Source organism: Oncorhynchus tshawytscha, linkage group LG26, assembly GCF_018296145.1.
Source record: "Oncorhynchus tshawytscha isolate Ot180627B linkage group LG26, Otsh_v2.0, whole genome shotgun sequence".
Taxonomy (NCBI): Eukaryota; Metazoa; Chordata; class Actinopteri; order Salmoniformes; family Salmonidae; genus Oncorhynchus; species Oncorhynchus tshawytscha.
The window spans coordinates 7926800-8048695 of record NC_056454.1 but is presented as its reverse complement, the minus strand read 5'-3'; the positions used below and the strand labels follow the sequence as shown (position 1 = coordinate 8048695).

Below are 121896 nucleotides of genomic sequence, written 5' to 3'. Positions count from 1 at the left end.
GTCCTATGGTTGTAGCAACACCATAAGTGCTGAAGTAGTTTATTTCACCCTGATAATAGTTTAGCATGGAACAGAAGATATTACTGTCAAACATTGGAGAAATTATCACATGTGGGAACATAACTGGCATTGGGTTCATAGAAAAACAGGCAGCTGAGAAGAAATGGTGAAGAACACTAACCATAATACATAGTACCGCATACAAATACTGGGTCTTAAGACAGGAATGCTAGAAAAATACAATAGTCCTTTGAAATTGACTCTCCATAAATATCAAAACACAGACTCTATACTCTCTCTACTAGTACCACATCGGAAGACTTGATTGACACTTTAGAATGGTTTAAAATGGCTAGTATACATTACACATGTACAGGCAACTTCCAAAATAAAGGAAACACTTGAGTAAACTAGGGATTTAAAGTATATTGAAAGCAGGTGCTTCCACACAGGTGTGGTTCCTGAGTTAATTAATAAGCAATTAACATACCATCATTTGTATTTGTATTTATTAGGGATCCCCATTAGCTGCTGCCAAGGCATCAGTTACTCTTCCTGGGGTCCAAACACACCAAAGCAAAATTATATATAAAACAAAAGATAAAACAGTGAACTACGTTTGTACTGAATGAGCTAAAGATAAAACAGTGCGTCATTTAACATCCCTACACCATCACATATCCTCAACACAAAATGTTCAATACCACCATACAACAATATCACAATGTATGCATGTCTCTTCACAGTCCCTATTGTACCAAGTCCAACCCATAGTCTGGTTTGGACTTGGGGACTGTGAAGAGACCTCTGGTGGCATGTCTTGTGGGGTATGCATGGGTTTCTGAGCTGTGTGCTAGTATCATGCTTAGGGTCAGGTAGAAAAAATGACCAGTTGCCTATTATTTTGGCTACCATGGCTCGAAGATATCTCAGTGACTTTGAAATAGGGGTCTCAAAGGAGCATAGGGGTTTTAAAGTGTGAAGTTCTGGCAGTTCCTGGTGGCCCAACGTCCTTTATTTTTGCTGTTACCTGTATATTGCGATACTCAAAACAACAATGGACAGTTACTCCTATTTTCTTACATATAAATTAAATATTGCAATAATTAAAGGGTTATAAGGAGTGTAAACACTGATATGCATGTGTTAGTGTGTATTAGGGGAAAGCAGAATATTTTAAGTGGCATCTAGTCAAATTACTTATTTGTTTGAAATTGCATTACAATCTGTTGACAAACATTTCATTGTCGTCAATTAATGTTACACAATAGTTTAAAGGGGCAATCTGTGGTTGTATCCATTTTGGGACTTTTAAATGAATGATATATACCCATTGGTTTTAAAAGAGTTTAACTTACAAATGGCCCATTAGCTTAGTTTGACTGTCATACCCCTTCAGAACCCAAAATATAAGCTTGTTTTACTCCATTGTTTGTCACAGTGTAATTGTAAACAAACACTCTACATCCCAAAACATGGTTAAAACTATAATTGTGATATTATGGATGGTCAGTCCTTGCATCTGTATCCCTGTCTATGAATTTGAGAGTGGTTACATTTCTCAAGACCCACCAGCTTTTTTACCAAAACGGTGGAGGGGGGGTGTGCTTTGTAATCGTTTGAACTGCAGATTTCCCCTTGTTTGTTTATAGGGAGTATACATAGAGTAGTCATATTGAAAATGTACCTGATATGTATCCCAATAGTTTTAGGGCTTTTAACCAAAAGTATCCCCTTACCTTGATACTTAAAACCTAAATCGATACTGTCATTAATGTGATTATTCAATAATTATGCAGCTGATTAGTTACCCCATGATATTTTCACACATCATCTGATCCAGGAAGAAATTTTCAGAATGACAGTCAAGTGAAAACTGATGTTGTGATAGGGCATATGTGGTGCAACAACAGCCCAAGTGCTGGAAAAAAGGTGTTTGCGAGGAATGTCCAGAATATTTTTTTGGCTCATTTGTTACACCAGTGATTGTGCCTGGATCCACATTGGATCTAATATGCCTAGTTAATTGATGTTCATCATCTGTTGTTGTCTGCTTGATTTACAGCAGGGTCTCATTAGATTTAACAGAGAAAGAGTTAATGAGTTCATGTTTTTATATGTTTTTGTGCCATGGATTGGACACTGAGTCTACTGTGAGCAATTGTGTAGGATAGATTTTTGAGCAACACGCAACATTATTAATTATTCTGGATATAATGACAAAATTACATAGCCTAGTGGGCTTATTCACAAAATGATTTGGTAATGAAATAACATGACAAATACATGTGCATGTCTAATTATGTGTGCCTACATCAGCCACATATTGTAGGCTACAGAAAAAAGCCTACTTTTTTAAACAATTTTTGCATGCTTTTTGTGGGGAGGGGGAGTTCTATATTAGGCTCTATATGTACAATTATATAACATTGAGGTCCTTGAAAATAACAATGAAGTGCATGAAAAAGTCCATGAAAATCCTTGAATTTGACTTGCCAATGTCTGTAAGAACCCTGCTTAGGATGCATAGGCCTATGTTGTTGTATAGGTGGAGTTGTGGGCCAATTTCTTCTAAGTACAATTTTTTTTTATATACCCCAGGTTACCAGGACTGAAGATGAACTACAAACACAAGAGGAGCGAGACCACCCTGAGGTAAATGGTCATCACAAGGCAAGGCAGGGAAACATGTTCCAAAAGCGTTAGGGAAGTAAAACATTTCATATAGCAGCTTAAGTTGCCAAACATGTCAGGATGCATTCATAACAAGTAAAAGGTCAGACAATATACATTATATTTGGAGCTTAAAATGGAGTTGCCTGCACGCAATACCTCACACAGCCATTTTAGATCAAGTTGGATGAATGGAAAACACATTTTTGTTAACAATTAAGTACATTACTGTGATTGTTTTAAATTAAAATGGTTCAAATTTTTTTTTTAAAAAGCTTCTTAGAAAATAGCAATTTCTCAAGCAAAAATGTAGCTAGGACTGTCTGGGGTGGTCTGAGTTGGGAAGGGAAAACTAGCTGTTATTGGCAGAGGGGTTTGGAACTCTTTCTTATTGGTCTATTACCAAATTACGACCTTGTGACGTCACCAGGCAGGCCAAAACTCCATCCTACCAAAACAGGCTGAAATTACAAGGAGTCTTTTCAAACAGCTCTTACGCTAAATGAGCATTATCATACTTTTCACAATTTCACAGTATTATTCCAACCTTAGAGTGTGTTATTAATATATATAAAACACGATATCATTTTTGACTGCACCGAGTCCTAAAAAAGTATCAGATGTAGTCCATAAAAGACTAATAGTATTTCTGTTGTATTTTTATATTGTTATATGTCAACTGTTAAATGTACACTACGTTCAATTTGTCTCATAAGTTCATTCAACTAGAAATTATTATTTTGGCATCTTACCTAAAAAAAGGCGGTGGAACTAGTTACACACACACACATACGCACGCACACACACACACACACACACACACACACACAGTACCTTTAACATATTTTCAACTTACATATTTGACACATTGACGTACAATGCATTCGGAAATCTACACACAATACCCCATAATGACAAAGCGAAAACAGGTTTTTAGAATGTTTGCAAATACCTTATTTACATAAGTATTCAGACACTTTGCTATGAGACTCGAAATTGACCTCAGATGCAGCCTTGAGATGTTTCTACAACTTGGAGTCCAATTGATTGGACATAATTTGGGAAGGCCACACCTGTCTATATACGGTCCCACAATTGACATTGCATGTCAGAACAAAACCAAGTCATGAGGTCAAAGACATTTTCCAGTAGAGCTCTGAGACAGGATTGTGTCGAGGCACAGATCTGGGGAATGGTACCAAAATAATTCTGCAGCATTGAAGGTCCCCAAAGAACACAGTGGCCTCCATCATTCTTAAAATGGAAGAAGTTTGGAACCACCAAGACTCTTCCTAGAGCTGGCCGCCCGGCCAAACTGAGCAATCGGGGGAGAAGGGCCTTGGTCGGGGAGGTGACCAAGAACCCGATGGTTACTCTGACAGAGCTCCAGAGTTCATCTGTAGAGATGGGAATGTCCTTGAGTGGCCCAGCCAGAGCCCGGACTTAAATCCGATCAAACATTTCTGGAGAGACCTGAAAATGTCTGTGCAGCGACACTGCCCATCCAACCTGACAGAGCATGAGAGGATCTGCAGAGAAGAATGGGAGAAACTCCCCAAATACAGGTGTGCCAAGCTTGCAGCGTCATTCCCAAGAAGACTCAAGGCTGTAATCGCTGCCAACGGCGCTTCAAGTTCAAGTTCACATTTTTGTTTGTAATAATTTTGCTTAAGAATTTGTTCTTAACTGACTTGCCTAGTTAAATAAAGGTTAAAAAAAATATATATTTAATAAAAATACAAATAAGAAAAATTCCTAAAACATGTTTTTGCTTTGTCATTATGGGTTATTGTGTGTAGATTGATGAGGGGATATATTTTTATGCATTTTAGAATAAGGCTGTAACAAAATGTGGAAAAAGTCAAGGGGTCTGAATTTTTTCTGAATGCACTGCACATGCTTACATAGTGCATGTTCATTTATACATGAACTATTATTCAACATGGCATTCCGATATTCCTGCTATGCCACCATGTTTGTGTCAGTTATCATTTAATCTGACTAATTCTCTCATCATTAATTTGATTTAATTATTTAAGCAATTGTAGGTTTTCTGTATAGTTGTCAAATGTTGGTAGGGCATATTACTCTGTTTTGATGTTATTCCTTAATCAGTATTATTAATAAAATAGTTTTTCTTGTGTACTATTAACAGAACATTACAATAAGGAGAGGTTATAATTTTTGTGGGGGTATGATATTTGTGCATATGTAACTTTGTCAATTATCATTATTCACGATACATTCAGGATTATCTGTAATCATGGTAGCATCCACATTCATGTAGAAGTGTTTAGAAACATTTTCTATTATTATTTACAAGTGACACATAATAATCTGAAACACAACCAAAAGAAACAGCAAGTGCATCCAACAAATTTGAGGGGTTACAAGCTTGATATAGTCATTGCATGCTATGAATATGGAACCAAATACTTAACTTTTTCACTACTTTAATACACATAAGTGAGTTTGTCGCAATACTTTTGCTCTCCTAAAATGGGGGGACTATGTACAAAAAGTGCTGTAATTTCTAAATGGTTTATCTGATATGGATAGAAAATACTGTCAAATTAAAGCTGACTGTCTGAACTTTAACCCTAGTCAGTGTTTGATTTTAAATGCAAACTTCTGAAGTATAGAGCCAGAAGAAACAATACTTCACTGTCCTAATAATTACAGTAAGTACAGTAAGTTGAAAACATTGTATGTTAAAAGCACAGTGTGTGTGTGTGTGTGTACTTCCACAGCCTTTTTTTTCAGTAAGATGCCAAAATAATAATTGCTAATTGAATGAACATATGAGACAAATTGAGAAAAAATGTTGATTGACAAACATTGACAAAAGAATGTACATATGTTTTCGCAAGTTTGGGCAAACTAAAAATGTTACGTTCACTGACTGAAAAGTGAAGTAAACCAAAAAAAGCTGAGGAGCAGGGTAGTCTAGTGGTTAGAGCTTTGGACTAGTAACTGGAAGGTTGCAAGTTCAAACCCCCGAGCTGACAAGGTACAAATCTGTCATTCTGCCCCTGAACAGGCAGTCAACCCACTGTTCCTAGGTTGTCATTGAAAATAAGAATTTGTTCTTAACTGACTTGCCTAGTTAAATAAAGGTAAAATGAATAAATAAAAACTTGATAATAATTAGGTGAAACTAGATTTTCTTTTAGTGTACATTACACACGTGTTGAATTGAACACCTGCTTATAACTTCAATATAGCCATATATTAATAAATATTTCCTAAATTAGTAATTGCATTTCCCTGAGCAAGCTGCATAGCAATATTCATGTTGAGCTTATGTATAACTGAGATCTGAGGCCTATATGACTATACACAAGTTCAGGAATGTGTAACACGTAATAAAAAGTGCTTGATAAATACAAAGTTAACCTGCTTTTATATTTACTTGTTCATACGGTTTGAGGCTGAATGTATACATCTACTGATGTACAGTTATAAGTAGAGATCCCGCCTACACTGTACTTCTATGATTGGTGGCTTATTATCCAAATCAGAGAGCCTTGAAGTTGTTTGTTGTGAACTGAAGCGTCAGTTGACAGTACATATTGCCCAGCACAGAACCTAGCTAATTATTTGTACTGGAGCTAGTCAGTCTGTATTGTGTTGCAAACTGTTAAAGGGATAGTTCACACAAATTACATGTTGCTTTCCTTACACTGTAAGTAAAACCAAAGCATGGATTGCTGTCTTACCTTGGTCAATGACTGCTTACAAGGTATGTGAGTTTGTAATTTGGGTGAACTATCCCTTTAATAAAAACCCTGAAAGAGAGAAGATCATGGGGACCTTCTTCCCAAGCCATCCATCTACATGTAAGTTGACAAAATAAGGAGCAATTAGTCAGCTACAGTACCGTAGCTACGTGTGAGCTAACTGGTAAAGCTACTGAGGAGGCTAATGTGTGTCAACTACAGCAGACCATGACTATTTCCCTTGACTTTAAATCAATGGCATGCTGATCTTTACACTTCAGGTACGTACTGTGGATAGAAACCCATCAGACAGAAATGGGCAGCTTTCAGGCTTCTAGTAGCCTTCATATGTTACCCTAAAACATTGTAATTGGCAGTTTTATTCTGAAATTCAAAACACACAGAATAAAGACATGATTCAGAGGTTGATCCATTATCACAGGTTTTCAGCGAGCACCCATAGTTCACTGACACCGTGTTGCTTTTCGATGAGCCATGGTGGAGCCAGGATGGTATAGGTAGGAATGGTAGCTTTTGCCTGACTCATGGGCCATTATAATCATGACTCTCTCCTTCAGGTTACATGGCTGCTGATTGCCCTCTTTATCCCTCTCCCCACGATGCTGCACATTTTGTTTGATCATTTAGTCTGAAATGGAAGAGGAAAAGAGGATTAGATGATACAGTGGGGAAAATCAACATCTGTGTTACACAACAAATGCCAATTCCATTGTTTCAGTATGAAAAACAGCAAATTTTGCTCACCCACTGCTGTTGGGCAGAAGGTAAAACTGGGTCAACTTTCGTAGTACATCAAAGTACATCAAATCTTAGTGTTTCAGCCATATGGACAATAGTGGATTTTCATTGCAAATGGCATGAATGACTTGCAATTGAACGATTATGAGCTCAGCAAAGTGTTTGAGACCTGTCGCTCTGCAGCTGCCAACGTGTTGGAATGTTAACATCGGGTCAAAGCCATAAAATTAAGTCATTTTTGCTCATATAATGAATTCACTGAAAGCTGCATATTTGAAAATGGAACCCCCCCCGACGGTAGTTATTCAAATGGCAAAGGAGTTTTAAACCTTAATTAAGTGCATTATTACTGCATTAAACAAAACCTACAGGGCAGACTTTTGGGGGGGGGGGATTTGAGGAAAGGTGAAACATGCTGAAGTGTTTATCAATAACATTTTAGGAACTATGTCTCTTTGCTGGACTATTTAGTTGGTTTCAATAGGAGATTTTGTAGGGGCACAGATGGATAAGGTCTTGCCTTTGGCTGTTAAATACATACCAATAATGCTAATCATCATGCCAATCATTGGGTGAAAGTGGGGACCTAGAGGACTGAAATAAAGATTGTTAATTTTTTTTAAATACAGCTGTATATAGGGCCCAAAGTTTTCCCTTGCATGTGACGTGACCAGCAAAATCCCTAGTTCCTAATCATCACCAATCCTACATTACTATTAATACTGTGAAGAGCCCACTAATGATACACCCTAATGAGAAAACCATTATACACTTAGCTAATCTACACACCAAAGTACTAAACTTATTGTTAAGGCTCCACAAAGGACTTCCTGCCTCAATACCAGGGGTTGGAACCGGTTCAGGGAACAGAACCGAAAACTGTAAAAGAACGTCATTTTTTGATATACAGAAACGAAAACTGGGAACGAAAGTGAAAGTGACTGTTACAAAACAAAAATTCAGTTCACTGCCTAGGCTAAAAAAAACTATAAGTTGCCCCCTGCATAGCAAGCTGCTCTACCTGTACTGACTGGTGAAGTAATTTAATGTAGAGCTAATAAAATAAATTAGAGGTTTAAAAAGGAACGAAAAAAAACGGTACTTTCTTTGGGTTCGAACCAGTTTAGAACTTTATTTTACACCTTGGAATAGTAGAACGGAATGAAAAAAAAGAATGGTTCTGTTCATAACGAAAAGATTGGAAAATAATTTTGGTTCCAACCCCTGCTAAATACAGGTAGCAAACCACTATGACTTTGCTAATTACAATATGCTTCAATAAAAGCCGTATTTGAATAGGAAGACAATAACTATGGAATTGTAAAAAATAAAAACTTGATAATATTCTATTTTGACCTTGGGACCAGAACATTGCAAAGATACTTTCAGGGCTACCGGAACAGAGGTTTGAAATTTGCCTGGAGTGATGAGAAAAAAACATGTCACACACACACTTCCTGAATTCGTCTTAGAAAAAAAGCTACCTATACAGAAATACGATACAGAAGCCACACTTCATGTCAACTTCAATTTCATGCACACAAAAGTTTTCTGACAGATAAAGGTGCCAAGAACATAACACATATCAGTCGTCGGGCCATTGAATATCTAACCTTTCACCAAACTACGGTACAGTGAAGGGTTTATAAAGAATTTTTTTAAAGTATTCTGCTGCTATTAAAACAACAAGACATAAGGCAGAAACTGTTCATATGAGCAGTTCTGTAATAGTCTAAAACAGTGTGTGGGTGATTCTGCAACTTTGGCTACTTTGGCCCTGCAACCACTCAGAAATTAAAACTTATTGAAACCATTTTACCAGTATTATAATTGCTTTAGATTTGTCTGATAATGACTGCGATCGTACTATTCAGGAATGTATATATTTTTGTCATTTTTGTCAGACAGCCATAGACTAATTTTATTTCCATCACGTCATTAAACATCCATTATTGTTGAAAATTAAAAATATCATACAATTAATTTATAAAATGTCTTATACATTTGTACATGAACTTGTATTGAATGTTATTTTTAGGGATTTTTAAGGTTTTCCTAATATTAATAATTCAGTATGACCCATAAATGTATAAACTTGCCTTTGTGACAGCTGAAAACATTTATTTATCGTGAAAAATAAGATATTTCCAGCCAACCATATGATTTCCATATCTAAAACAAATCAAATGTAAATTATACATAATATACAAATGTACCTAAAAATATGGGTGTGGTGGAAATTACATGTAAAATAAAAAAGTATGATTTTACAGTACATTTTGAACAACAACCATTGTCTTATATTAATTAAATGTTTAACAAAGTTTGATTCCAAAAGTAGCCGATGGGCAGAGCTCAAGGACGTAGGACAGTGTTTTTGAGAGATGGACCCAGATAGCAATCGGGGTCATCTGCATAAAAGAGCTCAGTGAGCAAAGTGAAACTGTATAATTTGTGACTCACCACCTGGATTCGTTCTTATGTAGCAACATTTCTGTTTTTTACATTGGATAAAAGTAGAGACTCAGAGCTACAAAATGGTATATCATACACTGTCTTTGAGGAAACAATGGGAAAGTAATTCTGCTTTGAAAGTTGATCAACTTGTAAACTCACTTTTGAGAAAACCATCTTTCAATGTTTTGGTACAACTATTGGAGAGCCCTTCTTTGTCTATACACCCATTCAGCATTGTTCACACCCTCTTAAGCTTTAGCCCCACCCATCTCTTTAAGGGTTGATCCATGAGTTCTGTACTAACTTCCCAGCTATTACCAGACATTTTAAGAGAGAGAGCGAACAGCTCACTGAACATTACTCGCCCTTGCTGAGCTGGTTAGGCTGTTACTGTCTGTTATCCAGAGCATTGGTGACTGTAACTGTGCTGTCAGATTGTCCGTTCGTAAATGCAGTGTGTTCCCTGTTTAGAGCACACACTGGACCTTACAATGACAGTCAAGCACCCAAGCTAACTGGCTAACATTGGCTAGCTACTTCCAGACACATAATGAGAGAACACCCCACTCTGACCACCCCACTCTGACCACCCTAGCAGAGCTGGTTAGGCTGTTTTCATGTTATCCAGAGCGTTGGTGACTGTAACTGTGCTGCTGGCAACAATTGAATTACGCTTTGTTGACATTTACTGACACCAGACTTATTCAACAGGTGTTGAGCGTTCAAAAATGTATCTGTTATTCTGCGCTCTGGCACACTAAATTGAGAGTCTTTTGTTTTAAACAATGTAGCTAGATAGCTAGCTAGGTAAACAATGAATCCCAACGCATGACGTAACGTTAGTTAGCGAGCTAGCCAGCTAACATTAGCTAGCTAGCTAACAGTACATTAACTTGGCATGAAAATACTCAAAATTAGAAACGCGTAATATCTGAACATGTAGCTAGCTAGACTATGGTCTGAAATCAGAGTAGATAGCCAGAGCGAATTTACCAGCTAGTATGCCTTATCAACAGTTGCAATGACATTCTATTGGATTGGATACTTGCATAGTGGAGTCTTTTGTTAAGACATGTAGCTAGCTAGCTACCACTTTCTGTCAAAATTAGAAATGTGTAATATCTGAACATTTTACTAGCTAGACTATCTTACATCATGGTTGGACGCGTCTCATGTCTGATGCCATGCATGGTTGCCCATAGTTTGAAGATGTAATCCAGACTGGTGTTTTCTCCATCTCCTTAGTCATCCATCTCCTTATCATACTCGAATTCCACTGATTTCAAAACTCAGTCCTCCAGAAAATGGAGAGCATACGCATAACGTGCCAGCCAGCCAGCTAACGTTAACTTTAACTTGACATTAGGTTTATGCAGTTTTACTACGTGATACATTTAAAAAAAGGAAGCTGTGTTTGACACGCGTGCTATAAGGCAGACCAATCCAAATCCATCTCTCGGCATGTCCAGACCACTCATTATCTCAGCCAGACCACTCATTATCTCAGCCAATCTCAGCCAATCATGGCCATTGGGAAGGTTACTCTCGTTTCCTGTGGCTAAACCAACTAGGCTTGTAATTTAGATATATTATATATATTTAAATTATATTTTGTCTTTACAGATGGCATACAAGTTTGATATTAAGGTTCACATGTTCGAGAAGGCATTTCTGCCAAAAAACGCATTTTGATAAAAACGCATTTTTTTACATTCAAACGGCTCTCCTGTGACGTCGTGAATTGCGACATACCCCTAGTTTCCTGAATTGGGTCACATTTGTGGTAAATCCAACACAGGTGTGGAGGGTCACCTACTTGTGAGAATCACCTAAGTGAATTGCCTGGATTTCACTGGTGTGTTTACACAGGTAGTCTCTGCAAAGTCCAATATGCATGATGATATCCTCTTTCCGCAGATTATCTTTTAATTCTCTCAGTTTGGAGTATTGGTGTCAAATGTTGTACACGTGTTTCCCCAACTTCTCTTTCAATCATTTTACATTTGAGTCATTTAGCAGACACTCTTATCCAGAGCAATTTACAGTTAGTGCATTCATTTTAAGATAGCTAGGTGGGACAACCACATATCACAGGCATAGAAAGTACATTTTTCCTTAGCTGTCAGTAGTCAGAGCTAGTGATGGGGTGGTCTAGTGCAAGTGTTGGTGTTTTTTTCGAGGTAAGGAGGAGGATTATTTAAGATACTGTTTGAAGAGGTGGGGTTCCAGATGGGCAGGGACTCTGCTGTCCTAGCTTCAGGGGGAAGCTGGTTCTACCATTGGGGTGCCAGGACAGAAAAGAGCTTGGACTGGGCTGAGTGGGGTGGCAGAACAGAGTGCTCGGTTGGAGGTGTAGGGTTTGAGCATAGCCTGAATGTATGCTGTTCCGTAGGTAAGCACCATGGTCTTCAAGTGGATGCAAGCTTCAACTGGAAGCCAGTGGAGTGTCAAGGAGCAGAGTGGCATTAGAGAACATGGGGAAGGCTGAAAACCAGGCGAGCTGTTGCGTTCTGGATAAGTTGCAAGGGTTTTATGGCACAAGCGGGGAGCCTAGCCAACAGTAGTCCAGAAGGGTGAGGATAAGTGCCTGAATTAGGACCTCTGCTGCTTCCTGTGTGAGGTAGGGTCATACTCTACAGATGTTGTAGAGCATGAACGTCACCTGGTAGGAGCAGCCTGCCAGGTAGGATGCAATCCAAGAGTGTGTATAGCCTGAGACACCCAGCCTTTAGAGGGTAGAGAGGAGGATCTGATGGTTCACGATGTCAAATGCAGTGGATAGATCTAGGAGGATGAAAACAGAGGGGAGAGAGAGAGAAGAGAGGAGAGAAGAGCTGTCTCGGTTGAGTGACCCATCCTGAAGCCTGGTTAAGACTGGTTAGGGTCAAGAGGATCGTTCTGAGAGTGATAACGAAAAAGTTGATTAGAGACAGCACGCTCAAGTGTTTTGGAAGGAATACAGATCTATCATTTTTGACGGCAGATATGTCTAATGTTGGTTTCTTGAGGAGGGGAGCAACTCGGGACATTTTGAAGTCAGAGGGGACGTGGCCAGTGGTCAGGAATGAGTTGATGAGGGAAGTGAGGAATGGGAGAAGGTCTCCAGAGATGGTCTGGAGAAGGGAGGAGGGGATGGGGTCGAGTGGGCAGGTTGTCGGGCGGCCAGGCCTCACTAGTTGCAGGATGTCATCTGGAGAGAGAGGGGAGAAAGAGGTCAAGGTGTAGGGTAGTTCTGTGTGAGTGAGACCAGTGCACTCAATAGGCTGAATGAATGAGCAGCAGACGTGGTCAACCTTTTTTTCAAAGTGGTTGACAAAGTTGTCTGCAGAGAGGGAGGGGTGGAGGATTAAGGAGGGAGGAGGTGTAGGAACTAGTGAGAAGTATAATATTTTTTATCTGTTGTGGTAGAGTTCCAACTATTTGCTAGCTAGTGCCATGTACTTTAAGTGCTGCCTATTTTCCCAGTGGTCTACTTGGTGTGTAAACGGCTGACTGCTCATAATTTGCAGATAGTTGTTGACACATCAACCAGGATCAAGGGGCAGGGCATTTTGTGACTTTTTTTTTGGTAACCAGTGTCTGTATTGGGGGGTGAGTGGTTTCACCTCTCCTAGGCAATCAGCAATTAGTACAGGGAGGTGTGCTCTCCACCTCTGCTAGGCAATTAGCAATTATTGTTAGTTCTTCAGTCTCCCCTCTACCCTTCTGAGGTTACATTTGCAAAACCCTTGGTTAACATAAAGATTCTGGGAACGTCAGAATGTGGGAGGAAATGAACTATATTCTGGTAATCCGAACAATTGAACATATGCGGTGGTACTTAATGAATATGATTTCAGTTCCGTTCCATTTTCATCAATGATAAGATGACATAAACTCTACAGTGGAAAGTCTACACATCAGAGTTATCGGATTCACATGGAATTGTTGTTCAATTTAAATGTTTGAATATGAAATTATTCGTGATGGGATGAACTGTGATTTTAGCTTCTAAAATGTGACATTTGGGTTTTCATAAGATAGGGTTGCTCAATCAGTGGCCCTCCGCTGTGAATGGACAAGGGCTATAAAACTTTCAAACACACCCTCCTCTCCCTTCCTATATAAGCCCTTGATGACAACATAACTTCCTGTTCCGATGATATGAGGATGGCGGTCCTATGTCAGAATGGTTCAGATAATAACTACAGAATGAAGCCAACATCAGAGTGAGCTTTGGTTGCGAATGGTATGAACTTTGAACTCTTATTCACTACAGAAGTGATACCTCCTAGCCGTTGAGTTAGCAACCGCAGCTGCAAACGCAGGTTAGGAAGGTACAGACAGAGTATCCCGTCTATCACACAACAACGTTACTACAACTTTTCCAATTGACCACCAGAGACATTCTTCAAAGGACTTGGTTTGGCAACACTGTCTTCCATCTACCACCAACCTACTGAAGAGCAGCTCAGAGTAAATATGTATTGCATTTTCCTTTTCCAAATGGGCGGTAATTTAGAATGCATAAGATACTGTATTTACGATAGCACAGCTTTTTCCCTTTGTTCCTCAGTCTCCCGCTCTTTCACTCACCCTTTTCCTTTGTGTAACAAGCTGTCATATCTGTTCTGCCCGCTAGGGACGTTTTCCTTTATGACATAATATCACGCCCTGGTCTTAGTATTTTGTGTTTTCTATATTTATTTGGTCAGGCCAGGGTGTGACATGGGTTTATTTTGTGTTGTGTTTATGTATGGGGGGTTTTCGTAGGTTTTGGGATTGTGGCTTAGTGGGGTGTTCTAGCAAAGTCTATGGTTGCCTGAGGCGGTTCTCAATCAGAGGCAGGTGATTCTCGTTGTCTCTGATTGGGAACCATATTTAGGCAGCCATATTCTTTGAGTGTTTCGTGGGTGATTGTTCCTGTCTCAGTGTTTTGTATTCACCAGATAGGCTTTATAGGTTTTCACGTTCCGTTTGTTGTTTTTGTTTTGTTCGTTTTTTCTTTGTTATTAAACATGTAACTTACCACGCTGCATTTTGGTCCAACTCTCTTTCGACGGAAGAAAACCGTAACACATAATTTGTAATAAAGTTATTATTAATTGTGTGTATGTGTAATTAGTTAGGTATTTAGTAAATAAATAATTAAACCCAATTTTGTATTGCTGATTCAACTTGTTAGCCAGGGTTCGTGCAGATAAAAGGATTTACAACTTTCAGATGAGACTGAATTGATATTGACTGCTATTGATGTAAAATAATGCTAGGTCTTTAAGAGTTTATTCGGAAGATAACTGCTCTATAAATATTATTTTGTGGTGCCCGACTCTCTAGTTAATTACATTTACATGATTAGGTGATATTAATTACGGAGAAATTATTTTGTAGAATAGCATGTTATATCACTTAATCTGGCATAGCAAAGACACAACACTGCTTTCAAGAACAGTGAGTTCATCTCAGCCTATGCTACCCTTCTGTCCCTTGATGTTTTGGCCCTGAGGAAGACATGGATCACCCCAGAGAACACTGCTACTCCAGCTGCTCTTTCTCTCATAGTCCAAGAGCATCTGGTCGTTGCAGTGGTGGCACGTCTACTAATTTCTCCGAAGTGGAGATTTTCTTTTCTCCCTTTGAGTCAAGACCGGGAGGGGGACAAGGTGTTTATAAAACATATGGATGAGCTAATTAAGAAGCTGAGATTGAAAGTAGGCTTCTTTCATAGAAAAATAATGCCTCTCCCTAAACAGCAGGAGGAAGATTGTACAGTCAACTTACCTGACATTTCTTGACTATGGTGACACCATTTATAAGAATGCAGCAGACACTACTCTTAAACCTTTAGATGCCGTCCACCATCAGGGTTGAGGAGTAACAGATTACATGTAATCCTCTACGTTAAAACAGCTAAAATATTGTAATCAGATTAGATACTTTTGAAAACTGATTACTTTGAGGATTACTTTTACATTCAGAAAGGAAGTTTCCTATGGAAAAAAGTGGGGCTTTTATTGCTCAATCAGAAAAGCACATTTTTTGTCCATTTAAAATAACATCCAATTCATCAGAAATAAAGTGTAGACATTGTGTTGTTAACAACTTTTGTAGCTGGAAATGGCTGATTTAAAAAAAAACAATAATAATAACACAACGTGCCATTGGAACACAGGAGTGATGGTTGCTGAGTTTACTTGTTATCTTTGTGTACTATTTAAATTAGTTTGATCTGAAACATTTAAGTGTGACAAATGTGCAAAAAAATAAGAAATCAGGAAGGGGGCAAATACTTTTTCACAGCACTGTATATAGTACCAGTCAAAAGTTTCCATTTAAGATACATTTAAAAAAAAAAAAGAAGCTGTGTTCGACACAAGTGCTATAAGGCAGACCAATCCAAACTCATCTCTCGGCATGTCCAGGCCACTCATTATCTCAGCCAATCACGGCTAGCGGGAAGGTTGCTCTCGTTTTCTGTGGCTAAACCAACTAGGCTTGTAATTTAACAATTTTACTATAGAATAATAAAAGGGGTGTTCAAAGAAAATAGTCTTGTGGCCATTTGATTAGTTGTTCAGCAGTCTTATGGCTTGAGGGTAGAAGCTGTTAAGGAGCCTTTTGGTCCTAGACTTGGCACTCCGGTACCGCTTGCTGTGCGGTAGCAGAGAGAACGGTCTATGACTTTGGTGACTGGAGTCTTTGACATTTTTTGGGGACTTCCTCTGACACCACCTATATAGGTCCTGGATGTCAGGAAGTTTGGCCCCAGTGAAGTACTGGGCCGATTGCACTACCCTCTGTTGCGCCTTACAGTCAGATGCCAAGCAGTTGCCATACCAGGCAGCGATGCAACCGGTCAGGATGCTCTCGATGGTGCAGCTGTAGAACATTTTGAGGATCTGGGGACCCATGCAACATCTTTTCAGTCTCCTGAGGGGGAAAAGGTGTTTTCGTGCCCTATTCACAACTGTCTTGGTGTGTTTGGACCATGATAGTTTGTTGGTAATGTGGACACCAAGGAACTTTTGACCAGCTCCACTTCAGTCCTGTCGATATTAATGGGACCTGTTCGGCCCTCCTTTTCCTATAGTCCACGATCAGCTCCTTTGTCTTGCTCACATTGAGAGATATGTTGTTGTCCTGGCACCACACTGCCAGGTCTCTGACCTTCTCCATATAGGCTGTCTCATCGTTGTTGGTGATCAGGCCTACCACTTGTCATCAGAAAACTCAATGATGGTGTTGGAGTCGTGCTTGGCCACACAGTCGGGGGTGAACAGGGAGTACAGGAGAGGACTAAGCACGCTCCCCTGAGTGTCCCCAGGGTTGAGTGATCTCTGTGGCAGATGTGTTGTTGCCTATCCTTACCACCTGGGGTCAGCCCATCAGGAAGTCCAGGATCCAGTTGTAGAGGGAGGTATTTAGTCCCAGGGTCCTTAACTTAGTGATGAGCTTTGTGGGCAGTATGGTGTTGAATGCTGAGCTGTAGTCAATGAGCAGCATTCTCACATAGGTGTTCCTTTTTTCAAGGTGGGAAAGGGCAGTGTGGAGTGCGATTGAGATTGTCATCTGTGGATCTGTTGGGGCGGTATACGATTTGGAGTGGGTCTAGGGTTTCTGACATGATGGTGTTGATGTGACCCATGACCAGCCTTTCAAAGCAAGTCATGGCTACCAACGTGAGTGCTACGAGCCAGTAATCATTTAGGCAGGTTACCTTCGCTTTTTTGGGCACAGGGGCTATGCGTGGTCTATTTGAAACATGTATGTATTAGAGACTCGGACAGGGAGCGGTTGAAAATGTCAGTGAAGAATCAGGAATCAGGAGGATAGAGTTATTGTCAGATTTGCCAAATGGAGGGCGAGGGAGCGCATTGTATGCGTCTGTGTGTGTGGAGTAAAGGTGGTGTAGAGGTTTTTTTTCTCCTCTGGTTACACATGTGACATGCTGGTAGAAATGAGGTAAAACGGATTTAAGTTTGCCTGCATTAAGTCCCCGGTCACTAGGAGTGCCGCTTCTGGATGAGCATTTTTTGTTTGCTTATGGCTTTATACAGCTCGTTGAGTGCAGTCTTATTGCCAGCATCGGTTTGTGGTGGTAAATAGACTGTTATGAGTAATATAGATGAAAACTCTCTTGGTAGATAGTGTGGTCTACAGCTTATCATGAGGTATTCTACCTCGGGTGAGCAATACCTCGAGACTTCTTTAATATTAGATATTGCACACCAGCAGTTATTGACAAATGCACACCTCCACCCTTCGTCTTAACAGAAGTAACTGCTCTGTCCTGCTGAAACACAGAAAGCCAGCCAACTCTATATTATCTGTGTCGTCGTTCAGCCAAGTCTCGGTGAAACAAAAGATATTACAGTTTTTAATGTCCCGTTGGTAGGATAGTCTTAATAGTAGATCATCCAGGTTGTTTTCTGATGATTGCATGTTGGCCAATAATACAGAGGTTAGTGGTGGTTTACCTACTCGTCTGCGAATTCTTAAAGGCACCCTGCCCTCCTCCCCCTTTTTCTGTCTTTTCTTTACGCTGATGACTGGGATTTGGGCCTTGTCTCGACAAAGCAGTATATCCTTTGCGTCGGACTATTTAAATAAAACATCTTTGTCCAGTTTGAGGTGAGTAATCGCTGTTCTGATGTTCAGAAACTCTTTTCAGTCATAAGAGACGGTAGCAGCAACATTATGTACAAAATGAGTTAAACAATGCGAAGAAAAAAAAAACACATTTGGTTAGGAGCCCGTAAAACGGCAGCCCTCTCCTCCAGCGCCATTATGTGTTGTCTCTGGTCTCAATGGGTTCTCCTCAATAAATAAAAGTAAAATAAAAAAGAAACAAAATACTAATTGTTGCTGATATTCCAATCAATACATGTGACTTTTAAAGTGACCCACTGGAATACACAGAGTAGATTTATGGTCATTCTTTCATCAATCTTCCAGGGGACATTCAGTGAAATAGGATAGTTAGAGGCTTGACAAATAGCTTAGACCTGTGGGGTTGTATTGTGATGGTCAATATTCTCAATCCTGACAGACACATCAGGCTGGCCCCAGTCTATAAGTGCACAGGACATTGTTAAATGACTCACCATGCTCCAAATTGGCAAGGGAATTGAAGAGAAATAACCAAGAGAGTGGTGGTCGAATGCAACCAGGAAACAATATAATACTTTTCAGACTAAATTAATTGATATTAATTGATATTAATTGACCCACTCGTTTGTTATAGAGTTTGCGTTCTCAAACCTAACAACCCCACCTATTTCAAAATAGATAAGACTCCTTGAACTTTCTTGAAAAAAATAATCAATTCCATCTGTATTTGATATCCACCAAAACAAAAAAGGATATACAAGACATTCTCTTATGCTGTGAAGGATTACAAAATATGCCTTGGGCATTTTATACAATTAACATAAATTGTATGATTGATTGACATGTCAACCATTGTGAATACTTTTCACAAGACAATTCTTATTAATCTCTGGATTACAAAAAAACTTGTAGTGACCATCACATTGGAAATCCTTGATTCATTATAGAACATGACAGGATGGGCCATTTGTGGAAACCATGAAAATAAATAGTAATCATTTTAAGCATTAAGCAATTTTTAAAAATAATACAAATGTACGTGAAGAGAGATTTCAGGTTCCTAATAAAATACCGAATGAGGCCTCTTGAGCATAGTGCTTATTCATTGGAACTTAACATCTGCTTTCATTAACAAATGTGATGTTTGCAATAGGCAGACACATTATCAACCATGACTCACGCACTTCATCAGGCCTTATGCATGGTTTGCCAATGGATTCGGAGCTCATTATCCCACATTTGATTTGTTGTGTGTAATTTTGTATTTAAACTGGCTCCACAGAACCCAACCTTTTACATATCCACTCCTGTAAGTGCATGCCTATGGTTGCTCAACTACAGCGGATTTAAGAGACTTTTATTTCATTCAGAAAACTCCTTTGCATTACTTGATTGCTATAATCAATTAATTGGATATAAAACCGGTTCTAACAGTGCTAAAACTGGAGTATCGACTGCTCTCTCTGTTGGCTCTTAGCAGGGGTGGTCTTTGATTTGAAATGGTTAAATCTTGTTGGTCACATTCCACCTAGCAATAAAAGCAACAATCATTTAAAAAAAACTCACTGCTGATGGCTTCTTAGCAGTCGTCCTGGTCATTCTTTCACGATCATGTTATTCTAACTGCCGAGAAAAGAGGAAAAAGAGCAGTAGCTGAGAGCACTGTTTTAAGTTCTAAGAAATTCTAAGACCGCATTATAACAGCAGTGTCAAGTTACCTTGCTCTTACAACCTCAGGTTAACAGTATCTGCAGTGCATACGAATTTGGTAAATTGTGACACTCCATGTATAAAAAGTACATTTTTTACATTAAGTTAGTTTTTTACGTTAAATTAAATCACTTGATATATGAAGAGTGTTGTGCCTTACATCCATTCCCAGTAGTTAAACATTTTTCTGCAGCACCTCTATTTGTTTGAGCACAAACCTTTTTGTTTCAAACAAAATCTGACAAACAATCCTTGCTGTTGCGAAAAATTATTATTGCCATGGCACTGTCGAGTGTCATTACACACAAAATGAACCTCATACAGAAAATAAGTTGAAGGAATATGTCCTGTTGAATTGCACACAGTAACAGGAGAGCAAGACAGTTGTAGAATAAAACATCTAGAGCCTCTTTCACTGAATCTGGTGTTCGGTAATCAAAAAGGTTTGCTAGTGTCCCGTCTTAAGGCATGGTCATCACTTAACATTGGTGATTTTGTTTTGTTTTTTCCAGTTGACATTACACCCCACTTCAGAAATTGTGCCAACCAAAAAATACAGCAGTCTGGGCCACCTGATCACCCTCTCTGCAATGAGGTATGAATTTAAATTACCACCGATATTATTTATTTCTGTGAAATACATCTACCCTCATGACAGGATCATTTTGTGTCTATTTGGCAGAGTCTAAACTGGGTCTATCATTTGCATACTAATCTGGGCAAGCCTCTCCTCTGCTCATTAAAAAGGTGATCGTCTGCCTTGATGCTGGCTTTAGTTGTAGTAATAACAGGGCCTGATCCCTGTCGCCTCCAGGACTATATTTACATCGAGTTATTGCATTTATAGGACCCTATTTCAATTTTACTGTTTAGTGCCATAAAAGTCATAATACGGGTATGATGAGACATTGAAGTCCCCAGGCAGACTTCAATAATACTTCAGTCAATATTGAGATAATGATTAACCTATTGTGATTGTATGTGGCATGATATTATCCCTTGATACTGCCTTGCATTGAAACTAGCATTTTGGGTCCCCTAAGTGAGATTTGATTAGCCCCAAATCGAATCCTCTGTTAATGCTCATGACCAGACAGAAAGAATTCACACCCCTTGATTTTTCCCCCACATTTTATGTGACTGACATAATTAAAAGTTTAAATTTGTAATTTGTCACTGCCGTACACACAACACCCATAATGTCAAAGTGGAATTATGCTTTTCTAAAATTTTACAAATTAAAAGCTGAGTAAGTATTCAAACCCTTTGTTGGGGCAAGCCTAAATAAGTTCAGAAGTAAAAATGTGCTCAGTTGCATGGACTCTGTGTACAAGAAGTGTTTAACATGATTTTTGAATGACTACCTCATCTCTGTACCCCACGCATACAATTATCTTTTAAGATCCCTCAGTCAAGCGCTGAATTTCAAACACAAAGACCAGGGATGTTTTCCAATTCCTCGCAAAGAAGGGCACTTTTGGTGGACGGGAGGGAAAAAAAAAAAAAAAAAACACATTGAATATCCCTTTGTACATGGTTATGTTATTAATTACACTTTGGATGGTGTATTAATACACCCAGTCACTACATATATCAGTTGCCGGAGAGGAGGGAAACTGGTCAGAGATTTCACCATGAGGCCAATGGTAACTTTCAAACAGTCCGTGTTTAATGGCTGTGATAGGATAACATTATAGTTACTCCATAGTTCTAAACTCATTGACAGAGTGAAAAGGAAGCTTGCACAGAATAAAAATCTTCTAAAACATGCATCCTGTTTGCAACAAGACATTAAAGTAATACTGCAAACAATGTGGCAAAGCAATTCACTTTTGTCCTGAATACAAAGTGTTCTGTCTAGGCCGTCATTGTAAATAATAATTAGTTCTTAACTGACTTGCCGGGTAAAACTAAATAAACAAATGTTCAAACATAGTGGTGGCTGCATCACATTACGGGTATGCTTATAATCGTTAAGGACTGGGGAGTTTTTCAGGATAAAAAAATGGCGCTAAGTACAGGCAAAATTCTAGATGAAAACCTGGTTCAGTCTGCTTTCCACCAGACACTGGGAGATTAATTCACCTTGCAACAGGACAATAACTTAAAACACATGGCCAAATCTACACTGGAGTTACTTACCAGAAGAAAGTGAATGTTCCTGAGCTACAGTTTTGCCTTAAATCTGCTTGAAAATCTATGGCAAGTTCTGAAAATGGTTGTCTAGTAATGATCAACAACCAATTTGAGAGAGCTTGAATAATTTTGAAAATAATAATGGGCAAATGTTGCACAATCCAGGTGTGGAAAGCTCTTAGACTTACCCAGAAAGACTCACAGCTGTAATCGCTGCCAAAGGTGCTTCTGCAAAGTTGACTCAGGGGTGTGAATACTTATGTATATTAGATATTTCTGCATTTCATTTTCAATAAACTTGCTACAATTTCTAAAAACACATTATAACATTGTCATTATGGGGTAATGTATGTAGATGGGTGAGAGAAAATATTTTTTATCAATTTTGAATTCAGGCTGTAACACTACAAAATGTGGAATAAATCAAGGTGTACGAATACTTTCTGAAGGCACTGTATCTCTGGACAAGATACTGTATCTCTGGGCTTTACCTGAGGCTAGTCTGGGAAGCCTGCTCTGAGTATCACATACACTGGCACAGGTCACAAGGGGCTCAGACAAGGATTGGATGGGCTGAAGGAAGGCCACAGTGGGATAAGGACCTGATTGGACACGGGTCACAGTGGTGTCGGATAACGAGGAGTTGACAAGCTCTGGTTGGCTGCAGGGATGGTCCTTTGAGCCGGCAGGCACTCTCTACCTGGGTAATGGGGAGAGCGACACCTCTGCACTAGAGGAACTGGGCACAGTGGGTGGGCTGAGGGAGTGACCCCGGGCCGATGGGGACTTGGGAAGGAAGTGGAGGAAGGAGGAGGAATCAAGGAGGGTGAACGTTCCAATGCCGCTGTCCAATGTTCGCATCTTGCAGCTGGAGCCTGAGACACAAGGAGAACAATGATGGGGCTTGGGGATGCAGGCAATGACAGGAGTTACACACAACAAAAGGAAAGAGATAACGGAATGACACATTTTTATATAATTGGTTGAAGAGGAATCAACAAAAGACAAGCACATGCCTATTGTAGTGCATCAAATTAAAATGAGATACAATAATACTGCAACAATTATTTATGCCCTAAGAATAATCTAAACTTCCTCATGACCAGTTTAATAATCTAGGAATGAATGTGTTTCTAATAACATTGGGAATATGTCTCAACAACATGAACTGCAATCTCAAAGTGCAACACTATCCACAACATTATCCATTACATTTCATGCATTTTTTCTCTCCAACCTGATTTGATTGTATGTTTCCTCCTTGCCCCTGTCCTACCTCACCTACATTATGTTGTGCATGAGGGCGTCTTAACCAGCTGTGACTGGCTGCTGACACCCAGGCAGCCTTGTAGAATTTCAGTGCAGTAATGCAACAGATGTTCTGGTTATTTCATTCTACCACACTCGACAAATGTCCTCTAAGAACCAAATGGATGGCAGTTCAGTACAATTACATGTAACTGTGACGCTGGCTTATGATTCCTCGCTAATTAGCACATGATGCCATTGTTTCCACCAGAGAAAATTGGCTTCACCCATAGAAGAGTCGGGTGGAATAAGATTAGGGAAAATCAGGCACATTAACCATTGATTTGGTGTCAGTGTCAAATGAGGTGAATATATGCTATTGTACAGTACTTTGAGATATCAGCTGATGTACGAAGGGCTGTATAAATACATTTGATTTGATATTGTACTTGTTGGTAGCAAACCTATTGCTAATGAATTACTGTTCAAGCTGTATTGAATACGTATACATTTAAAATGTAATACAATTAACTGTGCACATCATATAGTATGCTGGCCTACATAATAGTTCAAGTACAGTAATTACTTATTTTTCATTCTCATACTTCTCGCTTTGATACAATGAAAAAAACAGCAGTTTCAGATCTTATGTGAACTTTTTGAAAGAATTGGGGGAAAAAAAGGTTTTATTCCTGCTGTCATGAAATCGAAAACCTGACCAAGCCGCTGATGCTTTATTCTGAAATGTTTCAACTATCCCTCCAATGTACTGGCACAGACAAACACAGCTCAGAACAAGATATCCTGAATTCAAACATCAAAGTCTTTGTCATGCTAACATGATTTTTGACATAATATCCAGTAGATTTCTTTATCAACGTAAAATATTGTCTCCTCTCCAGTGATCCAGAGAAAAGCTTGACTCAAAACAGGTGGGCTGTTAACTGACAACTTCTTTGATAATTGGGTGTCTTCATTTAGTGTGCATTTTATTCATACATCAAGATGATTAAACTTAATTTATTCAGGTGGTCAGTTTCAAATTGTGATAAACAGCTCTAGAAATAAATAACAATGAAAGTAGCTTGCCTGTCACACAAACAGGAGTAACTAATAAAGGTAAGAGCGCGATACAGATCGCAGACGTTGATTGATTTGTGTTCTTGAAGGCAAAAATGAACAAGCACCTTAGTGACACTTCCTTGCATGGGCAGGCAGCATCAGAGGGGTTGACCATTGATTGCCCTCCACAAACCCTTTGGCACTAGCTAAGGATCATGTCCTTGTCTGATCTCCTTTCAATTGGCCTGAAGGAATGAAAAGACTGAATGATGACTAATAAGCTAACACCTAAAAAGTTCAGGGGCTACAAACAGCCGAAGATGCACAAATGGAACAGTATGACAATTGAAATTCATAAAAGGACGACTATAGTCCCCAACTGTTGTTAATATTCATGAGAAGGAGCCTAGTATTATACATGACATGATGTTTACAGTTCATCCATATTCAAGCGTTCAAGATAATGTTTGAAGTTCAATGCACAGCAGCATAGTTCAAAGTACTAGTCTAACATAGTCACACGTTCATACTAAAGCCTGTCATGTCATTTCAGTCAACTATACACCAATAAGCCAAAATGGATGAATCAACATAGTTTCTTCATTATTTCAACTGACTTATCAACTTTGCGTCATTGTGGCTAGGTGGTTGAATTTGCAAAAAGTCAACCTAGTCAATACAGTCTTTGTCACATTCAGCTAATGAAACTCTTTAAAAGTGTGAAAAAAATGTGATCTGTGTTATTTCCTGATAGTTTCTGGTTGAAAATACAATCTACACAGGACCAGCAGGTTTGCATGGGTGGGAGTTTCGGCTTTCCAAGGTGACATCACCATGTGGTAAATTGGTTAATTGACCAATAAGAAAGAGTTCCAAACCTCTCTGCCAATAACAGTTTTTGCTTCCTCACTTAGACCACTCCCAGACAGTCCTAACAACATTCTTGCTTGAGAAATAGTTTTTTGCTAAAAATGTATTTCTGACCATTTTAATGGAAAGCCATTACAGTTAGGTTTGTTACCCAGAAATTACGTAATGTTGATTAAAAAAATTGGCTGTCATGGGCCTTTAAGCACACAGTGCCATAGGGTTTCAAGGTTTGGTATGGGTTGATAGGGGTAGGGGTTCTTAGCCTAAACAGTTAGAAAATCACTTCAGTACAGACCAAAGATCTTTATGAGTATATGAATTAATTCAGAGGAGACCTAAATGCATTTGTTACATGCACACTTTACAGATGTCTTGGCAGACCTATTTTACAAGTAAATTAATTCAAAAAGCCAAATATTTAAAAACACATCAGCATATTCTCCTCAAATGGCACAAAGAAAATTGTTCAAATATACTGAGTGACATTTAGACCTCCACTCACTTGGAAGTTGATTCTAGTTGCCTTTAAATTGGATACTTATATTACTTCTTAGACTCGTGCAGAGTTGAAACATTTCATTTTAGCATGCTTGGCAGGGGCTTTGATACTATCTAAATCGTCCTTAATTATAGAGACAGAGTGAAAGAGCACTGTACTTCAGTATTTCTCTGTGAAGTTAAATGCACAGAAGGAAATCAATAAATCTGAGTGAGGGGGTGTCACGTACAGTCAAAACACAGTGTTTGCCCGCAACCTTGCTCTTTCAACTGTGGTTCCATCTCTTTCACTCTGGTTCACAGGTTAAACTGACATGTCAGAAAAGAGGTCAGAGAGCTAGGAAGTAAATCTGCCAGTATTAGCAATGCCTCAGTAATTTGATGGCTGAAAAATGTAAAAGGTTTTCGGAACCAGGTTTGAAAAATACTATATTGGGGTTTAAACAGAGGGTAAAATTGGCCTTGACTGATGGAAAGAGTACACTTGTGTAGATCTAATAGGATTGGATAGGTGCAAGTTGGGCTTATGACCATGAAACACCTATCTAATTCTTAAATCTACATGAAGTTCCTATGGGTAGGAGCAAAAGGTTGCTTCTCGACAGGTCCAATCTACCAAGTTCAATACAAATAGTTTTCTTAAATCCCTTACCGGTCACGTGATCTTGACTGGGGCTCTTTAATGCAGCTCCATTGTCGTTATCAGTCCTGAGGTTCATCCTCTGCGTTTTTGTCTGTTTATGGGAGCAAGAAGAGAGAATAATTATACCTGTATGGAACAGAGGACTAAATTTGGCTCTGTGAATTGTAAAGAAATAGATGAGGCGGCAGGTAGCCTACTGGTTAGAGCGTTGGGCCAATAACCGAAAGGTTGCTAGTTCAAATCCCTGAGCTGACAAGGTAAAAAGTAATTCTGCCCCTGAACAAGGCAATTAACCCACTGTTCCTAGGCTGTGATTGTAAATAAGAATTTGTTCTTATCTGGCTTGCCTAGTTAAATAAATCAATAAAATGAGTTCTCTATACTTGATTGATTACATCTTTTATATTTGTGGTTTGCATGAATCTATGATTATAAAGTGGTATGAATGTATTCCTTACAAACGCAGACTGATTGGCTGACTCAAATTTCCTCTTTCATGCAATCCTCTATGTTAAGACATGTTTTGAGTTCTTTGTAAAGCACAATCTCACAGAAATTGGCATTGTTGACTTATTTTTACCCCTTGGTAATCTAATTGAACAGCGGCGGTCAGACTTTTTGTTAAGTTTGGTGGGAAAAACGAATTGAATAATTCAATTGCCATTTTAGTTGTCTAGATTATCTATTTGTGCAACAGGCTAACAATATTTATCTGAATCACATCAGGACAATGATGGACTGTCATTGAAAATGCTTTTAAGCAGTGTTCATTCTAATGATCACTCCATTATCAAGACTGCCTGTGAATGTTTGTAGATACTGTATCTAAATAGTCCATAGATTTCCCTCAGTATCTACATGAAGTATCTCCAGTATTCCCTGCATGTTTGTGTGCATGTATGTGTGAAAGCATGTGACATGTGTGAACGTGTGTTGGAGTGATTCACACAATCTGTGAAACACAAAGTTTTGTTCTGGTTATCTGTTTCATTGGTCTGTCTTTATTTATATATCTTTGTTACACATTTCTCTCTCCGATTCCTCTCCCATCTCATAGTTTTTTAATCTCTCACCCTAATTCCATATCCATCTGATCTGCCACATATCTTCCTGGGTCCTTTATATTCTTCTCATATTTTCCTTTCTTTCGGTCACCCATCCCTTTCTCACATTTCTACTTTTGAATTAGATGGGACCTTGCGAGGTCAGTTTTGATAATACAGTATTTATTTAGCTTCACTTCCTTTCTGTATAGATTGTGGTATTATACAGAAATACTACCATTCAGAAATTGTGTTTTCTAGTGTTAGGGAAGAGATTGCAAGTCTTTCAGAGGATCTAGGCTACTGACAGGTTGAAATGAACTAGCACAGTTAAATGTTAATATAATTTCCTTATCTTACTTATGGTACATGCAAAGTGGTGTTGGCACAAATTGTCATACACAGAAATACAGTTCTCTCATTGGCCATGCAGACATGTATATTCAATAAAAAATCCTTAGACATTTAATTGACACGTCATAGAGTTATGGTCATTTAATTGTCCAGTCAATTCAGGAAAGTCATTGAACATAGAATGTGTATGGGAAAATGCCCATAATATTAATTGAACAGTTCTCAATTGTAGTTCCAGTTACAATTGCGCTGAATCAAATCTACATGAAATTGGCCCTAAACCGACAACACAGTCCTTTGCATTCTGGGTCAAATGGAATGTACCTTTGTGTCCCCACAGATACCAGTTTGTCCTTGCATGTTGCTGTTAACTGAGGCTCCCTGGGAGGCCATCGAGAGGCAGAGGAGAAATGCATCTTGGGAGTCTCTTTTCCCCACCGAGCTGAAAAAAAAACAGGTTCACTCGACCACTATAATCTAAGTATCTTTCATATTTACGCAACATGCCCAGGGTGTTCCAGATAATAAAGTATAATGTGCAGCCGCTTGAATTCTCACTATTCTAAGTGTCTGAAATATGTCAGAACTGGTCTCAGGACTTAGAAGTATTATAAATGTTTCTAACAGCGCTTAATAAAAAATAGCTTAAGATATCTGGGGCAATAAATCACCTCAAGGAAAGATATGAAGAGATCTGTTTGATAGTTCAGTCAAGTGGTGATGGTTAAGTGTACATGATGAATGACTTAAAATGGAGAACTCAGTATCTTTAATTCTTCAGACTAAGATGTTGGGATGGTCCAAAAGTTTTAGAACACCTACTCATTCAAGGGTTTTGCTTTATTTTTACAATTTTATACATTCTATAATAATAGTGAAGACATCAAAACTATGAAATAACACATATGGAATCATGTAGTAATCAAAAAAGTGTAAAACAAATCAAAATATATTTGAGATTCTTCAAACAGACACTATTTGCCTAGACAGCTTTGCACACTCTTGGCATTCTGTCAACCAGCTTCATGATCACCTGGAAGGCATTTCAATTAACAGGTATGCCTTCTTAAAAGTTCATTTGTGGAATTTCTTTCCTTCTTAATGTGTTTCAGCCAATCAGTTGTGTTGTGACAAGGTAGGGGTGGTATACAGAAGATAGCCCTATTTGGCAAAAGACCAAGTTCATATTATGCAAGAACACCTCAAATCAGCAAAGAGAAATGACAGTCCATCATTACTTTAAGACATGAAGGTCAGTCAGCACAGGACATTTCAAGAACTTTGAAAGTTTCTTCAAGTGCAGTCGCAAAAACCATCAAGCGCTATGATGAAACTGGCCCTCCTTAGGACAGCCACAGGAATTGAAAACCCAGAGTTACCCCTGCTGCAGAGGATACGTTCATTAGATTTACCAGCCTCAGAAATTGAAGCCCAAATAAATGCTTCACCGAGTTCAAGTAACAGACACATCAGGCCTTCATGGTCGAATTGCTGCAAAGAACCCACTACTAAAGGACACCAATAAGAAGAAGAGACTTGCTTGGGCCAAGAAAATGGACATTAGACCAGTGGAATTGTGTATTTTGGTCTGGAGTCCAAATTGGAGTTTTGGTTCCAACCTTCGTGTCTTTGTGAGACGCGGTGTGGGTGAACGTATGATCTCCGCATGTGTATTTCCCAACGTAAAGCATGGATGAGGTGGTGTTATGGTGTGGGGGTGCTTTGCTGGTGACACTGCCTTGAATTCTAAATAAATCACAGACACACTTAACCAGCATGGCTACCCCAGCATTCTGCAGTGATGCACCATCCCATCAGGTTTGGTTTTAGTGGGACTATAATATATTTTTCAACAGGACAATGACCCAACACACCTGCAGGCTGTGTAAGGGCTATTTTATCAAGAAGGAGAGTGATGGAGTGATGCATCAGATGACCTGGCCTCCACAATCCCCCAACCTCAACCATATTGAGATGGATTGGGATGAGTAGGCTGCAGTGTGAAGGAAAAGCAGCCACTAAGTGCTCAGCATATGTGACAAATTTGTCAAGGCTGTTGGAAAAGCATTCAAGGTAAAGCTGGTTGAGAAAATGCCAAGAGTGTGCAAAACTGTCAAGGCAAAGACTGACTATTTGGAGAATATCAAATATATTTTGATTTGTTTAAAACCTTTTTGGCTACTATATGATTCCATACGTGTATTTCAAAGTTTTGATGTCTTCACTATTATTCTACAATGTAGAAAATGTCAAAAAATAAATACAAATCCTTGAATGAGTAGGTGTTCTAAAACTTTTTGACCGGTAGTGTACAGTAGTGGCCAAAAGTTTTGAGAATGACACAAATATTAATTTTCACAAAGTCTGCTGCCTCAGTTTGTATGATGGCAATTTGCATATACTCCAGAATGTTATGAAGAGTGATCAGATGAATTGCAATTAATTGCAAAGTCCCTCTTTGCCATGCAAATGAACTGAATCCCCCAAAACATTTCCACTGCATTTCAGCCCTGCCACAAAAGGACCAGCTGAAATCATGTCAGTGATTCTCTAGTTAACACAGGTGTGAGTGTTGATGAGGACAAGGCTGGAGATCACTCTGTCATGCTGATTGAGTTTGAATAACAGACTGGAAGCTTCAAACGGAGGATGGTTCTTGGAATCATTGTTCTTCCTCTGTCAACCATGGTTACCTGCAAGGAAACATGTGCCGTCATCATTGCTTTGCACAAAGGGCTTCACAGGCAAGGATATTGGTGCCAGTAAGATTGCACCTAAATCAACCATTTGGAGGATTGGGGCACCACCAGTACAGAGCTTGCTCAGGAATGGCAGCAGGCTGGTGTGAGTGCATCTGCACGCACAGTGAGGCAAAGACTTTTGGAGGATGGCCTGGTGTCAAGAAGGGCAGCAAAGAAGTCACTTCTCTCCAAGAAAAACATCCGGGACAGACAGATATTCTGCAAAAGGTACAGGGATTGGACTGCTGAGGACTGGAGTAAAGTCATTTTCTCTGATGAATCCCCTTTCCGATTGTTTGGGGCATCCAGAAAAAAGCTTGTCCGGAGAAGACAAGGTGAGCGCTACCATCAGTCCTGTGTCATGCCAACAGTAAAGCATCCTGAGACTATTCATGTGTGGGGTTGCGTATCAGCCAAGGGAGTGGGCTCACTCACAATTTTGCCTAAGAACACAGCCATGAATAAAGAATGGTACCAACACATCCTCCGATAGCAACTTCTCCCAACCATCCAGGAACTGTTTGGTGACAAACAATGCCCTTTCCAGCATGATGGAGCACCTTGCCATAAGTCAAAGTGGCTCGGAGAACAAAACATTGACATTTTGGGTCCATGGCCAGGAAACTCCCCAGACCTTAATCCCATTGAGAACTTGTGGTCAATCCTCAAGAGAAGGGTGGACAAACAAAAACCCACAAATTCTGACAAGTTCCAAGCATTGATTATGTGTTACGGTTTTCTTCCGTCGAAGGAGAGTCGGACCAAAATGCAGCGTGGTTAGTTTGATACATATTTAAAGACAAAAACACGAACTATACAAAAACAATAAACGTAACGTGAAAACCGAAACAGCCTATCTTGTGCAAACAAACACAGAGACATGAACAATCACCCACGAAACACTCAAAGAATATGGCTGCCTAAATATGGTTCCCAATCAGAGACAACGAGAATCACCTGCCTCTGATTGAGAACCGCCTCAGGCAACCATAGACTTTGCTAGAACACCCCACTAAGCCACAATCCCAAAACCTACGAAAAACCCCAATACCCAAACACACCACAAAATAAACCCATGTCACACCCTGGCCTGACCAAATAAAGAAAGAAAACACAAAATACTAAGACCAGCGCGTGACATTATGCAAGAAAGGGCTGCCATCATTCAGGATGTAGCCCAGAAGTTAATTGACAGCATGCCAGGGCAGATTGCAGAGGTCTTGAAAAAAAAGGGTCAACACTGCAAATATTGACTCTTTGCATCAACTTCATGTAATTGTCAATAAAAGCCTTTGACACTTATGAAATGCTTGTAATTACACTTCAGTATTCCATAGTACCATCTGACAAAAATATCTAAAGACACTGAAGCAGAAAACTTTGTGGAAATTAATAATTGTGTCATTCTCAAAACCTTTGGCCACGACAGTTTACAGTTACATACACTTAGGTTGGAGTCATTAAAACTCGTTTTTCAACCACTCTACAAATTTCTTGTTTAAAAGCATAGGGGGCAGCATTCGGAATTTTGGATGAAAAGCATGCCCAAATTCAACTGCCTGCTACTCATCCCCAGAAGATAAGATATGCATATTATTAGTAGATTTGGATAGAAACACTCTGAAGCTTCTAAAACTGTTTGAATCATGTCTGTGAGTATAACAGAACTTATTTTGCAGGCGAACCTCCGAGGACAAACCATTCAGATTTTTTTTTTTAGGTCACTCTTTTCAATGGATTTTCATTGGGAATCCAGATTGTTAAGGGACCTTCTTGCAGTTCCTACCGCTTCCACTGGATGTCAACAGTCTTTTGAAATTGGTTGAGGTTTTTTCCTTTGTGTAATGGAGAAGTAACACTGTTCAGAACGAGACTAGAGTGAAGAGGACTCTTTGTTAGAGACGCGTGACCTGAAAGCTAGCTACAGTTTGTTTTCCTCCTGTATTGAACACAGATCATCCCGTCTTCAATTTTATCGATTATTTACATTTAAAAATACCTAAAGTTGTATTACAAAAGTAGTTTGAAATGTTTTGGCAAAGTTTACATGTAACTTTTGACATATTTTGTAGTCACATTGAGCAAGTTGGAACCAATGTTTTTCTGAATCAAAACACGCCAAATAAATGGATATTTTGGATATATATCGACGGAATTAATCGAACAAAAGGACCATTTGTGATGCTTATGGGACATATTGGAGTGCCAAAAAAAGAAACTCGCCAAAGGTAAGGAATTATACAAGGAATTATACCTTTATTTCTGCGTTTTGTGTCGTGCCTGGAGGGTTGAAATATGCTTATCAGTGTTTGTTTACTATGGTGCTATCCTCAGAGATAATTGCAACGTTTGCTTTCGCCGAAAAGCCTTTTTGAAATCTGACATGTTGGCTGGATTCACAAGTGTAGCTTTAATTTGATATCTTGCATGTGTGATTTCATGAAAGTTAGATTTTTATAGTAATTTATTTGAATTTGGCGCTCTGCATTTTCACTGTCTTTTGGCCAGGTGGGACGCATATCCCAGAGAGGTTTTAACAAACTATAGTTTTGTGCATGACACATGCCATTTTTCCATCAATTGTTTACGGACAGATTATTTCACTTATATTTCACTGTATCACAATTTCAGTGGGTCAGAAGTTTGCATACACTAAGTTGAATGTGCTTCTAAACAGTTTGGAAAATTCGAGAAAATTATATCATGGCTTTATAAACTTCTGATAGGCTAATTGACATCATTTGAGTCGATTGGAGGTGTACCTGTGGATGTATTTCAAGGTCTACCTTCAAACTCAGTGCCTCTTTGCTTGACATCATGGGAAAATCAAAAGAAATCAGCCAAGACTGCAGAAATAAAAATTGTAGACCTCCACAATCTGGTTCATCCTAGGCAGCAATTTCCAAACACCTGAAGGTACCACTTTCAACTGTATAAACAATAGTACACAAGTATAAACACCATGGGACCACGCAGCCGTCATACCGCTCAGGAAGGAGACGCGTTCTGTCTCCTTGAGATGAACGTACTTTGGTGCAAAAAGTGCAAATCAATCCCACAACAACAGCAAAGGACCTTGTGAAGATGCTGGAGGAAACAGGTAAAAAAAGTAGCTATATCCACAGTAAAAATGAGTCCTATATCGACATAACCTGAAAGGCCGCTCAGCAAGGAAGAAGCCACTGCTCCAAAACCGCCATAAAAAAGCCACACTACGGTTTGCAACTGCACATGGGGACAAAAATCCTACTTTTTGGAGAAATATTCTTCGGTCTGATGAAACAAAAATAGAACTGTTTGGCCATAATGACAATCGTTATGTTTGGAGGAAAAAGGGGGAGGCTTGCAAGCCGAAGAACACCATCCCAACCGTGAAGCATGGGGGTGGCAGCATCATGTTGTGTGGGTGCTTTGCTGCAGGAGGGACTGGGGCATTTCACAAAATAGATGGCATCATGAGGGGGGGAAATTATGTGGATATATTGAAGCAACATCTCAAGACATCAGTTAAAGCTTGGTTGCAAATGGGTCTTCCAAATGGACAATGACCCCAAGCATACCTCCAATGCTGTGGCAAAATGGCTTAAGGACAACAAAGTTAAGGTATTGGAGTGGCCATCACAAAGCCCTGACTTCGATGCTATAGAAAATTTGTGGGCAGAACTGAAAAAGCGTGTGCGAGCAAGGAGGCCTACAACCTGACTCATTTATACCAGGTCTCTCAGGAGGAATGTGCCAAAATGAACCCAACTTATTCTGGGAAGGTTGTGGAAGGCTACCCGAAACATTTGACCCAAGTTAAACAATTTTAAGGCAATGCTACCAAATAATATTTTAGTGTATGTAAACTTCTGACCTGCTGGGAATGTGATGAAAGAAATGAAATAAATAAATAGTTATCTCTGCTATTATTCTGACATTTCACATTCTTAAAATAACGTGGTGATCCTAACTGACCTAAGACAGGGATTTATTACTAGGATTCAATATCAGGAATTGTGAAAAACTGAGTTTAAATGTTTTTGGCTAAGGTGTATGTAAACTTCTGACTTCAACTGTATATATATTTATATATATGTTTTTACACATATTGAACCTCTTTTTTGGTCAAGCACAGACTACTGCACCTTCATTCTTTCATTTGTTTTTCTTAACCGGTACCGGTTACCTCCAGACGAGTCCTGAGCCACTTGTGGGGGTCGTAGAGAAAAACGGAGAGAGTTTCCTCTTTCCACAGTGGAGTCCCATTAGTTTGTAGCTCAAACGGTTCGGACTTTACCAAACAGAATTGGCACATGGACCGTACCGACTTCAGACGAGTCTCCTGACACTTGTGGGGGCCGTGGAGTAAAACTGAGTTTGTCGGCCAAACCATTCGGATGCAACAGACATTTACGTGAGACGACTAATTTTTTGAATGTCTCATGGTCTGAATAACACAGCTCTAGCTCTGCTATCTTAGACCCCAGATGAGGAATTGCAACACTAGTGGTTTTGATGGATTGAGATGCATCCAATGCAAAACAAACAGATCTCTAGATAAAACTGACGGATTTTGATGGGGATTTTTTTGTAATGCAACTTAGATTGATGCACAGGTGTGTCAGTCGACTCTAGGGGGTTTAAGCAGAGATACTGATGTTGGATTTCATTGATTTTAATCATTACTGCATCTCTGGTTACGAATATCAAAAGCTACTTTAAGTGAAAAGTGTCAGTATATTTCGGTCTTTGTGGTAAGTATGACAAATGCATTTCAATAAAGCAAAGCATTATTTTGTAATTAATGAGATGTTACATTATCTTGATGCCTCTCAAAAACATTATTTTCCCAGCAGTAAAACAGTCAACATGACTTCTCAGCTACCCAACCTAAACAATATAAAAGCCTTACCTGTCCATTCGATGACCTTCACTTTTCCTCCTCTCTTTTTTGTCGGACTTTGCCTGCTTCCCACCCAAGAGAGATCCAAGCTTAGGCTCCTTCTTCTCCTCCTTTCCCTTTTGAGTATCTACGTTTTTGCCACTCGGAGCAGGGAGCTTGTTTTTGCGGAATCCGAACCAGTTTGCCAGGGATGAGACGGATTTCTGCTTAGTTTCAGTTGTCATCTCCTGCTCCTGAGATTTCTGCAAATTCTCCTTGATTCCCATCATGACCTTCTCCTCGATGGTGGACTGCCTTTCTGGTTCCCTATGGATGGGTTCACAGAAGGTGCTAGAGAGCTGTTTCTCAGTCTGGAGATGTGATGTTGAGTTGAACCTCTTGTGTTTCAGATCAAATCGATCACTGGAAGCCCCCAGATGTGGAGGTAGTGGTAAGCCTTCCTCAATCATGAAATTGTTAACGTGGGATCTGTTCTTGGGACAATGGTAGCTGTTGGAGCAACTCATACTGCCCCAAAATACATCACCAAGAGAGTTCAAAGAGCTTCCTGAGTTAGTTTTGATGTGAGTACGGACTTTTCCTGATCTGCTGACGTTTGGTCTGTCCATGTAACGTGCTCCGAAGCTTTGACTGCGAGCCTTTGCTCCGTTCATGCCCATAACTGGGTGGATAGGAGGCCGGGTAGAGACTGAGACTGAGCGCTTGAATAGCCAGCCCTCTTCATCAAATCCCCAGTCCAATGTTACACCATTCTCTGCTGCTGTATGTGGGAGTGTAGGCTCCTCTAGTGAGCTACAGCGGGTCTTGAGATTTCTCCTAGCATTGACCTTGGCTAGAGCTGCATTGACACAGTGCATCATTGGACGTGTGTAGGTGTCCTGGTAAAGGTTTTCAAAAGTCTGCACTCCCTTTGTAGCAGTGTTAACTGTAGAGTTGTTGCCCGGCTTTGAGGTTGACTCATTGGTTTTGGAGCCAAAACCAATGGATGACTTCACTACCCTGGTCATAGAATGTTGAGAGTTACTAACTATGCCATGGCAGAGAAGAGATGCTGAGGCCTGAGGTAAGAGCTCTGTACTTTGTAGCTCATCATTGCTTTGCTGGGACACAGGTAAACAGCCCTGGTTTGGCACCACAAAGGGGGCACTATTTTCCTGATGGGAAGCTTGTGCCACAGTCCAGCTCAGTGAGGATTGGGAATAGGCTGTTTCCTTAGATTCTTGAATAGGGGTAGAAGTTGGTAAGGTATGGTGAACTTTGGTAGGGACCAGTTTCGGAGACTTTTTCATCTGAGAGCCCATTTTGGGATCCATATGATGAGTGTCTTGCATTTTGATGGGGGCTTGAGCTTGCTTTTGTAAAATAGATGAATGATGACTTGACTGAGATTTGGTGCTATTGGTGGTTGCCTTCACAGTGCTAGAGGTTTGGGGCTGAGCCACAGGCTTATGCGCCTGAGGTAATGAGTCATGACCAGGTCGTATTAGTAGGGAGGTGGTCCGACCTGGTGGGGGTGGAGGAGAAAGGGACCTGATATCATTGCGAGGTGGATCGGAGTGCTGGTCTTGCTGTCTCTGTTTTAGTGGAAAGCAGGCTGAATTGTTGAAGTTGGGGGCTTTTGCTCCACTTGATGGGAGTTTGGAGACTGGTTGGGATACTTTAGATGGTCTCTTGGGGTAATCATTCAGCCCAGGTGGCTTAAATACCTTGACCAGTTTCTGAGGTGAAGAAGAAGGGGAGCTTTGTACCCTATTCTCAAGTGGCCCTGAAGTTCTTGCACCAGTAGCATTCTTACCTTTCTCAACCATTTGTACTGATGCCTTTGCTGGACCAGGTGCCTTGCTGAGGTAAGTCTTTGTGCCAGGGCCACTGGACCCAGGAGTGTTCATGTGGTTCTTGGACCTTTGATTGACCTTTATCAGCTTCTGATGTAGAGGCTTGTGCAGCTTGGCCTGGTCTGGGCCTCCGTCCGCACTCTTGCTTCGGAGGAAAAAGGCCTTCCTTGCTGAGTTGCAGGCCTTAGGCTTTGCTTTCCTCTGTCGGGACTCCAAAATGGTGTAGTCCTTGGTATCAATTTCACCCTGGCTGTTCGGCTCTCTGTAATGCTTCGTATCCATGGAAGCACTGCGCTGTCTGACCTCACTAACCCAACTCAGAGCTCTGGATGCTGAATGATGAATGGGTTGTCTCACTTCCCTAGCCCCTGTCTCTAGTTGTTTGTCTGTAACTTTTTCTTGTGGCTGTTTAACACTCTCTGGCCTCAAATTGCAACTGTCCATAACATTCCAGTTTGTAAAGGCAGACTGCTTGTCTTTTTCTATCCAGTTTGTATTCTCAAGTCCACTCACAGTGGTAGGGGTCGCTGTTGGGCTAAGTCCAGGCTGCAGTGTAGGACCCTTGAGCAAGAAGACGTCTTTGATAGGTGAGGGGGAGTTGCTGGGACTTCTTACGAGTCTTACAGGCTCCTCTTTGGAGTTGTAGTCCATAAAGCTCTTTTCCCCTTGTGCCATTTCCAAGTCAGACGCAGGCTGTCCTTCCAGATGATGAGTGTCTTTGATGGGTGGGCAGCAGGACTCCCTGATTGGGGATTGAGGCGACTCATCATCTGCATCGTCCGAGTCAGAGATTAAGGTACTGACACCTGCACCTGGCTTGAAAGGCTTTCCCTTTGCCAATGCGGGCAGTACCCCTATTGGACGACACTTGACCCCTAGAGAGTATATGCCCTCGTTGGAGGTCATGCAGTTCTTGAAATGTGACGTGGAGGCAAGTGAAGATGGCTCCTGGGGAGCTGGGCTGCGCATTTGGAGCCTCTTTAGGCCCTTCAGAATGTGGCCCTCTTTCCAGCTTAGGTCCGGCTGCTCTGCTGAGACAGAGCAATAAGTTGCACTCATCCTCTTCTCTCGATTTATTGCAGACTGTTACAAAAGAGAGAGACAATTTAGTCATCAACAAGAAAAAAGAAGACATGGAATTTATTGATGAATGTTCAGGAACCTTCCTGCATAGTAACTTATTACAAGTTTACTTCCCTGTATGCAACAGCAATTTGTTTAAGATCAGACTGGGAGACTCACCTGCTTGGTGGAGCCGCGTCCTTCTGCCCAAGTATGTGAGCCACTGGAGTACTCACTACAGGCACTGGATAAGGAGGCCTCACTGCCACTGCAGCTACTGCGTGGACAGGTCAGACTCAGCAGGCTGGGCCACCTCACTGCAGGAACACCGGCCTTCCCATTCCGTTGGATCTCCTGAAAAATAAGGAGTGTGTTCAGAAATTCAATTCAATCTTTACTGCCTCTGGAGAGTAGATATTGATCCAGGCACCAACTGCTCAGTACGATACAAAGTAAAAACTAATGTGCAGCAGAAGAGGCCAAAGTACTATCTACAGTTGAAGTCGGAAGTTTATATACACTTAGGTTGGAGTCATTAAAACTCGTTTTTCAAGTACTCCACAAATGTCTAGTTATTAACAAACTATAGTTTTGGCAAGTCGGTTAGGAAATCTACTTTGTGCATGACAAAAGTCATTTTTCCAACAATTGTTTAAAAACAGATTATTTAACTGGGTCAGAAGTTGACTGTGCCTTTAAATAGTTTGGAAAATTCCAGAAAATTATGTCAAGGCTTTAGAAGCTTCTGATAGGCTAATTGACATCATTTGAGTCAATTGGAGGTGTACCTGTGGATGTATTTCAAGGCCTACCTTCAAACTCAGTGCCTCTTTGCTTGACATCATAGGAAAATCAAAAGAAATCAGCCAAGACCCCAGAAAAAAAATTGTAGACCTCCACAAGTCTGGTTCATCATTGGGGGGCAATTTCCAAACGCCTGAAGGTACCACGTCCATCTGTACAAACAATAGTACGCAAGTATAAACACCATGGGACCACTCAGCCATCATACCGCTCAGGAGGGAGACGCGTTCTCCCTCCTAGAGGTAAATGTACTTTGGTGCAAAAAGTGCAAATCAATCCCACAACAGCAAAGGACCTTGTGAAGATGCTGGAGAAAACAGGTACAAAAGTATCTATATCCACAATGAAACGAGTCCTATATCGACATAACCTGGAAGGCCGCTCAGCAAGGAAGAAGTCACTGCTCCAAAACCGCCATAAAGAAGCCAGACTACGGTTTGCAACTGCACATGGGGACAAAGATCGTACTTTTTGGAAAAATGTCCTCTGGTCTGATGAAAGAAAAATAGAACTGTTTGGCCATAATGACTACCCCTTGCAAGACGAAGAACACCATCCCAACCATGAAGCACGGGTGTGGCAGCATCATGTTCTGGGGGTGCTTTGCTGCAGTAGCGACTGGTGCATTTCACAAAATAGATGGCTTCATGAGGATGGGAAATTATGTGAATATATTGAAGCAACATCTTAAGACATCAGTAAGGAAGTTAAAGCTTGGCCACAAATGTGTCTTCCAAATGGACAATGACCCCAAGCATACCTCCAATGTTGTAGCAAAATGGCTTAAGGACAACAGAGTCAAGGTATTGGAGTGGCCAACACAAAGACCTGACCTCAATCCTATAGAACATTTGTGGGCAAGGAGGCCTACAAACCTGACTCAGTTACACCAGCTCGGTCAGGAGGAATGGGCCGAAATTCACCCAATTTATTGTAGGAAGCTTGTGGAAAGCTACCCAAAACGGTTGACCCAAGTTAAACAATTTTAAGGCAATGCTACCAAATACTATTTGAGTGTATGTAAACTTCTGACCCACTGGGAATGTGATGAAAGAAATGAAAGCTGAAATAAATCATTCTCTCTACTATTATTCTGACATTTCACATTCTTAAAATAAAGTGGTGATCCTAACTGACCCAAGACAGTACATTTTTACTTGGATTAAAAGTCATAAATTGTGAAAATCTGAATTTAAATGTAATTGACTTAGGTGCATGTAAATTTCCGACTTCAACTGAAAATACAGTGGCTTGCGAAAGTATAACCCCCTTGGCCATTTCCTACTTTGTTGCCTTACAACCTGGAATTAAAATTTATTTTTGGGGGGTTTTGTATCATTTGATTCACACAACATGCCTACCACGTTTAATTAAGATGCAAAATATTTTTTATTGTGAAACAAATAAGAGATAAGACAAAAAAAGAAAAGAAAACTTGAGCGTGCATAACTGTAACCCCCCCCAAAGTCAATACTTTGTAGAGCAAACTTTTGCAGAAATTACAGCTGCAGGTCTCTTGGGGTATGTCTCCATAAGTTTGGCACATTTAGCCACTGGGATTTTTGCCCATTCTTCAAGGCAAAACTACTCCAGCTCCTTCAAGTTGGATGGGTTCACTGGTGTACAGCAATCTTTAAGTCATACCACAGATTCTCAATTGGATTGAGGTCTGGGCTTTGACTAGGCCATTCCAAGACATTTAAAAATGTTTCCCCTAAAACCACTCGAGTGTTGCTTTAGCAGTATGCTTAGGGTCATTGTCCGTCCCAGACTCAAATCTCTGGAAGACAGGTTTCCCTCAAGAATTTCCCTGTAATTAGCTCCATCCATCATTCCTTCAATTCTGACCAGTTTCCCAGTCCTTGCCAATGAAAAGCTGCCACCACGCTTCACTGAGGGGGATGATATTCTCGGGGTGATGAGAGGTGTTGGGTTTGCGCCAGACATTGCGTTTTCCTTGATGGCCAAAATGCTCAATTTTAGTCTTATCTGACCAGAGTTCCTTCTTCCATATCTTTGGGGAGTCTCCCACACGTGTTTGCTTATTTTTTTCTTTAAGCAATGGATTTTTTCTGGCCACTCTTTACATAAAGCCCTGCTCTGTGGAGTGTATGGCTTAGTGGTCCTATGGACAGATATTCCAATCTCCGCTGTGGAGCTTTGCAGCTCCTTAAGGGTTATCTTTGGTCTCTTTGATTAATGCCCTCCTTGCCTGGTCCATGATGTTTTGGTGGGCGGACCTATCTTGGCAGGTTTGTTGTGGTGACATAGTCTTTCCATTTTTTATAATGGATTTGATGGTGCTCTGTGGGTTGTTCAAAGTCTCAGATATTTTTTTATAAGCCAACCCTGATCTGTTCTTCTCCACAACTTTGTCCCTGACCTGTTTGGAGAGCTTCTTGATCTTCATGGTGCCGCTTGCTTGGTGGTGCCCCTTGCTTAGTGGTGTTGCAGACTCTGATGCCTTTCAAAACAGGTGTATATATACACTGAGATCATGTGACACTTAGATTGCACACAGGTGGACTTTATTTAACTAATTATGTGACTTCTGAAGGTAATTGGTTGCACCAGATCTTATTTAGGGGCTTCATAGCAAAGGGGGTGAATACATGCACACTTTTCCGTTTAAAATGTTTTTAAACCTGTTATTTTTTTCATTTCACACCAATCTGGACTATTTTATGTTTGCATGAAATCCCCCAAAAATCCATTTAAATTGCAGGTTGTAATGCAACAAAATAGGAAAAGCGCCAAGGGGGATGAATACTTTTGCAAGGCACTGTACTTCTATTAGCATGTTAACTGAAAGATTGCATTCTTTTGTCACATCCTGATCTTTGTGATTGTCTCCAACCCCCTCCAGGTGTCACCCATCTTCTCCATTATCCCTTGTGTATTTAAACCTGTGTTCTCTGTTTGTCTGTTGCTAGTTCGTCTTGTTTGTTCCAGTCAACCAGTGTCTCAGCTCCTGCTTTTCCCAGTCTCTTTTCTCGCCCTCCTGGTTTTGTCCCTTGCCTGTCCTGACTCCGAGCCCGCCTGCCTGACCACTCTGCCTGCTGACCGGTACCTATGCCCCACTCTGGATTTACAACCTCTGCCTTACCCTGAGCCTGCCTGCCGCCTGGTACCATTGCCCCACCTCTGGTTTACTGACCTCTGCCTGCCTTGCCTTGTCTATTGCCTGTCCCTGTTGGAATATTAAAATCTTGTTTATTCGACATGGTCTGCATCTGGGTCTTACCTTAGTTAGGTTCTTTTTTTTCAGAGTAAATAACTCACGGATACTTGAGAAGCTTAACCAAGTTATAGTATTCCCAAAGGGTCATTACAGCTGTAATTCAGACAAAAAACACTTATTTAACCCTGGCCATGGACCCAAAATATCAATGTTTTGTTCCCCGAGCTACTTAGTTATCACTTTTGCCTTATGGCAAGGTGCTCCATCATGCTGGAAAATGCATTGTTCGTCACCAAACTGTTCCTGGGTGGTTAGGAGAAGTGTCTCTTGGAGGATGTGTTGGTACCATTCTTTATTCAGGGCTGTGTTCTTAGGCAAAATTGTGAGTGAGCCCACTCCCTTGGCTGAGAAGCAACCCCACACATGAATGGTCTCAGGATGCTTTACTGTTGGCATGACACAGGACTGATTGAGGCGCTCACCTTGTCTTCTCCGGACAAGCTTTTTTCTGGATGCCCCAAACAATCGGAAAGGGGATTACCTCAGTCCTCAGCAGTCTAATCCCTGTACCTTTTGCAGAATATCAGTCTGTCCCGGATGTTTCTCCTGGAGAGAAGTGGCTTCTTTGCTGCCCTTCTTGACACCAGGCCATCCTCCAAAAGTCTTCGCCTTATTGTGCGTGCAGATGAACTCACACCTGCCTGCTGCCATTCCTGAGCAAGCTCTGTACTGGTGGTGCACTGATTCCGCAGCTGAATCAACTTTAGGAGACAGTTCTGGCACTTGCTGGACTTTCTTGGGCACCCTGAAGCCTTTCTCACAACAATTGAACCGCGCTCCTTGAAGTTCTTGATGATCCGATAAATGGTTGATTTAGGTGCAATCTTACTGGCAGCAATATCCTTGCCTGTGAAGCCCTTTTTGTGCAAAGCAATGATGACGGCACATGTTTCCTTGCAGGTAACCATGGTTGACAGAGGAAGAACAATGATTACAAGAACCATCCTCCTTTTGAAGCTTCCAGTCTGTTATTCGAACTCAATCAGCATGACAGCGTGATCTCCAGCCTTGTCCTCGTCAACACTCACACCTGTGTTAACGAGAGAATCACTAACATGATGTCAGCTGGTCCTTTTGTGGCAGGGATGAAATGCAGTGGAAATGTTTTTTGGGGGGATTCAGATCATTTGCATGGCAAAGAGGGACTTTGCAATTAATCTGATCACTCTTCATAATATTCTGGAGTATATTCAAATTGCCATCATACGAACTGAGGCAGCAGACTTTGTGAACATTAATATTTGTGTCATTCTCAAAACCTTTGGCCACGACTGTACAATTCACTGTACCTGTAGCCCCCTGGGTTACACGCACACACACACACACACACACACACACACACACACACACACACACACACACACACACACACACACACACACACACACACACACACACACACACACACACACACACACATACATACATAAATGACTTAAAGATGCTGAGTCAAAAGCGTGCTATAATTGCTCAATGCGGTTCTGGGTCAAATCCAGATAGAAACACCCTGAAAGATGGCAAGTGTTGTGTGCGCTGTGACTCCTCTTTAAGTAGCATTGATCTCTAGAAGGGCTGCCATCGCCAACTTTCGCTCAAAATCATTAGTGTCGTTTGTTAGCAATAATTGATGTGAATAGTAAATAATTGCATCAGGGAGCTGGGGACGAGGTCAATTTGGTCCATTCATTGATATTCACCTAGTATTTGATGATCCGCTCTATTCTTTATTTCCCATGCGCTGCGGGCAGAATGCCAAACCAAAGCACGTTCCAGCGGACTAATCTGGGAGCTAATTGCCGTTGGCAACTCCAAGAGTTTCTCAGAGATTTTACATCACTGATAAAGTCAGATAAAAACATTGAATTTACAGCAGCAACTACGATTCAAGGGTGACTTCAGTGCCAGTGCTGGGAGAATTTTTCCTCCTTTCATTATCTCAAGGACTTTAAGGGAAGTTTACTGTACAATAACTCAAATGTTTGTTGTTTTTTTGCTACTGAGATTACTTTTGAAAGTGAAACAAGCATGGGATAAGCAATGTCACCTTAATTGCGTCGACACAATTACAATTTGGAGGAACTACAGAGCAATTGAATGTAACACAACAATTGCTTTAGCCATGAAAGATTGGCCTTCATTGCACAACACTTTTTTTTAACCTAAAGGCTACAACACTTTGGAGTTGGCACAAAAACATTATTGCCCTGGACCTTAACCTAGACCATTGATTCTCAACCAGGGCTTACTAGGACCCCTGGGGGTACTTGGCTTATCCACAGGGGGTACTTGAGAAGACTCATGAGACCATAGGCCCACTGGTAAAATGCAGGAGGGGTACTTTAGGGGTATTCCAGGCAGAGCGAAAGTCAGTTTGTGGTCCAGTAACTGAAAAAGGTTGGGAACCACTGACCTGGACAATTTAAATGTCTTTCCTTTTGCACATTCCTCAAATAGTGGTCCATCCTCTGTACAAGCAATGTAATGTATTATTGATATAGCCTTTTGAAGAAAACTGGACAAACTCCGCAGCGTGGACAGTAATTACTACAGATTTCGATCAGACTGATTTCTGTGCAACATTGCTTATTAAATGACTTTAGATGGAGGGAGATGGAATATTCAAGCATGCCCTGGGATTTTATATAATTAGGGACTTAGAACATTGTCTTGACGGATGAGCAGGTAATTTAGTGAACATACAATGAGAGTGGAAAGATTCCAGATTTCCTGTTTATTCGATCCTGATATTGGGAGTCCTCCAACCGGGATTTCGGGAAAACCAGGGAATTTATTGAAAGTTCCTGGAATTTTGCAACCCTACTCAATAACAATCAAATGTCAATCTGAGCAGGTCATTAGCCTGCTTACTCTATGCCCCTCTAAGAGCTGAGTTAACATTGCTTGACATTACCTCATTCTTATACAAAATTGACAGGAGTTGGATTCCAATGTTGAAGGACATCGGAGGATTACACATATTTGAATGTGTGCTGTAATTTGTGCTGTGATTAATGTAATTGCAAAAGGTCAGTTTAATCGTATAGTGAAACCCTATAAGGCTGACTCATTTAAACTTTCATTCCATTCGAAATGAAAGCAGTGAATTCAGGAAGTGATGCGAATTCAAAATTAAAACATTAATCTTCTACTTATCAGTTTGAAAATTTCAGTTTACTTCCTGCATTGACACAAACAGTGGGGCCCAGAATTATGGACACCATTGCTAAAGATTATCAAAAATATCTGTATGAATTAAATAATTTAAATACTGAGCTATATTCTATTTGCCAAAAAATTGGGAAATTATATTGCTCAGAGAAAGAGATTTAGTTTAAGAAGTAATACTTTTTTCTCAAAAAGGTAGGGGTCAAAATGTTTGATTTCAATGGTTTTCAATACCTCACCATGCGAGGATAACAGCACAGCCATTTTCTAAAATGTTTTATGAGTTGGAGAACACATTGGGAGCAATCCTTCCAGATCCTTCTTGAGAGGTTATTTTCCTGACACCACACTCTGCGAGCCCTCACCTCCTCCCTGTAGGCTGTCTCATCGTTGTTGGTAATCAAGCCTATTACTGTTGTGTCGTCTGCAAACTTCATGATAGAGTTGGAGGCGTGCATGGCCACTTAGTCATGGGTGAGCATGCAACCTTGTGGGGCCCCAGTGTTGAGGATCAGCGAAGTGGAGATGTTGTTTCCTACCTTCACCACCTGGGGGCAGCCCGTCAGGAAGTCCAGAACCCAATTGCACAGGGCAAGGGTTGATACCCAGGGCCTCAAGCTTAATGATGAGCTTGGAGGGTACTTTGGTGTTGAATGCTGAGCTGTAGTCGATGAACAGCATTCTTACATAGGTGTTCCTCTTGTCCAGATGGGACAGGGCAGTGTGATGGCGATTGCATCGTCTGTGGACCTATTGGGGCAGTAAGCAAATTGAAGTGGGTTTAGGGTGACAGGTAAGGTGGAGGTGATATGATCCTTGACCAGACTCTCAAAGCACTTCATGATGACAGAAGTGAGTCATTTAGTCATTTAGTTCAGTTACCTTTGCATTCTTGAGTACAGGAACAATGGTGGCGCTCTTGAAACATGTGGCGACAACAGACTGGGATAGGGAAAGATTGAATATGTAAACACACCAGCCAGCTGGCCTACGCATGCTCTGAGGACGAGGCTAGGGATTTCGTCTGGGCCGGTGGATCTTTGATGTCATGGGGCTATTTTGCTTCCACTTGTCCTGGGGCCCTTGTTAAGGTCAACGGCATCATTATTTTTACCCAGTACCAGGACATTTTAGCCAAAAACCTAGTAGTTACGAAACTTGGCCACAAGTGGATCTTCCAGCAGGACAATAACCCCAAGCACACATCAACCCCCCTCCCCCATCCTAAAAAAAAAAGTAGAATTGGCTCCAAAATGTACATTTTGCAATGGCCATCTCAGTCTGCAAACTTGAAACCCATTAAAAACCTGTAGTTTGAATTGAAGAGGGCAGTCCATAAGAGTAGACTAAAGATATCAAGGATCTGGAAGGATTCTCTATGGAAGAATGGTCCATACAGAATGTTATGTGTTCTCCAACTCATAAAACATTTTAGAAAAAGGCTCAGTGCCATTATCCTCACAAGGTGAGATGTTGAAAGGTATTGAAACCCCTACCTTTTAGCTTCTCAGAGCAATTGTATTGGTATAAAATGATATAATTTTTTTCATACAATATAGCTTAGTATTTTAATTATTTATTTTATACAGTCATATTTGCTCATCTTTATCAAGGGTCTCAATCATTTGGACCCCACTGTATATGTGCATTTACAATCAAGCAACGTATGTCAGGAGTTCTCATTGGTAAAACGTACACTCTTTGCATGTGGAGGATATTGCTCAGTGATTTTTTTAAAGACTCCACAACACTACAAAGAAATTGCATTATTGAAGACTTTCTGGAAACTTGTTTGGAGAATAATTACGCTTCAAAGCCCTCAGAACATTGACGATTGCGTAAAAAATGCCACAAGAAAGTTAAACAATATCTGTGTTTGTGTCACACATGTACAGTAGAGACAAGTCTTGGAGAAATTGTTGATGCTTCTCTACTGATGCCACTTTGTCTCAAACATCTATTATTCTGACCACGAACGCTGAAATGGGAGCGAAGGAAACATGATTTATTGACATGGTTCTCTTTGCAATTAATCGTTTGTAGCAAACATTTCCAAATATATCTCTATATCCCCTCGACTATATCTCTATATCCCCTCCACACACTACCCTAGCTAAGGTGACACGCTACCCTCACCTGTGTCTTATGGCTTGAGGGTAGAAGCTACAGTATTTGGGAGCCTCTTGGATGTAGACTTGGCTCTCTGGTAATCATTCTCCTCAGTGCTCTTGTCCCTCTTGTTTCCCCTGCCCACCTTCTTTCCCTCTCCATTCCCTGACCCCCACTGCCCCACCCTCAGCGAGTCACCCTCTCCCCCTCTTCTACATCTTCTTCTTCCTCATCTCTCCTATTTCCTCTTGGTTTCTGAGCACCATGCCTTGCAGCCCACACAATAATTAGGCTGTACTGCTGTTCACTTTCATTTTCACACTAGACAGAGAGATGGTGAAACCAGCACTGGTGGCCTGGAAAGCCAACAGATAAAGTTAGGTTTTGGCCTATGTAGTGTAACGTAACCCTGAGGGAAAGAATCTCCTGTGTGCCTCTATGTGACCTTTCTACAGAGCCTCAATATGACTACCTTTCTAAAGTGACGTATTGTCTTGGGGTGAGTTTCCCAAAACCTTGGTATGTTAATTAAGGGGCTTCCGAGAGGCACAGTGGTCTAAGGCACTGCATCTCAGTGCTAGAGGCGTCACTACAGACACCTTGGTTCAAATCCAGGCTGTATCACAACCAGCTGTGATTGGGAATCCCATAGGTCGGTGCACAATTGGCCCAGTGTCATCCTTGTTTGGCTGGTGTAGGCCTTCATTGTAAATAAGAATTTGTTCTTAACTGACTTGCCTAGTTAAATAAAGTTCAACCCTCCTGTTGTGTTCGTTTCATGTTAATTAATTCTGTGTACCCGGTCCAAATTGACTGCCCCAATATATCTGATTATAAATACATATTATTCCGAATGTTTGTGTTCGGTCTTTTTTATCAACTTAAGTTCTTGTGAACATTACAAGTTTTGAACTTCTATTTGCTATTTATGGCCTGAAGGCCTCATTGACCTGAGCTCATACAACTCGTTTTTGAGATATTAAAAAAAAAAGCATAATGCATGGATTATTTTGACTAACAAATATTCAGTGGAAACATATTGTGCTATTTATCAGACTACTTCACTGTCAGTTTCCTAGCCTCTCCTCCTCCTGGCCTCTCTCCTCCTCAAAGATATGATCAAGAGCCTCACATACAGTATATAATTTGGTCATTGTGTTGCCACAGAAAGAATTGTGAGGAAGGCCTCAAAAAAGCTTTTATATACCAGAGCTTCGGGTGTGTGTGTGTGTGTGTGTGTATGTGTGTGTGTGTGTGTGTATGTGTGTGTGTGTGTGTGTGTGTGTGTGTGTGTGTGTGTGTGTGTGTGTGTGTGTGTGTGTGTGTGTGTGTGTGTGTGTGTGTGTGTGTGCGCGCGTGTGCTCAAACACACATGCATGTGGGGGTCTGAGAGAGGAAGTGTGTCCATCTGATGAATGGGCATGTGCCTGAACTCAATTTTATACACTAATTGTAGTCTCACCTATTAATTTCAAATGACTGGTCATTTTTGACCCGGAACACAACAGGAGGGTTAAATAAACAATAAAAAAAAAATGTTTGAATCTTCATTGCTCTCCACAACCCAGCCACACTTCTTGAGACAGTAACAATAGTAAAAATAGATGTTTGACAATCAGCCTTCTGTGCCTGAAGGAACGCAAGTCGTTAAATTAAGCACTGCTGTTTTATGTGTGGTGAGCATCTGGTTCATTGATATGTACGAAATACCACTTTAGCTACAAAGGTTTTGGGAACACCCAAAATACTTCTACTCTCCATTGTGTTATTAATCTTGTTTCTGGGCCTTGTTTTATTTAATGTTTGTGTGTCTGAACAGGCAATGGTTATAGCCACCATCTCTAGTATGTGTATGTCTGCTTTAGCTATTTGGGGAATTGCCAGTGATAGGTATAATAAGATGACCTATGTTTCAGCTCTCTGCATCCGTATAGAGAAATCACAACCTCTAATGGAACCTTGCTCCAGCACTATTGCAGTCCTAAGGCCATGGACCCTTGTCTTGAAAATCACAGGCTTCATTGTTGCTCATTAGAGAGACAGGGCCTTGAGACTGTTGTAGTAATGCATGAGCAAAGGCTTCTACATCTAATATGTCTCGGATATAATACAGTTCTATACAAACTTAATGTCTAACATTTAACTGAAAACAGTGAATACTTTTAAAATGTAAATCACAAGGTACATAATTCCAACAATAATTCCAAATATTAGGGAGGTGTTCTTAATGTTTTTTACACTCAGTGTATGTACTGAATGAGCTTGAGGCTCAAGTGACGCAGATGTCAGTGACGAGTGACTCACTCAACACTGTCAGCCAACCTCTAGAAGGGACGGGTGACACCGAGCTCTCCCAGTTAAGTGATTTCAGAACACATCAAATCACATCACTGACACTCTGAACGGAGAAAACCTCCAGTGACACTTTCATGATACAGGAATCAAATTCTTGGAATCAAATAAACAGGACATTTATTCAGTCAGGAACTGTCCAGTGTCATGTGGATAGAGTAAATGTGGATTGTTATTGGAATCTAAACATGATCAAATAAGTACCGTAAATTCCCTTAATGAATGAACAAGTGGACCGAACCCTGACATGAGATACTGTATGTGAAAATCATGTATTAATGTCTATAGAAGAAAAGCAAAATGTGAGTTACATGCCCAGATTTCAAGTTATGATTCTACCTAAAAGCATAAAGTCATTGCCTAATCATCTCGATGGCATAGTAAGGCTGTCTAGTACACCCACAGCATATTGGATAATAGTGTGTGCTGAACCAATAAATCAGAACTGGGAGCAATCTCCACATTACATGTTCCTGTGGGCCATTACCACTTTATTCCAATGTTAAAGATATCATATTAGCTGCATTTGAATACTCATTCTAAATGTACTATTTGTGAAGTAAATTCAGTATGTAGTATGATTATTGGTCATTGTATGGATATAGTTAGTATGCCAAAAGCTCCCGGATGTCCTACTACATTCGCCAAAAAACAAAGTATAGTGGTTTACTCCAGTAAAAGTTTTGGAATTATGCTGCGATACTTAGAGGTCAGTTTAGTATGGTACCCTGTGTCACCACAAGCAGTGGACACAATTTCCGTGCTTTTAGGGCAATAATGCAATTCTTCAGAAAATGGGCATAGCTTTACAACGTTTTCAGATTTTAAGAAAATGGTGGAATATGTGCAGCTGAACTCTTCTACTCTCCATTGTGTTATTAATCTTGTTTCTGGGCCTTGTTTTATTTAATGTTTGTGTGTCTGAACAGGCAATGGTTATAGCCACCATCTCTAGTATGTGTATGTCTGCTTTAGCTATTTGGGGAATTGCCAGTGATAGGTATAATAAGATGACCTATGTTTCAGCTCTCTGCATCCGTATAGAGAAATCACAACCTCTAATGGAACCTTGCTCCAGCACTATTGCAGTCCTAAGGCCATGGACCCTTGTCTTGAAAATCACAGGCTTCATTGTTGCTCATTAGAGAGACAGGGCCTTGAGACTGTTGTAGTAATGCATGAGCAAAGGCTTCTACATCTAATATGTCTCGGATATAATACAGTTCTATACAAACTTAATGTCTAACATTTAACTGAAAACAGTGAATACTTTTAAAATGTAAATCACAAGGTACATAATTCCAACTCCAACTCTTTCCTTTCTCTACTGTCTTCATCAACCCCTTCTTTCACTCTTCGTCTATCTCTGTCTGAGTGTACAAAACGTTATGGACACCTGCTCTTTCCATGACAGACTGACCAGCTGAATCCAGGTGAAAGCTATGGTCCCTTATTGATGTCCACTTAAAATCAGTGTAGATGAAGAGGAGGACAGAGGTTAAATAAGTATTGAGACATGGATTGTGCATGTGTGCCATTCAGAGGGTTATTGTGCAAGACAAAATATTTAAGTGCCTTTGAACGTGGTCTGGTGGTAGGTGCCAGGTGCATTGGTTTGTGTCAAGAACTGAAATGCCGCTGGAGTTTTCATGCTCAACAGTTTCCCATGTGTATCAAGAAATTGTCCAAAGGACATCCAGCCAACTTGACACAATATTGGGAAGCATTGGAGTCGACATGGGCAGCATCCCTGTGGAATGCTTTTTCGGCACCTTGTAGAGTCCATGCCCCGATGAATTGAGGCTGTTCTGAGGGCAAAACGGTGGGGTGTAACTCAATATTAGGGAGGTGTTCTTAATGTTTTTTACACTCAGTGTATGTACTGAATGAGCTTGAGGCTCAAGTGACGCAGATGTCAGTGACGAGTGACTCACTCAACACTGTCAGCCAACCTCTAGAAGGGACGGGTGACACCGAGCTCTCCCAGTTAAGTGATTTCAGAACACATCAAATCACATCACTGACACTCTGAACGGAGAAAACCTCCAGTGACACTTTCATGATACAGGAATCAAATTCTTGGAATCAAATAAACAGGACATTTATTCAGTCAGGAACTGTCCAGTGTCATGTGGATAGAGTAAATGTGGATTGTTATTGGAATCTAAACATGATCAAATAAGTACCGTAAATTCCCTTAATGAATGAACAAGTGGACCGAACCCTGACATGAGATACTGTATGTGAAAATCATGTATTAATGAAGAAAAGCAAAATGTGAGTTACATGCCCAGATTTCAAGTTATGATTCTGCCTAAAAGCATAAAGTCATTGCCTAATCATCTCGATGGCATAGTAAGGCTGTCTAGTACACCCACAGCATATTGGATAATAGTGTGTGCTGAACCAATAAATCAGAACTGGGAGCAATCTCCACATTACATGTTCCTGTGGGCCATTACCACTTTATTCCAATGTTAAAGATATCATATTAGCTGCATTTGAATACTCATTCTAAATGTACTATTTGTGAAGTAAATTCAGTATGTAGTATGATTATTGGTCATTGTATGGATATAGTTAGTATGCCAAAAGCTCCCGGATGTCCTACTACATTCGCCAAAAAACAAAGTATAGTGGTTTACTCCAGTAAAAGTTTTGGAATTATGCTGCGATACTTAGAGGTCAGTTTAGTATGGTACCCTGTGTCACCACAAGCAGTGGACACAATTTCCGTGCTTTTAGGGCAATAATGCAATTCTTCAGAAAATGGGCATAGCTTTACAACGTTTTCAGATTTTAAGAAAATGGTGGAATATGTGCAGCTGAACTCTGCCGAAAACGGATATACATTAAGTGCTTCAACAAATTATGACAAATGTTAAGACATTTTTTAGCAATGTAATAAAGTAATTACTTTTCAAATACGTAAGTTACGCTACATATTATGTTGGCTGACAATGTGTTAGCTACGCTAGCCTTACAAACCACAGAGCATATCATAACAGTTGCTTGTATGTACCAGTTTGTTAGCTAGCTACCTAACGTTAGTTGGCTACTAATACATCGAACTTGCCAGTATATTAACCATATGCAATCTAACTAACTACCCAATGTGTATTGACTTGATTATTCATGAAATTCTAATTTAGCTAAGTGGTATAGTCATTGTGCGTTCTCAAATGGACATTCTTAATGAAGTTGTAAGATGTCTAGCTAGTAATTTGTTATGCTAACAAGCTAGCAAGAAGTTGCATAGCAACAGGATACACGTCCAGTAGACAGCTGAAGTGCTAGTACGCTCAACTGAAAGGATTACCATTCATTTACAGTATACTAAAATTAACTAATAGTATATAGTATAAGTATGTTGTATACATTATGTTAGTATACAGTGCCTTGCGAAAGTATTCGGCCCCCTTGAACTTTGCGACCTTTTGCCACATTTCAGGCTTCAAACATAAAGATATAAAACTGTATTTTTGGGGAAAAATCAACAACAAGTGGGACACAATCATGAAGTGGATTTAGCCAAACTTTTTAACAAATCAAAAACTGAAAAATTGGGCAAAATTATTCAGCCCCTTTAAACTCTCCAGAAGTTCAGTGAGGATCTCTGAATGATCCAATGTTGACCTAAATGACTAATGATGATAAATACAATCCACCTGTGTGTAATCAAGTCTCCGTATAAATGCACCTGCACTGTGATAGTCTCAGAGGTCCGTTAAAAGCGCAGAGAGCATCATGAAGAACAAGGAACACACCAGGCAGGTCCGAGATACTGTTGTGAAGAAGTTTAAAGCCGGATTTGGATACAAAAAGATTTCCCAAGCTTTAAACATCCCAAGGAGCACTGTGCAAGCGATAATATTGAAATGGAAGGAGTATCAGACCACTGCAAATCTACCAAGACCTGGCCGTCCCTCTAAACTTTCAGCTCATACAAGGAGAAGACTGATCAGAGCTGCAGCCAAGAGGCCCATGATCACTCTGGATGAACTGCAGAGATCTACAGCTGAGGTGGGAGACTCTGTCCATAGGACAACAATCAGTCATATATTGCACAAATCTGGCCTTTATGGAAGAGTGGCAAGAAGAAAGCCATTTCTTAAAGATATCCATAAAAAGTGTTGTTTAAAGTTTGCCACAAGCCACCTGGGAGACACACCAAACATGTGGAAGAAGGTGCTCTGGTCAGATGAAACCAAAATTGAACTTTTTGGCAACAATGCAAAACGTTATGTTTGTCGTAAAAGCAACACAGCTCATCACCCTGAACACACCATCCCCACTGTCAAACATGGTGGTGACAGCATCATGGTTTGGGCCTGCTTTTCTTCAGCAGGGACATGGAAGATGGTTAACATTGATGGGAAGATGGATGGAGCCAAATACAGGACCATTCTGCAAGAAAACCTGATGGAGTCTGCAAAAGACCTGAGACTGGGACGGAGATTTGTCTTCCAACAAGACAATGATCCAAAACATAAAGCAAAATCTACAATGGAATGGTTCAAAAATAAACATATCCTGGTGTTAGAATGGCCAAGTCAAAGTCCAGACCTGAATCCAATCGAGAATCTGTGGAAAGAACTGAAAACTGCTGTTCACAAATGCTCTCCATCCAACCTCACTGAGCTCGAGCTGTTTTGCAAGGAGGAATGGGAAAAAATTTCAGTCTCTCGATGTGCAAAACTGATAGAGACATACCCCAAGCGACTTACAGCTGTAATCACAGCAAAAAGTGGCACTACAAAGTATTAACTTAAGGGGGCTGAATAATTTTGCACGCCCAATTTTTCAGTTTTTGATTTGTTAAAAAAGTTTGAAATATCCAATAAATGTCGTTCCACTTCATGATTGTGTCCCATTTGTTGTTGATTCTTCACAAAAAAATACAGTTTTACATCTTTATGTTTGAAGCCTGAAATGTGGCAAAAGGTCGCAAAGTTCAAGGGGGCCGAATACTTTCGCAAGGCACTGTATGTAGGTATTCGAACACAGCTATTGTCTTGTCACAGAAATGCAAGATGCTTAGAAGGAATTGCTTGAAAGACAGAAATCTCTTCTTTCATTTGACAGACAAATGTAAAACGCAATTTAATTTACGTAAACTATAGGTACATTTGAAATTAAATTGTTGCACACACACCACACACTCCCCATTATCTTTCCCCCCACCCCTAAAAATGAATTTATTGAAGGTTTCAATAGGAAGGGAAAATAGTCAAACCAAGTCCTATTCAATCAAGTGTGACATTTTCAGATGCCTGGTAACCAGTTTTGATTGAATCGGAACCCCAGGAGTATTTTTCTTTGGAAAACACTAAAGGACACTGATTTAACTCCTAACAATAACACCTAAAAGTGTTACTAACACCTATGAATCCAACTTTACTGTTTTACAATAGTAACAAACACTTTACCCAATGATTTTTATAGTGCCGTCAGAAAAATTTCAGACCCCTACTTTTTACAGTGGTGGGGGTGTACCAAGATGGAGGAGTGGTGGCTTCAAAACAGAACCTCCCTGTCAGTCATCTAGTGTATACATTGCCTTCAGAAATTATTATTATTACACCCCTTGACTTTTTCCACATTTTGTTGTGTTACAGCCTGAATTTAAAATAGATTAAATTGAGAGTTTTTGTCACTGGCCTACACGCAATACCCCATAATGTCAAAGTGGAATCATAATGTCAAAGTATAAAAAATGAAAAGCTGAAATGTCTTAAGTCAATAAGTATTCAACCCCTTTGTTATGGCAAGCATAAATACATTCAGGAGTAAATATTTGCTTAAGTCACAAAATAAGTTGCATTAACTCACAATAATAGTGTTTAACATGATTTTTCAATGACTGCCTCATCTCTGTACCCCACACATGCAAATAATTGTAAGGTCCCTCAGTCGAGCAGAGAATTTCAAACACAGATTCAAAAGAACAGGGAGGTGTTCCAACGCCTCGCAATTAAGAGCACCTATTGGTAGATGGGTAAAAAAAATGAAAAAGCTGACTGGTGGCTTCAAACGCCTATCATTGGCCAGTACATAGCATCAGAGATCCATGGTTGAAATACATCAGGATGGGCAACTTTGATGGGGGTGGGGGCCACAAAAAATCTGAACTAATTTTATAACTAATTTCATGCAATTCTACAAATTTTGTGATGGGGCGGAGAGGAAAATTAGCTGTTTCCTGCAATTCTACACATTTTGCCATAGGGTGGTGAGAAATGTTTGCAGCTGTTAATTTGACCATGATAACAAGTTTAGAAAGCTGACTGCTAAACTAACTTAGTCTAAAAAGACTTCACTGACATGGGCTAATTGACTGATTATCAGTGACTGACATAACAAGAGAAAAACTGCTGATGGAAAATCAAATGTTGAAATTGTGTATTTTACTATTCTAACCTTCAACAGTAAGTTGAAAGCCTGACTGAGTTCCAAAATTGTTATTATTTTGTTTTTTAAATTGTTTTTGTTTCGTTTTTTGGGTAAATTGGCCACGGACCGCCAGTTGCCCATCTCTGATATACACTATTGGTTCTACCCTGTCGGATCTGTACCAATATAACTCCCTGCTTCAGTACCACAGATCTCCGGCAGGAAGAAGTGCAGTCAGTTGCTCCCTTAGCGAGTTGGTGAATTTGACCTTTACAGAAAAGGCCAGGGATGTGGGACAACGTTTTACTGCCCTTTTAAGCTCATAGTAAACTTAATGAACTGACAGGGGAATCAAACATTTCATGTTCAAACCATGACCATTTCCAGGGAGGTCAAAAAAGGAAAAGAACAAGACAGAGACCATAATAATTGTAATCTGTAATTCTCTCCTATTGCATTTACTTTTTCTTAAAATTAAATACCAACATTTAAATCGTCAAAGATCTTTTACTCCCCTGTGGACCTGTGTAGCCTCCTAACTGGCCATGGCTTTGCAAAAAGATAAAATGATCCACCGTACAGTAGATGTGAAAACATCTACAAGACTGCACAGGGAGTAGATGTGCTGAATCCCCCACAAGACAGAAATATTAAAAGTGACTAATACACCTTTCAAACCAAGATGTTTTTCCGCCAACTTTTTGCCCCACAATACTAACCTAACTGACAAAGTGAAAATAATGAAGCCTATACAGAGTACAAATGTTCCAATACATGCATTCTGTTATTAACAACACACTAAAGTAATACTGCAACGCAATTAACTTTTGTCCTGAATACAAAGTGCTAATTTTGTGGCAAATCCAATAGAACACTGAGTACTACTCTCCACATTTTCAACCATAGTGGTGGCTGCCACAAGGCCAAATCTACACTGGAGTTGCTTACCAAGAAGACGAAGTGAATGTTCCTGAGTGGCCGAGTTGCAGTTTTGACTTAAATCTACTTGAAAATCTATGGAAAGACCTGGAAATGGTTGTCTAGCAATGATCAAGAACCAATTTCACAGAGCTTGAAGAATTTTGAAAAGAATCATGGAAATCCAGGTGTGGAAAGCTCTTAGAGACTTACCCAGAAAGACCCACAGCCTTAATCACTGCCAAAGGTGCTTCTACAAAGTATTGACTCAGTGGTGTGAATACTTGTTGTAAATCAGATATTTCTGTATTTTATTTTCAATAAATTAGCAACGTTTTCTAAAAACACGTTTTCACTTTTTCATTATGGGTTATTGTGTTTAGATGGGTAAGGAAATATAAATATAAGACATTTTGAATTCAGGCTGTAACACAACAAAATGTGGAATACGTCAAGGCGTATGAATACTTTCTGAAGGCGTTGTGTGAAAGTTATTGCCACAAGAAAGCCACCACTTTTATTTCCGCCAACCAACCTAGTCATGATTGCGGTAAAGTTCTGCCTACGGCCTAGTGTGAAATGTAAACCTTAATGCTGAGGCGGAATTGGCACTCACTACGCTCTTAAGCTCTTGATGGTTGCTACGCAAGGCCTGTTACTACTATCCTCCTGGTAATACTAAACTTTGTGAAGCATGTCACTTCCCCCATCTCTTCGCATAGCCCACCATTTGCACAGTTTTCTTAACCACAACTGGATAGATCCATAAAGAATTACTGTGGGAATAAATATAACTGAATGACAAAAATATTGGACGAAAGTAGGTCAATGCAATTGAAGGCATCAAATTGTTGCTTACTCAAACTCCAAAAGTCATCCAATTGTTATAATTCATTTTAAGCAATAAGCCTACCTGCATGTGTTCAACTATTTCGGCACCGTTTCGAGTTGCTTTGAGACAAGTGTGTAGACTCGTCTTAATAAATCAATCGTCAGATTTTTCTTTTCTGGATATTGGTTAGGCTACAATTTGGCCGTAGAAATATTAGCTAAATTGGGTTGAGTGCTGATCATTATCATCTTTCCCAGTTGGTTAATTTATTAGCACTAATCAGAACATTTTGCCAGCATGTTATGTAGCTTAACAAGTGGATTATTTTGCTCTTCACTCGCAGTCACTTTGTAGCCTAGGCCTACTCCCAACTAAAAGCCTCTGACTTATCTTAATGTGATTTTGTTTCACTGAATCGCCTTCTGTATATTTGGTTAATTATCTGGCTGATCAAATAAGTGGTGGTATAGCTCATTTGCTCAATTATCACTGATTAGAAACATTTAGCATGCATTATATAATGGCATTGAATACTCCTTTCTGATTGGCTTATATTTGCACGGTAGAATTCAATTGCTATAGTTCAGTTTTACACGTTTTGTTTGATATGCTTATGAAAGCAAAAGTCGAATTGAAAACAGTATTGGTATTGTTGAAATAGATTTTCATGGTTAGCTAAACTATCAAGTCTGTTTGTTTTGTTACCACAGCAACTAATGTAGCTATCTAGTAAACAACTAATGTAGCTATCTAGTAAGAGGAGACCAACCTTAATTTCCTTGAACAGCTAACTTTGTCATCTCAGGGTGTGGCTGCTTTCAAGTCTCCTAGGAGCTACTTTGTTAATACCCCAAAGTTCGATATATATATACACACACACACACACACACACACAGTAACAAGTTTGGACACACTCATTCAAGGGTTTTTCTTTATTTTTACCCTTTTCTACATTGTAGAATAATAGTGAAGATATCAAAACTATGAAATAACACATATGGAATAATGTAGTTACCAAAATAAGTGTTAAACAAATCAAAATGTATTTTATATTTGAGATACTTCAAAGTAGCCATCCTTTGCCTTGATGACAGCTTTGCACACTCTTGGCATTCTCTCAACCAGCTTTATGAGCTAGTCACCTGGAATGCATTTCAATTAACAGGTGTGCCTTGTTAAAAGTTCATTTGTGGAATTTATTTCCTTCTTAATGTGTTTGAGCCAATCAGTTCTGATGTGACAAGGTAGGGTTGGTATACAGAAGATAGCCCTATTTGGTAAATCAAGTCCATGTTAAGGCAAGAACAGATCAAATAAGCTAAGAGAAACGACAGTCCATCATTACTTTAAGACATGAAGGTCAGTCAATGTGGAAAAAGAAGAAGTTTCTTCAAGTGCAGCCGCAAAAACCATTAAGTGCTATGATGAAACTGGCTCTCATGAGGACCGCCACAGGAATGGAAGACCCAGAGGTACCTCTGCCACAGAGGATAAATTCATTAGGGTTAACTCCACCTCAGATTGCAGCCCAAATAAATGCTTTGCAGAGTTCAAGTAACAGACATCTCAACATCAACTGTTCAGAGGAGACTGCGTCAATCATGCCTTCATGGTCAAATTGCTGCAAAGAAACCACTACTAAAGGACACCAATAAGAAGAAGAGACTTGCTTGGACCAAGAAACACGAGCAATGGACATTAGATAGGTGGAAATCTGTGGTGTGTGATGGTGTGGGAGTGCTTTGCTGGTGACACTGTCTGTGATTTATTTAGAATTCAAGGCACAGTTAACCGGCATGGCTACCACAGCAATCTGCAGCCATACGCAATCCCATCTAGTTGCGCTTAGTGGGACTTTAATTTATCTTTCAACAGGACAATGACCCAAAACAACTCCTGGCTGTGTAAGGGCTATTTGACCAAGAAGGAGAATGATGGAGTGGTGCATCAGATGACCTGGCCTCCACAATCACCCGACCTCAACCCAATTGAGATGGTTTGGGATGAGTTGGACCGCAGAGTGAAAGAAATGCAGTCAACAAGTGCTGTGGGAAAAGCATTCCAGGTGAAGCTGGTTGAGAGAATTCAAAGAGTGTGCAAAGCTGTCATTAAGGCAAAGGGTGACTACTTTGAAGAATCTCAAATATGAATATATTTTGATTTGTTTAACTCTTTTTTGGTTATATGATTTCATATGTGTTATTTCATAGTTTTGATGTCTTCACTATTATTCTACAATGTTGAAAATAGTAGAATATAAATAAAAACCACAATGAACAGGTGTGTCCAAACTTTTGACAGGTACTGTATGTAAGTCATTGTCTTCAATAACTTCTTGATGCACCCATCCCATTACCGGGATCATTTTCGTCAACATCCGCTGAATTGCAGAGCGCCAAATTCAAATTAAATTACTAAAAATATTTAATTTTCATGAAATCACAAGTGCAATATAGCAAAACATAGCTTAGCTTGTTGTTAATCCACCTGGCGTGTCAGATTTAAAAAAGCTTTTTGGCGAAAGCATACCAAGCATTTATGTAAGGACATCTCTCTCAGTAGACAAAACATTACAAACAGCTAGCAGCCATGTAGATTGGTCACAAAAGTCAGAAAAGCAACAAAATGAATCGCTTACCTTTGATGATCTTCAGATGTTTGCACTCACGAGACTCCCAGTTACACAATAAATGTTCCTTTTGTTCCATGAAGATTATTTTATATCCAAAATACCTCCATTTGGTTGGCGCGTTATGTTCAGAAATCCACAGGCTCGAGCGGTCACAACCACGCAGACGAAAATTCCAAATAGTATCCGTAAATTTCGTAGACACATGTAAAACTTTTTTATAACCACTCCTCAGGTTGTTTTTACAATATATAATCGATAATATTTCAACCAGGACTGTAGCTTCTTCAATAGGAGAGAGAGAGAAAATGTCTGCTCCAAACTGTTGCGCATGCAAAATGCTGCTGGCACCCAGCCATCCAATGAGGCGATGTGATCTTTCTCGCTAATTTTTCAAAATAAAAGCCTGAAACAATGTCTGTTCACACCATGAGGAAGCCATAGGAAAAGGAATCTGGTTGATATCCCTTTAAATGGAGCGAAGGCAGGCAATGGAACAGAGACATTTCAGGAAAAATAACACCTCAGGGTTGGATTTTCCTCAGGTTTTCGCTTACTATATCAGTTCTGTTTTACTCACAGACAATATTTGTACAGTTTGGGAAACTTTAGAGTGTTTTCTATCCTAATCTGACAATTATATGCATATTCTCGATTCTGGGCCTGAGAAATAGGCAGTTTCATTTGGGTACGTTTCTCATCCAAACATCAAAATACTGCCCCCTACACTCAACAGGATAAGCAATGTCTATACACTGAACATACAAAACACCTGCTCTTTTCATGACAGACTTACAGTACTCATAGAAATCCACTCCCAGGTGAAAGCTATGATCCCTTACTGATGTCACTTGTTAAAAATCCCCTTCAATCAGTATAGATGAAGGGGAAGAGACAAGTTAAATAGGGAATTTTAAGCCTTAAGACATGGGTTGTGTATGTGTGGCATTCAGGGGGTGAATGGGCAAGACAAAAGAGTAAAGTGCTTTTTGAACAGTATGGTAGTAGGTGCCAAGTGCACCGGTTTGAGTGCGTCAAGAACGGCAACGCTGCTGGGTTTTTCATGCTCAGGAGTTCCAGTGTGTATCAAGAATGGTCCACCACCCAAAAAACATCAGCCAACTTGACACAAATGTGGAAAGCATTGGAGTCAACATTGGCCAGAATCTCTGTGGAATGCTTTCAACACGGGCCAGCATCCCTGTGGAAAGCTTTTGACATCTTGTAGAGTCCATGCCCCAACGAAGTAAACATTTTTTTGACCAATCCCATGAACCTGCTCAAATGCTAATATAGCTTACCTTTAACTAGATTTATTGTTGGTCTTTATCCAGTCTATACCAAGCCAAGCCTACCTGGGAGACAGGGTTGCTGGATATTTTGACCCGCTGCTGGAACAGAACGTTCAGTATGCGGTTCTGCTGCTCCAAGTCAAACACGCGTGTCCTCAGCTTCACACACTCCTCTCTTAGGTCCTGGACATTCACCCACACAAGCACAAAGAAGGTGGGTTAAACGTTGTATAAACCGGCTTATAATTATACATGTCCAGTGTGCCTTCCATTATGATTTATGTAGCGCTAGGAGTTTTTCCTGACCATGTGACCTAACCTGGAAACACTTAGGGCCCTATAAGACAATCTTCATACATTAAAATGGTAGTATGCATTCATAATATTTTACATACACACAACTCATAGAAAGTGTCCCTATAATATTAATTCCCAAGCATGGCACATCAGCAGAAAGTTGATAAGCATATACCATACTACTGTTCCAGCTGGCTGATAGCAATTCTTACTTAAGTAATGTAAAACGTAGCACAGAGAATTTTCAGCCAACCTTACTTGGCGATATGTTACTTACTCAATTCCTGAATTGGAAGACAACACATTTGTTCTAAACTTCCATGGCTACTTGCAGGTGGTTCATTTTAAATTGACAAAACGTTACCTTATTAAATGAAATCATTTTTTTGCTCCATGAAGTGTATGCCGCTACATTACCTATTTCAAATCTTTTCATTGATCAAGACAGGTGAGTGTCATTGAAAGCAAAGCATGATTTGAGATAGATGTGAAATAGAATAGTGAAATAGAATAGAATAGAATAATCAAGCAAAACCTTGATTTTATTTAATAACATTTTCTTAATTCAAACAAACCACCTGCAACTAGCAATGGAAGTTTAGAAGACATGCATTGCCTTCCAAGTCGGAAATTGAGGAGGTATCGCCAAGTAAAGGGTTGGTTAAAAATTCTCTGTGCTATGCTTTACATAAGTAACAACGGCAATCAGCTAGCTGGAACAGTAGTAATGGCCTGACTAGCCAATGTAATAACTAGTAGTGAGCATGTGGTTTTTCAGTTTCAATAGACATGACGTGCTAACTAGAACACAACTAATTCTATTTATCATTATTAGCATTCCATCATTATTTATTTTATAGCCTCCCTTAGACTTGATTGACTAATGATGCTTTAATCAAACAAAACAAAGACAAACCTTTTGAGTGAGGAGTGCTTGAACAACCTGATTAGCCACCTTCAAGCAAAAGAGAGCAGAGAGAGAGAGGAGAAACAAAAGAGAGACCTTGCATAAACACAACACTCAAAGAAAAGTTTAGACCATGTTCAGTCAGCATGTCATGGATAAAGAAATCTTTGTCTTTCAGGCTTGTTGTACAACGTTTGTGTGAAGATGCAGAGACATATACCTCCCCGATGTTTTCATTTTCCCCCATGATGAAATCGGGGAGGGGACTGTAGATCTGTCTCCCTCTGTTTGTTTGTACTTTAGTCACACGCGATATCTCAGACAGCATTGGGATGATTTTGACTAAACTTGGGTGAATGATGCATCCTGCTATAGAGATCTGGCATATACAAAAGTACACGGATTGGCCAAAGGCGGGAGCGATAGTAATTAACTGAAATTAGTTAGTCACACTCAATATCTCAATTGGCCCAAGGGGGAGCTGCATCATTCATGGGGGACAACAAGTTTACTTTTGCCTTGTTGTTGTTTGTTTCTTTCAAGGGCCCTAGTTGTTACTTTCATTACATATATATAAAGCTTATACTATCATCTACATCTCTACAGTTGATTGTGTGTGTGTGTTTAGGACAGCCAGTGGAATGTTGTAGATGGTAAATCCCCACACGCCCCTAAATTAAGTTCTGATACAGTACAGTTGCATATTAAGCCATGGCTAAAATCTAGTGTTTGTTGATCGGGAAAAGAGCGATAAAATAGATGCCAGAAGATTCAAATCAAATCAAATTTTATTTGTCACATGCGCTGAATACAACAGGTGTAGGTAGACCTTACAGTGAAATACTTACTTACAAGCCCTTAAAACTTATTAAAGCACTGTAGATTAAGAAAAAATAGTGTTAAACAAAAAATAGATAAGTAGAAAATAGAAAATATAAGTAACTAATAATTGAACAGCAGTAGTAAAATAACAATAGCGAGGCAATATACAGGGGCTACCGGTACAGAGTCAATGTGCGGGGCACCGGTTAGTCGAGGTAATTGAGGTAATGTATACATGTAGGTAGAGTTAAAGTGACTATGCATAGATATTAAATAGAGATTAGCAGCAGCGTAAAGAGGGGTCTGGGTAGCCCTTTGCTTAGCTGTTCAGGAGTCTTATGGGCTTGGGGATAGAAGCTGTTAAGAAGCCTTTTGGACCTAGACTGGCGCTCCGCTACCGCTTTCTGTGTGGTAGCAGAGAGAACTTGGGTGGCTGGAGACTTTTTAGGGCCTTCCTCTGACACCGCCTGGAATAGAGGTCACGGATGGCAGGAAGCTTGACCCCCAGTGATGTACTGGGCTGTACGCATTACCCTCTGTAGTGCCTTGCGGTCGGAGGTCGAGCAGTTGCCATACCAGTCAGTGATGCAACCAAATGTTCTCGATGGTGCAGCAGTAGAACCTTTTGAGGATCCGAGGACCCATGCCAAATCTTTTCAGTCTCCTGAGGGGGAATTAGGGTTTGTCGTGCCCTCTTCACGACTGTAGTGTGTTTGGACCATGATAGTTTGTTGGTGAGGTGGACACCAAGGAACTTGAAACTGTCAACCTGCTCCACTGCGCCCTGTCGATGAGAATGGGGGCGTGCTCGGGACTCCTTTTCCTGTAGTCCACAATCATCTCCTTTGTCTTGATCACGTTGAGGGAGAGGTTGTTGTCCTGGCACCACACGGCCTGATCTCTAACTTCCTCCCAATAGGCTGTCTCGTCGTTGTTGGTGATCAGGCCTACCACTGTTGTGTCATCGGCAAACCTGATGATGGTGTTGGAGTCGTGCTTGACCATATAGTCATGAGTGAATAGGGAGTACAGGAGGGGACTGAGCGTGCACCCCTGAGGGGCCCCCGTGATGAGAATTAGTATGTCGGATGTGTTGTTACCTACCCTTACCACCTGGGGGCGGCCTGTCAGAAAGTCCAGGATCCAGTTGCAGAGGGAGGTGTTTAGTCCCAGGGTCCTTAGCTTTGTGATGAGCTTTGAGGGCACACGGTGTTGTATGCTGATTTGTAATCAATGAATCAATGAATAGCACTCATATAGGTTTCCTTTTGTCCAGGTGGGAAAGGGCAGTGTGGAGTGCAACAGAGATTGCATCATCTGTGGATCTGTTGGGGGGGTATGCAAATTGGAGTGGGTCTATGGTTTCTGGGATAATGGTGTTGATGTGAGTCATGACCAGCCTTTCAAAGCACTATATGGCTACAGACATGAGTGCTACAGGTCAGTAGTCATTTAGGCAGGTTACCTATGTGTTCTTGGGCACAGGGACTATGGTGGTCTGCTTGAAACCTGTTGGTATTACACTCAGTCAGGGACAGGTTGAAAATGTCTGTGCTTCCCTTTGTAGTCTGTAACAGTTTGCAAGCCCTGCCACATCCGACGAGCGTCGGACCTGGCGTAGTACGATTCAATCTTAGTCTTGTATTGACACTTTGCCTGTTTCATGGTTCGTCGGAGGGATTTCTTATAAGCTTCCGGGTTAGAGTCTTGCGCCTTGAATGTGTCCTTTCGCTCTGAGCAGATGTTGCCTGTAATCCACGGCTTCTGATTGGGGTATGTAAGTACAGTCACTGTGGGGACGACATCATCAATGCACTTATTGATGAAGCCAGTGACTGATGTACTCCTCAATGCCATTGGAAGAATCCAGGAACACATTCCAGTCTGTGCTAGCAAAACAGTCCTGTAGCTTGGCATCTGCTTCATTTGACAACTTTCTTATTGACTGAGTTACTGGTGCTTCCTGCTTTAGTTTTTGCTTGTAAGTGACGATAGACGAAATAATTATGGTCAGATTGGCCAAATGGAGGGCGAGGGAGAGCTTTGTACACGTCTCTGTTTGTGGCATAAAGGTGGTCTAGAGTTTTTTTCCCCCTCTGGTTGCACATTTACCATGCTGGTAGAAATAAGGTAAAATGGATTTTCCCTGCATTAAAGTTCCCAACCACTAGGAGCTCCGCCTCTGGATGAGCATTTTTCCTGTTTGCTATTGGCCGTTTACAGCTTATTGAGTGTGGTCTTAGTGCAAGCATCTGTTTGTGGTGGTATATAGACAGCTATGAAAAATTCACTGTCTTGGTAAATAGCGTGGTCAAATAGCTTATCATGAGATACCTCAGGCGAGCAAAACCTTGAGACTTCCTTAGATTTCATGCACCAGCTGTTGTTTATAAATATACATAGACCGCCACCCCTTGTCTTACCAGAGGCCGCTGTTCTATCCTGACGAAAAAGCTTAAAATGAATGTATGTTATTCATGTCGTCGTTCAGCCAACTCTACCATTATGCTTGTTTACACTGAGCTGCGCTGGTGTCGGACAGCATGACTGTGTAGATCGAGACACTTTAGAGCCAGGGGGAGATATGACCAGATCCTATTTTTGCCGCACTAACAATTGAAATAAATGTCTTTAAAAATGGAAGGCAGTTGTGATGAGGCAAGATCAGGTGGTACCATTCTAGCCAAATGAGAGGCCAGATACGTGTGTGAACAAACACAACGGTCCTTGCTATCCTGGATCCTTAGATTGTCCCTACCCCACTGAAGTTGAAATTCAAAATGGTTAGCGTAGGGTTTAGGGAAGCGACATCCCAAAGACCCTGGATAGCACTAAGAGGCTCCAATATAGAGTATTTCTTTCTCAAAGTTGCCGTGATGTCACGTGTCCTACTTATATCAGTACACTCGTAACAACCTAATAACCTAAGATTTACAAAATGTGTATTCGATCAAATAAGCCTCAAGTAGCAAGTAGCCAATTACATTTTTTGTTGACCAATTTCAACACTCTCATTGACCTCCTTGCAAAAACTCCTTGCTTGGAGAAGACAGATTTTGGGCCGAGTTTGTTTCGCCCCTTTCTCTCTGATGTATCTCAATCCAGGGATGAGAAATGCGATGTACTCACAATTGTCACATTATCCCCACTGTTACATCGATTACACAACTGCTAGTTTTTCCAAAAAGCTGCCCTTTTTGTCCTCATTCTAGGTAGCAGAAGCATAGAGAATGATAGAAGCATCTAGTCGTCAAAAGGCCATATTAACATGGGCAGCACCATTGAGGGCTTCTGCCATTTTATTGTAGTCAACTGGGTGAGACTTCCAACTACATTGACTGATCCCCCCCCTGGTGACCCTGTTGGAATCATGTCCAACAGGATCATCAGGAGGGATCAGCCAATCGTGAAGAAAATTGACTACTTCAAAATGGAGATAGCCTCAATAACGCTGCCCATAGTGTCACAGATGCTATAATGGCACAGATACAAAGATGAGTCCTCTATATATCTCTATGAGCAGAAACGATGTCAGCCATTTTGTAATGGCACTAGAACGTGTGTTGAACAACAAAGGATATTCAGCCAATCAGGCTCCGTGCAGACTAAGTCGTCACGCTATGGAAATGTCAAAATAAAAGTACAGCGTGGTTTATGGCTTAGTATATGTCAAACTCTCCCAAAACTATGGATGCTCTTCCAGTACAATAATTGCTAATCACATCGACGGCGCTGTAGTGGAGCAGGTCAAGAGCTTCAAGTTCCTCTGTGTCCACATTACTAAGGACCTTTCATGGTATGAATACAGTTATGAAGAGGGAACAACAATGCCTCTCCTCCTCAGGAGGGTGAAACAATTTGGTATGGGCCTTCAGATCCTCAAAAAGTTCCACAACTGCACCAATGAGAACATCTTGACTGTCTTACCGACCATAGGACGCTACAGAGGGTAGTGTGTAAGGCCCAGTACATCACTGGGGCCGAGCTCTCTGCATCCAGGACCTCTATACCAGGCGTTGTCAGAGGAAGGACCTAAAGAGGAAGGACTCCACTTCTATCTGCTATCGCACGGCTAACAGTACCGGAACCAAAAGGATTCTAAAACCGCTTCTATCCCCAAGCCATAAGACTGCTTAACAGTTCATCAAATGGCAACCCTGACTATTTGCATTGACCCCATTTTTATTTGCACTGACTCTCTTGCACCGGCTCTATGCACACTCACTGGACTCTACCCTCACACACTCACACATACTACACTGACACTCCAACACACACATACACCTACATACACTCACACACACAAAACACACAAGCAAATTGATGCCACACACTCACACACTCAGTGGCACAAAAAGTACCCAATTGGCATATGTGGATAAAAGTAAAGATACCTTAATATAAAAGTATTTCGTTTTAAATATCCTTAAGTATCAAAAGTAAGCATAACTGCAAAAATATACTTATGTATCAAAGTATGAATAATTTCTAAAATGCTTCTAAAATGCTTCTAAAATGTATGGGGTAAAAAGTACATTGTTCTTGAAGAATGTAGTGAAGTAAAAGTAAAAGTTGTCAAATATATAAATAGTAAAGTACAGATACCCCCCAAAACTACTTATGTGGTACTTTAAATTATTTTTACTTAAGTACTTTACACCACTCACACATAGAAACACTTATGTCCGGGTTAGGGAGGGCTTGGCCGGTAGGGATAACCTTGTCTCATCGTGCACTAGTGACTCCTGTGGCGGGCCGGGTGCAGTGCACGCTAACCAAGGTTGCCAGGTGCACGGTGTTTCCTCCGACACATTGGTGCGGCTGGCTTCCGGGTTGGATGCGCGCTGTGTTAAGAAGCAGTGCGGCTTGGTTGGGTTGTGTTTCGGAGGACGCATGGCTTTTGACCTTCGTCTCTCCCGAGCCCGTACGGGAGTTGTAGCGATGAGACAAGATAATAACTACTAACAATTGGATACCACGAAATTGGGGAGAAAAGGGGATACATTTTTAAAAAATCTCACGCTGGCTCCACTGTGTATTGATCTACACTGTCATGCTGTCTGACCCTAGTGCAGCTACCTAACTAGGAGAGTAGCTTGCACATTTGTTACTCCTGGTTTGATATTTTTATCCTCTTTGACACTGTTTAAAATCTGTCTGTTTAAACTGCTGTACTTCTTATAATTAAAACAAACTTTTACGTGACAATCTCAAATCTTTTCAATAACGTTTTAATATGAGAGGCCCTCCGTCCTCTTCCTCAAAGCTAGATTATTATTTTTCTGGGGATACATTTATTTTATGTTAGCATTGAATATGAATTAAGGTAGCAGAATATCACGAAAGGCTTGAATTTATATAATTGTGCAATTATGTTGTTTAGTTTCAGAGCTCATTCAACATTTTTGCATTTTCTAGTGTGATGTTGAATGCATTACATATTGCCAACTGTGTGAGCTGGTAGGGGGCAGAAGATAGTGGTGCTTTTGGAGGGCACTTTGAAAGGTGATGCTACTAATGACAAAGATGAGCTGGTCAAGAGTTGCGTCACAGTGACCACAAATTCACAGCTATAACATGGCATAATTTTATCTAATGAGTTACGCTAACCTTATGTAATATCAATAAGAGCTGAAGGATGGGAGGAAGGTTGGAAATTGATGTACAGCAGTAATCTGTAAACAGAAATTTGAACACAGACAGATTATTCTTTGTCTGAAAGACAATTGTGCCTCCCCCTAACATACCATGCTGGCTCAGATCATTTCTTTCACATTGTCCATTTCAGCAGATCCTGAAACTATGGTAGATGAGTACCCAGGCTAGCTCAGACACAATACAACCAGATTACAACTAGATTCAGTCGCAGGTCTATTTTTTTCTTTAGCGGATGGTCTGGGGGCTGGAACATAATTAAGCAATAAGGCCCGAGGGGGTGTGGTATATGGACAATATACCACGGCTAAGGGCTGTTCTTATTCACGAAGCAACGCATAGAGCCTGGATACAGCCCTTAGCCATGGTATATTGCCCATATACCACAAACCCCTGAAGTGCCTTTTTGCTATTATAAAGTAATTAGATCAGTAAAAATACATGTTTTGTCATACCTGTGGTATACCACGGCTGTCAGCCAATCATCATTCAGGGTTCAACCCACCCAGTTTATAATAACAAATCATTTGTCGACTGCAAATTGACTGCAAGAAGCAAACATATGTTTGACTAAAACATAATACTTTCAAACATTGCTTATATTTTTATACAATCACGTGTCTCTTTATTATACGTGGGAATAGTAGGGAACAGATTTCTTAAATTAAAATCACTTGGAGCTCATTCCCTTGCGTCCAACAAAAATAGAAAATATAGGCACATACAGTGCATTCGCAAAGTATTCAGACCACTTGACTTTTTCCACATTTTGTTAGATTACAGCCTTATTCTAAAATTGATAAAATAGTTTTTCTCCCCTCATCAATCTAGACACAATACCCCATGATGAAAAAGCAAAAAGTAGGTTTTAGAAATGTTTGCAAATGTATTAAAATTAAACTGAAAAAATCCCATTTACATAGGTATTCAGACTCTTTACGCAGTACTTTGTTGAAGCACCTTTGGCAGCAATTACAGCCTCGAGTCTTCTTGGGTATGAAAAATAAGCTTGACACACCTGTATATTGGGAGTTTCTCCCATTCTTCTCTGCAGATCCTCTCACGCTCTGTCAGGTTGGAGGGGGAGCGTTGCTGCACAGCTATTTTAAGGTCTCTACAGAGATGTTCGATCAGATTCAAATTTGAGCTTTGGCTGGGCCACTCAAGGACATTCAGAGACTTGTCCTGAAGCCACTCCTGAGTTGTCTTGGCTGTGTGCTTAGGGTTGTTGTCCTGTTGGAAGGTGAACCTTCACCCCAGTCTGAGGAACAAGTTTTGTTCAAGGATCTCTCTGTACTTTGCTTTGCTCTGCTCACCTTTGCCTCGATCCTGACAAGTTTCCCAGTCCCTGCCACTTAAAAACGTCCCCACATCGTGACCACCACCGTGCTTCACCGTAGGGATGGTGCCAGGTTTCCTCCAGACATGACGCATGTCATTCAGGCCGAAGAGTTCAATCTTGCTTTTATCAGACCAGAGAATCATGTTTCTCATGGTCTGAGAGTCTTTAGGTGCTTTTGGCAACCTCCAAGCAGGCTGTCATGTACCTTTAACTGAGGAGTGGCTTCCGTCAGTAAAGGCCTGATTGATGGACTGCTGCAGAGATGGTTGTCCTTCTGGAAGGTTCTCCCATCTCCACAGAGGAACACTGGAGCTCTGTCAGAGTGACCATCAGTTTCTTGGTCACCTACCTGACCAAGGCTCTTCTCCCTCGATTGCTCAGTTTGACCAGCTCTAGGAAGAGTCTTTGGTCGTTCCAAACTTCTTCCATTTTGGGGACCTTCAATGTTGCAGGAATGTTTTGGTACCCTTCCCCAGATCTGTGCCTCAACACAATCCTGTCCCCTGAGCTCTCCAGACAATTCCTTCGACCTCATGGGTTTGTTTTTGCTCTGATATGCACTACCAATTTAGGGACTTTTATATAAACAGGTGTGTGCCTTTTCAAATCATGTCCAATCAATTCATTTACCACAGGTGGACTCCAAACAAGTGGTAGCAACATCAAGGATGATCAATGGGAAACAGGATGCACCTGAGCTCAATTTCGAGTCTCATAGCAAACGGTCTGACTCCTTATGTAAATAAGGTATCTGTTTTTTATTTTCGCTTTGTCAATATGCGGTTTTGTGTGTAGATTTCGTTTTTTTATATATATTTTTAAAATCCGCCCCAATTTTGTGGTATCCAATTGGTTGTTACAGTCTTGTCCCATCGCTATAGTTCTCATACAAACTCGGGAGAGGCGAAGGTCGAGAGTCATGCGTCCTCTGAAACACAACCCAGCCAAGCCGCAATGCTTCTTGACACAATGCACGCTTAACCCGGAAGCCAGCCGCGCCAATGTGTCGGAGGAAACACCGTACACCTGGCAACCATGTCAGCGGGCACTGCGCCCGGCCTGCCACAGGAGTTACTAGTGCGCAATGGGACAAGAACATCCCTGCCGCCCAAACCCTCCCCTAACCCGGACGACGCTGGGCCAATTGTGCGCCACTCCATGGGTCTCCAGGTCGGGGCTGGCTGAGACAGAGCCTGGACTCAAAACAGGATCTCTAGTGGCAAAGCTAGCACTGTGATGCCTTAGATGACTGATTCACTCAGAAGTCTTGTGTGTAGATTTCCGAGGAGTTTTTTTTATTTAATCAATTTTAGAACAAGGTTGTAACGTAACAAAATGTGGAAAAAGGAAAGGTCTGAATACTTTCCTAAGGCACTTTATATATATAGTGGGGAGAACAAGTATTTGATACACTGCTGATTTTGCAGGTTTTCCTACTTACAAAGCATGTAGAGGTCTGTAAGTTTTATCATAGGTACACTTCAACTGTGAGAGACGGAATCTAAAACAAAAATCCAGAAAGTCACATCGTAAATTCCACTCGCCGTGTTTGGAGGAAGAAGGATGAGTACAACCCCAAGACACCATCCCAACCATGAAGCAGGGAGGTGGAAACATAATTTTTTGGGGATGCTTTTCTGCAAAGGGGACAGGATGACTGCACCATATTGAGGGGAGGATGGATGGGGCCATGTATCGCGAGATCTTGGCCAACAACCTCCTTCCCTCAGTAAGAGCATTGAGCATTTACAATAACCTTTAACCTCAACACAGATTCACATGAATGTCTAAGTTACGGGCATGTAACTCTGGTCAGAATTCTGTTAGTATATGTTATGGACAGTTAATGTGGTGGACAGTTAATGAGATGAAAGGCTTGCTCTAATTCATTTGGTTAGAAGTAAAATCTCATGGCATAACCATGTTAAGAAGCACCAGGGTTACCTTCAGCTCAGTCAAGAGACTGAGCTTCAGCTCTGTCCCCTTTGCAGAAAAGCATCCCCCAAAAATTATGTTTCCACCTGCATGCTTCACGGTTGGGATGGTGTCTTGGGGTTGTACTCATCCTTCTTCTTCCTCCAAACACGGCGAGTGGAGTTTAGGCCAAAAAGCTCTATTTTTGTCTCATCAGACCACATGACCTTCTCCCATTCCTCCTCTGGATCATTCCGATGGTCATTAGCAAACTTCAGATGGGCCTGGACATGCGCTGGCTTGAGCAGGGGGACCTTGCGTGCGCTGCAGGATTTTAATCCATGACGGCGTAGTGTGTTACTAATGGTTTACTTTGAGACTGTGGTCCCAGCTCTCTTCAGGTCATTGACCAGGTCCTGCTGTGTAGTTCTGGGCTGATCCCTCACCTTCCTCATGATCACTGATGCCCCACAAGGTGAGATCTTGCATGGAGCCCCAGACCGAGGGTGATTGACCGTCATCTTGAACTTCTTCCATTTTCTAATAATTGCGCCAACAGTTGTTGCCTTCTCACCAAGCTGCTTGCCTATTGTCCTGTAGCCCATCCCAGCCTTGTGCAGGTCTACAATTTTATCCCTGATGTCCTTACACAGCTCTCTGGTCTGTGAGAGCCGTAATTCTTACTGGTTGGTAGGTGATCAAATACTTATGTCATGCAATAAAATGCAAATTAATTACTTAAAAAGTCATACAATGTGATTTGTTTTAGATTCCGTCTCTCACAGTTAAAGTGTACCTATGATAAAAAATAATAGACCTCTACATGCTTTGTAAGTAGGAAAACCTGCAAAATCGGCAGTGTATCAAATACTTGTTTTCCCCACTGTTTATATTTTTTTGCCCAGTGGACTTGGGGGGCCAAATAAAACCACCCAAATTCGGCCCGCAGACAGTTGGGGAACCCTGCAGTACAGCTTGGCTTGACATGACTCGGTTATGAATTAACCAATATAAGTTGAGTCGGTTGTTCCATTTCTATTCAATAGAAAATATAGCCCTTTAATATGGGTCTCCCAAGTGGCGCAGCGGTCTACGGCACTGCATCTCAGTGCTACAGGCATCACTACAGACCCTGGTTCAACTCCAGGCTGTATCACAACCGGATGCGATTGGGAGTCCCATAGGGTGGCACACAATTGGCCCAGCATCGTCCGGGATAGGATTTGGCCGGGGTAGGCCGTCATTGTAAATAGGAATTTGTTCTTAACTGACATACCTAGTTAAATAAACAAATAAATATAGCTATCATGACAAATCTGATGTCATCATGACACAAAGCACCCTGAGAGATTGCCTGAGTTTGTAACATTAGTTTTTGATGGGATTTTTTGGCAGAGTGAATTACTCTCACTACAGTTGTGTTGAAACATGTTGTCTTCTACCTGAATACTTAAAATTCAAGAGGGCAGCAATTGCCATGGTAACTGCCTCATTAAAGAAGCCTCTTCAAAAATGGAGAGGAAGATGGAGAGACAATCAGCCCGTTGTAATGGAGGAGAGGAGGAAAGGAGCACACTCAACCCACACTAGCTCGCTCCTGGCCAGTCTCTGAGCAGGAGAAGAGGTCTCATCCCTTAGAACTCCCATGCTTAAATCTCATTAGATTCAGACCCTGTATAACTACACTCTATACTTTATGGATGTTTCTGTAAGGAAACTACAGGAATTCCTAGTCCTTAACAGACCGTATCAAGGATTACAGCTTGGAGTAAACCAAGTGAACTGTGTGTCTGTGAGAGATAGAGAGAGAAATACACACTCACCTCATCCAGACAACGTTCATACTGCTTCCTCTGGTTGTCGTTCTCCATCGTCAAGGCAGAGTTCTCCACCTGTAATAGCAAACACCTCCAGATAAACTGAATATGTACACAAAAAACACCTTCACATGTGTCCATATTCTAAATATAAATCTGTGAACAATTCCAGTCTTCCAGATAAAGATACCACGTGTATACAACGTATACACATTGTCTCTTGACTGAGCTGAAGGTAACCCTGGTGCTTCTTAACATGGTCATGCCATGAGATTTGACTTCTAACCAAATGAATTAGAGCAAGCCTTTCATCTCATTAACTGTCCACCACATTAACTGTCCATAACATATACTAACAGAATTCTGACCAGAGTTACATGCCCGTAACTTAGACATTCATGTGAATCTGTGTTGAGGTTAAAGGTAAAGCACCCTCATCTCCGTGTTCCTGCTATTGAATCTGACTACTCCAAGGTCTGTGCAATTCCTCCAGCTCATCTCTATTAAAACATGCCAGCGTCGTCTGGGTTAGGGGAGGGTTTGGCTGGCAGGGATATTCTTGTCCCATCTCGCTCTAGTGACTCCTGTGGCGGGCCCGTGCGCAATGCACGCTGACACGGTCTCCAGGTGTACGTTGTTTCCTCCGACACATTGGTGCGGCTGGGCTTCCGGTTTAAGCGGGCATGGAGTCAAAAAGCAGTGCTGCTCGGCTGGGTTGTGTTTCGGAGGACGCACGGCTCTCGACCTTCACCTCTCGAGTCCGTACGGGAGTTGCAGCGATGGAACAAGATTGCAACTACCAATTGGATACCAAGAAATTGTGTTAACAAAATGAAAATAATAGGAAAGACAAAGAAAAGAAGAGAGCAATTTTTAAATAACCCTTGACACAATGCTGTAAGTTCAAATGGCTCATTGCTGGCTTTTGGCTGGTGATCCAGGTTGTTTAGTTCTCCAGATGTGTTCATATGACCTACTGTGTGGAGTTATTGCCTAGCACTGGTTCTGGAATGGTGAACGTCTGAGCAACACTCATTTAAAAAGAGTGGCAATATAAATCACAACAGTGTCTGAAAAGAAGGCAAAGTGCTTCTGAGGAGAAAGAGATCGTAGGACACTGATAGATCATAGGACACTGATTCAGAGGTGTTGGGTTATATGCAGATGACACATTTCATTTGAATGCAATCAGTTGTGCAACTGACTAGGTACCCCTTTCCCTTCACTTGGAGTTAAAAAGGCCAACGAAGTCATAGAGCCTATAAGACTATCCCATTTTAAAGGTCACGGAAATCCAAGTTATGAGCTTGAACTTTAAGAGGTAGGTGCCTTATAAGATATTGGCTTGATGGGGCCTCAATCTGCTATTGATGTAATATCACTTCACCTTTCCAAATGAGTCTTATTGATTTACAAGCTGTACTCATTTGCCGATCATTCCACTACTTTCTGGCGTTATCCAGGCCTTCCATTTTGATTGACATGCAGTTAACACAGTTTCAACCCAGATATCTGTCTCACTCCTTTGACTCCTCAGCAAGCAAATGTGAAACAAATTACTTTTTGGTTGAGGTTGTGAAGAGAATCATATGAGAGGGTTCTCCAGACAGTGAGCACAGTGGGCTGGATCTGTGTTCATTTGTTTATTGACTCACTTTCATATGCAGCAAATTGTTCATTGCATATTACACATGCTCTCAAGTGTGCCTTCACGGCTGGAAAACTAGGAAAGTAGTTTGAAATGAAATGGAAAAACATGTCAGGTCAATGAGTTTCAGTCTAAAAGTGTATTTACATGTAGAATTTAAAGGGATAGCATCCACCATGAAAATATGAGTCTGAAAGTCTGAAAATATCCAATAGGGTCTACAGAGGCAGACAAGTTAATCAATGTAATTCAAGAAGCCAGTTTATCTAATGGCATTACTAAAGAAGTCAAGGTCATGATTGCATGCTAAATGGAATTTGGATATCGTCCTCCTGAGATGTCCTCAATTCCAGATGAATTCCATTATAATAAAATGAAAACTATGAAGGCTATTGCTGAGTTAGATGACAACGTTTGCATTAATCCAGTCTAATTCATTGATGGATATAATAGTTCATTACTCCTGCTGATCATCAATATATCTGATTGGGGTATAGTCCTAAATCACAGTCACACGGGGTGGGGCACATTTATGAAATCCTTTCTGTATGAACTGGTAAAGCAAAGGTAGACCATTTTTTTAAAAATGGTACTATTTATCCTAAAAGTACGTGTTTTATGTAGTGCATGAATCTCTATCTTTTCCTGGTTCAAAAAAAGACTGGTAAATTTGTATTAGTCAGAGCATCACTATTCCACATGAATGTATTTCAGGAAAAAAACAGATCACTATTGCTGATCTGGGGTCTGCAGACAGATGGTAAGTTCTATTAGCTTTTTGTAGAGCAGGTGTGATTGAGGAATACTATCACAGGATCATGTGCATGGAATCATTTCTGGGTAACAATTAAGTACCATACTATGATTGTTTTCAATTAAAATTGTCATAAATAATTTAAAAAACATCTTATCAAAGAGCAATTTCTCAAGCAATTTTGCTAAGACTGTCTGGGAGTGTTTTCAGGTTTGGAACTCACTTTCTTATTGGTCTATTAGCCAATTTAATCAAGTGTTTCTGCTTGGTGGGAGAGAAAGCATCCAAGATTGTCCGTCCCTGACCTACATACAAGTAACATCGTTGTGACTGGCACTGTATTTACTTTTCATTTATGCTTAAATCATGATCTTAATGATATAATACAAATGAAGCATGTGCCAATGTGAGTGAGCTTCAAATTCCTGACCAACTTCGATTATAACCAAGTATATGGTATTACAGCAAAAAAATAAACCATGGTAAATCACCCTATGAAGTAATTATTATCCATAATTGAGGATGGAGAGAGGTACTAAGTGGAGAAGAGACCCTACCGTGCCTGAGCTTACCTCCAGGGCCCGTAGTCGCTCTAGAAGGGGCTTGGCCTCGTGGGAGTCCTCCTCATGTCCCCTACTGCTGCATCCTGGAGAGTTGGGCCTCCTATCTATCAAAGGGGGTGTTGGGCCCTCCAGACTGTTCTGCTGTTTCCACATCTCCTCCAGGAGTTTGTTCTAAAGCATTGAAAGAGGGGTTGGAGAGAAACACAGAGCTGTTGAAACAGTTGCATTGCCTATTGGAACTAACGGGGTATGTGCCTCGTCAATTTTCTCCAACCTACAAGATACACAGTATTAATGGAAAGATCTTGAATTTGGCCATCATTTGTGGATTTTATTTAATCATGTACAGTAGGTGAACAGCTATTCTGTATTAGACTTCCAATTCATTGTATTTTGACTCCTTCCAAGAAAATCAATCACAGGATTTGTTTGATGTTATATTTATATTCTGTAGCTGCCTCTTCACAATTATAGTTAGTTTGATAGCCACCACTAATACTGTAGGTTACTTCTTATTTTTCTGGCTGCTCATTTGACTGGTTTTCCACCTGAACTCATATGGGTGTCTTTGGTTGACCCCCCAATATTTATTGATTGAACCATAGAGATAATTCATCCCAATTTTTCTAACATTATGAAAAATGGGACCCTAGATGTTACAAAAACATCAACATTTACGAAGGTCTCCTTCCTTGCATCAATCCATGAAGTCTGGTGAACTGCTGTTTAAAAATGCATTGTGAATTATGAGGCTTATTTGCATTTGTAATACGCTTCGTTGGTTTCTATGTCAAGCACTTTGACCCTCGCTACCTACACCAATCAATTGCATCTCACAAGTGCTAAAGGTGAGGACTAATCGAAAAGATAGAGGCGTGTGGGTGCATAGTGTGCTGTCTAGTCTTCAAAACGTCATGGCCTCAAATCGATTTAGTGTTCATCACATTGCAACTTTCTCAGAACCAAGCACCTCCAGGCAAGCATAGTTGGCTCATAATGACTTGCAGTGTAGTAATGAAATGCAGTGTAGTCTTGTGTGGTTCAGTTGGTAGGGCATGGTGCTTGCACCGGCAGGGTGATGGGTTCGTTTCCCACAGGGGAACCGTATGAAAAAGTATAACAATGCTTGCATTCAGTACTGTAAGTTGCTCTGCATAAGAGTGTCTGCTAAAATGTATAATGTCAATGTTTTACATAATCGTGCACTATAATGGAACCATTTTCTCATTAATCCTGATTAAGATATGTTACATGTACTTAAAACCTGAATATTTGCTGAAGACCTCACATTGGGTTAATCTTACACAGATGTGTAAAATGTCACCGCATTGTATTTTAATGGACCTGGCCTTTTGAACCAGCACTCCCCAGGTATTTAACTTCTTTGGGACTGTGGTTAGCATACTCACCTTGGGGCCAGGTGACCAAGGTACAAATACCACCAGTGGTGGTACTTACTCCTGGTGGTAGCTGCATTCGTGTCAGAATGGATGACTGTACTAAGATGCTGTATGACAGTTGTCAGGAGATTTGATAGCATCTAACCTAAGGGTTGCCACTCTTCCCTCTATCTCTTCTGCATGCCCTGTCACCATGCTACTGTGTACAGTACAACATTTCAGGGGATTGCCAATGATTGGACATATATTTTTTATGGATTGTTCACAGCCTTTAATCTAACACTGTTTATAAAGGAACCTGTAGGATGATTTATCAAGGGTTGCATACTTGCATAATAAAATATTTTGTTTATTTAATAAAATAAACAGAAATCAAGTAAGAACAAATATGGTCAATGTTCTACCTTGTAGGCTTTCATAAGGTCCAGTGGATCCACGCTGGGGCCCTCCAGTGTATCCTGGTTCTGCAGCAGGCTCCTCACAGTCTCCTCCATACTGCAGCAACACCGAGCATTGGGACCAATCAGAACATAGACCATGCAATAAACAAGCCTGGAGGGCATGCAACAGAAAATGGTTGTACAATAATAGTGAAGACATCAAAACTATGAAATAACACATATGGAATCATGTAGGGAAAAAAAGGATGTAAATAAAATAAAAAAATATTTGAGATTCTTCATGATTCTTGATGACAGCTTTGCACACTCTTGTTATTCTCTCAATCACCTTCATGAGAAATGCTTTTTTAACAGTTTTGAAGGTGTTCCCACATTTGCTGAGCACTTGTTGGTTTATTTTCCTTCACTCTGCGGTCTAACTCATCTCAAACCATCTTGGGTTGAGGTCGGGTGAATGTGGATGCCAGGTCATCTGATGCAGCACTCCATCACTTTCCTTCTTGGTCAAATAGCCCTTACACAGCCTGGAGGTGTTTTTTGGGTCATTGTCCTGTTGAAAAACAAATGATAGTCCTACTAAGTGCAAACCAGGTGGGATGGTGTTTCACTGCAGAATGCTGTGGTAGCCATTCTGGTTAAGTGTGCCTTGAATTCTAAATAAATCACAGACGGTGTCACCAGCAAAGCACGCCCACACATCACACCTCCATGCTTCACGGTGGGAACCACACATGCAGAGATAATCAGTTCACCTACTCTGCATCTCACAAAGACAAGGCAGCTGGAACAAAAAATCTCACATTTGGACTCATGAGACGAAAGGTCAGATTTCCACCAGTCTAATGTCCATTGCTTGTGTTTCTTGGCACAAGCAAGTCGTCTATTCATATTGGTGTCCTTTAGTAGTGGTTTCTTTGCAGCAATTTGACCATGAAGGCCTGATTTTAAGCAGTCTCCTCTGAACAGTTGATGTGTCTGTTACTTGAACTCGGTGAAGCATTTATTTGGGCTGCAATCTGAGGTGCAGTTAACTCTAATGAATGTATTCTCTGCAGCAGAGGTAGCTCTGGATCTTCCTTCCCTGTGGCGGTCCTCATGAGAGCCAGTTTTATAATAGCGCTTGATGGTTTTTGCGACTGTTCTTGAAATGTTCTGCATTGACTGACCTGTCTTACGGTAATAATTATTTTTCTCTTTGCTTATTTGAGCTGTTCTTGCCATAATTTGGACTTGGATTTTTACCAAATAGGGCTATCTTCTGTCTACCAGCCCTACGTTGTCACAACACAACTGATTGGCTGAAACGCATTAAGAAGGAAAGAAATTACACAAATTAACTTTTAAGAAGGCACACTTGTTAATTGAAATGCATTCCAGGTGACTACCTCATGAAGCTGGTTGGGAGAATGACTACTTTGAAAAATCTCAAATCTCAAATATATTTTGATTTGTTTAACCCTTTTTTGGTTACGACATGATTCCATGTGTTATTTCATATCTTGATGTCTTCACTATTATTCTACAATGTAGAAAATATAAATAAAATAAAGAAAGACTATTGATGAGTAGGTGTGTCCAAACTTTTGACTGGTACTGTATATATATATCATTTATTTGTATTTACACTACCAATCAAAAGTAGGTCGCTTAGAAATGTCCTTGTGTTTTAAAGAAAAGCACATTTTTTGTCCATTAAAATAACATAAAATTGATCATAAATACAGTGTTGTTAATTACTATTGCAGCTGGAAACGGCACATTTTTTATGGAATATCTACGTAGGCGTACAGAGGCCCATTATCAGCAACAATCACTCTTGTGTTCAATGGGACGTTGTTTTAGCAAATCCAAGTTTATCATTTTAAAAAGCTAATCGATCATTTGGAAAACCCTTTTGCAATTATGTTAGCACAGCTGAAAACTGTAGTCCTGACTAAAGAAGCAATAAAACTGTCCTTTAGACTAGTTGAGTATCTGGAGCATCAGCATGTGTGGGTTCATTACAGGTTCAAAATGTCCAGAAACAAATAACTTTCTTCTGAAACGCATCAGTCTATTCTTGTTCTGAGAAATTAAGGCTATTCCATGTGAGAAATTGCCAAGAAACTGAAGATCTTGTACATTGTACAACACTGTGTACTACTCCCTTCACAGAACAGCACAAACTGGCCCTAACCAGAATATAAAGTGGAGTGGGAGGCCCTGGTGCACAACTGAGCAAGAGGACAAGTACATTAGAGTGTCTAGTTTGAGAAACAGACACCTCACAAGTCCTCACAAATTAAGATGGGCAAAAGAACACAGACACTGGACAGAGGAAGATCGGGAAAAAGTGTTATGGACAGAAAAATCTAAGTTTGAGGTGTTCGGATCACAAAGAAGAACATTCGTGCTGGAGCAGTGCTTGACTCCATCTGTCAAGCATGGTGGAGACAATGTGATGGTCTGGAGGGGTTTTGGTGGTGGTAAAGTGGGAGATTTGAACAGGGTAAAAGGGATTTTGAAGAAGGGAGGCTATCACTCCATTTTGCAATGCCATGCCATACACTGTGGATGGCGCTTAATTGAAGCCAATTTCCTCCAACAACAGGACAAGGACCCAAAGCACAGCTCCAAACAATGCAAGAACTATTTAGGGAAGAAGCCGTCAGCTGGCCAGCACAGTCACCGGATCTCAACCCTATTGAGCTGTTGTGGGAGCAGCTTGACAGTATGGTACGTAAGAAGTGCATATCAAGCAAATCCAATTGGTGGGAGGTGCTTCAGGAAGCATGGGGTGAAACCTCTTCAGATTACCTCAACAAATTGACAACTAGAATGCCAAAGGCCTGCAAGGCTGGAATTACTGCAAATTGAGGATTATTTGAGTAAAGCAAAGTTTGAAGGACACAATTATTATTTCAATTAAAAATAATTATTTATAACGTTGTCAACGTCTTGACTATATTTCCTATTAATTTTGCAACTTATTTCATGTATGTTTACTTGGATAATAAAGACATTTCTAAGTGACCCCAAACTTTTGAATTGTAGTGTATATTCTTTAAACATTGTTTGGACTAAGGTGACCCAAAGAAAGGCTTAGGCGGCCTACCCAATGATTGCAATGGCAGAAACATCCCTGTAGTTTATCAATAGAGGGAGAAATGCATAATAGCACAAGTCATGAGGCTGATATTGGATGCGTTTCAGATCGACACCCAGGATAGTGTGTCAACCAACACAACAAAGTAACACTTTATTCTAAGGGACACATAAGGCATGACTATTTCCCAGCTGACTTAGCCATCATATAAAAATTATGAATGCTTAGTGTAACCACATTATCAAAACCTCCTAACTAACAACAAGTAGCCTACAAAGGGGCCATCAGTCGCCCATTGTATCCATGCTTTAAATTTCTCTACTGGTGAATGCTTTGCCCATCAGTTAGTAACCTTTGCAAACAACCATCATGCTAGCTGACATTTGCACTCTTACTCCTCAGTAAACTGGCAGATCCTTGTTTACTGATTTATAATTGCTTTCCCTTAGAGCAATGGATGTTTGAGAGACACTGACCGCGTTTCCTATAACGCTGTACTCAGTGACATTTTGCCCAGTCATTTCCATAGCAACCCTTCTCTGCTTAATGCATGTGGCACGGATATTAGTCCAACCCAGCTAACTGTGACCAGGCCTTTGACAGTCTTGCTAGGCAACACTTTCAGAGAGGGTCTTGGATATTGGAAATTAACACTGTCACTGACCTGAAACCCATGATGAAAAGGAGGAGTGAGGCCACTAACAGTATGCTTGACTAGGAGGAAATTACAAACAAATTACATGAATTTTAGCTAGAAAGAAATGAAGGATTGAAATAAATAAAACAATAAAGGAAAGTAACAAAATTCATTAATGCAACAATGCTACACAGTTGTAGTTTCATAGTACTTTATCCCAATAGATACATTTAATTCAATGTATTTATTAGAGAAAAGTATTAAGAACAACAGATTCACTGTGTGATATTTTGTGGTTACATAAGCATAGAAATTGCTGAGCTGTATCAAAGGTTTGCATAATACTGTACTATACTAAAATAATTTTCACACTGCTCTCCCTCATTGATTTCTTACCATGATGTTTAGCCATAACCTCTTCTCAACCCTGCTGAGGGAGCCCCTCTTCTCAAAGCTTGTCTGACCATCATACTGGACACTCCATCCCCCCTTTCCCTGCTCTTCATTCACTTGTCACACTGACTGACCTTGACACTCGGGCTAACCTATGGCAGCCTGGTGCTTTGTGTCACAAAGTTTCACATCACTGTTTCATTCACAGATATCACTGTTTCAATCAATGTATTCCATACCAGTCTCACTACATCTCAGCTATGTCTCATTCAGAATATCATTCATATCCCCATCTCAGTGCTATTCCATTTATCACAGCGTTTTAGTTTTTTTAGTTTTTTGGGGTGGATCAGCTTTAATAGTGCAAATAGATTGTAGCTTCTATCAATGTAATTGTCTGCATTATTTCCAATCCCACATATATATTTTTTTATAAATATACTGTACCAGTCAAAAGTTTGGACACACCCACTCCTTCAAGGGTTTTTCTTTATTTTTACTATTTTCTACATAGTAGAATAATAGTGAAGAAACAGCAAAACTATGAAATAACACATGGAATCTTGTAGTTACCAAAAAAGTGTTAAACAATTCCAAATATATTTTATATTGGAGATGCTCCAAAGTAGCCACCCTTTGCCTTGATGACAGCTTTGCACACTCTTGGGATTCTCCCAACCAGCTTCATGAGGTAGTCACCTGGAATGCATTTCAATTAACAGGTGTGCCTTCTTAAAAGTTAATTTGCAAAATTTCTTTCCTTCTTAATGTGTTTGAGCCAATCAGACGTGTTGTGACAAGGTAGGGGTGGTATACAGAAGATAGCCCTATTTGGTGAAAGTCCAAGTCCATATTATGGCAAGAACAGCTCAAATAAGAGAAACGACAGTCCATCATTACATGAAGGTCAGTCAATCAGGAACATTTCAAGAATTTTGAAAGTTTCTTCAAGTGTAGTTGCAAAAACCATCAAGCGCTATGATGAAACTGGCTCTCATGAGGACCGCCACAGGAAAGGAAGACCCAGAGTTTAAGTTCATTAGAGTTACCAGCCTCAGAAATTGCAGCCCAAATAAATGCTTCACAGAGATCAATTAACATACACATCTCAACATCAACTGTTCAGAGACGGCGTAAATCAGACCTTCATGGTCGAATTGCTGCAAAGAAGCCACTACTGAAGGACACCAATAAGAAAAATAAACTTGCTTGCACCAAGAAATACGAGCAATGGGCATTAGACCGGTGGAAATCTGACCTTTCGTCTGATGAGTTCAAATTTGAGATTTTTGGTTCCAACCGCCGTGTCTTTGTGAGACGCAGAGAAAGTATTCATTGATCTGGCCAAGGCTTTCGACTCTGTCAATCACCACATCCTCATCGGCAGACTCGACAGCCTTGGTTTCTCAAATGATTGCCTCGCCTGGTTCACCAACTACTTCTCTGATAGAGTTCAGTGTGTCAAATCGGAGGGTCTGCTGTCCGGACCTCTGGCAGTCTCTATGGGGGTGCCACAGGGTTCAATTCTTGGACCGACTCTCTTCTCTGTATACATCAATGAGGTCGCTCTTGCTGCTGGTGAGTCTCTGATCCACCTCTACGCAGACGACACCATTCTGTATACTTCTGGCCCTTCTTTGGACACTGTGTTAACAACCCTCCAGGCAAGCTTCAATGCCATACAACTCTCCTTCCGTGGCCTCCAATTGCTCTTAAATACAAGTAAAACTAAATGCATGCTCTTCAACCGATCGCTACCTGCACCTGCCCGCCTGTCCAACATCACTACTCTGGACGGCTCTGACTTAGAATACGTGGACAACTACAAATACTTAGGTGTCTGGTTAGACTGTAAACTCTCCTTCCAGACCCATATCAAACATCTCCAATCCAAAGTTAAATCTAGAATTGGCTTCCTATTTCGCAACAAAGCATCCTTCACTCATGCTGCCAAACATACCCTTGTAAAACTGACCATCCTACCAATCCTCGACTTTGGCGATGTCATTTACAAAATAGCCTCCAATACCCTACTCAACAAATTGGATGCAGTCTATCACAGTGCAATCCGTTTTCTCACCAAAGCCCCATATACTACCCACCATTGCGACCTGTTGACTGGCCCTCGCTTCATACTCGTCGCCAAACCCACTGGCTCCATGTCATCTACAAGACCCTGGCAGGTAAAGTCCCCCCTTATCTCAGCTCGCTGGTCACCATAGCATCTCCCACCTGTAGCACACGCTCCAGCAGGTATATCTCTCTAGTCACCCCCAAAACCAATTCTTTCTTTGGCCGCCTCTCCTTCCAGTTCTCTGCTGCCAATGACTGGAACGAACTACAAAAATCTCTGAAACTGGAAACACTTATCTCCCTCACTAGCTTTAAGCAACTGTCAGAGCAGCTCACAGATTACTGCACCTGTACATAGCCCACCTATAATTTAGCCCAAACAACTACCTCTTTCCCTACTGTATTTAATTTATTTATTTATTTTGCTCCTTTTCAAGCCATTATTTTTATTTCTACTTTGCACATTCTTCCATTGCAAATCTACCATTCCAGTGTTTTACTTGCTATATTGTCAGAGCAGCTCACAGATTACTGCACCTGTACATAGCCCACCTATAATTTAGCCCAAACAACTACCTCTTTCCCTACTGTATTTAATTAATTAATTTATTTTGCTCCTTTTCACCCCATTATTTTTATTTCTACTTTGCACATTCTTCCATTGCAAATCTACCATTCCAGTGTTTTACTTGCTATATTGTATTTACTTTGCCACCATGGCCTTTTTTTGCCTTTACCTCCCTTATCTCACCTCATTTGCTCACATCGTGTATAGACTTGTTTATACTGTATTATTGACTGTATGTTTGTTTTACTCCATGTGTAACTCTGTGTCGTTGTATGTGTCGAACTGCTTTGCTTTATCTTGGCCAGGTCGCAATTGTAAATGAGAACTTGTTCTCAACTTGCCTACCTGGTTAAATATAGGTGAAATAAAAAATTATAAAAAAAGGTGAACGGACGATCTCTGCATGTGTGGTTCCCACCATGAAGTATGGAGGAGGAGGTGTTATGGGGGTGGAGGTGCTTTGATGATGACATTGTCTGATATATTTAGAATCCAAGGCACACTTAACCAGCATGGTAACCACAGTATTTTGCTGCGATACAACATCCCATCTGGTTTGCGCTTAGTGGGACTATCATTTATTTTTCAACAAGACAATGACCCAACACACCTCTAGGCTGTGTAAGGGCTACTTGACCAAGAAGGACAGTGATGGAGTGCTGCATCAGATGGCCTGGCCTCCACAATCACCTGACCTCAACCCAATTGACATGGTTTGGGATGAGTTGGACCGCAGTGAAGGAAAATAAGTGCTCAGCATACATGGAAACTCCTTCAAGACTGTGGGAAAAGCATTCCAGGTGAAGGTGGTTGAGCGAATGCCAAGAGTGTGCAAAGCTGTCATCAAGTTAAAAACCCTTGAATGAGTAGGTGTGTCCAAACTTTTGACTGGCACTGTATATCTTTTTTTAGAATATATTTTCCTTTATTTGTCCTGAACCCTATCACACTTCCCCTAAAGGGGTAAACTATTGGACAACAGCACTTATGCGTCTCCTTCCAGCTTATACAGTACATACTGTATACATTTTACAGACACAGTATATTTTACATGAGTTATCTTTTGTTTGTTTTTAGTCCCGTCCTTCAGCTATCTCTCTGAAGACCATCCAGTTTTGATTTCAATTTGCCATATATTTTTCAACTGAGCTTTGATGTGTCAGAAAAGTTCTGAACCTTTCTATTCTCATAGTTTCTGTAGGTTTTTACATTAAAGATACATAATATAATAATACTCTTAGCAAAAAATGTTTATTGATTGACTATTGCTTTTCAGATCACCCAGCAGTGTTCTTTGTAGAGTTAACTCCAGGTAAATGTTGCAATTCTTCAGCCATTCCTGAACCTGAGACCAAAAACAAGCTTGGACAGTACCAAAATAAATTATCTAATGATTCGGGTCTCTTCATAGCAAATTCTGCAGAGCTGGGATGGTTGTATCCCCAATATATAAAACATTCTATTTGTTGCAAGAATTTTGTATAATAATTTCAATTGAAAAACTAAGACTTGAATCCAGCGTTGTTTTGTGTATCAGTTCATAAATCATGCGCCATGGAATCGGTACGCTGAAAATCTCTTCCCAACTATTTAGCAATCTGTATTGCAAATCTGTATTTTTTTGTCCTTAAATGAAACTGCTATACTTTTTTTATCTGTCACAATTTTCTTTACCCATTTCAGTCTTTAACACAGGGAAGACAGACAAGTTCCTTCCTTTCCCCCCCTTCCACTTGCCTCTTCCATTTTTGCAGTAATGCTGTAATTAGTTGGTTGTAATTTTGGACAGAGTAGACATGTCCATATATTTTTGTTCACTTCATGTGTGACATAACTCCACCCGTCCTGTTTATGATTTAATTTACAAAGATTATATCGTTTTTAAAACAGTTTTTCCAAAAATAATAGTTTATTTGATCAATTAGTATATTTGAGTTTAATCATAATATTTATTGTAATATTTGTTCTATCTTCACTGGTGGATTAAGCTGAAATTGCAACCAGTTTTCTATGGCTTGTTTTAAAAATGGCTATATTTTGGAGATTATTTCATTTTCAAATAACCAAAATAAATGGTTGCAGCAATCTGAGTAAGGGAAAGGGTCATTATTGAGCATGGGGTGAGCCATTCTTACTTATTTGCTAGAGAACCAGTTCAGATTTAAGTATAGCTTTTGTATGACTGAAGCCTTTAGTGAGTTGTGATGTCTTCACTAATGCTTTAATATTAAATCATTTCTGCCCTCCGAATTCATATTCATTATATAAATAGGCCAGTTTAATTTTGTCTGGTTTACCATTCCAAATAAAATAGAATATGTTTTGCTCATATACACTGAACAAAAATATAAACGCAACATGTAAACAAAGTATTGGTCCAATGTTTCATGAGCTGAAATAAAATATCACAGATATTTTCCATATGCACAAAAAGCTTATTTATCTCAAAATGTGTGCACAAATTTTTCCAAGATAATCCATCCACCTGACAGTTGTGGCATATCATTAAACAGTGTGGTAATTACACAGGTGCACCTTGAGCTGGGGACAACACAAGGCCACTCTAAAATGTGCAGTTTAGGCTCAGTGACTCAGTTGGTACAGCAATAGCACTGGCAACGCCAGGGTTGTGGGTTTGATTCCCACAGGGGACCAGTACCAGAAAAAGTACAAAGATGTATCTACTCGCTACTGTAAGCCGCTCTGGATAAGAGCGTCTGCTAAATGACTACAATATAAATGTCATGTCTCACAAAAAAATGCCACAGATGTCTCAAGTTTTGAGGCAGGGTGCAATTTAGCATGCTGACTGCAAGAATGTACACCAAAAACGCAAATGTTAATTTCTCTACCATAAACCTCTTGCAACATCATATTACAGAATTTGGCAGTGTGTCCAGCCAACCTCACAACCGCAGACCATGTGTAACCCCTCCACCCCAGGACCTCCACATCTGGCTTATTCAGCTGCAGGATCATCTGAGACCAGTTGCCCGAACAGCTGATTAAACTGATTAGTATTTCTGTCTGTAATAAACTCATTCTGATTGGCTGGGCCTGGCTCCCCAGTGGGTGGGCCTGACTCCCCAGTGGGTGGGCCTATGCCCTCCCAGGTCCACTCATGGCTCTTCATTGACCCTATCCTCGCTACATATTCGTCGCCAGACCCACTGGCTCCAGGTCAATGCTAGGTAAAGCTCCACCTTATCTCAGTTTACTGGTCATGATGGCAACACCCACCCGTAGCACGCGCTCCAGCAGGTGTATCTCACTGATCATCCCCAAAGCCAACACCTCATTTGGCCACCTTTCCTTCCAGTTCTCTGCTGCCTGTGACTGGAACGAATTGCAAAAATCGCTGAAGTTGGAGACTTTTATCTCCCTCACCAACTTTAAACATCTGCTATCTGAGCAGCTAACCGATCGCTGCAGCTGTACATAGTCCATCGGTAAATAGCCCACCCAATATACCTACCTCATCCCCATACTGTTTTTATTTATTTACTTTTCTGCTCTTTTGCACACCAGTATCTCTACCTGCACATGACCATCTGATCATTTATCACTCCAGTGTTTAATCTGCTAAATTGTAATTATTTGCCTACCTCCTCATGCCTTTTGCACACAATGTATATAGACTCTTTCTTTTTTCTACTGTGTTATTGACTTGTTTATTGTTTACTCCATGTGTAACTCTGTGTTGTTGTCTGTTCACACTGCTATGCTTTATCTTGGCCAGGTCGCAGTTGTAAATGAGAACTTGTTCTCAACTAGCCTACCTGGTTAAATAAAGGTGAAAAAATGGCTGTGCCCCTGCCCAGTCATGTAAAATCCATAGATTAAGGCCTAATGAATTTATTTCAATTGACTTATTTCCTTATATGAAGAGTAACTCAGTAAAATCGTTGAAATTGTGGCATGTTGAATTTATATTTTTGTTCAGTATAATTTTAAAAACAAGTAATTAGGTGTTGGCAGGGCCATAAGCAAATAGATAAACTGGGATATGACTAAAGAGTTAAATTAGGGTGATTTTTCCACAAATAGTCAGGTATTTTCCTTTCCTTGGTAGCAAGATCTATTTATGCTAACCTTCTATTAAAATGTATTGTAGTGAGACCATTTTTTTCTTTTGGGATATGAATACCAAGTTTGTCCACTTCACCATCATATTGGTAAACTACATGGTAATGATCCAACATGTAATACAGTACAGTATAGTAAACACCATTTGGTTGTAATTCAGAGAGTTTAGAACAATTATCTAGATCCTCTACGAGGCTTTGGAGGGATCCAAATTGTGGATTTAAAAGAAAACATCTATCATCAGCATACAATGACACCTTTGTTTTTAAGCCCTGGATTTCTAGCTCCTTGATATTATTTTTCTGATTTTAATAGCTAACATTTCGATGGCCATAATAAATATGGCTTTGGGGATGACCAGTGAAATATACCTGCCGGAGCGGGGGGTTACTGTTGGAGGAAATTATAGTTGAAATGATTAATTATGTATACATTTAAATTAGAACCATTTATTTTAATACTATTATGTTATGGTATGAAATGTATGGGTTCTTGGTTAAACTAGGACTGAAAATGTAAGTAAAACAAATTAATTGTCTGTACCTTGCGGGTTTAAGGGAGAGGGATGGTATATCTTTTCTGACAGATAAGAATGATCTTTGATGTTCCATTAGTGGAGGAGAAAATGTCTTTTAGACAGATTGGAATGTTTGTTTTATGAGGGGAGTAGAAGAAGATCTCCAGACCTGAAGACACTCCGCTATTGTGTGGATCGGAGAGAGTGTGTGAAACTGATGACGTCATTTTATGTTCTCTCTTTAAAATGTAATGTTCTTTGTATTTTGGGTCAGTACTCATCAAGAATAAATGCTGAACTTGTTTTTAAGACTGGTCCCTTTCTATTTCATGCAAAATGATAAATTTACAACTTATTATGAAATAGATAGTGTGAATTTGGTTTTGGCTACAAAACATATAGGAATTTAGAATTCCTCTAACAGTTACTATACATAACTTTAACCCATTGTATAATAGATTCTCCAAAATGGAAATATTCCAGGCATTTATATTTAAAGTCCAGTCATACTTCATCAAAAGCCTTTTCAACGACAGCTTTGTCTACTAAGCCTGGTTTCACAGATTTTTCATAGTGTTCTAGTGTTTCTTGTCTTATATTCTCTCCAATGTATCATCCATGTAAAAAAGCTTTCTGATTATGCTGAAAAATATCGTATAGTAGCTTTATAATTCTATGCACTAAGTGTAAGGAGCCTCCAATTTTTTGGGGGTGGGGATATCAGACTTTCTTGTTGAGTATTGGATAATCTACCATTTTTATAGGAGTGGTTAAAACTTAATAATGGTCCTCTGAGTACATGAAAAAAGGTTTGGTATACCTCCACTGGTATGCCATCCAGCCCTGAAGTTTTCCCCAGCCTTAAAGGTTTTAATTGTATCAAGTTCCTCACCTGTAATTTGGCGTTCACATGAGTCTTTCTGTACAGCTGTTCATTTTACATTATGAATAGAAAACAAATCTTTACAATTAACTTTGGTTCGTGGAGATGGAGTAAACTGTAATGAAAACCTACATTTAAAGTACTTTGCTTCCTCTTTCAAAATATGGTTGGTGAATCATGGGTGACTCCATTTGTAACAGGTTATAGTAAATTATTTTTGATAGCATTTCTATGTTGAAGATTAAAAATAATTTGGTGCATTTTTTCCAAAATTCCATCCGGTTCACTTTATTTTTTTATAATATATTACACTTGATCTTTCTTGAATAAGTTCCTCCCATTCTTTTTGTTTTTCCTATAAGTTATTCACTGCCTCTATGGTACAGTTTTTATTGCTATCTGTACTGTTAGTCTCTCTATTTCCTTTGTTAATATGAACTCTTTTGACCTAAATTGCTTTGGTTTTAAAGATGAGTATTGCATTGGCCTCTAAAGGCACATATAAAAGATCCCATAGAATAAGGTGATCTGCTGTACCTATGTCATGTTGGAAAAGGTCAGTTATAAATGCGTCTGTCCTGGTCAATAACAAGTTGTCATCCAATAGGCTTTGATTCAATTTCCAACATCCTCGTCCACTTGGCAATTCTGTCAGAGTAGTGTATATGCCAATTATTGGATGGTCCTAGCGCATTTAGTCCTGTATCAACACAAGGTAAAAATATGTCTTTCTGCCCCTGAACAAGGCAGTTAACCCACTGTTTCTAGGCCATCATTGAAAATAAGAATTTGTTCTTAACTGACTTGCCTAGTTAAATAAAGGTTAAAAAAAAATAACAACAATAATAAAAAATATCCACAACTAACTAATAATATGCGTATTAATGTAGGCACTTCATACAAAGGATTGTTACCTATAATTAGGACCGGCATTACAAAAATAACATTGTTTGGCAAGCAATTAATATTTTGTGAAACAGTTATTGTAATTCATCCTATACTTTCCCTAACATCATTACCCCTTAGCAACAGATGTGGGATACATACACACACTCTCCCCACCGTTCCCCCTCAAACAACCACAAGCTCAGATGTTCAACAGTTGTTCCATCCCTGAGCCAAACTCAAGAGAATAATTGATGCGCAAATGCATATACAGTTATAGCTGTTTGAGAAGGCATGCAAAATTGAGCAAGAATGGGGAGATTTGCTTAACCAATGTCAAGTCCTAGCTGAAGGAGCACAGATACACCCATTTCCCCTGAAACACACACAAGCTGGTCCCCCGTTGTGACCATTTTCCCAAGCATCTCTGAGCAGTCAAACCTTTTGATTATTTTGTGCCGACCGGGCCACAATAATTTGCTCCCTCTCTGATTGTCCGAGTTTGACCCTCTCCCCATGGGTTACTGCAGCTAGTGTTGCCAGCACTGCCACTACCTGGGTTGAGGTCTCCACTGGAATTCCCACCACCTAAGTAAAAGGTTGTCAAGGTTCTCATTAAGCAGCTTTGAGAAATTCCTTGAAAATTATGCTCATCCACCCTCGGGCTTTGATGAGGCAACCTCAAACTCTTGAGGGGGCGGTGCTGCTTTAGTGGGTCTCTGAACGCAATTTATCTTGTTGTCTTGGTTGTCTATAGGATACTTTCAGTAGGCCTATAAAACAGTGAAGGACTTCTCCTTAGTGTGTGGGTCACTAAGGTTCTGTGTTTAGGGTATTGGGTTGGGGACGGTTCCATCGTGATAGGACAATAAATAAATAGACTATATTTGTAATTTATTTTAAAATGTATATCCCATATCTGCACAAAATTCCACCACAACCATACTTCCCCCACAAACCGTGCCTTCTATGTCCTCTGTTTGCTGAGTTTTTATCCCTACCGTGCCAAACCAACTTTGGACCTTTTACTACTTTTGTGTTCCGGTTTCTTATATTTGAAGATGTATTATTTCAATAATTGTCCTTTCTTCTAATGCTGCATTTATCACAGCTTTGTCTCACTACATCTCAGCCCCGTTATTCAAACACATATAGTATGATCCTCAGAACATCAAAGCAATGTCTCATTCATTATATCGCCATCTCATTACATTTCAGCTCTGTCTCACTTCATACATTGCAATTCATATAAAATGGCATATTCTTAAACCAAACTATTCTTTATCTTTAACATAAATAAAACCTTGCTTTAGACTCTTCTTCTCACACACATTCAACCACTCACCCCATGCTGTTTTTCCAATCCAATTTCAGGGACGTTGTTGTTCCCTCTAAATAACGCTACAAACATGGTGCACAGATTCCTCAGATCCATATTGTATCTGGGAGTCAGTTTGTATTTCGTGTGTATGAGTGGGCATTTCGAAAAAAATGGGTCGTCGGCCTCTTACCCTAACTATGTTATTATTTTCCTCATACAGGACTTACATTTCTTACAGTTAAAAAATATCAGAACTGCTCACTGCTTTTAACAAGCATGCATGACACACTATAGAAATGTTGCTAAGATACCACCTAATCACAGTTATCATTACAACAATTGCTTTGTTTTCATTGAGTACATGAAACTAGGCTATATGATATGTCATCTTTCCAGGCAGATGGACAGTTCAGACAGGCAGGCACGCAGGCAGATGGAAGGCAAAGGGATTGGGGGACTGCCAGAGAGACAATGTACACATGTAAAAGCACAAACAAATTCACACAGACATATAGCTGGCCTACTGTCACACATATAGGATAGGAGGCAGGTAGTAACATACCTGGCTTGCACGGTCCTAGTACAGCACCCTGTTCAATTATTATTAAAATGTTTTACTCCATTACTGTTATATGTGCCTCTAATAGTGACAGCATCAAACCATGACAGCTACAAATCACCTTAGAGACAGGAAAACAATCAGGTGCTTGTTTCTTCATGAATTGGGGTCACGCAGGTCGACCTCGTGCCTTATCTTGACCAAGATTCAAAAACACAGCCTGGTCACACAGTGCTTTAACTGTGTTTTCATTGTTGGCCTTTTGGTGAGCTCTGTCTGCCCTGGCTTTCACATAATGCGTCTATTGTGAAGTCATAAGATCACTTACACACATGGGCAGTAGCTCATGAGGAAAATCCACCTTAAAAAATGCATGGATAAGATTAAATCACAGAAGTTTAAGTTCTTCTGTAACGCTTCTCGTTGGTGGAAGGAGAGGAGGACCAAAATGCAGCGTGGTAAGTGTTTGTCATGTTTTAATTGAACAAACTGAACACTACACAAAATAATAATGAAGAGAAAACGAAACAGTTCTGCCAGGTGAACAGACACTAAACAGAAATTAAACACCCACAACCAAAATGGGGAAAACAGGCTGTATGATTCTCAATCAGAGACAATGAACGACACCTGCCTCTGATTGTGAACCATTCCCAGGCCAAACACATAGAAATATAACAACCTAGAAAAAGGAACATAGACTACCCACCCCAACTAACGCCCTGACCAACCTAACACAAAGACATAACAAAGAAACTAAGGTCAGAACGTGACAGTACCCCCCCCCCCCAAAGGTGCGGACTCCAGCCGCAAAACCTGAACCTATAGGGGAGGGTCTGGGTGGGCATCTGTCCGCGGTGGCGGCTCTGGCGCGGGACGTGGACCCCACTCCACCATAGTCTTTGCCCGCTTAAGTGGCGTCTTTGGAGCGGCGACCCTCGCTGCCGACCTCGGACTGGGGACCCTTGCAGTGGGCCCCGAATAGATGGGAGACTCCGGCAGCGCCGTTGTGAAGGGCGACTCCGGCAGTGCCGGAGTAACGGGCGGCTCCGGCAGCTCCTGACTGACGGGCAGCTCTGGCAGCTCCTGACTGACGGGGGGCTCTGGCAGCTCCTGACTGACGGGTGGCTCTGGCAGCTCCTGACTGACGGGCGGCTCTGGCAGCGCAGGACAGACGGGCGGCTCTGGCAGCTCAGGACAGACGGGCAGCTCTGGCAGCTCAGGACAGACGGGCGGCTCTGGCAGGTCAGGACAGACGGGCGGCTCTGGCAGCGCAGGACAGGGCTCTGGCAGCTCCTGACTGACGGGTGGCTCTGGCAGCTCCTGACTGACGGGCGGCTCTGGCAGCGCAGGACAGACGGGCGGCTCTGGCAGCTCAGGACAGACGGGCAGCTCTGGCAGCTCAGGACAGACGGGCGGCTCTGGCAGCTCAGGACAGACGGGCAGCTCTGGCAGCTCAGGACAGACGGGCGGCTCTGGCAGCTCAGGAGAGACAGGCGGCTCTGGCAGCTCAGGTCAGATGGGCGGCTCTGGCCTGGAGAGAGAACCTGGAGGGAGGAGACGGAGAGACTCTTGGTCTTGGGAGACCTACAGGAGGCCTGGTGTGTGGAGGAGGCACCGGATGTACAGGGCTGTGGGGGAGCACTGGAGCTCTGGTGAGCAGCCTTGGCACCACTCCTCTAGGCTGGATGACCACTTTAGCCCGAACCATCCAGAGTGCAGGCACAGGTTGAACCGAGCTGTGGGTGAGAGCACTGGAGATCTGGTGCATACTACTCGCACCTCTCGCTTAGGCTCATTTAAAATACTTGAATCGTTAGTACTCTACAATCATAACAATGAATCCAAATTAAATCATTTAAAAAGGAGCATAAACATCTCTCTCACACACACCATATGATGTTCATGTTCAGAGGAGCAAGTGTCATGAAAATAGTGAATGTGAATGTAAAATAGTGAATGTGTTGATTGGATGTGCTTTTTCCATGCTTTGAAATCAACAACATTGCACAAACCGGCAAGCTCTACTGTGGAGTATCATACACCATCTGAGAAATGTTATGCAATTTGGGAAGAATTACTCAATAAACACTATTGTGTGAAGAAATACAATTTACAATATAATTATGTTACCCCCTTATGTTGAAGTTGTCCATTCAAAGCCAGTTAAAAACATGTGTCACTTGGCCCTATAGAGCGTATAATACCCATTTAGCCTATCTAAAATAATCTAAAGTACTAATTCTCCACATCCACCTGATGATATGCTTGTCACTGATAGGTCACACAATTAATGTCAGTTTACATTGCAGGCCCACACATCGTTCCACTTTCCTCTACTACTTACAATGACAGAATGTGATAATAATAATATTTTTTCCAATTAGCTTGGTTTTACTCAGTGGCAAGCTTCTGAGTGATGTGTGTAATATCTTGAGCTCAACAGGGTGAGTTAATTTACAGACAAAAATAATTTGAGCCTAATCTCACACCTCGCACACGTAGATGGGATCGGACCCTTGGAGCATGCATGCTTGTCACTGGTCTAATAGTTGGTAGGACAGAATGCAGCAACAACAGCAGTCTAATTTTCCTTTCTAATGCACTGAGAAGGCGAACGATATAAAATAAATGCAGTGCTGGCTTTTTGCAAATGGTTAACACTTCATATTACGTTTTGGAGAAAAGTGTTCACACCTGGCTTTGTTGTTCATTGAAAAATGTCTAGTCCACATTGATTCAACATAATTTCATTGAAATTACTTGGAAACAACATTGATTCAACCAGTGTGTGCCCAGCGGGTGGCTTCATATAGATTTATTGTGGTGATAGACAGTTTGATATTGAGGTGGAATATCAGCATGATGGGGTGGCTGGTAGCCTAGTGGTTAGAGCGTTGGATTTGTAACCGAAAGGTTGCAAGATCGAATCCCCAAGCTGACAAGGTAAAAATCTGTTATTCTGCACCTGAACAAGGCAGTTAATCCACTGCTCCTAGGCTGTCATTGAAAATAAGAACTTGTTCTTAACTGACTTACCTAGTTAAAGAAAGGTTAGAAAAAGTGATATGTTGAATAGGTTATGACAGTGTTTGGTTTGGGTTAACTTGTCTGAAGTCTGTATAGGTTGCCATGGGGTTTTTCCATAACTTATTGTCCGCACCCCTTTTTAATTTGAATTAAACTACATATTTGCTCATGGTAGAAGTGGTCATAAAGTTACCTTTTGGACCTGAATGTCAAAACATTTATAAGATAAAGGTTGATCCATTCTACATACTGTGGGACATCCATGTCTTCGTCACTGGAAAAGATAAACGGTTGAGTTTGATATAATTTATAAGCTTACAAACAGGGTTGTCAAACTACTGAATTAGTTGGCAAGTAGCCTAGAGGTTTAAGAGCATTGCGCCGGTAACCAATTTGTTGCTGGTTAGATTCCCTGAGCTAACTAATTAACAATCTGCCAATATGCCATTGAGCAAGACACTTAACCCTAATTGCTCCTCTGGATAAGATCGTCTGCTAAAATGTAAACATGAACAACAAAAAAATAATCATACAAATTCGGTTATTTTTTTCCTTTAAAGTCAATTATCAAAAAACTTGCAAACTCTGATTTTTGTTTTTCATTTTCGCATATGTTGTAGCTTCCGTTATTTGTACTGACTGATACCAGGAGAAAATCGGACCTCTGAAATCAAAATGGATGGCCCTCCCTTCAATAAAATATAATTTTACCCGACCCTCCCTGAACCCTTGAAAAAAACAAGCGACCGTTCTCTAGACCCAAAATAATAATTAAAACATAAAGTCGATAGCAGAGAACATTCCTACCATTTACCCTCACTCCTAGGACAGACCAGAGCCTTATATAGGCCTATGCAGTTTCAGAAACTGTTCATTGTTTTATAAGCATTACATGGCAAAGTAGTCAGAAGTTTGTGGATTCGCAGACCACCCCGGACAAGGGTAGACGTGAAAAGATCTCCATTATAATAAAAGCACCTCATGAATCTATCACCTTATTTGCGGTCTGAGAAACTACATTTTTTTATAAACGCATTTTATGCATTTTACATGACTGGAGACAAGCAGAATATATTTTTTTAATACCACAACAGAGCATGACAACGAATGGGTGCATGCTGCAGCATCATATATATTTTTATTTCTATACATAGTCTAAGTTTGAAACAGTGCTAAAGTTGTGTATTGACTGTAAAAATAGAGTGCAACAGAACCAACTGAAGCATCATACATGAATTAGAGAAAAGGCCATTTGTTTTTTAACATTGCAGTTGCATATCGTCATGTAGGCCTGTACGCATTTATAACTTTTTTTCATTTGGAAAACTATAATTTTCTAATTTATTCTATTTTATTGGGGGCTGTGCTTTGGCAAAGTGGGTGGGGTTATGTCCTGCCTGTTTGGGCCTGTCCTGGGGTATCGTCGGATGGGGCCACAGTGTCTCCTGACCCCTCCTGTCTCAGCCTCCAGTATTTATGCTGCAGTAGTTTATGTGTCGAGGGGCTAGGGCCATTCTGTTATATCTGGAGAATTTCTCCGGTCTTATCCGGTGTCCTGTGTGAATTTAAGTATGCTCTCTCTAATTACCCTCTCTCTTTCTCTCTTTCTTTCTCTCGTTCTCTCTTTCTCTCTCTCAGAGGACCTGAGCCCTAGGACCATGCCTCAGGACTACCTGGCCTGATGACTCCTTGCTGTCCCCAGTCCACCTGGCTGTGCTGCTGCTCCAGTTTCAACTGTTCTGCCTGTGGCTCTGGAACCCTGACCTGTTCACCGGACATGCTACCTATCCCAGACCTGCTGTTTTCAACTCTCTGGAGACAGCAGGAGCGGTAGAGATACTCTGAATGATTGGCTATGAAAAGTCAACTGACATTTACTCCTGAGGTGCTGACCTATTGCACCCTCGACAACCACTGTGATTATTATTATTTGACCCTGCTGGTTATCTATGAACATTTGAACATCTTGGCCATGTTCTGTTATAATCTCCACCCAGCACAGCCAGAAGAGGACTGGCCACCCCTCATAGCCTGGTTCCTCTCTAGGTTTCTTCCTAGGCTCTGGCCTTTCTAGGGAGTTTTTCCTAGCCACAGTGCTTCTACACTTGCATTGCTTGCTGTTTTGGGTTTTAGGCTGGGTTTCTGTACAGCACTTTGTGACATCAGCTGATGTAAGAAGGGCTTTATAAATACATTTGATTGATTGATTGATTCCATGCTATTGTTGTTACAAAATAGATTTGTGTTGACTGTGATTGGGGCATAGGAATATACTGTAAAGGCGTCTACTAGGCTAAATTAACAAACTAGGCATGCATAGCTCACCGCATGATCCTTAAACCAAAGGCAATGTAGAATGACTGTATAGCCTAATAAAGGCATTTTTCGTTTCAAAATTACTTAATTTGTAAGTCATATTTTTTTACAGATCATTTTATACAGCCTAAATAAGAAATGTATAGACATGTTGTTGAAATGCTGTTGTTGGTGTGTTGTTGAGATGCTGAGTGCTCCTCCCAGCCTGTTGCATGTCACAAATGCATCACAATTTATTTCTTAGATGCCAAGCTTTAAAAAAAAGAAATCTTTATCCTTTGCGTCAGACTCATTAAAGAAAACAAGTTAGGTGAGTAATTGCTGTTCTGACATCCAGAAGCTCTTTACATTCATAAGAGGCGGTAGCATCAACATTATGTACAAAATAAGTTACAAACAATGCGGAAAAAAACACACAAAATAACACAATTGGTTAGGAGCCCGTAATATGGCAGCCATCCCCTCCGGTACCATTCTTCCAATCTTTTCCACCTGAAATTCCTCAAACATACCAGTAAATGCCATGGATGTAAGTTTGTTGTGGGTTGTCATGGTGTTTTTGGGGGTTGGCGAGGTGTGGTTTGAGTTGCCATATTACCATCTATCATCTACAGGCGTAATTCCCTCACACATAAGGAAAGGGAAATCATTTAACTGCTTTGTATAGGGAAGACATTTCCTCCCTGGTGTTGGTTTACATATATGCTGCATGACTCCCTAAGGTGGAGTGGGTGGATATGAAGTTGCGTTACAGTACCTGACAAAGTGTTGTTGTAGTGACACCATCTGCTAATATCCTTGCTGAGCCTCGTCCCTCTCCTCTCTCCCCACGCCCAGATGTTGTTTGTTCTCCGGCTAGACTTTCGGATCGCTCAGGCTGTAAGAGGAATGAATAGCATAATAATTTAATACAATGAAAAAATATAGTAGGCTATATATGTTCACTTTTTTCATCAACATAAGAAAATAACTATTGTACTGATTGATACTGTAGATGAACTCCAAAAAATGTGTAAAAGACCCATAGTTTACAGGTTGAAGGTATGACAAGTAAAACTAAAAGCATGCTCTTCAACCGATCGCTGCCCGCACCTGCCCGCCTGTCTAGCATCACTACTCTGGACGGTTCTGACTTAGAATATGTGGACAACTACAAATACCTAGGTGACTGGTTAGACAGTAAACTCTCCTTCCAGACTCACATTAAGCATCTCCAATCCAAAATTAAATCTAGAATCGGCTTCCTGTTTCGCAACAAAGCATCCTTCACTCATGCTGCCAAACATAAAAGTGACTATCCTACCGATCCTTGACTTCGACGATGTCATTTACAAAATAGCCTCCAACACTCTACTCAGCAAATTGGATGCAGTCTATCACGGTGCCATCCCTTTTGTCACCAAAGCCCATATACTACCCACAACTGCGACCTGCATGCTCTCGTTGGCTGGCCCTCGCTTCATATTCATTGTCAAACCCACTGGCTCCAGGTCATCTGTAAGTCTTTGCTAGGTAAAGCTCCACCTTATCTCAGCTCACTGGTCACCATAGCAGCACCCACCTGTAGCACTCGCTCCAGCAGTTATATTTCACTGGTCACCCCCAAAGCCAATTCCTCCATTGGTCGCCTTTCCTTTCAGTTCTCTGCTGCAAATTGACTGGAACAAATTTAAAAAATCACTCATATCTCCCTTACTAACTTTAAGCATCAGCGTCAGAGCAGCTTACAGATCATTGCACCTGTACATAGCCCATCTGTAAATAACCAATTCAACTACCTCATCCCCATATTGTTATTTTATTTTATTGCTCCTTTGCACCCCAGTATCTCTACTTGCACATTTATCTTCTGCACATCTATCACTCGTGTTTAATTGCTATATTGTAATTATTTTGCCACTATGGCCTATTTATTGCCTTATCTCCCTAATCTTACCTCATTTGCACACACTGTATATATACTTTTCTATTGTCAAATCAAATCAAATCACATTTTATTTGTCACATACATATGGTTAGCAGATGTAATACGAGTGTAGCGAAATGCTTGTGCAGTAATATCTAACAAGTAATCTAACCTAACAATTTCACAACAACTACCTTAAATGTAAAGGAATGAATAAGAATATGTACATAAAAATATATGAATGCAGTAGATGGTATAGAGTACAATATATACATATGAGATGATAAATGTAGAGTATGTAAACATTATATAAATTGGCATTGTTTAAAGTGGCTATTGTGTTATTGACTGTACGTTTGTTTATTCCATGTGTAACTCTGTGTTGTTGTTTGTTTTGCACTGCTTTGCTTTATCTTGGCCAGGTCGCAGATGTAAATGAGAACTTGTTCTCAACTGGCCTACCTGGTTAAATAAAGGTGAAATAAAAAATAAATAAAAAATGACTACATCCCAACTCATGACATTTGGAAAAATTCCTTTAGGGAGGATTGCAGATGTGGCCATATCTTAAAATAGAAAAATTAGTCTTCCAAAGGACGTTTTATCGGAAAAACATGTCTAGGTTCCAAAAAGGGTTCTCCGGCTGTCCCCATAAGAGAACCCTTTTTGGTTCCAGGTAAAAAATATTTTGGGTTCTATGGACAGCCGAAAAAACGTTTTAAGTTAGCACCTTTTTTCCCCTAAGAGTGTACAAACCAAACTATTTCCTGTGAAAATAACTGTGTAGAACAGATAAGTTACAAGACAAATCACTGATGAATGACGCTCTTCGTAACCATAATTAATCTAATATTTGTTTTTAAAGAATCCGCCTAATTTGTTTGTGATTCACTCCACCTGATGTTGGCTACAGTATTTTTCCTTATTATTATTTTTTACAGCATCCATCAAAGCAACATCAAGATGCTGTTGGGCTATTCTTTATTCAGAGTTGCTCATACTTTTCTAAACTGAAGTTTTGAGAGTTTTGTTAACAGGCCTAGAAGTTCAATAACAAGCAGCACAGAGTTCAAACATGAGCGTCACATGAGCGTAGGCCTACCCTACTACTTTGAAAACAGATAGGCTTCCATGCTTGTGACACTATTTTCCCAAGGCTTGCGTTTTGGCCATTATTATGAGCTGTTCTCCCCTCAGCAGCCTCCACTGATAGAAATACTAGGTTTAATTTTCTTTAGTCTATGTAAAATTCCCAGCATGCACATCAGTCTACTATGAGAAACACCAACTAACTCTTTAATTTGCCATTTTTAGGCTACTCTAATCTGTCAATCAGTCTAAGAGCAATGTGTAGGCCTATAATTTCAGGTTCTGGAACTTTAGGCTGCCATTTTTGTTTTATTCCAAAATGGAATACATTTACATTTGAACATTATAAGGGAAACAATGTATCCAAAACTGTTCGAAACAAGCAAACGTACGGAATACATATTAGCAACGTCCTCATTCCTCCTCCTCAATCTTCAACACACCCCTAGTAAAATATCAACCCTGCACAAGTCAAGTCTCACCCCTACTCCTTAACCCTCACCTTTGCACTCTTTTATTCACAATAATGAGCTTTTCCAATGGCTGAAATGATAGGTTACTGTCTATAATTTTTGCCTCAATTTCATGATGTGTAGACCTAACAACATGTGTGCAACGATGTGTCAAATGTTACATTTAGTGCATAGCCTAAGCATTAGAATAAGCTGCCTCAATATTTGCAGCCATAGGTGATAATTTCTCTCTTGGAGCTGATCTTTCGTCAGTATCTAATGTTAAGGTAGGATTTGAATGGAGAACGCTGATCCGAGAGCAGCACTGCCTTTCTTTCGAACCTATTGGTTTCGACACATGCCTTAACAAGGCACTTACTGGAAACTGGGCCCTGGCTATTACTTTGTATAAATGGCTATTTACAATTATGTAAAGCATATGGATTTTCCCAATAAAGAGGGGAGGGGCGTGTATATCAACAGCTGCTTTACATTAAGCACATATCAGTTCCTGTTCCTACTCTCACAGTGAGTAAGTTGGCTGATTGAGCATTTGGAAATAAATACATTTAAACATCCAGGGTTGTCAAGCCAGACTCACCTCCAGTGTTTTTGACTTGTCAATGGCTACTTCCCATGAAGGGAACCTATGCCAATATCTTCTGGATGTCGTTTTTTTCCCTGTCTGGACTGGACTTGATTTCCATGTCCACGGATGGGACTCCCTAAAAACACACCACTTTGATACAAGTGACTTTTCATAGCAGGTTAAGAGAGCATTTCCTCTAACCTTAACCTAATTCTCCTAACCTGCTGCGTAAGTTATCTTTAACCTCATACGAAAAAAGTCGTAGCTCTGTCAAAGTGGCATGTTTTTAGGGAATCTCGTCCAACCACGTTGGATTTTGGTCCGGTCCCGGTCATATCTAACCAATCATAGATGTCTATGTTTGGTTCAGATTTGCTCAAATCCAGACTGGCCTTGATTTGGCCCAAACATAGACCAAATCTGAACCAATCATAGACATCTATGTTTGACAAGATTGCAAGCACCAGTACAGTACATTAGAGATATACGGATTTTCAACATCCAGAAAATACTTTTGACATTTTATTTATTTATTATTTGTACTTTTTTTTATCTTCATTTTGTCAAGCATTATAAGTATTTCATATTTTTTGTACTATTTATCTTTTTCCCAATGCCATGACTTGCCATTACATTTTTCCACGTTACTTTTACGTAATAAGATTTTTTTGTATTCTTAAAATATTTTTAGCTAGTGGGGCATTTTGCTTTCAATATTGGTCAGGAGATCTGCAAATAAGTTTAGTTTATATTCATGTTTACCAATTCTAACACCTGTTATGTTTGGGTCCTGTCTAATTCTTTCTGCAAGTGATTCAATTGCCAGTTCAAACAGGAGGGGGGAGAGAGGACTTCCCTGTCTTGTGTGCCTTTTCTAAAAACAATTTAATCAAATAATGTATTATTTGTGTAATTCCTTGCCTTAAGACATTTATATAATTTTTTTATTAAATGTTTTTTTGTTGGAAAGTTGAAAGCTTTCAAAGTGTTGAATAGAATAGGCCATTCAAGACGGCCGACAGCCTTTTATGCATAAACAGCCATTATTGATAAATCTGTATTTTGTTTTTTTTGTGTATTAAACTGAAACATGTTTTTGTATTTGTTTGTGTCTATTTTATTTTGCCATTATATTGATTGTGAGCTTTGTTAATATTTTATTGTCACAATTTATTAAACTTATGGGTCTGTAATCAGCAGGGGACTCTCCAGATTTTCCTGGCTTTAATATAACTGAAATAACTGTTTAGGAAGCACTGAATTGAGTGACATGTGTATTGTCATTTGTGTAGATAGTGGAACTACTTTGTCCCATCCATTCCTGATGCTTTCTCCACGCAAATGTTTTAACAGTGTCTAATATTTATACTGAACACAAATATAAACGTAACGTAAAGTGTTGGTCCCATGTTTCATGAGCTGAAATAAAAGATCCCATTTTGTTTACATCCCTGTTAGTGAGCATTTCTCCTTTGCCAAGATAATCCATCCACCTGACAGGTGTGACATATCAAAAAGCTGATTAAACACCATGATCATTACACAGGTGCAATATGTGCAGGGGAAAATAAAAGCCACTAAAATGTGGTTTTGTCACACAACATAACGCTACATCTCAAGTTCACAGGGCACGCAATTGGCATGCTGACTGCAGGAATGTTCATTTCTCTACCATAAGCCACCTCCAACGTCGTTTTAGAGAATTTGTTCCTACATCCAACCAGCCTCACAACCACAGACCACGTGTAACCACGCCAGCCCAGAACCTCCACATCCAGCTTCTTCATCTGCGGGATCATCTGTGACCAGCCACAGCTAATGAAACTGAGGAGTATGTCTGTCTGTAATAAAGCCATTTTTGTATGTAGTTAAAATGTATGTAGTTCTGTCCTTGAGCTGTTCTTGTCTATTGATGTTCTGTATTATGTTTCATGTTTTGTGTGGACCCCAGGAAGAGTAGCTGCTGCTTTTGCAACAGCTAATGGGGATCCTAATAAAATAAAAACTCATTCTGATAGGATGGGCATGGCTCCCCAGTGGGTGGGCCTATTCCCTCCCAGGCCCACCCTTGCCCAGTCATGTGAAATCCATAGATTAGGGCCTAATGAATCATTTCAATTGACTGATTTCCTTATATGAACTGTAACTAAGAAAAATCATTGAAATTGTTGCATGTTGCTTTTATATTTTTGGTCAATATATTATTTGGTCGTCTCTGTTTTTAAGTGTACATTTTTTATGCTGATAATTGCTTCAAGGTTGTTGAGTCTAAGAAGGCTGTAGGATCAGTCCAACTGTTCTTTAATTCTGATTTATGTAGATTTTCATAGAAGCTTTGAAAATTGTCATTTTAATCGTGTTGTTTCTAAGTAACGTATTTGTAGCTTTATCTTTAAAAAATTATAACTGGTTTGGAATGTACAGAATTCGTTTTGTGAGGGCTGCCCGATGTTTAGCAGGTTTATTTTAAATGAAGTAGTATGCTTTATTTGAGTTTAACCATGAAGTTGTTGGCTCTCTTCAAAAGTTAAAGATCATAATCCTGCTTAAATTCAGAAATTGTATTTTCTTCTTTACCTTGTGAAGATTTTTTATCTGCTTTTTCTAAAATAGCGATATCTTTCATTTAAATTTCTAACTCAGATTTAACTTTAACAGTATGAGATTATAATTTCCTTAATGCATCCCAAATTTAATTGGGTCAGTATCCCAAATTATATCAGAGTCAATGTCTTTTTGAACCAAAAATGTACCTAACTTAAACGTCTGAAAAATAAAGCTAATTTTGCTTACCGGGTTCATATTTTTGGGAACATTGAGAATTACTTGACACTGTTAATCATTCAGAGAACATTTGGTTTCAAATTAAATTAAGAAAATTGCATTGACATATTAGAGTGTACTGAATTAATGAAGTGCGGCAGGTAGCCTAGTGGTTAGAGCGTTGGGCCTGTAACCGAAAGACAAGGTAAAAATCTGTCGTTCTGCTCCTGACAAACAGCAATAGCCATGTTCAAGCATTGTACAAGTCTCTACATACGGGGTCTGGGGAACAGCCCAAATAGTTGATTCCCTATCAACTGGACGCCATAACATCCTTTCAAAAGAAAGTGTGAACAAGGGCCTCCCGGGTGGCGCAGTGGTCTAGGCACTGCATCACAGTGCCACCAGAGACTCTGGGTTAGAGCCCAGGCTCTGTCACAGCCGGCCTTGACCGGGAGGTCCATGGGGCAACGCACAATTCCCTACCAGTTTGGCTTATCCTTATCCTTGCTTATCCTTGTCTCATCGCGCACTAGCGACTCCTGTGGCAGGCCGGGTGTTTCCTCTGACACATTGGTGCGACTGGCTTCCGGGTTGGATGCGTGCTGTGTTAAGAAGCAGTGCGGCTTGGTTGGGTTGTGTTTCGGAGGATGCATGGCTCTCGACCTTTGTCTCTCCCGAGCCAGTACGGGAGTTGTAGTGATGAGACAAGACAGTAACGACTAACAATTGGATACCATGAAATTGGGGAGAAAAAGGGGGTAAAAAGAAAGTGCAAAGAGCTTAACAGTCAAGTCGTAACAAATGAAATTGTGCGTTACGCCAACCATGACCAGGGCTTGTTAGCACTGGGGATGGTAGTCTTCAGACATCTGGACAGCTGTCCATGTTTTCGGTCGGTGCATTCCTCGACTGTAAAATGGTTGTTGCTGCCTTGAGTAACAGTCTTTTTGCAATCCTGACTGCCTTACCATTTGCCTTTGAGTGCCTTGGAGAGGAGGTCACGTGGTCAAACTCCCATTCTGTGGCAAAACACTTGAACTGTGCAGTGAATTTTGGGCCATTGTCCATGATGACCTTGTCAGGCTGGCCTTGCCTTTCAAACTGCACCTTGCATTGCTTTATAACCGTCTCTGCAGACTGGTCAGGGAGCAGTTCAATTTCCCAAAATTCAGAGTAGTGATCAACAATTAGAAGATTGTCCTTTTGTCTGTTGCTGAAAAAATCCATGCCTTCGATTTGCCAGGTCCTTGTGGGCAGTTTGTGCGACATCATGGTTTCCTTTTGCTGTTCATGAGCGTACTCGATGCATGTGGTACAGCTGCTGACAAAGTCTTTAATTTCTGTTTGCATGTTTGCCCAGTATATTGTTTCACGTGCCTGGCGGTGGCATGCGTCACCTCCAACGTGACTAGAGTGTATGCAGATTTGGGGATAATGACCTTCTGACCTCTGAACAAGGTGCCAATTTGCACACTGATCTCATCTCGAAAGGTTCAGTATTCTCTCACTGTAAAAGGTGTCTCCTCTTTCAGGTACGGCCAACCTGTGAGAACCATGGACTTCAGTAACTGTAGGTGTTCGTCCTTGTCAGTGTGTTGCCTAATCTGGGCTAGGTGGTGATCTGTGATGTTTAAGTAGTCTGCCAGGATCTGTTGAACCTCTTGCTGTTCCTGCTGTAGTGAACAGATGGCATGCCGCTAATGTGTAGTGCCTCTGCCTGCACATTGTGCTGTTGTCCTGCTCAAATTGTCGCTGATGTACATCTTTGGTCCTGGCTTGTAGACAACCATCAGGCTGTAGTTTTGGTGAAGAGTTCTCGACCATATAAGTAGTGATGGAAGAGCTTGCAGGAGAAGACAATGCTGAGGCACCCTTTCTCAAGTTGGCATAGTTTTGTTCGGTGGGGGTGAGCGCTCTCGAAGCAAACGCAATGGGCTGGCCTTCCTACATAAGGCAGCATCCATGTCCACTTTGGCTGGAGTTGCTCTGGATTGTGACAGGCTTAGTAACATTGTAGTAGCACAGCACTGGCATGGATGAAGCCAGAGATTTCATCTCCTGCACCGCGGCCTCATATTTGAGTAGCCAGTGCCATGGAGTGTCTTTGTCCAGCAGCCGGTGCAGAGGCTCACAGACTGCTGATAGGTGTGCCATGAACTTTGCAAGATAGTTTGCAAAGTCGATGAGATGCTGCACTCCTTTGGCATCAGATGGGTTTGGCATGTTGAGGATCGCTCTGACTTGTGGCCATGGAAGTGGATGTCTTTCAACTTGAACTACAGTTTCTTCAGGCCAAGGTGCAGCTTAACTGATCGGCAGCACTCCATCAATGCCAGGAGTTGCACATCATGCTGCTTCTTCATCTCTGTCAACACAGCCTATGATCAGGACATCATCAGTGATGGGTTCAATGCCCTTGAGCCCAGCCAGTAACTGGTGCTGCTTGCGTTGGTATACTTCAGGTACCACGGAGACACCAAACGGGAGTTTGAGCCAGCGTTTCCAACCCCAGGGGTCCAGGAGGTAGTCATGAAGCTGCTTTCTTCATCCAGCTTGCACTGCAGGAATGCATCTCGGGCGTCTACCAAGGTGAAAATCCTGGCCTTGGGAAGCTTGTAGAGGACATCCTCCAGTGTCGGCATGATGCAGTGGGAGCGTTTCAGTGTTTGGTTCAGATGCTATGGGTTGATGCAGTCCCTCAGCTTCTCTGGCTTTTGCGCTATGACCATATTGCTGATCCCATCAGTTGGTTCAGTCACAGATGTTGTGGCCATCAGCCTCATACTTGTCCAGCTGGGCCTTCACAGACACTTTATTGCAATGGGCACATTGCGAGGAGCACACTGGACTGGAGTGACGCTCTCATCCAATTGAAAGTGTACCTCCCCAGGTACTGATTCAACGGGCACGTTGAATACATAGTCATATCTGCTGAGTAGTTGTTCATTGGACAGGGGACCTTGCTGGACATGCTCCACGATGTGCAGTTCACTTGGTACGGTGAACTGCATCAGTCTCAGGCATTCGCATGTAGAGCCTGAGAGGAGAGGATGATCGCTGGTTTTCACAATCTCAAACTCCAGCTTGTGTTTGTGTCCCCAAATAACACATTTGGTCTCAAAGATGCCCACTGAGCTCATTAGCTCTCCTGAGTACAGTTTTAGTCTAGTATCGCTGGGTAAGAGATGTGTCTCGGGTGCCAGATTGATTTTGAATTTGTAGCTCATATAACGTTGCACGTAGCAACATAATCCAGTTGACATTGTTGCAGATCATCTTTAACTTCTCTAGGGTAGGGGGCAGCATTGGGAATTTTGGATGAAAAGCAAGCCCAAATTATGACTGCTACTCAGTCATAAAAGCTAGAATATGCATTTAATTAATAGATTTGGATAGAAAACACTCTGACGCTTCTAAAACTGTTTTAATGACGTCTGTAAGGATAAGAGAACTCATATGGCAGGCAAAAACCTGAGAAAAAATCCAACCAGGAAGTGAGAAATCTGAGGTTTGTAGTTTTTCAACTCTTGGCCTGTCGAATACACAGTGTCTATGGGGTCATATTGCACTTCCTAAGGCTTCCACTAGATGTCAACAGACTTTAGAACCTTGTTTGATGCTTCTACTGTGAAGTGGGGGCGAATAAGTCAGAGGTCTGCCAGAGAGCCACGAGCTCAGTCTCGGGCATTCACATGAGAGGTAAATTCTCCGGTTGGAACATTATTGAAGATTTATGTTAAAAACATCCTAAAGATTGATTCTATACTTCGTTTGACATGTTTCTACGGACTGTAATATAACTTTTTGGACTTTCCGCTGGACTTGCACGCGCGTCGTGAGTTTGGATTGTGTACTGAACGTGCAAACAACAAGGGGGTATTTGGACATAAATGATGGACATTATCGAACAAAACAAACATTTATTGTGGAACTGGGATTCCTGGGAGTGCATTCTGATGAAGATCATCAAACATTAGTGAATATTTATAATGCTATTTCTGACTTCTGTTGACTCCAACATGGCGGATATCTGTTGTTTTGGTCTCAGAGCGCCGTACTCAGATTATTGCATGGTGTGCTTTTTCCGTAAAGTTTTTTTAAAATCTGACACAGCGGTTGCATTAAGGAGAAGTGGATCTAAAATTCCATGCATAACAGTTGTATCTTTTAGCAATGTTTATTATGAGTATTTCTGTAAATTGATGAGGCTCTCTGCAAAATCACCGGATGTTTTGGAACTATTGAACATAACGTGCTAATGTAAACTCGTGTTTTTGGATATAAATATGAACTTTACCCAAACAAAACATACAGTGGGGCAAAAAAGTATTTAGTCAGCCACCAATTGTGCAAGATCTCCCACTTAAAAAGATGAGAGAGGCCTGTAATTTTCATCATTGGTACACTTCAACTATGACAGACAAAATGAGAAAAAAAATCCAGAAAATCACATTGTAGGATTTTTAATTAATATATTTGCAAATTATGGTGGAAAATAAGTGTTTGGTCAATAACAAAAGTTAATCTCAATACTTTGTTATATACCCTTTGTTGGCAATGACAGAGGTCAAACATTTTCTGTGAGTCTTCACAAGGTTTTCACACACTGTTGCTGGTATTTTGGCCCATTCCTCCATGCAGATCTCCTCTAGAGCAGTGATGTTTTGGGGCTGTTGCTGGGCAATACAGACTTTCAGATTTTTCTATGGGGTTGAGTTCTGGAGACTGGCTAGGCCACTCCAGGACCTTGAAATGCTTCTTACGAAGCCACTCCTTTGTTGCCCGGACGGTGTGTTTGGGATCCTTGTCATGCTGAAAGACCCAGCCACGTTTCATCTTCAATGCCCTTGCTGATGGAAGGAGGTTTTCACTCAAAATCTCACTATACATGGCCCCATTCATTCTTTCCTTTACACGGATCACACGTCCTGGTCCCTTTGCAGAAAAACAGACCCAAAGCATGATGTTTCCACCCCCATGCTTCACAGTAGGTATGGTGATATTTGGATGCAACTCAGCATTCTTTGTCCTCCAAACACGACGAGTTGAGTTTTTACCAAAAAGTTATATTTTGGTTTCATCTGACCATATGACATTCTCCCAATCTTCTTCTGGATCATCCAAATGCTCTCTAGCAAACTGCTTAAGCAGGGGGACACGTCTGGCACTGCAGGATTTGAGTCCCTGGTGGCGTAGTGAGTCACTGATGGTAGGCTTTGTTACTTTGGTCCCAGCTGTCTGCAGGTCATTCACTAGGTCCCCCCGTGTGGTTCTGGGATTTTTGCTCACCGTTCTTGTGATCATTTTGACCCCACGGGGTGAGATCTTGCGTGGAGCCCCAGATCGAGGGAGATTATCAGTGGTCTTGTATGTCTTCCATTTCCTAATAATTGCTCCCACAGTTGATTTCTTCAAACCAAGCTGCTTACCTATTGCAGATTCAGTCTTCCCAGCCTGGTGCATGTCTACAATTTTGTTTCTGGTGTCCTTTGACAGCCCTTTGGTCTTGGCCATAGTGGAGTTTGGAGTGTGACTGTTTGAGGTTGTGGACAGGTGTCTTTTATACTGATAACAAGTTCAAACATGTGCCATTAATACAGGTAACGAGTGGAGGACAGAGGAGCCTCTTAAAGAAGAAGTTACAGGTCTGTGAGAGCCAGAAATCTTGCTTGTTTGTAGGTGACCAAATCATTATTTTCCACCATAATTTGCAAATAAATTCATAAAAAATCCTACAATGTGATTTTCTGGATTTTTTTTATTTTTGTCTGTCATAGTTGAAGTGTACCTATGATGAAAATTACAGGCCTCTCTCATCTTTTTAAGTGGGAGAACTTGCACAATTGGTGGCTGACTAAATACTTTTTTGCCCCACTGTACATGTATTGTGTAACATGAAGTCCTATGAGTGTCATCTGATGAAGATCATCAAAGGTTAGTGATTATTTTATCTATATTTCTGCTTTTTGTGACTCCTCTCTTTGGCTGGAAAAATGACTGTGTTTTTCTGTGACTTGGCTCTGACCTAACATAATCGTTTGGTTAGCTTTCGTCGTAGAGCCTTTTTGAAATTGGACGCTGTGGCTGGATTTACAACAAGTGTATCTTTAAAATAGTGTAAAATACATGTATGTTTGAGGAATTTTAATGATGGGATTTCTGTTGTTTTGAATTTGGAGTTTCCTGCAGTTTCACTGGCTGTTGACGAGGTGGGACGCTACCGTCCCACGTACCCTAGAGAGGTTTAAATCCCCCATATTCACAAGTAGCGGATCTTTCTCTCAAAAGGGTTACACAATTGTGTACTGACTCACCCTCTTCCAGTTTGTTGCTTCCAAAAACGAACCGCTCGTAAATGACGTTCCTGGCGGGTTTTAAGTCCTTCTCCAATGCATCCAGTATGTCCTTTGCATCACCCTGTTGTCGTGCTGTGAGGGTGAGACTGTGCCAGTAAATGTGTCTTTATTCGCTGCCCTTTAAGCGCCTCAGAGTTGCCACTTCGACCTCGTTGGCTTTTTCATGTAGACCGGTCGCCGGCGCATAGTTCTCGAATTCATCCCTGAAGTTGTCCCAATTAGTTTTCCAGTCCCCTGTGAGAACCATGGGTTTTGGTGGCGGAATGTTCGCTGCCACAGTGATGCAATAGGAGATCTCTTTGCCTTCAGCCATCGAGGTAGATAGTGATGCTAGCTAGCCAGCTAACAACAAGTTGATCAGTGGTGTGACTAACGTTAGCAGTAGGAAACAGCATGTTTGCATATGGAATGTAACTGTGCCTATACTGTACTTAGCTACAATAATAACAAACGTGTGGTTTTCAAGCCAATTTTGATAGTGTTTCTGTATGATATGTTAGATTAAAGACAGACACAAATCTCAAGTTCAATAGCCATGTTCAAGCACTGTACAAGCCCTACATACGGGGTCCAGGGAACAGCTCAGCTAGTTGATTACCTATCAACGATACTCCGTAACAACTGCCTGCCTGTCTTGTACCGACACATTTATTGTTATGTGACAGCTGGAGATTTGAATATTGAAACAATGTTGCAAAAGTCGGAGAAACAAACAGCAAGGTTAATACAAATCTCTGTTGTTGAAAACTAAACGTTAGTCTAAAAGAAATGTGAGAATGTCTAGATGCTTTTATAGTGGAGATAAAGATTATATATTGCTTGGCTTGGCTGGGAGACAGTGGATTTTGAAGTCAGATGGGACAGTGTAATTAGGTATTTTAACGTCATAGATTTAGCGGGTGGTAACTTGTGGAATAGACCCCTTCTGGAATGCGATTTTAATGCATAATGCATAGTATAATGCATCATAAATTAAGAGCTGGAATTTTTTCTGGGTGCTCGAAATGCAATGTATTTGTCTCGTGTTGATCTAGCTAATTAGCTGGCTAGCATGTGTACACACTGCAATGCGCAGCTGATGCACTGATGCACTGATGCAATGCATGTGCATTGGCCAGGTTTAGATTCAACATAGCTAACTGTTTCTTAGCAAGACAAATCATTTTATCAGCAAAAGTTTGTGTTGTGGGAGGCTGGTTGAGGAAATGTAGGCTAGTGTCATGACTAGGCCTGGGGATAGGTTTATGACAGTCATAAATACCTCTTTCCCCCTTTTTCCTCTCTCTACCCTACTGATGTGACATTTGAAAACCCCTTGGTAAACATAGAGATTCTGGGAACATCAGAAGGGTGGAAATTAACTATATTCTGGTAATCCGACCAATTGAACATATGCAGTGGTACTTAATGAATATGATGTCAAGTTGGGTTGTCATCTGAGACATTCTCATCAATGATAAGATGACATAAACTCTACAGTGGAAAGTCTACACATCAGAGTTATCGGATTCACATGAAATTGTGTTTCAATTTAAATGTTTGAATATGAAATTATTCGTGATGGGATGAAATGTGATTTTAGCTTCTAAAATGTGAGATTTGGGTTTTCATAAGATAGGGCTCTGCTCAATCAGTGGCCCGCCCCTGTGAAGGGACATGGGCTATAAAACTTTTCAAACACTCCCTCTCCCTTCCTATATAAACCCTTGATGACAAAATAACATCCTGTTCCGAGGACGTGAGGACGACGGTCCGATGTCAGAATGGTTCAGATAATAACTACAGAACGAAGCCAACATCAGCGTGAGCTTTGGTTGCGAATGGTATGAACTTTGAGCTCTTATTCACTACAGAAGTGATACCTCCTAGCCGTTGAGTTAGCAACAGCCGCTGCAAACGAGGATTAGGAAGGAACAGACAGAGTATCCGACCTACCACACAACGAAGTTACTACAACGTATTCAATTTACCAGCAGAGACATTCTTCAAAGGACAAAGGACTCAGTTGGGCAACACGGCCTTCCATCTACCACCAACCTACCGAAGCGCAGCTCAGAGTAAATATTTATTGCATTTTCCTTTTCCAAATGGGCGGTAATTTAGAATGCATAAGATACTGTATTTACGATAGCACAGCTTCGCCCTTTGTTTCTCAGTCTTCCCGCTCTTTCACTCAAACCCAGCCCCTTTTCTTTTGTGTAACAAGCTGTCATATCTGTTCCGCCCGCTAGGGACGTTTTCCTTTATGATGTAATTTGTAATCAAGTTATGATTTAATTATGTGTATATGTAATTCTGTGTAATTAGTTAGGTATTTAGTAAATAAATAATTAAACCCAATTTTGTATTGCTGATTCAACTTGTTAGCCAGGGTTCGTACAGATAACTAAGAATGTACAACTTTCAGATGAGACTGAATTAAGATGCCGATTAATATTGACTGCTATTGGTGTGAAATATTACTAGGTCTTCAAGAGTTTATTCGGAACAGCTCTATAAATATTATTTTGTGGTGCCCCGACTCTCTAGTTAATTACATTTACATAATTTGCTCAATCAGGTAATATTAATTACGGAGAAATTATTTTATAGAATAGCATGTCATATCACTTAATCCGGCATAGCCAAAGACACAACACTAGCTAGGAGCTGTCTCTGCTGAAACTGACATCTAGCTGCATATGAAGCTAGCTAGCCAGTTTGACTGTATTATGCCAGAGTAGCTAGATGAGCAATGCCCATTGCATGTAATTATAAGTTAGCAGCGTGGCCTTTTCTCAAAGTTCAGTGTTGATTATATATTTTACTTAGCTAGCTAGTTAGCTAGCTATGCTTTATGGAAGAATGTAGCAAGCTGGGATATATTGTCAACATTGAGTTGTTGTTGCAGGATCTATAACATTACAACTATGTTACAGTCTTGTTGGCCTGTAGCTACGTTAGTTGGCTAGCTAACTGGCTATAATAACAGCCGAGGAATATTGCTATCTTATTAGTTTGTGCTCTGATTTATACACAGATGACTTCAGCCATATTTGTTTTTTTAACTTTTATTTAACTAGGCAAGTCAGTTAAGAACAAATTCTTATTTACAATGACAGCCTAGGAACAGTGGGTTAACTGCCCCAATATGAAAAACCTTTCATAGAAAAATATAACTAACTAGCTAGCTTCCTTCGCTTGTAGCTACCTTCTCATCCAACTGGTGTTAGCTAGCTGGCTAGCTACAGCTGCTCGCCTGGTACTAACTAGCTGGTGCTGTTGCGCAGTAACCGAGTTGCTTGTCCCGGTTAGATATAACTCAAATTCAGATTCAGCTGAAAAGATGTTAGCATTGTCAGAAATGCTACAAAAAGGTAGTACATCGTTGATTCTCAATTGGTATGTGAGAGCGATAAATTATAAATGTAAATCAAAACTTTTGACCCTACAAACTTATTCAGTCCAAAAGGTGGCAAGTCTAATGGTCACTTAATGGACGCTGTAGTCTCGTTCTTATCCGATGCTTAGATATTGAGATATTTCCTTATGCTAACAACCCTGTTAAAAATCTGGTATGTGGTTATCGTTAATGGCTGCAAGGTTCATGACGAGAGGGGGGGAGTGTGTTGTGTTTCTCCTATCAAGGTGATTTGCAAATTTTCATCTACATTGGCATCATATTGAGTTAGATATGATGGTAGGGAAATTTAAAGTTAACATTAATCTTCAACCAATCTCATAATTTAGGCTATGAGGAAAGGGGCAAGCGTTATTAGCCTAGTGCATAGCAGATCAGAAATGGGTCATGACAAAGCTGTAATTACTGAAGGTCATAACATTCGGTACAATTATATTATTTATGCGGTCATTTCAAGGCTTACTGAAAATGACCAACAAAACCCCCAAAGGTTAATTTAAAGGGTCAATCAGCAGTTCAAACAATAAAGCAGACACCCCACCACTGTTTTGGTAAACTACTATCCATGACATCAAAATTATAGTTTAAACCATGTTTTGAGGCTATACAATGTTTGTTTACAATTACATTGTTTATCAACTTTGGAGCAAAACAAGCTTAGATTGGGGCTCTGGTGGGGTATGACAGTTGAACTAAGCTCCTGGAGACATTTCTAAAAGTTATATTCTTCAAGAATACTTGGGTATATATCATTAACTGAAAAGTCCAAAAATGGATGTAACAATCACAGAATTGTAATTGTAAAGATCCAAAACCAATGTGCCTCCAAAACCAATGAGTCACATGTAACAACCTAGTGTGTTCCAGACAATGTCAGCTCTGTGATAGTATGTATGAGCTAACTGCAGTAAAATGTTGGTTCATTGACTCACTCAATCTTTCCCAGAGTGAAAGATATTTTCATTATACCTGTATGCAATTTAAAATAATGCAATGATTTAATTTTGTTGGATAGGAACCAATTTAATCTCTGGAAGTATCTACCAAAACATTTTACAGTAACTACAAATGTGCGAGACATACATTTGAATGTCAATTTTGTATAATTGTTCTGTCTCTGTGTTGCCAAGATCAGGTGCCTGGCAATATTGACTATAACCTGGGTCACCACTCCCATCTAGTGGTGAACACCAGTTACTAGACCCTTATGGCTCCATGTCATGTGACACGTTTGATTCAATCCCAGCATGTTTCTTCTTGTATTAGCTAATGCTATGTCTGTGTGTTTGTCACTGTTATGGATGTTCTGTGTATTGGAAATAAACATAAAAAAGGACAAATATTTGTCTTAAAAATGCACTATACTACTGGTTATTAAATGCAGTCTTAAATAACAGGTTGCCTCATAACATTATCAATTATCTTGTTGCTCTATTATCCCCTGCAGAGGGAGCGCTCAGTCCAAGAGCATGAACTTTTGACATGCAATTCTGAATGACCTGGAATTTACCTTCATGTCCCATGTCCACAAATTCAAGGAAAAGTAAAGTATTATACTGAGCCATGAGTGCATGGAACTCCCTTCCATCTTATATACAAGTGAATACCAAACTGGTTACAAAAAAAACGAATAAAGTAACACCTCACAACGCCTCCCCCATGTGACCTACTTGTGTATATTAGTTACTCGTACAGATGCACACACTAGATGTTAAAGTTTTTAAATGCATATAAATTGTAAAGTCTTGTCTGTAATGTCTTTTTTAGTTCTGTCGGATCCGAGTAAGACTAGCTGTCGCCATTGATGTCGACTAATGGGGATCCTCATTTTTAAAAAATGTCTTAGTTGATAAGTGCCATGTGCATCTGCACACGGTTACAATAACATAATTTTATTGTGGATTCATGGAGATGGTTCATAATCATAACACCAAGACAGTTCTAAAAAAAACATACCTAGCTTGAAATCAGCTCATTTATCTTTAATGCACAGACTCTGCATTTAAAATACAATAAGCGATATTGATCAAAGAGATTGTGAAAGCTCAGAGGCTACAATAAGATAACCTTATTCCACAAAATAACTTAAGATCCTTGATTTGTGTGAGAGTTCACTGAATTAGGATCTGCTGGAATTCAGGACAAGTGAACTTTTATTTATTTTACCTTTATTTAACTAGGCAAGTCAGTTAAGATCAAATTCTTATTTTCAATGACAACCTAGGAACAGTGGGTTAACTGCCTGTTCAGGGGCAGGTTATGGTCGGACAGACCTTGTCAGCTCAGGGGTTTGAACTTGCAACCTTCCGGTTACTAGGCCAACGCTCTAACCACTAGGCTACCCTGTCGCCCCTAGGAGTGTCACGCTAGGATGTTAAAAGGTGTCACGTCCTGTCACAAACCGGCTCAAAGCCCGTAACAAAAGGGAGACAAAGTGGAGATAAGGAGTAACAAAATATATATTTATTAAAAAAGTATAATATACAATTGTGTGTGTAATCAGTAGTGTAAGTGAGTGTTTTGCATGCATGAATGTGATAATGCAGGGTGTTGAAAGGTGCCAAAGCAAACAACCAAAAAGCCACCAAGAAACACAATCTAGAAGGTGTCTACATGGAGAGAGTCTCCATGAATGTGGAAGAGGTCTATTTATCCTGGGACACACCTGGCCCAGGTGTTGAGCTGATGACCCTCCCAACTCCGCCCACCGGCATCCTAATAAGGAAACAAGAACAAAGAGAATACGGCAGACAGAGTGGGAGGGTCGTCACATTCCCCCCCTATAAAACCGGGGACCAAGGGCCCCTGCGTCCCAAATTGACACGGCCCCTGCGTCCCAAATTGACACGGCCCCTGCGTCCCAAATTGACACGGCCGCTCCCCCAAATTGACACGGCCCCTGCGTCCCAAATTGACAAGCCCCTGGGTTGACACGGCCCCTGTCCCAAATTGACACGGCCCCTGCGTCCCAAATTGACACGGCCCCTGCGTCCCAAATTGACACGGCCCTTGCGTCCCAAATTGACACGGCCCCTGCGTCCCAAATTGACAAGGGGTTACGTGTTCACACTTACAATTTGCCCCAGCCAACCTCCTCCCCAGACCTCAGCAACCTTCGCACAGGAAGCAACATTTAAGAGGAAAGTAGAAAACAAGACCAGGAGGGAGCAGACAGGACAGAGAGAACATGACAATATGAAAATATGAAACAATGGTCAGTCACGTAAACATTTAGGAACAGGGCGCACGAGAGAGCGCATCAGCAATCACGTTTTCAATCCCCCGGATGTGCCGCAAATCGAGATGGAATGATTGTAAAAAAAATAAACACCATCGCATTATCCTCTGGTTTGGACATATCATGGACCTCAAAAAAGTGAGGGGGTTATGGTCGGTAAGACAACAATAGGTACTACCCCCGACCTGACATACACTAAGTGTTATAGCGCCCAAATGAGTGCTAGCGCTTCCTTTTCAATTACCGAATAGTTCAACTGATAATCGTTAAACTTCTTAGAAAAGAAACAGGCCTCTCAACCCCAGACACATCTGCTTGCAGCAAAACCGCACCTGCCCCCACATGACAAGCATCCACCTGCAAGGTAAATTACAAATCCACACAAGAAGCAGCCTGCACCGGAGTTGAGGTAAGCTACCTCTTTGCATCTTCAAAAGCGTGTTGACAAGAGTAGACCAAACGTACACAGCCTTAGCTTTCAGCATATCTGTCAAGGGAGCGACCACAGTAGAGAAGTTATTACAAAAACTACGGTAATAACCAAATCATGCACAAGAAACGCATCAGTTCCTTTTTAGTAGTTGGTGGTGGAAAAGCATCAATAGCCACCACTTTAGCCCGAACAGGACGCACTTCACCCTGCCCAACCACTTTTCCAAGGTATGTAACGGTCGCCTGAGCAAACTCACATTTAGCCAGATTGCGGGTCGCCTCACAATCAGCCAGACGGTCGAACAAGGCTTGAATACGGGACAGATGTTCTTCCCAAGTATCTGCATATATAACTACATCGTCCAAATAAACAGCGCACCCGGTCAGACCGGCGACAACCCTTGTTCATAAGTCGCTGAAAAGTGGCAGGTGCATTACGCAGACCGAAACCGAATACGAGTACAGACCAAAGGGTGCAATAAAGGCAGAGATTTCACGAGCCCTAGTCGTCCGTGGCACCTGCCAATAGCCTTTTAACAGGTCAAATTTGCACAAACTTCGCTGCACCGACTTGATCAACACAGTCCTCCATTCGAGAAAGAGGAAATTCATCTGGCTTTGTGACACTGTTTACCTTTACGGTAGTCGTACAAAATCGGTTTGGTCCATCCGATTTACTTACAGGGAGAAGCACAACTGGAGAAAGAAGGCTCTGCTATCTTACTCTCCAGCATGTACTTGACCTAAGCATTCAGACAACGTAGTTTCTCTGAAGAAACTATAGAACCATTGACAAATGGGGTCAGCAGCTCCAATGTCAATATCATGTTCTATTAAGTTTGTATGTGTAGGTTTATCAGAAAACAAACCTGGAAATATGTATCAGACCAACCATCTTTCCGCCCATCAACAGGTAGGTGAGGGAGAAGACTGTCTAAAATATCCTGTGTTTCTGAATTTCAGTCTACCCTGCAATATACAATCGTCAGGACCAGGAACATCTTCCTCATGCACAGATCTAGCACGACAAGAACCCAAGGAAACAACGGTATCAGCCAAAAGAACAGGTTTTACCATCCTCTGTAGACTCCCACTGTTCTGTCTGAGGAACGTGCATAATAGGGTTAACAGATTTACATGGCACAGCTGGTGTGTTTTCCTCTGTTCTGGAGTGGCAACTAGATAATTTTGCTCAGTGTACTGGCGCACCACTGTATATGGACCTTGAAACTTGGCTTGAAAAGGAGAACCAACCATTGGCAGCAGAGCAAGAACCTGGTCACCCGGACGAGGCAGAGAGGACCCACAGTCAATAATCAGATACTCAAAAGGTTGGCTGAGTACAGGAATAGGAAACAAGGGTACCGGCTTAATAGCTTGATTAGGCTTACCAGTTAATTGACAGGTGTGACAAGTTAATAAAATCAGAAACATCCCTCTAATCTAGGCCAAAAGAAATTTCTTAATATGCGATTGTAGGTTTTCCTCACCCCCATATGTCCAGCAATGTCGCTGTGAGAAGTTTCCAACACCAACTCACAAAGCTTAACTGGTACAACAACCTGACTAATTGCCACCCCCAGAAAACAATCATGACACACCCACTTTCTCATCAGGACATCCTCTTGGAGAAAATAGCCATGGGCGACATCTCCCAACTGTTCTACATGCACAATTTGGTCACGCAACTCTTCTAACGTGGGGTCATCCCGTTGCGCATTGATTAGATCTGAACGGGTTACAGAACGGGATAACAGGGAAAAAAAGTCACACACT

The 121896-nt window shown here is 40.6% G+C and overlaps 1 protein-coding gene across 5 annotated transcripts; it reads right to left on the bottom strand.

Moving 5' to 3' along the window:
* Nucleotides 1–5754: 5754 nt before the first annotated feature.
* On the bottom strand, nucleotides 5755–101511 carry LOC112225102 (nck-associated protein 5). Of its 5 annotated transcripts, none has more exons than XM_042306807.1 (14): nucleotides 101454–101511; nucleotides 100650–100769; nucleotides 79543–79633; nucleotides 77748–77909; nucleotides 74780–74848; nucleotides 63233–63271; nucleotides 62083–62202; nucleotides 38465–38638; nucleotides 35397–38305; nucleotides 28086–28203; nucleotides 26374–26455; nucleotides 22535–22918; nucleotides 19764–19820; nucleotides 5755–7041 (listed from the first exon to the last, which is right to left on the bottom strand). In XM_042306807.1, exons 2-12 carry the CDS (start codon nucleotides 100676–100678, stop codon nucleotides 22740–22742), a joined length of 3972 nt encoding a protein of 1323 aa, XP_042162741.1. In that variant the 5' UTR covers nucleotides 100679–100769; nucleotides 101454–101511; the 3' UTR covers nucleotides 5755–7041; nucleotides 19764–19820; nucleotides 22535–22739. The 5 variants fall into 5 exon arrangements, with proteins under 5 accessions (XP_042162741.1, XP_042162742.1, XP_024244510.1 ...); XM_042306808.1 differs by having other exon boundaries at nucleotides 22744–22918; XM_024388742.2 differs by lacking the exons at nucleotides 5755–7041; nucleotides 19764–19820 and having other exon boundaries at nucleotides 22401–22918.
* Nucleotides 101512–121896: the final 20385 nt, after the last annotated feature.

Excerpts from the sequence above, each read along its gene's own strand:
- LOC112225102 (XM_042306807.1), bottom strand. The coding sequence starts at position 100,678 with ATGGTGTCACTACAACAACACTTTGTCAG. Across the intron at positions 38,639-62,082 it reads CCAGCAACCCTGTCTCCCAG|GAGATCCAACGGAATGGGAA; the intron begins GTAGGCTTGGCT and ends CTTATTTTTCAG. Across the intron at positions 28,204-35,396 it reads GAAGGTCATCGAATGGACAG|CTCGGTGGGGAAAAGAGACT; the intron begins GTAAGGCTTTTA and ends TTTTTTTTTCAG.